Below are 144,179 nucleotides of genomic sequence, written 5' to 3'. Positions count from 1 at the left end.
TGTAAGTGTGTAGGGGCCGAGCAAATGCACAAACCAGACTTTCTATAAATATCTATGTTCCCTGGTGTCTATGGCCCACTGAAGTTTTCACACAAGTTCAAATCAGTATGGTTTCTATTACAGGTTTAATGTGATCACATTGTGCACTGTTGCACAAAAAAAAAACATTACATGACTTTTTTTTTTTTATTTCAAAGTGTTTATAGTGCACGTGCATCCATTACAATCCTTTTCTGAATGATCTCGTTCATTTTCCAGCATTCCATTTAGTAATTTGTTTTGCATGATGTTTTTATAATCCAGTGAACTCAGTATATCTCTGACCCTCAGGAGGATTTGTCTATGCCAATAACAGAGGAGGAGATAGACGGCCTCTCAGGGTTGCTCTTCCCGTTCTATGATGCAGATACACATATGTTGTATCTGGCGGGCAAGGTAAGCAGATTAGCACAACTGAGGTGTTTTTTAATTTGTCACTGTAGTGCAATTCCAGCCTTGTGGCTTGTTTAGAACTGGTGTAAAGGTAGGGGAGTTGGACTAGACATTTACATATGATCTGAATGATGAATGGATGTTTTCGGTTTATATTTGCATTGTTTTTATTTTAATTTTAAGTCCTAACTAAATGACCTACGGGGGTTATTTTAGGGTGATGGTAACATTCGCTACTATGAAGTGACTACAGAGAAGCCTTACTTGCAGTATCTCATGGAGTTCAGGTCCCCTGCACCTCAGAAAGGACTGGGTAAGTTTTGTGTGTGTAAAAAAATAAATAATTAATAACTTGTACCTGCAGCTATTTATTATATTTTGATGATATTCTGTTTTACTATTCTTATTATTGGTTTATTTTTTCCAAGCAGGATTAATAATGCTTTATCTTATCTTATATCATAAGTGTCTTGTTGTCTGCTAGGTATAATGCCTAAACATGGCTTGGACGTGGCGTCCTGTGAAGTATTTAGGTTTTATAAGCTGGTGACACTAAAGGGATTGATCGAGCCCATCTCCATGATTGTGCCTAGAAGGGTAAGCAAAACAAATGTTTGCTAAAATGTATTTGCTAAATTTGAGAGGAAAAAAATTGTGGTTAATGCAATGCATGCCTATTTTAGCATCAATGTTAATGACCTCTTTGTAAGTCATCTAACAATAAACCTTCATTAACATTCTAATCATAAAGCTTTTATTTAATATACACCAGCTGTCAAAGACTCCTCATAAATTTTTTATGCAGATTCACCTGGAAAGTATTCTAACATACCCGTTAAAAGAAAAGTCCATGTCCATGAACTATTCTAAAAGACAATTTATTTCAATTGGAATAAGCCTATATATAGACTTCGGTCAGTTACCACAAAGTGCTTATCTAAGTGTTCTCTATCTCTGTGAACACTGAGCTTAAAATGGGTGAGGCATATGCTAGCTCTGTTGAATGTGCTCCATGTTGTTGTATGTTCCTGGTCTACATATAATTTGCATAAATCAGCCACATGGCCTATTTCGTGATGGTGAAAAAGGTTTCTCGACATAACCCACATATGACAGGGATTCAGACCCAAATGTTAAACCCCAGCAGTAAGCATTAAGCCCATAGTGCCAAGCAGCACATTTCTCTACATCACTGAAGAGTATTTCATTTTTCATTACATCTTTCTTCTACAATCAAACAATAGTCACCCTGCATCCTCTGCAAATAAGGCTTTAATTGTCTAACATCATGGGGTAACTGGCGGTGGACTACATGTTTATCAGTGCACCAAGCAAACTGTGAGTGTGTAATTATACTGACACACAAAGCCTGTCTCACTTTCTGAGCATTACACACACAGTGGTGTTAATGTTAGGTTGCACCTCAACACACACATAAGCACACACATATACACAATAACACACTGAATGTCATCTGGGAAGGGAAAAACTAAACGTGCCTAAGAGCTTTGAAAAGTGGTTAAGGGTAAATTTATATATAACCTCCCAACTGTACTAATAAAAAAGAGATACCTTTTATCTCATTACTCTATCAAATCTGATAGAGTCATTAGCAGAATCTTTGCATCAGATTGGTCAAAAGGTGTAAATTTTCTGCAGTAGCAGATATGACAGTGGTGCCAGTGGTAAAACAAATGATTAGTTTATATAAATGTTGTTTATTCTAATATGTAATATGTTTCTATAGTAATGACTGATGGAGATTTGCATGACAGATGCATAAAATAAAACAAATAGCGAATTGATTCAAAATCACGTCACAACAAAAAAAATTAGCCATAATAATAGAACCACTGACAGGTCTAGTGAATAACATTCACTCAAAGCCCGGATGGGTTGAGTTTACTTAAAAAAAATTCAAGGAAACTGGTTGCCCTAAAAACTTAAGTAATGTTAACTTGATAAATTTAAATTTAGCTTGAGTGAATATAACTAAGTTGTTCTAACAAATTCTCAGTTAAACAGACTAAATTCTTTTAAGTATCTTCCTCTGTCAAATTACTATGCTTAACTTTTTACTTGCAATACATTTTATACAAAAGCAAGCAAACAACAAAGTTTTTTTTTCTTATTTCTACTTTTTATTTCAAAATACAAACAAGTGAAGAAACAAGTTTGATAATCTTTTTTTTTTTTTTACATCTTTTAAAAAAGAAGAGTCGACTTTCCAAGATAAAGAAATACCTGCTGGACAAAATGGAAAGTGTTTTTCCAGCACTTTGAATAGTTCTATTGCAGGGCATAAATTAGTTCATAAGACAGATAAGTAAATAAGATATTAGTAAATAGGACAGAAGGCCCGAGAAAGGTATTACCATATTTTACCGACTATAAGCCTCTACTTTTTCGCCACGTTTTGAACCCCGCGGCTTAAACAATGAAGCAGCTTATTTATGAATTTTCCTGGGTTTTTCCTGGTTTCACAAACTTAAAGCCAAAAAACTGAGCCCCATAACATTAGACCAATTAAATTTCCGAACGGAAACGAAAAAAACGCACCTTACCTGTGTTCTGAGCTGCACGGCATCGGGAGAAAAAAAAGTTTTTTTTAAACGCACGACGATGCCAAAAGATAAACTCCCGAGAGAAATAGTTGTGAAAGGTAGAAGGAAGACAGTGAACAATGACTTTCTTGGTAGGCTACTGTTTAGATACAAGCCGCTGTAGCGTGTTGAGTCTGGGTGAAGGGAGAGCTCACTAACTCCAGTTGCAAATGAAATCATATAAGCACAGACAGGTTTTCAAAACTCGTGCTTTTTTATTTTTCTTGGCAACAGCGTTACGGGTTAGTCAAAGAAATGAGCATCAGAAAATAATAAGGACATATTCCTCGGTCTTGCACACATGCAGTAATACCGGAAAATGCGGCAGGAGGCTATTCCCAAAATGCCGCTCTGCTTTTAAAGGAGCCACAACATATTTCACCCGTTACACCGTGTAACAGACACTGTCTTTCGTTAAAGCCTGTGTAAAGTTCATTAGTTTCAATGTAGACACCTGCGGCTTATTTATGTTTAAAATAAAAATCTTTGTCATATATTATATAAATTACGGTAATACAAAATCGTAAGACAAATAATGAATGGATTAAAAAATGTCACAGCAAATAAAAACAATAGCCATAATATTAAAACCACTGACAGGTCTAGTGAATAACATTACACAGTACTGGTTACAGGGGCAGCTGTCAAGGGGTGGGATAAATAAACACTAAGTTTTCAAATTTGATGTTTTGAAAACAGGTAAAACAGGCAAGTGTAAGGATCTGAGCGACTTTAACAAGGGTTAAATTATGAAGGCTAGGATCTTCTAGGTGTTTCCCGACATGTAATATTAAAAAGCTACCAAAATAAAGGAATGTGGACCAAATTAATCTATTCAATCGTGTCAATTCAGGCCTTGCCTTGTTTATGTGTAGGTTTCATAGTAGCTTTATATAGCATGGCTTTATGTCAATGTCATTCATTGCACTTTTATGTTATCAGCTACATTAAACACCCTGTGTGAAAGCTTTAGAAATGTATATGAAGTTTATTCAGGGTATGTATAATCAGTGTGTGCATGTGCTGTTTGCAGTCAGAAACATATCAGGAGGACATCTACCCCATGACTGCAGGAATAGAACCTGCTCTCTCGGCTGATGAGTGGCTCAGTGGGGTTAATCGAGGTAAAGTTCACACTAGCATTCATAAGTGCAAATATGTCTGACTGATCCATGATGCACATTCTTGTTGTGTTTAACCTTTATTTGAAAAATGCGATCTATTAATGCTGGCAACATACAATACATCTTTGTTTGCAATGATGTATATTTAGAGAGAGACCGTAATAAGTTATCCAAATGGGTTCAGTTGGTTCAGGTCTGGAGACATCCTTGGCCACTCCATCACATTCACCTTCAGCTTCCTCAGCAAAGCAGTTGTCATCTTGGTGGTGTGTTAAGGGTCATTATTATGTTGGAAACCTGCCATTCGACCAAGCCTCTGAACGGAGGGCGTCATGTTCTGCTTTAGAATCTCACAGTACATGTTGAAATCTATGTTTCCCTCAATGAACCGCAGGTCCCAGTACAAGCAGTACTCAAGCAGCCCCGGACCATGATGCTACCACCACCATGCTTGACAATAGACAATATTCTTGGTACTCCTCAACAGGGTGTCGCCACACATGCTGGACACCATCTGAGCCAAACAAGTTTATCTTACTCTTATCATACCACAGGACGTGGGTCTTCCTTTTGGGACGACGGGCGTGCAAACCGACTTTTTTGCAGTGTACGGCGTACAGTCTGAGCACTGACAAGCAAACCTTCCGCTTCTGCAACCTCTAAAGCAATATTGGCAGCACTCATTCATCTTTTTTTTTAAGCAACTTCTGTACCTGAGACACTTCTTTGATCGACTCTTGCGAATCCTGTTTCGAATGGAACCTGTCTAAAAAAACCTCTGTATGAACCTGGCAACTGTCCTGTAACTCAGTTTCAGGGTGTTACCGGTCTTCTTATAGCCTCGGCCATCTTTGTAGAGAGCAACAATTCTAATTATTAAATCCTAAGAGAATCTTTGCCATGAGGTTCCATGTTGAACATCCAGAGGTCAGTATGAGAGAATTGTACCCAAAGCACCAAATTCTTACTGCTCTAATACAAGATACACAAATTTGTATGGTCCTGTCAAGCAGACAAAAACATGAACATGATGAATAGGACATGTGGCTTTGCATGGGTATGTACAGCTGTTATTACTTAGGTTGTCCTTACTTTTTTTTGCAAGCTAATGTCAATAATGGCTGTATTTTAAGTTCTGTGAGATACTGTATGAACCTTCATATGGATGTGATTGTCTGGTATCCACATACTATTGGTGGCCATATAATGCATGTTACAAACATTTAAGGAGTTACAACAGAGGTTAGAGGCATGTGTGTATTAGTTATTAGAAAATATTTATATCACTTTAAGAAATAGGAAGACAAATAACTGAATTGAGCAACTGAATTAATTGTATGCACTTCTTACATTTGTCACATTTTTCTTGTCCATCTGTACATCATTTGTCCATTTAGGGACATGTTTGAGGTATCCTGAGTGGACGCAAAGCTATCTTTATATGATGATCTCCAAGTAGAAGAAAGGATGTTGAGTATCTGTTTGTGTATGTGTTTGTGTGTGTTCATTGTGACTACAGGCCCAGTGTTAATGTCCCTGAAGGAGGGCTACAGCAGGCCCAGTAAGCTGGTATTCAAGGCCCCGGTGAAGGAGAAGAAGAGTGTGGTGGTAAATGGGATTGACCTGCTGGAAAATGTGCCTCCCCGCACAGAGAACGAGGTGCCTGTTCACTGCATGCATGAAATTATAAGAAAAAAAAATAAGTTCTTTAATGCACTAAAATCTTATGTACAGTATCTTACAAAAGTAAGTACACCCCTGACATTTCAGCACCCCTTAATCTTGCACTCTTGATAACTCTATCACAACATGCAGATGTTCATTATTATGATGTTTATTGCATATTGTGAGTGCAACAAACTGACTCACTAGCCCAGGACCATAGAGTAAAGAACTTTCCAGCCTACAGTACCATGGTGCAAACACTGTTTTTAAGATTCAGTTGTGAATAAAAATGTATAGTTCTTAAGAGTCAATGTGATGTTTCCTATAAATACAACTCTGGTAATTTAGTGTAAATATTTACATTATGGAAGCAAATGACATATATTCCAAGGCATAAAAATGAAATTCACAGCTTTGTATTCACCTTTTCATATTCACCTTTAGTATAGAGGTAATATATGACAACACCATGCCACCAAGTGCATCATCTTGAGAAATAGCACCCCAGAGAAAAACAAGCAATGTCACCAGTTAGTACTTTTATTCTGAGAGTTTATATTTGTGAATGTATAGTTGAATTGAGCAAATTGAGGCAAATGAACTGTTCTGTTGTGTTGTTTTTAATGGGATCTGTAATAACAACAACAGAAGCAGCTAAAAATGTGAATGTGCACATACAGAGAGGCAGTTTACAACATGAACTTTTGTTATTCAAGCCTTGCAGTTAGGAACGCAGTATGCCGATTATATTAAATCAGATTTCATTATAAAAATCTTTTTTCACTTTAGCATCTGAACATGCCTGCAGGTGGATAGTTTATGTCTCATTAGGAGGAAGAGTGCAATTGATTGGTGCGTCCTCTTATTGTAACTGGGATTAGAGTTCTTGACAATTCACAAGGGATGCCATATCCCACTCAGCACTTCAAAAACCCCACAATAATCAACCACCACCACCCCCCCCCACCCCCACCAATCCTGGGATTTTAAGTCTTCGATTTTTGTTAATCTCTGAGTTTATAGTAGCAAATGTAAGCAAATTGTGGTAAGCTTGTTGCACTGTTAGGTTTTAATCTGGTCATGTGTGTTCTTTTATATATATATATATATATATATATATATATATATATATATATATATATATATATATATATATATATATATATTCTTATTTTCAGCTCCTGCGGATGTTCTTCAGGCAGCAGGATGAGTTGCGGCGGCTGAAGGACGAGCTAGCGCAGAAGGACGTTAAAATACGACAGCTGGAGCTGGAGCTGAACAACCTGAGAAACAGTCCGAACATTAATAACCACAATAACAATAGCAGTGACAACAGCATGTGACCAGGGTCAAGCCCTTATAAAAAAATAAATATAAATAATAATTCCCTGTACTGCTGAACAACTTCCTGGGTACCCCCTGTCTTATGTACCAAAAGGCCGAGCGTTTGTCCCCACCAACCAATGTCTCAGTCTGACCCTTACTGTTGATGCCTTTAATGCTGTCAGACTCTAGTGGGGTGTAAGTCGACCCCTTCATCACTAAAACCTCTTGCACCTAATGGCCTGTGTTTACTGGCTGCTTGCCCAGCAGTTTCAGTAAACCTAAAGCTCACATTCACAAACAAACTCGAAGATTCATGGAGGAGAAATGTAGATCAAATGGACAAAATATTTCTTTCTTTCTATTTAACTCTGTTAACTGTATTTTACTAATTTTTACACACAAACCCTTTGTCTTTCACTTTCATCTAATTATCTCCTCTGTTGTTGGTATTTGGCCTGCCGTATTTGCAGTATTGGAATAGTTTTGACAGGTTAATGAGATACAAGCCATTATCTGTATTGTGTTTTGTTTGGGTGTGTTTTCTTAATAATTGTCGTTATTTATTTTGTGATATCCACAATTACACATTGTTTAAAAAAACAAAACAATTTATCTCATCTTTAACCATGGATGTAGAGATGGAGCCTGTTAGCTGGTCAACCAAATAACTCTTCGAAAAGTAATTTCGTTGTCTCGTCTTTTTTTCGTCAAGGGCATAAAGATGCAATAAGTATTTAGTTGCGAAGGGATTTTGATTTTGGACGCAGTTTGTAATTATTAATTTAATATGTTGTGTAATTGTTCTTGGTAATCCCGTAGTTTATGACCTGTTTTTTTGGCCCAAAAACAGGCTGCAGTCCCTAACAGAACAGTTTCTCAGCTTTGCAGCTTTTTACTTAGAATTTACTTACAATGCATCACAACAAAGAGCAATGTGGTTAATTGTTCATCCTAATTCTCCTTGCAGTCAGCAGAGGGAACTTAAAATCAGAAACTGCTCCTTTAAAATATAAAATGTCAATGCTGAGCCTCTGGCTTAGAAGATTTCTCCACACTAGTGTTCAAGCTTCCATTCTGAGCCAAAGCAGCTTATAAGTGCATTCTAGTGAAACACAATCCAGTACTTAATGTATCTTTACCATAAATGGCTTGTTCACAGGCTCAGGTCAGATTATATGCACAGTGCCAAGATGAATGAATGTGGAAATCATTTATGACACAGTGCAACTTAACATACCTAATGCAGTAACATCATATAGACTTAGAACATAATCTAACATAAATGTTTTCCCTAAATTAATCTTCATGTTGTGTGTCTATGTTTGACTGCAAGTGAAACATAAAAGGGTACCTTTATCTGGGGTGATAAGGTCAAGAGCACACTTTCCTTTTCTCTTTGTTTATCTTTAACGTAAAGACGTGTATGTAATGCTTTAAAGCGCTACTAACAGCTAATAAATAAAAAAAGCCCAATCATGTATCCCTGAAGACAAAATGTAGCCTACACATTAAATGAACAAAAGATGTCCTCTTGAACACGTCGCCCCAGAGAAAAGTCGGGTACTGTTTTTCAGTGTGTAATAAAATGTATTGATGATAGAGAACCAATACGCATATTTAGCAACTGTTTGATGAGACGAAATGTGAAAATCAGGAAGGATTACTAAGCATGAATGGATAACAGCATGTAGAATTAAATGAAACTTATTTTAAGATTGCTTTGTAGGGCAACCAAAATACCAGCTGGAAGTGTTTATTGTGCGTAGGTAGATGATAATTGTACTTTTGAACCTCTGTCTGGCTTTTTTTTTGGTTATATGAAAGGATACTGTTAGTAGTTCATTCTTTCTTGACCCTATTATAATTCAATGATTAAATTCATTATAATAATGTAAATGCTATAACCAGCATATACAGTATACTTGTTTATACTAATTTCATGTAAGTAAACCCATGTCATTGGAATTGCACTGTTATAAGGAGATCAGGAATCCTGCCAGACTAATCCCAGATTCCCAGAGTGATCCCTGACATATCATTTGGTATGTTCATAAGGAAATAGGTGATTTGTGTATGAGTGATTAGAGTGAGGCCTTACCTCAGATCCACACCTAGAAAACCAGTGGACTGATAAGACACATACAGGAGGTTGATGTCTGAAAACAGTATTCTCATAAATTAATGCCTCAAACCAATCTCACTTTTAAGTCTTGGATTGTTCCTGCTATATTCAGAGTAAACACGAAAACAACGCATGAAACAATGAATTCCCGTCCTGTTGCATGTCAGCTCCAGACTTAGGAGGCCCAATAAGCTACTGCTCTAAACACACTTAATTCTAAAGGCCATTCTATAAGAACAACCCCATAGACATATACTACTATTGTTTATACCAATGTGCTGTTGATTTCTCAAATCTGATTGGTCAAAAAGTGCAGATTAATCCTTTTCTGCAAGCAAGCTCCAAGGCAAATCATCAGTTCACATGAATGCATTCCAATATTTAAGGCTAATTCAATAATGACTTGCAGACTGGATGATCTATCATATCTATGCCATATGATACACAGGCTAAAACAGTTAGTTAACAAAGAACAAGGTCTGATCCTTGATACAGTTATGCTTTTTTTAAGGAGTTTATTGAACATTTGTGGAAGGAGTCTCGAGAGTCAGCACTTTTCCTGCACGTTTTTAGGATGGAGAGTTTTTAGCGTTTTCTTGTTTCTTGAAAACCTGATAAGGTGCATTTTTCTTCCCAGTCTGAGGAAAGGCTAGTGAGGGAACAGAGTCATAACATTAAGTTGTCTTGCAGAGATGTTCCAACGAGATTAATTGTATAAACTAATAGATTTATAGTGCCAGGTTATTCATTAATAAATAAAACAATAAATATATAAATTTAACATTGTGTTAACCAGTAGCTTTCCTGTTCTCCTCAGAGGAAAAACTCCATCACTACACATATACCCGTATCCCTTTCAAAGAGGTGAATATAAAAAGGAAACTGGTGGGCAGGAGGAATAAACTCAGTGTCACCAACTCACGTTCTTCTTCATTATGTTCGTGTATACATTTTTGTTCTGTTTAATGCCTTATGGGACTCCTACTTGTGCAGTAACCATTTTCTCCACTAGGTGACATCAGCATTAGGCAGGGAGAAGTCAGAGTCCATCTGTCCCACACAGAAGACAATTCAACCAGGGAAGAGGATATTGGCCTTAAATAATCTTTGCTATTTTATCAGTCAAATTTTGTGGATAAATCACATGATTAATTTATGAACAGAAATGGCACTGTGGTATATCACTGAACAGTTTTTTTTCTTCTTCACATGATACATCTCCAATTTACTCCTTATCAACAAAAAAGCTTGACTTCTTTCTCAAACCACATCTAATTTTTCCCATTTTAATAACAAAACAAAACAAAAAAAAGGTATAATTTAGAGCCACCAAATACAGGTCAGAACGCCTTTCGCTTGAAATCATTCCAGCCATCTCTGAATATTTACAAAATATCCAGACTGAAGGGGGGAAAAGAAAAAAAAAAAAAAAAAAAAAAAAAAAAAAAAAAAAAAAAAAAATGTTGAATTTCGAACCACTCAACAGCGCAGACTTCTTTCGCTTAAATATCCCCAAAGTATCTCTGAATATTCACAAATATCCAGACAAAAAGAACATAAACACACACGCACGCACACAATTACAAGCTAATATCCTTTCCCTGAGCTTACAATTACAATTTCATTGAAAGGCTGAGTTTTTGAAATGTCTAAATCTTCTATGCAATTGAGACTAAACAAAGCTGTTTAAAGTATTTACACATTAAATGTAAGAAAATGAATGACCTGGATGGAGAAATCAAAGTGGTTTCAGTGGGAGCATGAGCTCAGTACATGCTCCTAGATCACCGTTTGCCAAAATTACTTTACAGCTGCACGTGTTTTCATTCGTTTTATTACAGTTAACGGTTACAACTGAGATTAATGGTGAAAAAAAAAATGTCTGCCGTTATCAAAGGGAATAGAAAAAAATATATTTGGTCATTATTTACAAAGAACACGAGACCTCTGAACTACCCACGCAAGAAGGAGAAAGGGGTTTCTAGGAGTCGTTTGACAAGGGCAGACATTCAGTTCTAAACATTAAAAAAAATAATAATATAATAAAATAATCACATTGAGAGGTTGTACTGTGCAGGTTTCCGATGCCTCCTCTGTGCCTGAACAGCACATCACATGATGAAGAGAACACTTAAAGAGACGCAAACGTACACAAACAGGGGGGAAAGGTGTGATTTTTAAAAAAAGGCGGGTAAGAAAACCCTCTTGAAATCCAGTAGTCAAATTTAAAATAGAGCCAGACATGCTGTTTTTAAAAGGTTTTTGGTATTTTTTTGTCATTTAAATACATAAGTCATACCCAGCAATCTGTATAAGCAATCTGTATAGGCATCAACAGTAAAGAGGAAAAAAAAGAAAGGGAAAAAAAAAAATAGAAAAAGCAAACTCAGTTTTGTTGCAGACAATTGGAAATTTCCACTACTGTGTTGCCAGCCGTCTGTAGAGGATTAAGAGAAAACGAATAGGGGGGAAAACAAAGTTTTAAAAAAAAAACAAAAAAAAAAAAAAAAAACAAACAAACATAAAAGAAACTAATATTTAAACTGTGTCCTCTTATATCTACTAACCCACCCCTACCATTTGCATACCTCCCCAAACCACCGCAAAATTACATTAGGACATAGAAATAGAGGGTTAAAACAGTCAGATCACAAAGGGAACCCGAGAGTGCATGTTCAGTCATCCTCCTCCTCTCCCTCTTCATCCAAATCCCTTTTCCTTTTCTGTCCCCTCTCCTCCACTGCAAGATAAAATAAATAAATAAATAAATAAATAAATAGCACATTTTCTTTCCACTGAACAACAAAAATAAATGCATCTAAAAGCAGAATTCCACTGAATTTTTATCTGAAAACTTTTGGATGATTGACCGATAGAATTTTATCCTGCAGTAATTGTGCAGTTCTATGAGCTATAAAATACTAAAAATCAAATGCCAACACACACTTTTGTGCCGTAATCTATACCTTTGGTAATAATAAAGAAATGTTAATACACAAGCTTTATTTTCATCATTAACAAATAACTGCATAAATTATTAAAATCCTAAAAATGTCAGCGTTCTGTAGCAAAATTCAAAATGGCTCAAAAAACGGCTCGCTAGCTTACCGTACTCATCCTCGTCGTCAACTTCCCCGTCGTTTAAGTCTTCCTCCTCCTCCTCCTAACACAAGAGAGCCGAGTCAAAAACCCTTTCCTTCTTTAAATACTGTAAATATTATGCAAGTGCTGCAGCATTCACCTCTCCGCTGACATCTTCCTCCTCTTCTTCTTCCCCTTCCTCTTCATCTTCCTCATCTACTTCCTCTTCATCTTCATCTCCTGGAGCTGCATCTTCATCATACTCCTCCTCTTCTACTTCTGGCAAATGTAAAAACTTGTCAATTCACATTTATTAAATAAATAAATAAATAAATAAATCACGTACAAAGGGATGAAAGATTGGACAATTGGTCATATCACATAGAACGACGACCAATACAGGAATGAATAAGCAATACCATCGTCTTCGTCTTCATCATCGTCCAATCCCTCGACGTAGGCCTCTGCGTCAGAATCGGGTGCCTCTTTATCCTCTTTGTCATAGCCGTCGAGATACGTCAACTGGGGCAGCAGCTTAAAGACGTTTTCTCTATAGTCGTTTAAGTTTGTCACCTCACAGTTGAAGAGGTCTAAACTTTTGAGGCTTTCCAATTTTTTCTGTTGGAAAAGGAAACATTTTATAATTAAAGTCAATAAATTTAGTTGTCAGGACCATCCAGATACACCTAATTTGGTCTATTTTATTTATAAAAATGTGTTATTGTTAGCCTCTCCAGTGTAGCAGATAAAAAAAATGGAATGTTGATGTCACATGACTGCTTCATTACAACGTTGGCACATGGGTTTACTGACAAAGTACAAAGGATGGGTACACATGAACCCGCAGGTGTTACACCAGTTAATATTTATTCTATGCTGCGGCACAGACACATATGACAGCTCAGGAGTTCGCTAAAGAATTCTCATTAAATTGCATAAATGTGTGGCCTCTGTGGCTATAAAACTCACCAGGGGTTCGATGGTGCTGAGATCTTTGATCTTGTTGCCGCTGAGGTTGAGATGGGTAAGATTGGGACATTTTTCTGCCAGTACCTCCAAACCACCTGAGATTCTGTTATCGCTGAGTTCGAGCTATTTCAAAACAGAATCATCGTATTAAAGATGGCAAAAAAAAAAAAAAAAAAGTGGTTTCCGAAAACAAGATGGACAATTTCTGTACCTTTTTGAGTTTGTTAAGCTTGGGCAAGTTGGCGACCGAGGTTAAGCCGACGTTGATTGTGCTCAGAAACTCCAACTCCTCAAATTCGTCTGTAAGGCCTTCGATTTTGCCTTCATTTGACCGACAGTTGTCAAGCACAAGTTCTTTCACCTAAAAACCAATAAAGAGGGTGTTAACATGGGAATAAAACCAGAAAAGCTGGAAATAAAAACCAAGCTGAAGTTGTGTACAAGTGTCCAACTCTGCAGCTCTCCATCAGTCAAGAGTGCTTGGTGTTGGACTGGCTTCTGGTTCATGTTGCAAGCTTAAATTGAGTCACATCATCGCTGTTGCCAGCTTTTGACTCAGAGTGTAGCTTGCTTAGATTACACCCAAACAAGACATCTTTTAATAACTCGAACACTATTAATGCACCTTTTGTACAATATCATTAGAACGTGTTATTTTGTGGTCTTTTTGGTTCTACGATTAAAGGAAAATGTACAACTTTTTTTTCCTTCCCTTTTGCTGATTTTAACAAGTATATTCGTAATATTTTAATGAACCTCAGTGGAGACTGAGCAATCACTTAATGCCTCAGAAGGGGGTGGACTTATTACTGCATTATACTATAAAAGTGAACCGAAAATATCCACATTTTTAATTAAGGGGTAAATATTTAGGCTTATAGCTCAAATAAATACACTAGGTGAAGCAATAGGAGTGGGCTGACTCTAAAAACCATTACATCGTGTCGATTACAGTAATCAGCGGTATATAGCGGTGACCGATTAATCGTGAGCTTCACTCGATGCTTCACTTTTTTTTCCCCTCTCACGCGCAACAAAATGGCGTCTCTGCAACGAGCAGCGTCTGTTGGCGTTCCAGCGATTAAAACGTTTTTAAAGTGTACAACAATAGAACAACGGGAAAAAAAACGAGAATATGGCACAGAGCAGGCAGACCAGGGTGGGTTTTAACTTCAAATCGCCTTAAATTGTCCCAAGAGTCCAGACCCGGACCCGGGCTAAAGAATTCAGGAGTAGGAGGGGCAGGTAACGCCATAACCGAAATGTTCGCAGCTCCCCAAAACGACTAATTTCTTTTATTGATATTGTTAAAAAGTTAAAGCGAAAATTTGGAAAATATTTTGCGTTTTTCCTTACAGGAAGCTGGATGTGAGGAAAAAAAAAACCCAACTCCGGTTAGTTGACTAAACGCCGTGTCTTTGTTGCTGGTTAAAATGGCGGCTTGTCCTAGATGTCGGAACTGGAGCAGAGCAGCGCCGCGCTCCTCTCTCTCTCTCTCTCTCTCACACACACACTCCATATAAATACCGAGCACGGCCATGCGACTCAAAACATCCCCAGCACGTTAGTAACGGGCAGGAGGATCTCCACAGGACACACTTTGGAAGCACGACGCGCAAGCCGCGGTCTGCCCACACGGAGGCGTCGAGACTTCGGTTAACGTCGCATCGAGACCCATTCTGCGACCAAACGCGCGTCGGAGAGGGATAAATAAGGGAGGAGGATGTTGTTACAAGCGCTCGTTTTCTCGTTTACATCTTCAGCGCCGACATAACGCCGTTCTAACGGGGGTCTCGCGCCGCCTCCGCGCGACCTCGATGTAAAGAGGAGACCGAAAATCGCGTGCTCCTTACCGCGTGCACACTCACTCTCTCTCGCGCGCGCGCTCACATTTATGTACATGCACACATACATATATATATTTGAATACATACACACTCCTAACGTGCCCCCCCCGTTCGGCTTTGGTGCAGATTTGTCTGGTCGACCAATTCGACCTAAAAATAATAACTGCATCTAATTCTAATAACACACACACACACACACACACACACACAACACCAGACTGCGACCAGTCCATACGCCTGCACCACGATTTCACAAATTCGTCCCACAAGTTGCCCCAAGTCTCCAGGTTAAACACTAGTATTTGCGTAAAAAATATATGATGTGATTATTATTATTTTTTGTCTGCAGCTGCGGGGATGCAAAAGGAAAAAAGGGCGCGCTCGGGGCTCCAAAGTTACAAATATGGCTCCTCACGCCGCTTCCCTTGTTTATACGCGGGCTGCACAATGCGCGTTACTGTTCGAGTTTCACGGCTCTGAGCGAGCGGGCGTTCAGTCGGAAGCCAATCCCCAGAATAATAATATTATTAATAATAATAATGTCTATTATTTAAAAGAAACCCCCCCAAAAAAGTTGTAAAAAACGAGTAAGCCGTGAAGGTCCGCGTGTGTAAACACGTCGACTTCATTGCTCCTGACTCCGCGGCCCCACGTTAACAAAGTCACCTCAAAACTTTTCATTCAACGCATCAAGTTGACGGCGAAGCGGCACCATCCCGAGGTGGTCCAACCAGCCCGGTGTGCGGCGCCGGGGGTTTATTCTAGCAAGTGTATATTATTTTTTATCACTCACACACACTTACAAAAAAAATATATACACATCTCCCCATCCAAAAGGGTAAAGCACACGCAAGCTTACATCCGACGGCGTCCGGTTACGCAATTCCAGATGAATCCTCTTCTTCATATCCATGCTGGGGGGTCTGTCTGAGCGCCGGGTTTAATGTGTATTTAAAATAAAAAAGAGCGCAGTTAAGACTCGGGAGTCTTCACCGCACATTCAGCTAGAGCCCCTTTACAAACTAGAGCTTTTGCCCGTCTGCCAAACTTGACGCCTGCAGGAGGCGGGACTTGGGTGTGCGATTGTCGTCACCGCGGGCCAATCGGAGGCGCGCGATCCGCTCTGGAAAGCTCGAGCCACCAATAAGCGCCCGAGCTGAAATCGGGTGGGGTTTACAAGATGGGGGGAGGAGGAGGAGGAGGGGAGGAGGGTTTGGTTGATCCAAGTAAAGTCTGTTTTAGGGTGACATCTATGCGTTAAAATCAAGCCAGAGTGGCGAAGGCGCCAAAGGTTCAAGTCAACTCTTAGGTCGCTCTGTAATTGCTGGACTACAAATATTTACATTATTGTATTGGGGGGTTTTTTTTGTTTGTTTTGTTTAAATAACAAATAAATTCAGTGCACCAGCGCAGGGATGAAACGCTTGAGAAATCGCATTAATCCAGACAGAAAAATGTTATTTTTTGCGCATGCTTCGGCGCGAGCGTGTTTTGGAAAGAAGAAAAAATAATAATTTATTACAGCAATCAGTTTAGGATGTTATATAGCACAGGGTCATGATAAAAAACGGACCCCTCCCCCTTTGAAAGTCGATGATGGATGGAGAGAGAGAGATAGAGAGAGAGGGAGTGCACAATGGCAACCACCAGTTTAACTTTTGCTTTTTCAAGAAACCGGGGTGCAATGCAAACACATGATCAGCAATGCTGTAATAAATCCATCCTGATGCGTATGAAAAATAAAGCATGGCTGCACCGAGTTGCACATTTCCTAACCTTGAAAACTCCCAGCGCTTGTTAACTAACACTGACTTATAAGCGATCGCATGCACATGATCACTCCTCTTTTTATCTTTGGTGCCCTCGGTGGCAGAACAGATCCAACAAGATCCCCCACCTCCACCACCGTCTGTCTTTAAAACCTGTCTCTTTTTTTTTGTTGTCACGTGCATTTGACTGCCACATGGCACACTCCAACCACGAACCCATTCTTATCACTACCAAGTTCAAACCAGCCAATAGGATTTATCCAGGGAGGGGAGGGGGGCACTTCCGCATTATACGGGAGAAAAAAAAAAACACACACACACAAGGTCACCTGACTGCTCGGCGCCATCTTGCCCGTAAAACACAACGCATTCTAAAAAATATGAGAAATACCATTTATTTCCGGTTACAAACGAACAAAAAACATATAATAATAGACGTTACCTATGATTGTGGTGATTTCTGTGTGTCGCTCCGCTACCCCATTAGAAAAAAGAAAAAAAAATGCAATAACGTGGCGCGTGATTGTTTGCACAAAACGCGGCGGCTGGAGCGCGCGCACTGCACAGACGACTCTCGTTTTTTTTTTTTTTTTTTTTTTTTTTAATCATGAAATCTTTTTTTTTCATCAGCATCAAATCAAATCTTCCTCCCTTCGATCTGGCTACTTATTCCGACTCGTGCAAAGCAAGGCTGATCTCCAGCGTTTTTGGAGTGCACTTGCGCATTAGTGGAGAGCATTTTCTCCTCTGGGTGTGTCTGCAGCCCGCGTGCGCCCCTGCGCTGGAGCCACGCCGCGTGCGCGAAGGTGCCGCGGCGCTCGCTCGGCGTTGGGGGGGCACGCGCTCGAGCTCACGTTTCCCACGCATCCGCGATCGCTCTCGTCCTTGCGCGAACGTGAACGAGTGGTCACGTCACGCGGGTATAGAGCGTGGAAGCATGGAGACGCCGCACCACATTTTGATGGCCGTCTGAAGGGGAAACAAAATAAATAAAAAATTCTCTGCCCTGGGATGAGTGGACGAATTAGGATCGCACAATGGCAAAAAAAAAGGGCACGTGGTCGCTTTTGAAAGTATACAAAGCACGTTTGTGTAGAGCGTCAATGCAAAAATGGTGGTCTGAGACGCAACCTCAGGATGCAAAGGACGCACCTACGCAAAAAAAAAAAGTGCATCTGCAAAAGCGCTGAGGGTGATGCAAAGGAGATTTGAATGACGTGTCACCATCAACCAAGACGGTGATTCACCCAGTGCAATCTAAGGACCAACACCCTCTGCTGCTATGTTATATAATACAGCTTGTTTGTGTGTTTTCTTATAAATCTATGACTATACATTCATTTTAATGAAACGATCCAACCAGTGTAATTACATACTTATTAAACCTATTAGACAGGTATATAAAATACTTTACATTTGTACATTTATGCATGCACTATTTCATTTCTTTGCATATTTTATAATAAAAAAGTAATATACTCTTATAATCTACTACTACAGAAATGTGTGAGAAACAGTCTAAATGTGTATTACTTATGATCATTCCGACATATGCCTGGAGCAGGTGGACATTTTGCTTTCTCTTTGGTAGTTTCATAAACACTTTGTCACACTGTGCAGTGCTGAGTGAAACCACTAGATGGCGCTACCTCACACCTCAAGGATTTACGAGTACAGTTCTGTGTAAAATCTTCCATGAGAAATGGTTTCTGAATGGCAGAAAGGATAACATGCGTCACTTCCAACGCCAGGTTATCTGCAAATTCAAATAAATATGAATGAAATGTGGATATATGCTGCAACAAGGCAGCAGTACAACATTTATTCAATCTTGCTGGATCCTGAGACTCATGAACTGAGTGGGGTTCCATATTTACTCATTCATGCTTTTGTATCAGAAGGTAGGAGGAAACGAGTGATCCTAATAGAAACCATACATGGATATGTGGAGAACATCTACAGAGAAGCTGTACAAATTGTATCCCAAAAATGTACCGTATTTTCCGGACTATAAGCCGCTACTTTTTCCCCACGCTTTGAACCTTAAACAATGAAGCGGCTAATTTATGGATTTTCCCGGGTTTTTCCCGGTTTCACAAGCTTCAAGACAAAAAACTGAGCCCCATAACATTAGACCAATGAAATTGCCGTACGGGTTCAGAACCAATGAAATTCTTTATATTAAATCAGATGCGCACCCACTGAATCAGGCTGCACCACATTATAAATATGGATGATGTTCCTCTGACGTTTGACCTGCCGCTCACTCGGACTGTCTACAGGAAATGCGAATCATTCGTCACGCTGAAAACAACCAGGCATGAAAAAACACTTCACCTGTGTTCTGAGCTGCACGGCATCGGGAGAAAAGTTTCACCGGTGGTGATTTTTAAACGCATGACGATGCCAAAAGAAAAACTCCAAAACTGACTTTCTTGGTAGGCTACTGCTTAGATACAGGCTGTGTAACAGACACTGTCTTTCATTAAAGCCTGTGTAAAGTTCATTAGTTTCAGTGTAGACAGGCTTATAGACAGGTGCGGCTTATTTATGTTCAAAATAAAAATCTTTGTAAAATTCAGCTGGTGCCGCTTATTTTTGGGTGCGCTTAATAGTCCGGAAATTACGGTAGGTTTTCAGGAACCAGAGACCCCAAGCTGTGCTACAATAACTTCTACAGCACGTATTACACATTGTATAAATAAGATCAACAGAAATAAGACCAAACAAAAAGTCAAAGTTGCATCATTATCCGTTTGTTTCCAGATCTGATTTAAAGGAAGCAGGCGGGTGTGTAACTGCACTGTTCAGGGGAATTAGATATTGCACATAACATGGTTATAAAATAAGATTCCCCTTAATTTTCTATAGAATATTACAATCAGAAAAGAAACTAATATTCCTTTGATTTGGTAAAATTTTGATTATATAAATGATACAATTTGACATTGTCACTTATTTTAACAATAATCGAGGGTACCATTGCTTCTCCACAGTTCTTGGATTCCCGATTCGATCCAGAGCTCGGATTACTGTGTGGAGTTTCACATGTTCTCCCATGGGTTTCCTCACAGAATCTCCTTGCCTCTTAAAAACATGCCTGTATAAGGATTGACTACATTTGACCATGTTGTGGAAAAGTGTTTAAATGTGTGTCCTGGTTGTCTTCTTATCTCATGCCCCTTTGTTCCTTGTTTAGATTTGGCATCCAGTGCGCCCTGACCCGTATCAAGCAGTGACTGAAGATGAATTAATCAGCATCGTATGAGAGTGATGTTACACTGAATGTTACCATGTCTGTGACTGATGAGAATTTAGGCAATCACACATAATCAGTAACACAGCATTTTCTATAAACAAAAAATGATTATATAGTATCTTACATTTTGACACAATATGGATAAATATATAGTTTTTTTGGCTCTGACAATGGAAACCATTCCCAAAATTAAAGCATAAAACCCAATTAACACAATTCAGCAAGTCTTCTTTAACAGCCTGCATACATCTTCTCTGTCAGAAGCATCGATATTACCCTCATGAAATGATCCCCGGGTTTATTGGGCAGTGTTTTCTGTGCATTACGGTTTTCCTGGGGATTAGAAATAAAGGCAAATTGTGTGTTTTTGTGCAAATACTATGAAAAAGAAAACACAATCGTGCAAGTGGTTCATGAAAAAGCTTAACAACTGTTTCAAACTGTTTTGGCCGACCTTTTCTCACAATGTTCAGCTTTTCTTGTAAAGTCCGTCTTGTAAAACTCCTTGTAATTGTAACTGCAACCAAATTAATTTCTTCTCCTCTGTCAGCCATTGTGGAATGAAAAAACAGCTGTGACATCTACATAAATATATTTGAGCTTGTGAATTTTGCTCCAGATGAGGTTTGTGTGTGATTGGATGCCCTCTGGACACTTAGTCTGGACTCCAGCTCGCAATCTGATTGGTTAAAGAAAAGTTGATTTATTTTAGTAATTCAATATAAAAAGTGAAACTCGAATAATATATAGATTCATCGCACACAGACTGATATATTTCAAGTGTTTATTTTTTTTTATTTTGATTATTAGGGCTTACAGCTAATGAAAACCCAAAATTCTGTATTTCAGAAAATTTGAATATTGTGAAAAAGTTTATTATTGGAGACTTGTGGTGTCACAGTCTAAACAGCTAATTAAATCCAAACACTTGCAAAAGTTTCATGAGCCTTTAAATGGTGTCTCAGTCTGGTTCGGGCTACACAATCATGAGGAAGACTGCTGACTTGGCTGTTGTCCAGAAGATGAGCATTGACACCCTGCACATGGAGGGTAAGACACAAAAGGTCATCGCTAAAGAAGTTGCTGTTCACAGAGTGCTGTATCCAAGCACATTAATGGAAATTTAAATGGAAGGAAAAAATGTGGTAGAAAAAGGGGAAACCGAGCCCATTCAAGAATTGGGGGGAGATTCACAAACAGAGGAGACTGCAGCTGGAGATAGTGCTTCAAGAGGCAACAGGCACAGACGTATCCATGGGCAACAAGTGACGCATTCTTTGTGTCAAGACACTCCTGAGCCAGAGACAATGTCAGAGGTGAATTACCTGGGCAAAGGACAAAAAGGACTGGACTGTTGCTCAGTGGGCTGAAGTCGTCTTTTCGGATGAAAGGAAAGAAGATTTTGCATTTAATTTGAAAATCAAGGTCCCAGAGTCTGGAAGAAGAGAATCCAAGTTGTTTAAGATCCAGTGTAAAGTTTGTACATTTACATGCATTTGCATTTACATTTGTGGCATTTAGCAGACGCCCTTATCCCGAGCGACGTACAAAAGTGCTTTGAGTCTCTAGCAATGAATAAATCTACAGTACAGTCAGTGGTGGTTTGGGGAGTCATGTCATCTGCTGGTGTTGGTCCACTGTGTTTGTCCACTGTGTTTTATCAAGTCCAAGGTAAGCACAGCCGTCTACCAGGAAGTTTTAGGGCACTTCATGCTTCCCTCTGCTGACCAGCTTTATGGAGATGCTGATTTAATTTTCCAGCAGTGTTTGGCACCTGTCCACACTACCAAAAGCACCAAAAGTTGGTTAAATTACCATGGTGTTGGTGTGCTTGACTTGGGGTATTGTCAAGAGGAAAATGAGAAACAAGAGACCAAAAAATGCAAATACGCTGAAGGCCACTGTCAAAAACCTGAACCTGGGCTTCCATACCACCTCAGCATTGCCAAAGACTGATCACCTCCATGTTACAGTGAATTGAGGCAGTAATTAAAGCAAGAGGAGCCCCTACCAAGTATTGAGTAGTCAGAGAGCCACAAGTCACAACCAGTCACAACTCCCTTTAACGCTCACACTCTCGCCCAGCCTCTCCCTCCGACTAATCACCTACACCTATCCTCCATTTACCTGTCCCCTTTATAAGGCCCCTCTTCCCCTTCACTCACCGTCCTATCAACAGTTTATAGCTGTAGATCATCTGGACTACCACCTGTGTTTCCCATGCTCTGCTCTACACTTCGAGTGAAGCATGATTAGTTAAGTTTGTCATTTCCTGCAGTTTTGTGTCTGACTCATGTGTTGGTTTATCCAAAAGCAATAAATAACAACCTTGTTTTACTCCCGGTTCCTGAAGCCGGGTCAATCCGTGACATAAGTACATATACAGTAAATAAACATACTTTCCAGAAGGCCAACAATTCACTAAAAATGTTTTTTTGATTGGTCCTATGAAGTATTACAATTATTTTTGTGAGATAGTGAATTGGTGGGTTTTTGTTAAATGTGAATTAAAATCATCCAAATTAAAAGAAATTATCACTTGAAATATATCAGTCTGTGTGTGATGAATCTATATAATATACGAGTTTCACTTTTTGTATTGAATTACTAAAATAAATCAACTTTTTAATGATATTCTAATTTATTGAGATGCACCTGTATATGTGACCTGCCCACTGTGTTTCCTTTGACCCCAATGACACATGATGTGACGGCTGAAATGTAATGGGATAAAAATGTTAAGAGACTAGATTGTTGAAAACAATTTACTTCTTATTCATTGAAGTAAAAAAATACAAATATATTCTAATAATATTCAAAGGTTCATGACAAAATCAATTGCGAAATGTAACAATCTACATAGAAACATCATGGTGCATGATCACTTGTCTAAAAGAAATAAATCTGACCTGTGCGTGTAGTCGTTTTGCTTTTGTGTTAAGGCAGTGTGTTAACTTGTGCCAGAAAATTAAGAGGTTGGATGATTATGCTTTAAAGGGATTAATACTAGGCAAAAGCACACGTTGACATTGAAAACAGAAATGTGTACTGCTTGTGTTGCTTGGTGTTGTGTGTGACAAACGTCTCTCAAAGGTGAGATATTTTTTTTCCTTGTCAAGCAACATCAAGTGAGGCAGCTAGTCAGCGTAGTAAGCTTTTATTCATAGACAAATGTAGAAAAACACAAATACATTTTTGTCTATCTAAATGTATTTTGAATCTAATCTAATCTAATCTAATCTAATCTAATCTAAAATTAATTCAAATGGCCAAAAAAAAAATAAAAAAAACTTTTATGGCAAATATGTAAGAAATAGAAGCCTATGGGACACACAGAAAACAGTGAAGCACCATGAAAATGTATACATGTTCATAATTACTTTAGAGTATTATTTAATGTTGTGGAACATCAGGTCATGGTTCAAGGTGCAAAGTGGCTGATGAGAACTGTAGTTCCATTCCATAACCCCAACACCTCTAAGAGTGTTACACTGTCCTGTAAAGCAACATGGAGAAAGCATGCTGCCTCTCTTTTACTCTCTCTAGTCGTGCTACACAGAAATCGCAAAGCAGAATGCTGACTTTTACATGTCGAGAAACATCAAGTAACAGCTGCCTGCATGCCAGCAAGTGTCTCTCAAACTAGCAAGATGATGCTCTTCTGCCAAAAACTTTTCACGCACACAACCCTTATGATAAAAAATAATTTGTCATAGGGCATGTGCTTTGATTTTTGACATGATTATGAATAGCTATGGCCCAATAGCAGGAGATAAATAGCAAGGGAACAGCTGAGGTGATGTGGTTAGGGAAATATTAGGGAAACATTCTGTGTTTGCTAGAAGAAACTCTAAATAAACCCAGCCATTAGGGTTTTACAAGCCAGTGCACTCTTAGTACTGGTCCCAAGTCCAGGTAAACGGGGAGGGTTGCGTTAGGATGGGCATCCAGTGTAAAATAAAATATTCGGATGGGTGACATAAAATAGCAGAGGAAGGACAAAGGTGGACTATATTCTATGTAAAGATGCAATCTGAAGGAGATTGGAGATTGTAAGGTGTTGGCAGAGGACAGTCTAGCTAGACAGCATCGGTTGGTGGTCTGTAGGATGGCTTTGGAGGTGAAGAAAAAGAGGAGAGTGAGGACTGAAGACGAAAAAGAAACTAAAGGAGGAAGACTAGTGTGAAATTCTGGGAAGAGGTCAGACAGGGGTATTTTGAGTAGCTGATGAATGAGGAAAATAAGAGAGAGAAGGTTGGATGATGTGCACATCTTCCTTATTCTTTAAAACTGGTACCAGCAAACTCCTTCTCCATTCCTCAGGCATCCTCTCACCTTTCAAAATCTTGTTAAAAAATCTTCCTAAAAACTCAACTGCCATCTCTCCTAAACACCTCCAAACTTCTACCGGTATGTCATCTGGTCCTACCAGCTTTCCACTCTTCATCCTCTTAATAGCTGCTCTCACTTCCTCCTTACTAATCCTATCCACTTCCTGCTTCACCATCTCTACACCATCCGACTTTCTCTCTCTCTCTCATTTTCCTCGTTCATCAGCTGCTCAAAATACTCCCTCCATCTTCTCAACACACTCTCCTCACTAGTCAACACATTTCCATCTCCATCCTTTATTGCTCTAACTTGCAGCACATCCTTCCCAGCTCGTTCCCTCTGCCTGGCCAAAGGCTACATATCCTTTCCTCCTTCTTTGGTGTTCAACTTTATATACAGCTCCTCATATGACTTTTCCTTGGCTTTTGCCACATCCCTCTTTACTTGCTGCCGCATCTTCTTGTACTCCTGCCTACTTTTCTCATCTCAGGCACGATTGGGATAGTTTGGATGGAGGAAAAGAGGAAGGCCAAAGAGGAGGTTCATGGATGTGGTAAAGCAAGACATGCGGGTAATTGGTTTGAAAGAGGCAGATGTAGAGGACAGAGTAGTGTGGAGACGGATAAAAGAAGAAGACTCTAAATGGACATTGCAGGAACATTTCCAAAACATTAGATTGTAGTTGTAAATATAACACTAAAATACAAAAAGTTTGTACATTTTATGTCAGTTGTCATAGACCCTTAACACTTGGGAACATTTTTTAAACAGACTATTTACAGAATGGCTGCAATCATTATTAAACATTTTCAATATTGTTTCAGTTCCTAAAACTGTCTGAGGAGGTTTTTATGTTTGTTTCTTTTTTAGTGTTTTTTCAGTATTTTCCTTTTCTTCAATAGATTATTCAGAGAAGATTTCGTAGAAAAATTTAGTTTTAAAAAATGAACAACTACAAACTTATATAAAACTTAAATATGAAAACCTTGGGAAAATATAATTTTGTTTTTGCATGAAAGTTAGTTAAAGTTACATTCTGAGACAGTGCTGACTTTATGAACCAAAATACACGAAGGCATATAAGATTTTCACAACATTGTAAAATGATTTCCATTCAAAAAATATGACCAAAATGCTAACGCTAGCCAAACGTGGCTTTTATGCTGGATATTTTCCACGTGTGATTTCTCATATATGATCCCGATCATGTCACATGTATTCACATGTGTAGTGTTCAAATGCACTTTTGGTTTTTACTCGTGGTTACGGGTTATTCACAAAAATAATTAACATTTGATTATATACAACAACATAGCAGTACAGTAAATATACCACTAGATGGCGGTGTATAATAAGTCACAGCATAGCCCATGGGCTCAAAGAATATTACAGGTAGTCGTCGACTTACGACCTTCCGACTTTACGACCGTTCGACTTTACGACCACAATCGCTAGCCGCGGCACGACAGTGCGTACCAGCTTCCGGCAGCACTACCATCTCCGCGTGTACCATTTCAACTGTTATCCCAGCTGTCTTAGATATTTTTCATCAAATCCCTCCCAAGATGTCTACCAAGAGGAAATTGTCTTTGTCTATGCCTCAGCCTGCCAAGAAGGAAAGAAAGGCCATCGATCTGGACACGAAAATGAAGATAATTAAGCAGTACGAAGGAGGAAAGAAAGTGAATGTGATTGCACGTGATATGAAGTTATCACACTCGACTGTGTCGACGATTTTGAAAGATAAAGCAAGAATTCGTGAAGCTGTGAAAGGTTCTGCACCCATGCGATCAACAGTTATAACAAAGCAACGAAGCGGGCACATCCACGAAATGGAGCAATTGCTATATATTTGGATGGAAGAGCAAATTCAAAAACGGACACCATTAAGTCTTTTTACTGTGCAGATGAAGGCGAGAAGTCTATTCCAGACTCTGAAGGAGCGTGCTGGAGAGGATTACTACAGTCAAGAATTTGTAGCAAGCACTGGCTGGTTCCAGAGATTCAAGAAAAGATTCCAAATGCATAGTGGAGAAGCAGCGAGTGCAGATGAGGAAGGAACATGTACGTTTGTTAATAGTCTGGATAAATTAATTACAGATGAGGGATATCTAGCAGAACAGATTTTCAATGTTGATGAAACTGGATTATTTTGGAAACGGATGCCAGCACGCACTTATATTCACAAAGAGGCCAAAAGCATGCCAGGATTTAAAGCATATAAGGATAGGCTAACTCTGCTGCTCGGCGGGAACGTCGCAGGGTTTAAGCTGAAGCCGTTCTTAATTTATCACTCAGAGAACCCGCGTGCGTTCAAAAACGTCAACAAGCACACACTGCCCGTCTACTTTCGTTCTCAACGTAAAGCATGGATGACACAAGAATTGTTTGAAGACTGGTTTATAAACTGTTTTATTCCTCAAGTTCGAGAATATTGTTTGGAGAAAGATATTCCTTTCAAGATTTTAATGCTACTCGATAATGCGCCTGGACACCCACCACATATAGGCGATCTCCATCCAGATGTAAAATTTGTTTTTCTTCCGCCTAACATGACTCCACTCATCCAGCCTATGGACCAAGGTTCGATTGCTACATTAAAGGCCAACTATCTCCAAACCACCTTCGCTCAAGCAATATCCGCTATAGATGCTGACTCAGAACTAACATTGCGAGATTTTTGGAAACGCTACAACATTTTGATGAGTATCAAAAACATCGCTACCGCCTGGGAGGCTGTGACGACAAAGTGCATGAATGGCATCTGGAAAAATTGTGTTAAGCGCTATGTTAACGATTTTGACGGATTTCACAGTGAACATGAACTTGAAACGATTCAGGAAAAAATAGTCAAACTCGCTAAAGACCTTTCTTTGGAGTGTGAAATGGAAGATGTCAAAGAGTTGCTAGACAAAGAACCCGGAGAACTGACAAATGAAGAGCTAATCGAACTGGAAGAAGAAAGAGTGGTGGAAGAAGAAAGAAGAGAAGCAGAGAAAGAAGAGGAGGAGCCAGAAAGAAAGTTCACCACTAAGGGATTATCAGAAGGTTTATCTTTACTGAATAAACTTCTTATACATTTCAGTGCAATGGACCCAAACATCGAACGATTTGCGAGAATTGAACGGATGGCGCATGATGTGTTTTGTCCGTATCGTGAAATTTATGAAGAAAAAAAGAAACATACAATTCAGACAAAGCTCAACATGTTTATGAAAAAAACAACTCCGGTAACCCCAACTGCTGCCTCAGAGGACGACATCAAGCCAAGCACCAGCGGCCAGTAAAATGTTTCGTACATGTCTATATATTTTAATGTGTTATGTTTTGCAATTGGGAAAATGTTTCCTATGGTATTTTTTAAACATGTATTTTGTAATTTTGCATGTTTTGCAAATATTAAACCAGTTGTACCAGTTGCACAGCACTAACAGATTGTTAGGCTCTATTTATTTTATACTCAATATAATTTCAGACAGACTAACAGAAGACAGACAGAATTTCGGCACGCAGGCCGCTTTTATACAGCAGTACAGGTACTGTAATTGTTCGCTCGGTGGGCGGAGCCACTGCGCATCCGTAGTTACTCGCAGTAACAAACCTGACGGATGTAAAAATAAGAAAGAAAATGGTGTAGAGATGATAAGAAAATTATGATAAAATACTACTTAAAGATCATTTCAACTTACGTTGAGTAGGCTATATGTACAGTACTGTGAAATGATGTTAAAAAAATCTTTTAAGTATTATTTTATCATAATTTTCTCTCATTATTGATATACTATATATATATATATATATATATATATATATATATATATATATATATATATATATATATATATATATAAATAATATCGTCATTTTCCTTGTTCATTTTATGCCATTTGTACCATCTCTACGCCATTTTGTTTCTTATTTTTACATTCGTCAGGTTTGTTACTGCGAGTAACTATGGATGCGCAGTGGCTCCGCCCACCGGGCGAACAATTACTGTACCTGTACTGCTGTATAAAAGCGGCCTGTGTGCCGAAATCCTGTCTGTCTTCTGTTAGTCTGTCTGAAATTATATTCAGTATAAACTAAATAGAGTCGAACAATCTGCTTGTGCTGTGCGACTACCTGTATTTCATTTGTATTAAGCTGATATGTACAGAGAGAGAGAGGGAGAGAGATTATATATATACTGTATTTCTATATACATATAATACATACATGAATCCACTTCATGAAAATTGCAGACATTGGGCTTTGAGGATTAACAAGTTCTTAATCCTTACCCTAAATAACATTCAACATATGCTGTTTCTCCATGATAGTTCTCATTTTCAGTGTTTTGTGATGGTTAAAAGATTTATAATTGCAATCTTGTTGTCACCCAAATGAAAATGGTTTCCTCTTTTGAGTCTGGTTTCTCTCAAGATTTCTTCCTCATACCATCTAAAGGAGTTTTTCCTTGCCATGGTTGCCCCAGGCCAGGCTGCTCATCGGGGATAAATGCACATACATTTTAATAAAAGTGAATTCTGTTTTATAATTTTGTTCTATAATTCTTACATTCTGAAAAGCTGCTTTGAAACAATGATCATTATGAAATGAACATCGTAAAATGCTATAGAAATACATTTAAATTGAATTTAATTGAACTGAATATAAGAATATAGTGCGAGAGTGGGTTGTGGGATGTGGGGTGTAGCACTGTACATATAAGCATCATCATCAGTGAAATTATGGAAGAGGTTCAATAAAAAGATTGTACACAGCCTCCTTCTAGTAAAGGAGCTTATAGAAGTTATAGATGCTGTCAGATGATGATGTTTATTGTGATAATTGTAAATACAGAAAGAAGGTTTTCATTCTATTAGTGAATAATTAAGCTTGAACATGTTTTCTTGTGATAAACTCTCATCAAAGCACTTCAGAATAAAGTGGTAATAAGTAAAATCCTGAAAAAGGCAATTTAGTGAGAAGCACAGCATCATGAAAGATGACCTTAATGTGCACTATATGGTTTCTTTTGATCAAATCTTCCTCTCTCTCTATTTCTCACTCACTCTTTCTGTATTTAATAACTCCACCCTCTCATTGAAACCATCTCTTCCCTCAGGCTGTCGACGGTGTGGATCATTTTAAAGTGCTCAATAATTTTGTGTGTGCGTGTGTGTGTGTTTGTGCATGTGTGTGTGTACAAGACAACGACAGGCACAATGATTATCCAGTGAAACCGAGAACCTGCACGTATGCACAGATACATTTTCTGCTAATCTACTTCTTCAAATCCAGCTCTGACTGAGTGCTGCTTTAACGCTGAGGTATAGAGTAACACACAGCAGCAGTAGGAGAGGCATGGGGCTTGTCAGATAGAGGAATGAACTGAAGCATTCATTATTAATGTTGATTGGGACAGTCAGCGCTCAGGGCAGCAGAGTGGAATTTGATAGCCATCTGGAGGAAAAGCAATAAGAACCAGGTGCAAAAAAAAAATACAGACTAAGATAAAAATTGAGTTTTTTTTGTCATGAAGAGGCAGTGTTCTTTATACATATCACTACACTGTGTAACATTGTAAATGTCCTGAGTAAAAACCTTATTTGCAGTCTGCATTGCTTGTTGAATGGTTATAGTACCAGATATGCACACACACACACACACACACACACACACACACACTAGTCTATGACCTCATCCATCCAGAGTGTACACATTTTCATCTTGGTTTCATTTACAAATCAGAAAACACCAGCATGGATTGAATACATGTCCAAGCCGTCTCATAATTTCTCTCTCTTTAACATATGAACTGTCACTAACATGTCCCAATAAAGCTACACACACACACACACACACACACACACACTCCAAACATAAAGATTAGGATTTAAAAGCTTAAACCTAATCCCTATATAAGCAGTACTGCTTTCTCTGACAAATATGTCTTTGAGGATATATTAAGCTCAACCCCAAAATGTTCCAGCACTGAAAGAATATTAAGCCCCAGAGGATTTCTTTAAGTCTTAAACACACTTTAGCTTCTAACTTTCACGTAAACCTTGTCTCACTTTAAAATGTCAATGAACTCGGTTGTGAAATTATGTAACATATTTTGCAAAGTATTAAAGGAACCCTGCAGGAAGGGAGGGTTTCAAACCGACCTATTATGACTGTAGTGTAATTGAAATCATTTGGTCGATTATTTGTACTGATGTTAAATGACAAACTAACTAAAAAAAAAACTAAAAAAAACAATTAATACCAGTTGTAATAATAAAATATTAATGAGAAATAACACACTGAACCCTCTAAAGAATCTGTCCCGCTTTGTTAAAACTGTAATTTTAAGTTTAAAAGCAGAATTTTCAGGGGCCAAACATCCAAACTTGCTGAGCCACACATCTTAGTGATCACAGAAAGGGATCACAGGAAAGCATTATCATAAGTTTAAACAAAGATATTTAAGAGTGTTCTTTTCATTTCAATCATGATGGGTATTTTGGGTGTTTACAGTGAGAGGAATTCCCAGACTGTTGTATAAATGGTCTACATGAGCAAATGGGCAGAAAGGTGCCATTGCTACTTCTTTTGCATAGTATTTAGGTCATTGCCTGACAAGGGTATATGTTCGAAATATAGCCTCGTTTCCTGTTGTGTGGTTTCACTGTTAGATACAAATGTTTGAACCATTATGGGAAAACAGTTTCAAAATTCTTTCGATAACTTTGTAAGGCTTTCTCTCGTGTTGACATACCGGATTTTGTGGCCAATGGAAGAATTTCGTACCAGGAGTAGCAAAAATTTGAGTTGGCGTAAACTGATGTGTGTTAAGCAAGTTTTGAACCAGGAAATATAACTATGGCTATTGAATATTGGCCCTGTAGTTGAAAAGTTATACCTATAAAAGGGCCCAGATTTGACCCATTGGTGGCTCAAAGTGTTAACTTTGCTGCTGAAACATAATTTTTAGACCCAATCTGAACAAGGCCTTTAGTGGTTCAGGGTCCTGGGACAAACACAGGGCTAAGTGTATGATTACAGCAGCAGTAATCATGCTGAATACTGAAAATAAGATGGTGGATGATGTTAGCTTTGATAGCAGGCACTACTTCAAGACACATTAATAATGACACTTTGCCCAAGCTTAAGATTGCATTTTATTTAAAGGGGATGAAATATTCACTCGCAATCACAATGCCTGATGAAAATTATGGTCAATGCCTCTTCAATTTTTTGCACATTCATAGCATAGGTATGTGAGCGTTTGCAGGCATTTCAGTGTGGAAAACGTTTGCAAATACAGGAAATCCCTGACTTACAATGGAGATGCCTTTTAATGACCTCATCATTACTTAAAAATAGCATAAGTCAAGAGATGGGCTAGCCTACCAAGGATTCTTAAAGAATAGTGATCAGTGTGGACAGAAAATTTCAGTACTGTATTGTATAAACCAGTGGCGGGCCGTGCACTTGGTACCTGGGCCTTTAGGGGGGACTTAACAGTACTGTGAACGACTTGATCCACCTCTTAATACCACCACTATCACGTTGCAATTATAGAAACCATCAATACTATACAAAAACGCAATATAACAATGCGCGGCATTACAGAGAGAGAGGCATTTTACATATGGAGGGGAAAATACAATTTTACTAAAGCAATAAACCCAGTTAAGACTCCAAACCTCTACACTACAACCGCAACTGTGCCACCTACATCATCTGGAGCAGTTCAGAATCAATATTTGTCTAATAACATGACAAAACATAAAAATGTAAATAAAATCCAACCTACTCACCAGAGATGCATATTGCACCGCTCCTCAGAGGCTGTAAGCCAGTGGTACCGCTCGTATTCACTGGTCTGGAAGTGGTGAACAAACCCTTTCCCGGGCTGAGACAAGCTAGCTAGCTTTGGGGTTTGCCGACCTCCTCACCACGTCTAGCTTTTCTTCAAAATTGATTTTTAAGTATGTCCGAGACCAAATCAATTTCACTTCCTCCGTAGGCATAAAAAAGTCTAACTCAGATGTATTAATGTGTGCTGCACACATGTTTTGCCAGTCGAACCAATCAGAGGACAGAAAAAAAATGCTAAAATATTGTTGTATCGCTTTCCTTTTAAAAAAAATCGAGTTCAACAACTGCTCCTTTATAAGAGAGTCAGCAAGCTTTCAGTTATTATCTCAAAACAAGAAATATTTTTCTTGGGAATCACACATTTCCTGCAGATATGCAGATTCCTTTCCCCTTGCATTGCAATGAAATTACCTATATGTACTCTGTAGTTATTCTTTGTATACAATTACTCTGTAGTTATTACATTATTTCTAATCAGGGGAGATGTAGACCTGAGTAAACTGCGTCCAATGCTGATTACATTGCAAAATACTGTATATGCTGATGTCCACTATATGTTTTTTACTGTAGCTATAAATTCCTGACGATTTCTTTGGATGATGTTTATTACTCAGTTTAAAAGCATCTAAGCTGACAGCCTGTAAACGAATGTTATTCCTCTTTTGCCAATTACGACACACTCCACCAGCTTTTTAATTCATAAGCAGTGCGCTGATCTCTGTTGCTGTGGTCCTTGGCCTCATCCTTTATAGTGCCACATGGTGAGGAGCCAGATGGTCAAAGTGGGACACACAAGAGGAGGAAATAAACAGTCAGTGAGAGAAAGATAGGGATGAGAAAAAGACACGTAGGAGGGATGATAGTGGCTGCAAGGTCGTGTTCCATATGACTAATGGCACAACTCAGCTCCGCCATCTGTAATCAAACATTAGTGAAGGCTCGCCCTGTCTGCCTCAACAAGTTCATCAAGTCAGGCATCTTAGCCTCTGTTGTGTCTCTCCTTTGTTTTTTTCTTTTCTTTTTCTGTTCACTGAATTATAGATAGACTTGCATTTAGAGTTTTGGCAGATGGACTCAGCAGCTTACTAAAAGAAAGCATTACAATAAGATGTCATTCATCATTAACCTCATCATTTATTAACCTAAAAATAAACAAACTAGCATAGTATTAAAATGTGTTATTTCATGGGAATTGAAGGCTTATTTTGTTGCAGTAGTGAAAAATACACTCATCACATGAGGTTGAAAATGTTGTCCAGGTTTTGCTGTTTAAAATAGAAATAGAAACAGAAACTACAAACATATTAATCATTCAAATCTGCAAATTATGCCGTTTATAGGTTTTAATACAATGCAGCAAACCTCATAGTCTCAGCTTTCAAATTATTATATTAAGTAATTGGTAGTAATTATACATAAAAAAGCAGCTTGTCTACTTTTGCTAAGTGTAAAAGTGTTCATATCATTATAACATATCCAGTCTGGTTATTCTTATATACCTCTTGCCAGCTTGCAAAAAAAATGTGAAAACAAACCACCTGCCATTTCCAAACATATATATAGAAAACTTTAAAAAAGCTGCTAGAAACCTGAGGTAAACAAATGGCTAAATCAGACCTGAGGTCATGTAGAAAAATCTCATCCACCACAAACCAAGCAGAACAACAAAATCATTCATTCTTTTGTAGTCAATTATAACTTTATGGTAGAAAGGTACTGATCATAGAAAATAATTATGGGAATGTAATTCATTCCTTCATTAAAAGTCTATTTTAATAAATCCTACCTGAACTCAGGTCTCTGATTGTTAATATTATTACCCTGTATATTATTCATTATTTTTATTAATCACAGAGGACTTAAATTAATTATTAATAAAATATATTTTGACTAATGCATAGTGATTATTGACCTATCTAAAAGTACTATTCTAGCATCAACAGGCTAAAGGTGATGCTGTAAATAGTGCTATTTCCTGGGTTCTTAACACAAAAGAGTTGCCCCAAAAGTAGTCTCAGCAACTCTAGAGACAAAAAAGAGACATCTAAAGGAGCTGAAAGAAAATAATAAATAAGTTCTTAAGAAAATACCTTCAGATTAATAAATAATAAGCTGGAAAATAAATACTGGCTCTCACAAATAACTCGAGTGGTTTCAATTTCAATTGTGCATAAACAATAAATACACTGTATGCAAGATAAATCAAACAGGGGAAAAAATACAAAAGAGAACTAGAAAGACAAAGCATGTAGGCTCTAATTTAATGGCAATACAAAGATAATGTGGGAGGTTGTGCAGTATCAAGCTGAGCATTCTCATTTCATTTGCCATTGTCACTATTAAAAAGTCATTGCGTGTGTATTCTCAATTTGTATGCCACAGCTGTTCCCAGGAAATACATTGTCATTACGATGCCCTCCAATGAAGACTCTGTCCATTACCTTGGATTATCTCCAACAGTGGATCCTTGCAGCCACTTGACCAAGCGTGCAATCTTGGCATGCCACAGATCGATAGCGTCATTCTGATGGTTTGGCATATGCTTTTATGCGTGTGTGTATATCAATAGAAATCTATGTCAGAGTATGTTTTTCATGTGTGATTTTGTGTACATGTGTTTAGGACCTTGCTACTTTGATTGAATGGAATAGAATAGAATAGAATAGAATAGAATAGAATAGAATAGAATAGAATAGAATAGAATAGAAAATAATGTATATTAATCGCCTCCACTCTGTATGTGTTTGTGTGTGTGTGTGTGTGTGTGTGTGTGTGTGTGTGTGTGTGTGTATAGTTGAATGCTTGCCCTGTGTTTTTGGGGTTTCATGTGGGTACTCTGGTTTCTTCTCTTAGACAAAAGATGTGTTGTAGGCTGAATGCCATTTTTGTGTAGCGTAAATGAGCGTATAATTGTGGTTATGCATTTGTGTAATCCTGTAATTGTGCCTCTTCCAAACATTGTGCCATGAATTACCTGAAATAGGCTCCAGACTCATCTGTGACCTGGTGTTGGATAATGAATTGAAATAAGGACTATTGCCCCTTACATAGAGCACACAGAATGGCAATTGATTTATTTAATTCAATTTAGAAAGTGTTTTTTTTTCTATTTGTGATCTATTTTATGACAGCACAGGGAGACCCAGGCAGTGTTGCTGCATAACTGTTTAATCTTGAGCTTAAGGTCCTGTTTTCTTTTAGCTTCTATTTAATTTCAATTAAATTTTTATTGCATAGTTTTTAAGTAAAGTGACAAGAAAAAATATGCCCTTCAAGAAGTTTCTATGAACAAGAAACCTTGAGAGGAACCAGACTCAAATGGAAACATCTGTGAGTGACACCAGGTAGGTCAAATTATAAATAGTTACATTATACAGGTAAAGAAGAGTGAATATTAACATTTCAGCAAGAGGATATTGTCAATATGATTCCTTGCATAAGCCCATGGTAAAAATCTACAGTATCTACCGTATCAAGAGTGAGCCATACACACCACTGCAGCTCCAAACAACTGGCTGTGACAATGCAATCACAGTGCAATCGTGTCACAGTTTCTTCCACGCTATGGACGCATTGATATGCAGCTTCTGTTGCTCTGCCTCAGCCACATCTATTTTGAGTTTACTTTAAGGAAAATGCCTTCCTGACAGTCTGAATTCTTTATCCAGTAACGTTTTGTCAGCAATCACTGATAAATTATTGAGTTGCTTGGTGATGAGGCTGCTGTATTGATGGTTTATGGCTTCGGTGACTGCTCCATTTGTTTTCTCACCTCACTGGGCTTTGCTTTTCCGTCTCGTTGCTTTTGTTCTTTGTTTCTCCCAGTCTGCAGCTAATCACATTGCAACACAGCAGAGGATTTATAATTACATATTTACTGTCTGATGTGGCATGCTGGTGCCAGTGGGAAACTGAGCAGGCTCTCTGTAAGGCGGGAGTCTAGCTCTCCCTGGTAATATGCCAGGGAGAAAAGCATTTATAGCTATTTTCATTGCATTTCCAGTTATTCACCCACGCAGGTGCAATCCACATTGATAAACCAGCTGGCTTTATTTATTTAATGGACACTGTTTCAGTTCAGGAATCCTCCCTGACAGTCATTTAAAGAGGAAGCAGCATGTTATATCCTGAATATATTTATGGCTATTGGATAGAATAGAGAATGAGAAAAAGAGCTGATTTGATCCAAAGAACTTCTTGCGCTCTCTCCAACTACTGCCAAGACTCCACACTACTCCTTACGGTAATAAATTCGGCTCGCTCCTCTACGTGAGGGCAGAAAAGATTCTCGTGTGATGAGTCACGAAGCGTTTGCTCTTGGTCCCTCACAGCTTTACTGCCGGGTCTGGCTCAACTCCACTTTCTCCCAGCTTTACTATTAAGTGCTATCATGACGCTGTGATTCACTTTTACAAGCAGCCTGATTCATAAGCACTGTGATATATTTCTCTTAGTGCAAGTGTATCGTGTATCATTCCAGGTGTTATGCTAATGTGAACACCACTTCCAGCAAGTGTGCATAGATAGGAGATATAAAGTAAATATGTATATGATCCTGGCTGAGCTTTGCTGCCTTTATTTACATCGTCGCACGTTTTATGTATTCAGGTTGAAAAAAGTTTACGCGCTAGTTCTACTTTTAGACATAAATATATCGCAGGCCTTTTCTTCTAAATGACAGCATTGCAGATAGTCAAGGAAGATAATGTAGGCCTGGTCTCCATTGAGAACTGTTACCCTATTTTTTCCAAAGACGATCCCACACTGTACGAATGATACTCTAAATCCAGGCAACCAAAGTGGCCTTTGTTCCATTTATTAAATAAAGTAAAGATTAAAGGAAAAAAGGGCACATTGCCTTTGCTGATGAATGAAATGTGTCTTCTAATATGTTTAAATTTTACTCTTCGTATATCTCCAGCCATCTCGATTTGAGTTTGAATGTCAGGAAAATTTATCAGATATCTTGTAAGCATTTACAGGCTTGTGACTGTAGATTTAGTTTGTATCGTCCTTTCAAACATCCTGTGCCAATACAGATTTATTAGACTGTTTTGTTACAGTTCTTATGCCAGGGGTTTTGGCATACATTTTGCAACCAATGACTCTTTTAGTTGTAAATTAAACTTAAATACAGATTTATTTCATGACCATAATTCAATTATTTATATATTAGGTTTATCACATAAATGTTTTATAACATTCCGCCCTTTTTAAAAAACCCTAAAGCTTTTTATTGCCCAACAACAGAATACATTAGAGTTTAAATTGGCATTATTTATAGGCCTACTTGTGTTGGTTTGGATTCAGGTCAAAGCATGAAATTAAAATGTCTTATAACTTAAAGAACGTAAGACTTAATAGAGAAACCTAATTCAATAACTCAATAACTAACTAAATAAATAAATTATAAACACCTCTGATTCACAGACCTGACTATAAAACCACTGCTATATGTAATACTTCCAGGCCATAAAAACTGTACGTACACCATGGTGACTATAACATCAGATGTTCTTCACCTCACTTTGTAGTGTTTCATTGGCTCTCCAGTTTTCTCCAAACTCTCATAAAGACTTGCCAGTAGGTGGACTGGATGCTCTTAATTACCCTTAGGTAAAATGAAGTGTGTGTGTGTGGGTGAGTGTGAGATCGTGTGATGAACTAATGTAGTATTTAGGCTGTGCATGAATCCATGATTTGTGCTCAATGTCCCTGAAATCTACCTCAGCAGCACTGACCACATTATACAGTGGTCCTGTGCACAAAGTGAGCTTCATGAAAATATAGATTACATGACTTGTAGAAGAAGATCTTGTGTAGCCTGCTATAGATTAAACACCTTTGGGATGAATTGTAACACTGACTGCACCCCAGTCCTCCTTACCTCACCTACATGAAGACTTGACTTCACTAACGCCCTTGTAGCTAAATGAGCACAAATCTCCATAATACACTCTAAAAATCTAGTGGAACATCTTAGAAGAGTGGAGCTCATTCTAACAGCCAATGAAGACAAAATGTGGCTTTTCATAAACAAGCCTGCAATAACAGGACAGTCAGTGCAAATCTTAACAAGTACTATTACACATACTCATTGGATAACAAGACAATTTTCATGTCCTTGCTGACACACAGATGTTTGTACCTCCCAGCCAAGATCCCAGTGACACACCTTATGGCTCTTCCCTCTGTCTCCTGGGAAAAAAGAACTGCATTTGCCTGCTTTAGATGCAAGAGATCTCAGGAGACTGTCCTGATAGATAGAAAGAGAGAGAGAGATAGAGAGAGAGAAAGCAAGAGGTTTTTCAGTAGATATTTCTCTGGTGCAATTTACTCCCACTGGTCCTGCTGTTGTTCTCTCCTCTCTCTCTCTCTCTCTCTCTCTCTCTCTCTCTCTCTCTCTCTCTCTCTTGCTTTCTCTTTTTCCTACTTTTTCTGCAGCCCCAAGTCAACATGACAGCCAGACGCCAAGTGCAGGTCTGCTTAAGATGCAGCGGATATTTATATATCTGTCTGTCTGTCTGTCTGTCTGTCTGTCTGTGTGTCTGTCTGTCTGTCTGTCTGTCTGTCTGTGTGTCTGTCTGTCTGTCTGTCTGTCTGTTGAGATATAGCTTTATATAAATACCCTACACTATATATATACATATATCTCAGTAAATATTGTGAAATTGTGTCTTTTTTTGTGTCTTTTCTACATTTTATAACATCCTATTAATTTGCTTTCAGATTATTTTGTGAATGATCGCACACATTCCCTCATTAACATACGCTATCCTCTCACCATGTTCTATCCTCTAGTGTCACATCTTATTAAAATCATCATGCTGAATGAGTGTAAAGCTGCGAGAGGGGTGCAGAAGTGAACGGCAGGGTTGGTAAATATGTATAAATGCAAAAGGCAGGCTCTACCCGGTTCAGTGAGGCTGCTGGCCTTAGGATGCATTAACAACCACCGTAAGGAGAGCGCATGAATCTTTTATAAGCTCGGTGGTCAGAGAGAATGAAAGACAACAAAAGGGTTGCAGCAAACGCATGCTGTAACTCAGAAATCAATCAGCTGCGGGTCTCCTCCTGTGCTCTCTGCAGTTCTGCAGTCGAAGCAGACAGCTACACTTCCTGAGAGTGCATCAGGAATGGCCAGCACTGGTGTACAATAGTGGTGTAAGTGTTTATTAACGAAAATCATGATATTAGAGGAAAACTTGCAACACATTGTATAAAATGATTTAAAATGAATAATTTCTTGTGATACAATTGATTCTAACACACACAAATTCAAAAGAACTGCTGTAATCCTAATCAGAGATGGCAAAAATACATGCATCCTTTACTTAAGTAGAAGTACAGATACTCATATTATAAAAGACTCTGGTAAAAGTTGAAGTACTGACTACATTTTAACACAAATTAAAGTAAAGAAGTTTGGGCCCTGCCGTGTACTTTAACTAGGACCTCACATCATATTAATATATTAATACAAAAGAATTAACAATTTTGTTACTTAATGAAGTTATCCAGGCTGAACAACCATTATATAGAACACAAGCAGAGAAAAGATGATGATGATCAGGTAATCAGGAATGTCCCTGTTCTCAGTCATGTTTACATCGCTGACTCCCTCTGTCTCATCCATGTTAACCCCAGACTTCTTGTTGCCTTCTGCTGTGCTCGTTGTTAGCTTCGCAGGCTAATAGCCTGGAAATGATAGACTACTGGTAGGCTGAAAAAGTCACACAGTGACATGTTGATGGGCTTAAAACGGCACACATTGAGAAGAAAAATATTAATATTAAAATATGCCAACAAATAGAATAAAATTAGAGTAACAAACCTGGATTTAAAACTGTAAAAAAACAGAAAGTACAGATATTTGTGTAAAAAATGTAATGAGTGAAAGTAAAAAAAGTTGTCCGAAAAAGAAATAGTGAAGTACTGATACCAGAAAAATCGACTTAAGTACAGTAACAAAGTATTTGTACTTCATTACTTCCATGAAATATTTTTTCTGCAGGGTCAGCCATGATACATTCCCCCTGGAACACTGAGGGCTAAGGGGTTTGCTGTTTGTTCAGTGGCCCCAAGAGTGGCAGCTTGGTCTTACCTAGGCTTGAACTCCTTTAAATCAGAAAACCAGAGCCTTAATCACTGAGCTCCCACCTCCTCTCCTCTATGATGTGATGATTTATAGTCAAACTCTTTGGTATCACCTGAAAGAAGGCCAATGTTCGAGTCTCGTGTCTTGGGGGTTCTGCCTTGTCACACCTGCCCTAATTTGCTCATTAGGGATAAAAATCTACATCTTTATATATCTAATCCACCTTTTAATACCACCATTATGACACCACAGTTATAGAAACTATCAATATTATACACAAACGCAGTATAACTGCTGCATCACAGACAGGTATCTCATGTAGTGAGAATGATTGTCCTTTCTAAAGCAAGAAACCCAATACTTTAACACAATACAACAAGTCTCCTTTTACAGCTGCACCGTCCGCATACATCATCTCTAGCAGAAGCTTCAATATTAACCTCATAACCACAGTTTTTCCAGCCATTTTTGTGTGCATTAGAGTTTTCCATGAGACTTAAATTAAGAAAAAAAATTCTAATTCTACAGGAAACAAAGCACAAAAGTATAAATAGTTCATGAAAAAAGAATTTTCAAATTGTTTTGACCGACCTTTCTTCAAGATATCCAGCTGTTTTTGGAGAGTCCTTGTAAGATCTGAGATCAAATTAATTACTTCCAAACAGTCAGCCATTGTGAAATGAAAGACAGCTATTAAACCCATGTGAATATATTTGAGTTTGTGCATTTTGCAGCAGATGTGGTTTGAGGTATATGACTAGCGCACTTTATGACCAATCCAGTCAAAGGACATGAAAATGCCAACGTGTTTGGGCATTTTCTAGAGGGCCTTGGGGAAGCAATTTGCAGTCTGATTGGTTAAAGCAACAGCTTCAAGCAACATAGATTTAAATCAATAGGACACATGCAGTGTTCACAGTGCGTGCCTTATGGCAATTCCATTTGAGGTGATGGCGAAAATCTGATTGGATAGAACCTCAAACCAAAACTTACTTAGCTAAAATGAGGAGAATAGACTATTGGGAGTAATTTAATACATTTTTATAGACAAAAATGTATTAAAACATAAGTAAGTCATTCCAATTTCGAGTTAAGGGCAGAAGAGAAGAAGCTTTGCTAGACGGCCCATAACTGTTCCACACATTCCATACAGTACTCATTATTGAAGACAAAAAAAAACAATATAGCATTAATCAGTACTAACCAAACAAGCACACTATTTCATCAGTATTCACACTCCCTATCCTGTTCCAGCAGGTTCCACAGTAATGTCTTGTGACATCCAAATGTTATCACCATTATACAGATGTTTACCCTTAAATATCTCTATCCAGGTCTCGTGGAAGCCCACCTTTGCTCTTTTTTTGACACTCTCTTCATTTTTCTTCTTGCACAGAGTTGGATATCAGATATGGACAGTGGTGCATTAAAAAAGGCGTCCAGCTCCGTCTCAGCAGAGAGAGATTGAGAAACCACAGCAGCATACAAATAAGCAGGAAGGAATGGAATGGGTATGTTATCTTGCTCAGTCAGTCTCCGTTGAATCAGTCAAACTACAAAGAGCAGGAGAAGCAGGACACACACACACAGCACAGACTGTGAGAGAGATAGCATCAACCATCTCACACTGAGTGTTTCCAAACTCTTCTTTCTTGTAATTCCGCTGCAGTGGAAGTGAGGTGAGAGACTGCAGGATGAGACGTCTTTAGGGATTAGCACTGAATAGACTATTTTCCATATTCAGTCAGATTTTTAGCAAGGCACTCCTCTGCACTGTGCTTCATTGCTACACTTGATGTAGACTCAGTTCTAATTATGGTAAGCGGTGACAAAAGAAGTGCGAAAAATAAAAAATTAAAAACACAGCAACTTCCCATTGAACTCCAGGGTATATTGTACAGTCAACACCCTATAAGCTGCAAATCATATGCAAATAATATGTATATAAAAAAAAAATAATAATATTTTCTGTGTGTAGATGCAGGTGTATTTTTAGCTGTGATGCCACATGGAATACATTCTGACTGGTTGAGATGAAGTGTGCTGTCAGGCAGCAGAAGCTGGACCGTGATAAAAAGACTCCCTTGCCTAATGAGGACACCGTGTTTTCTAGCGATGTCTCTAGAAGACGACTGCCAGGACACGGGATTAGATTCTCTTCTTTCTCACAGCATGTTGATTTTTTTTGTGTTTTTTTTTCTCTTCCAACATAAGCCAGACAATTTAAAATAAGATCAGGTATTGGCAAAGAAAAAAAAAGAAAGAAGAGTGGACGCATAATCACCGCCATTTTTCAATTCGAGCAGACTGACGTGCTGTTGCGTGAACGCGATGAGGGTCGCAGGGTGGTCACTGTTATCTTTATCATAGAGACATGTGCTAATGAGACGAGTGCATGGCTATAATGCATGGCTGATGTCAAAATCTTAGGGAGCAGATGCCTCGGAGGAAGCTAGAGGAATTTTAGTGGCTATACAACCCAACAAAAATATTGGCGCCCTGAAAGAATAGGCAAAGCTCACATGTACTGTAAATGTATAGGGACAATTTAACATTCTTCAAACAGAAATCATAAATGTACTTAATTTATACATAATACTTAAATATATCCATGACCTTCAAAAAAGATATTTGAATAACAATATTTTTAATTTAATAAGGCAGTACACTACAGTTAGAAATGACTATTTTCGCCAGTTCTTGTGAACTGTACTAATAATATCTCAAAATCAAACTCAACAGAGAACAGAAATAAAAAACTTTGCATTACCTGAGATTTAACTCGTTAAAAGAAGGATTAAAATCCACCCACTTTATGTCATATACTTCTTATTGTTGGTGTGACCTTTGTTTAAAGCTTTGAACCTACATGATTTATGGTCCTGAGTATTTATTGTCCTACACTCCTCTCAAATTATTGTACTTATGTTGTGTGTTATGTCACCTTATGTACTATTTGTGGACATCTGATCATGAGATTCGCTTGTGCTTTTTGTGCTTTTATTTATTATTTTGTCACAGTTCCTGTTATAATAACCTCCACTCTTCTAGCAAAATGTTTCCCTAGATTTTGAAGTTTGCTTGTGGAGATTTGTGCTCATTCAGCCACAAGGGTGTTAGTAAAGTCAGGTACTGATGTAGGTGAGGTGAGGGAGCCTGGGGTGCAGTCAGTGTTTCAATTCATCTCAAAGGTGTTCAGTAGAGGAGGCCATAGATCTATGGCAGGCCAATCAAAATCTTCCACTACAAGCCATGCAAACCATATCTTCATGAAGCTGGCTTTGTGCACATGAGCATTGTCATGCTGGAACAGTTCTGGGTCTTCAAGTTTAAATCAAAGGAAAATGTAATGTTATCACATCCAGAGACATTATCAGTGTTCCTTCAACTTTGTAGTAACAGTTTGGAAAAGAACCACATATTCCTGGGAAAAGTCAGGTGTCCCAATACGTTTGTCCATATGTGTATCCACCATGGTCTAGGAGAAAGGACATTTTGTTTCTGTGTAATTATATAGAGGAATGAGAATACAAAAGCACTTGAATATATTAATTGCAATGATTACGTATGCATGAGTGATCAGCTGTTCCTTGTAAATTGGTCAGTTGGCATGTTCCAGTGTAAATTATTGTATGCTAGTAAATTATTTTAGAATTGTTTAAAGTCTAAGCCTGGTACCTCTGCCTGACATGAAGCTGCAACTTTCAAGACCATTCAGAAGATTGAAATGTTGTGTGATCCATAATCCTATGCAAATGTCTATTTTTCATGCTAATCTTTCTAGAATGGTTTTGAGCAAACACTAATTCTGGATGTGCAGATAAATCCAGAAATCCATATTTTTTAGGAAATCAAATAGAAATATCCCTACAGTATATGCTCGAACTCCAACTATTACTTGTTGAAGAATTTTTTATTGCATATTGTATATCATATATTTCCTATTCATTTTGTGATGGGTGCCAATAACACAGTGTTTGCTTTAAAATGAGATCGGGTTTGTGTAAACAATAGCATGGATGTAAGTGTGCCTGATAAACACTGCAGGAACTTTATATTCCAAAATATCAACAGGAATATGTTTCCTTTTTTATATTCTTCAGAGAATGACTGGCTACATGTGCAAAAGCTGCTTCATTTAATTTTCATTATATTTCATGTTAATTATTTACTTTTGGAAGTAGATTCACATTATATAATTTGGCACTTTGATGAGGAATAACATTTTATTTGATTAATTGTACACATGCTGGTCTTTTTACCCACTAAGATTATTCCCAGGATATACTGAACTGTTTATAAATTGTTTTTTTTCTTTTATCAGGGAATTAGAGCCCTGGTAAACTATTCGGGAATATCACTTACACATACAGCAGGACGGGTATGAAATATAAGACCATTGCATTACATATCAGAACATGACCAACCCAACCATTGTTGACGGTCATGCTGTTCTCATTTCAAACATAAGCACCTATCATAAAGATATGACAGTCACAGCATGACAATACACAAGGAAAGATAATAAGAAGAAGTCACACAAATTATGTAAATTACTCCCGGTAGAATAACTGAATAGGTTACAGGTAACAGGAATTGTCATGCTGAAACAAGTTTGGGTTTCCTTGTTGAAATAAAAGTAATATTTAATGCTACAACATCCAAAGACCTCCTATGCAGTTGTGTGGCTTTATGTCTTTGTGGTGGTTTAGTATAAAAAGGCTGGGTTGAATTAGTCCACGAACCAACAATTTGTGTTTGTAAACAAGACCCTCAATTATGCCTGACCCTGTATTCTAAGACCAGTTTCTCAACAAACTAGAATGTGTGTAGTGTATCTGACAAAATTTTCCAAGATGCCAAGTCATCCATTGGTGCTACCTTTTAGACACAATTGTCAAACCTGAGTAGTTGAGAATTGACCATTTTTGGGATGGTGTCATCAAGTTTGTCAAGTCTGAAATCTTTTGCAAAATCCTCACTACTATGGCACCCCACCAAACTGCTCTTGTAAACACAACACACAATGGATTGCAGGGACAGAAATATTAGAATATATTAAAATTCAGTGTTGTGAAAGTCAAGTAAAAGTCAGTATTGACTATGCAATGAGGCAGTGAATCCTTCAGTGAGAGTAACAATACAAACTAAAAGATACTTAAAAAGACAAACATTGTGAACATTTCAGCATTATAACAATTTTTGTTTTTAATTAGTTGCTTGGTAGAAGATACACCACATTTCCTTTTTTCTGTTCAAACCAAATGCAACTGTTTTGGAGTTATGCTATAAAAATAACTAAAACATGACTATTTGTCAAGCCCAAACTGCCTAAATCTAAGTCTTATCTACAATGTGTTATCATAATTAGCTACCAAAAATGAATATCATTATCCAGTTCTAAGTTGATGCCTGATTTTGTTATCTGGTTCTTTTTACATATTCACAAAGCAAATGTTTAAATTTCCTCTTAAATGAAAGGTCATTTGCTTTTTTATATGTATGACCGGCTAACCAAAGCATTTCCCCTTTCTCTAAAATGTGGTGTTAATATAATAATAATAATAATGTAGTATAATATGTTTGAAAACCATGCTAACTTATTTGAAAGGAAAATAGCCACAATTAATAATTATATGGATTATAAAAAGTATATAGAAATGTTTATAGAGTATAAGGATATATATATAAAGCACACTTTAAACTTTACAAACTGGACTGGACAGACAACACTGAGGCAATTCAAAAGAAAGGTCAGAGCAGACTCTTTCTGCTGAGGAGACTAAGGTCTTTTGGAGTACAAGGAGAGCTACTACAGACCTTTTTTTGACTATCTGGTGGCCTCAGCCATCTTCTATGGTGTGGTCTGCTGGTGTGGCAGCATCTCTATTGCAGACAGGAAGAGACTTGACAAGCTGACCAGGAAGGCCAGCTCAGTCCTGGGGATTCCCCTGGACATTGTACAGGAGGTGGGAGAAAGGAGGATGGTAGCTAAACTATAATCATTGCTGCAGAATGACTCCCACCCCCTGTATGAAACAGTTTCCTCTATGAACATCTCCTTCAGTGACAGACTGTTACATCCTAAGTGTCTGAAGAAGTGATACAGAAGTTCTTTTCTCCCTGCTGCTATTAGACAGTGAACCAGTTACCAAAAATGTTCAATACACCAATTTTAAAGCGTACAATATTATCCATGTATGTGCAATATTACCAATGTGCAATATGTTTGGAAGCGTAACTACTTGGATGTTTCTTTTTCTTTTGTATTTATACACTGTACTGTAAATACTTTTACTATGTCTCTCTCTCTCTCTCTATATATATATATATATATATTTTTTTATATATATATATTTGCACACACACACACACACACACACACACACATAAATATATATAAACTTTTAGAGTAGCTGTAAGCTGTAAATTTGTAAGTACTTTTAGCAATAAATAGGAGTCAGCAGGAAAACTTTGAATGGTCTGCAAGGGGATGCACTATGATCTGATCTTTTTTAGCGTCTACACCTGACAGGATAGCCTTTGCATAAAAAAAGTGTTGGGCACCAATGATCATCTATCTATCTATCTATCTATCTATCTATCTATCTATCTATCTATCTATCTATCTATCTATCTATCTATCTATCTATCTATCTATCTATCTATCTATCTATCTATCTATCTATCTATCTATCATCTATCTATCTATCTATCTATCTATCTTCTGTAGTTGTCCACATCTCCACTATTAAATACACGATAGCGGAAGCTGATTGGCTGTCCTCAGTATCAATCACAAGACAACTGTCCAATCCTAACACAGAATTCACTTCCGTCCCAACTCGAATGGGTTAATAAAATCCTGCCCTCTGATTGGCCGGAAAGACTTGCGTTGAGTCTCGTGTTTTCTCGCGGTGTTTGTCAGTGTGTTCCGCTTTTTCTGCAACGCTACAGTGGAGTGTGTTCACTCCGGTGTTGTTGGCTGAAGCAGAACGGACGCCGCGTCTCTCTCTCGCTCCCTCTTCCTCTGTGTGTCCCAGTGAAGCGTTCCTGCCTGCCGCTTTCTGACCCTCATTCACCCGCGTGGAGCCGTGACACGGTGCGAGGAGCCAAACCAGGGTGAGTGTAAGCAGGGCGTAGTGGAGAGCTTTTGGAGCGTTTAGTGTGGAGTGTAATGCTAACGTGTCGACTGTGTGTGTGTGTGTGTGTGTGTGTGTGTGTGTGTGTGTGTGTGTGTGTGTGTGTGTATTCGGATGGAAAATGCACTAGAATGGAATAAAAGTGGAGGTGGTTTCATGCATGCCGCGTGCAGGACTTTGCCCTTGTGCACCGGTGAAGGCTGCAGAGAAGTTGCCATGAGATAAACTTCTCACCTTGTGTACAAACTCCATCAGCAATGCAACAGATGCAGGGAAATCCATTAAAGTGCAGCGAGATGATTTGTACATGGTGCACGGTTTCATCTTCATTTTGCTGCTTGACTATCAAATCATGTCCCTACCATGCACGAGCCCAAGGAACTAGTTCTCGTGCATGGGCTCGTGCATTTGCAAACCTCCTTAAATATGCAGCTGAAAAGAAAAAGCATGTCATGCACATGATTTCTGCAGGTATATACTCGATGTGAGCTAAATTACTTGATCTGTATCCATGATGCCATCGTGTTTACCCTTGTTCCTCCATATTTCACAGTATGTACAACATGTGATTTTGATCACATGACTATCACATGCATGGACTCAACAGCTTGAGTCAACAGAGTGGTCATGTCCAGGCGTTGAAGATTCGCATGGGAGTTTTCATGCTCTCCATGTGCATCTGGATTTTTCTGTGTCCTTGGACAGTCATTTGTTATAGAAAGATTGGCTCTCCAAATCTGCCGTTTTGTGTGTGTGTGTGTGTGTGTGTGTGTGTGTGTGTGTGTGTGTGTGTGTGTGTGTGTGTGAGAGAGATTGTGTCTTGCGATGGGTAAAATCCTCAGCACCCTGTCCAGAATCCCCCCTCTTGTTCCCACGAGTTCCCCCAGGACAGGCTCCACTCTGTGACCCAGTGTAGGAAGTTTAGATGATGGATGGATGAATGCTGTGCATTGTAAATGCTTTCAGCGCTTGCATTTGGTTTGTTTGTAGTGACAGATCGTAGAAATGAACGAGCACATACTTGACCGTCTTTATAATATTTCTGTAAAACCTTTTGTCGGTGACCGTCTATAACTTTGCCGTCATTAGACGAAGTAGAACGTAGGGTGGGAAATTGGTGCTCTGATAGATGTGTTTTGTTAGCTGTGTTTTTTTTTTTTTTTTTTATTTTTATTTTTTTATCTTACTGTACACGTTCCCATATTTGGTTGGAATGATATACGTGCGTGTATATATGTGTGTTTGTATATCTATGTATTTGTATGAGTGAGAGAGAGCGAGAGTGTGTGTGTATTTGTGTATATGTAGTAGTATATAAGTGAGCCATCTAATCTCACACAGTGACATTGTACACCAGTGTGTTGGCTGTTATGTCGCTCTAATAAAATGCTTTCCCCTATAAAAGCACAGATATTAATAAAGCTTGTCCTTCAGACACGATATTTCCCATTGCTGAATTTCTGAATTAACAGTAGGACCCTCTATTTGTCACCGATATCTTCGATCTCTTCGAGATTTTTGTGTGCTTTTTTATTTAACATGGAAGGTTGATATGGTGGTCAGTTTTCTACCTCAAATTACGTTTAAACTGTATTACGCTCTTATGTTAGTGTTTCCCAGGCGAACTGTTCATGCAAATGCTGCAAAACACTGCATTACAGTGCAAGAACAAGTACACTTCGTTCCCTCGATGTATTTTCGAGATTATACGACGAGATGATTTGTCCTAAATGAGGAGTAAAGGTCGATCGGGTGTACGTCGTACAAGCAGCAAATATTTAAATGCCTCGCCCTCATTAAGAAAGGAAAATCGTTGCAGAACCTCTTCCTTTCTGCAGCTGTAACGTAACCTGCTCTGCATCATGATCAGACCATTTCACATCGAGTTTGGCACGTTGTCATCTCTGTGAATGAATTATTACAGCTTCTTGCCATCCAGATCCACTTTAAAAACACGGCTGCTACAAGATGACAACTGATATCGGTTTAAAGGGATTTAAAGACCTGGTTTAGTTTCATTAATTTCATTAATGTCAGTAATGATTGTAGATTATAAACACAATCCTGTTTTGTCTTTGCACCACACAGACAAGCTGGAGACAGACGATCAAAAAAATCGTTAAAGTGAACTAAGATGTAGTCCTGTGCTGCCGAAAAAGCCGTGTTGAGGTTGTGTTCGTGTTCATGATTCACCTCCGAGCACTGAAAAAATTCTCTCTTACAGCTTTGAAATATTTCTGGGCTAGAAGGCTTTATTACAATGCTCGATATAAACGTGTGTAGTATTGTCATTATGTTGCACCCAAATATAAGCCTGAATTAAGCACTGAATTTTACAAAGATTTTTATTTTGAACATAAATAAGCCGCACCTGTCTATAAACTACACTGAAACTAATGAACTTAACACAGGCTTTAATGAAAGACAGTGTCTGTTGCACGGCTTGTATCTAAACAGTAGCCTACCAAGAAACTCATTGTTTACTGTCTTCCTCCTTCCTTTCACAACAATTTCTCTCTGGAGTTTATCTTTTGGCATCGTCGTGCGTTTAAAAATCACCATCAGTGAAGCTTTTCTCCCGATGCCGTGCAGCTCAGAACACGGGTGAAGTGCATGTTTTTATGCCCGGTTGTTTTCAGCGTGACGAATGATTCGCATTTCCTGTAGACAGTCCGAGTGAGCGGCAGGTCAAACGTCAGAGGAACCTCATCCATATTTATGATGTGGTGCGGCCCGATTCAGTGGGAGCGCATCTGATTTAATATAAAGAGTTTCATTGGTTCACCTGAACCCGTTCTGCAATTTCATTGGTCTAATGTTACGGGGCTCAGTTTTTTGTCTTGAAGCTTTTAAAACCGGGAAAAACCCAGAAAAAATCCATAAATTAGCCGCTTCGTTGTTTACGCCGCGGGGTTCAAAGCGTGGGAAAAAAAGTAGCGGCTTATAGTCTGGAAAATAAGGTACCTTTTTTGTGGAATATTTGTGTTGGATTTTTTTGGAGGATCCAAGAGGTGATGCTGTACATTTTGAATACATTTTCCAGCTTGGGCAAGTTTTCAGGATACAGATTCTTTGGAGAGGAATGTATTGAATTTATTTCACAGATACTCAGGAGGGTAAAATGTAGCTCTTAATGGATAAAAATGTCATTCTTTTAACTGATACAGATTGCCCTTTTGCTGTTGGGTGAGAGCAATAAAACATGTGACATGCTGTTGGAGGAAAACGTCTACATCAGAAATAAAATTATTTTTGAGTATTTCAAACAGATTAAAACTGTATTTCCGGAATCCACCATCTAATAGCTAATCTATATAAAAAAAATAAAAAACAGAGTGCTGGATGATGTCATATAATGTTATTTACAATGTATTAAAAATGATGCCAGACTACACCAATTAAAAAAGCACAAATGACATAATTATAAATCAATTGGAATTACCTTTCTGTCAAATATTTTTTGTTATTTTATTGTTATTAAAGCAATTATTTTGAGTGTGTGTGTGTGTGTGTGTGTGTGTGTGTGTGTGTGTGTGTGTGTGTGTGTGTGTGTGTGTGTGTGTGTGTTTTATATTTTATTTGTTTGTGTATTTATTTATTTTTTCATGTGACACTGTTGTATTGCTGGCAGTTATGTATTATGCAGATCTCTTCAAAAATTCACGATTTTATTCATATCCTCAGCCTCTCCGTTTGTAAGTTATTGCTTAGTGGTGCTACTGAGAAACCGTGCTCGGTAATTGTAAAACACGGACCATCTCACAGCAAGGACCTGATAGGATATTCAGTTTTCTTCATTAGATAATTTATTCTTTGGAGACGTTTAAAGCTTTTGAACTATCGATTGTTGTAGGCTCATAAACATAATCCAGGCACATCTTCAGAGATCAATTAGTACAAGTTTCTTTTTATTTTATTTTTTTAACAATTTTTCAGCAGTTTTTAAAAGTTGCTTCACATCCATTTTCTGAACTAGAGCTTACTAAAGCTCGCTAGAGCTCTGCACATTCCTCAATTGTGTAAGATGTTTTCTTCGTTTCTCTTTTGTTTTCAGAGAGCATCAGTATGTATCTTGAAGGACGAAGGAAGAAATAATCCGAGAATAGACCAAAAAAGCTTTCAAGCCACCACCTTTTCATAATAATTAAAAAAAAAAAGCACATGAAGGGAGGAAAAACGCAGGCAGTTATGTAACAATGCTGAATTTCTCTAAACCACTGGTTCCCACACTCTGATTTAATAAGTGACGTGTTGACAGCTGCGCTTCTCTGAATGCATAATGCATTGTGCTTCATCTGACTCATTCCTGTGCTCCGGAGTGGACACATTGGAATCTTAATCACATAGCATAGCACAATGTGCTTAATGGAAAGAACAGTTCATCCAAAAATAACCTAAACCGTCTCTCTCTCTCTCCCCCCTCAGTGACAATGCCAGAACTGTGTGTTTTAGTGTTGCGTTGAAGCGAAGATGCGAGTGACAATAACGAATAAAGGAAACGTATAGCGTGCAGTTTAGAACAGTGTACAGGCTCTGAGTAAATCTGCACATGTTACTGGAACGTTTTTATTGCATATTTATAAAAAAAAAAAAAAATGTGTGTATGCAGATCTAATTGGATGTGTCTGGTGTTGTGGTTTGGGAAAACCCATCAGATGTGGGAAGGATTCTGGAAAATTCCAAATATATGTCAGGGCTTGTGTGTGTGTGTGTGTGTGTGTGTGTGTGTGTGTGTGTGTGTGTGTGTGTGTGTGTGTGTGTGTGTGTGTGTGTGTGTGTGGGTAAGGTAAGTAAGTAAGGTATGTATGATAAGTTCATGCTACATGGACAAGTGTGGAACTTTGTATTAAATTCTCAGTTTTTCTGTTCATCTGGAGTTTAATAAAGGAGAAATGGTGCTCGAATTTGCATACATAACATTTAGCAAGTGTCTTTATCCAGAGTGCCTTAAAATCATCATATTTATACAACTTTCCACTTCTAATTACCAGTGAAAACAGTTTTTTCTGTTTATAGCATCCAGAAATGTTATTAGAACGAAACTTAGATTTAAAGATGACTTTTATCGAGGTTGCGATTTTGAATTATTATGCCATTCTGGTCTCTTTTACAGTAATTGTAGTGGTGCCGAGCCGCATTATTTTTTTTGTCTCCGAACCGATTGTTTCCTTTTATCATGTGGTGCGTTGCTGCTTCTGCTCCGCTGTCTTGTGACAGAAACAGATGGTCAGCGCAGGCTGCTCCTCCTCAGCCGCTGAAGACCAAATCCTCTTTTTCCCGCTTCTTAGAGTCTCCATAGAGGTGCCTGGGGGTTAATTAGCTCTAAATATATCTGCACGTACTGCAGCTCGGTTATAAAATCCACCCCGAAAAGCTCCTGACTGTTCGGCGGTCATTTGTGGCTAATCTGAAGTTTGTGACTTAGGAGCTTCAGCCTGGGGGTTAATTGCTGCTTGTAAAAGCAGCGACGCTCTCCACAGTTTCAGCTGATTTATTATGTTTTTTGAATTTCTGAATGAATTCGCACAGAAGACTACACTAGTTTGGAATAATTTAACGCGGACGTTTTTTGGCATGGAGAATATGCGAGTAATCCAGCCAGAGGATCTTTATCGAATTTGGAGACTATCCCAGGAATATCTGCGAAACGGGAATACACACAGGATGGAACACCCGTCCATCGCTGGGCAGCATGTGTGTGTGTATATTGTGTTTATTCATCCTTCTCTCCTCTCAAGGGACAGTTTGATGTAACTAATCCATCCAACGGCATGTTTTCGCTGTGAGGTGGGAGGACACCAGAGAACCCAGGATCGAAACGTGGTCTCTGGAGATGTTTCCCCACCACCATTCCACCCATCCAGGATGTTGTAGTCCATTTCTCTCCTATCTAATGCATTTGTTTTCCGTGCGAAATGACCTGTACTCATCCGCATTGTACGGCTGTCCTTTTTTTTTTTTTTTTTTTAAATGTCATTAAACGGCGCACTCGCTTAAGATAAACCTTTCCGTAATACAGCAATATCGGTCTCCTTTATCAGCTTTTATTTCTGCCATGCAGCTCCATGAAGCAATTTGATTTAAAAGATATTCCGCAGTGCTTGTCGTGGATGCAGGTGCTCGGGGATTTTCGAGTTTCTGATTTTTATCCGTCTCGAACTCGGCTCACTGCGAGTAAGCAAGGAGACAGGAAGGAGACTAAACTGGCCTGCAGCCATCGATTGCAATGAAATGCCACAGGCGCCACAGGCACCGCTATAATCATTATCCTATCCACATGTTTATTCTAATATGAGAAATGATACATATAATCCGCCTGCACATAAACAGTGCGCACGATGTTATTTGGAGAGCCGTCAAGCGCAGACGTGGAACCTTTACCCACCCGTAGTCAGTTCATGAGGCTTTGTTGCTGTGCTGTCCTTCAGAGTTTTCTGTTTGTTTCTATTCCTGTTCCGTTGCTTCTCTACATTTTTGACTCGATATAAGGGGATGTTGTGTGCTATTCCCAGCACCGTATCTCAAAGCCAAAGCCTCCTGCGGGCACTAATAATGGTCAAACGCGGGAAGTCGGTATCGCCCAGCTCTCAGCTTGACACTTCCTGGAGCCGTCAGACGCAGAATCCGCTCTGGTAATTTGGAGCACTTGGATGCCCTCGATAAGAGTCGAGCCAGCCAAAGAGCAGCGCCGCCCGGCCCTCGGCCAACTCGCGGCTAATCCACTGCCACCACTATTCCGTCTCGACATAGCGGTGTTTAAAGAAAACACGAAGGAGAACTCTCTTGTTCCTAGCGGGGACACAAAGCACTATGAATGTAAAGGGCGCTAATGGATTTCAGGCGTCCGAGATCAATAAAACCTGGAGACAGTGTGGGTTTATGGCGTCCTTGTAATCAATATGTGGGCTGTGTTGAAGGTTTTTTTGGAAACACAGAACCAGGGTTTTTTTTTGGTGATTGCTGCGTCTCACATCAACAATGTGGGTTTTATTTAAAAAAAAAAAAATTGTCGAACGAAACGTGTAATATGGATCCGCTTGTTTTTCTGGAGATCTCCAAAGGTGACTTTAGAAATGTTGTAGTGGATGTCATATTTACCTACACACAAAGCCTTTTGTTTATTTCTTTATGAGTAGACAGGATTTTTTTTTTTCTTTTAGGAAAGATTTAAAATGAGGAACTTGTTTGAGGCTTAATTGTACACATCTTTGTGGCTCCTGATGGAAACCTATGTGGTGCTCATATTTTCCTTGCTCTTGATTGAACATTTAACAAGAACACACTAGATTTTTACCGCTGATCCACGACGTGTTTGTTTTCTACAAATATGCTGAAAGGAAAGCAGTATATCCGATTACTTTCTCATTTTCATTGCCATTATTTCTAAATTGTTAGATTTGCCACTTATTATTTTTGGGGTTTTTTTAGGACTTTTTTTTTTATTGCTTATTATAGAAATTACCATAGTTGATCTTTTTCACATTTTATCTGAAAGTAAGGTCCCTACATGTCCAGTTGAGAGATTGGTTGGCTTAAAGGAGGTAGGAAAGGGTTCAGTTTGTAGAAAGTTGGCGTGGCTTATTTACCGAGATGCTGAATATTGTTCAACAGTCATGTCCTGTTTTTATTGTGGGCAGGGAAGAAATCTGCTGTTTTAGAGTATTTGAGTTAACTACAGTCTGTTCCTGTGTGTGTGTGTGTGTGTGTGTGTGTGTGTGTGTGTGTGTGTGTGTGTGTGTGTGTGTGTGTGTGTGTGTGTGTGTGTGTGTGTGTGTGTGTGTGTTGTTTCAAGTTGGGCGGAGTCAAGATGCAAAGAAAGCATAATGTTCTGGTCTAGAGAGGGTTTGTTGTGGGATTGTTTATACCAAGGATCTAAAATCTATAAACTTCAGTACCGGTCTCCCACAGATGTCGCTTTACTGCCCGTTTTCGAGTGTGTATCGGTGTCTCTGGCTGGTGATCTGAGACTTTGAACACAGAGCTCGTTCTGTTTTTTGCCGTGGCCCTGGGCGCTGCTTTCTGAGGGCTCCTGGGTAATTCTCATGAACCTCTGAGTAATGTCAAGATCTAACTAGTTCAACCCGAATGATTTATTTATTTTCTCCAAGTGCAGTCTTTGTTTCTACATGAAAACCCTGCTATAATTAAATACAACTTTATATGAATAGTCTTTAAAATGTCACAGAGAGTAAGTGACTCATTCGGAATATAGATACATGACTTGATTATTTTGCTATAATGACATGACTTTTACATTTTGTTTTATTATAATCCAGTATCCAGTAGCTGTATAAAGTGCTACAAGTATTTGTATAACAGTTTCATCAAACGTTAAAAAGGCCATGTAGAGTCGCTATTGAATATTATTGTTTTATGAATCAGTGTATTAAAACATAATGAAGTCACTTATAATTGAGTGTTATCAATGGGAAATGGGTCAGGAACTGCTTCCTAGCAGAGGCAGGTGCCAAACTCTGTGGGATGGTGGATTGTAGGTGATAGCCGAAGATTTCTCATTACCTGTTTGTCTTATGGATTTTTCCATGTCACTTTTCCCAAATTGTGTGGCGCAGTTGAATAAAAGAATTCAGCCTGGCGCATGCAAAGGTTTTTTTTTTTTTTTACTTTCCTTTTCTGGAGAATGGGTTTTAAGTTTATTTATTTTTTAACAAGGTCACCTTTTCCTTTTGCTTATAGTTTTTAAGCTTTCAATACTACTGCCAGTAAGTGGCTAGATTCTCTGTAGTCTGAACTACTTTTTTATTTATTTATTAATTTTTTATAATAATTCTGGATATAGCTGATTGGTTGTGTTGAATAGTAAGTGCAAAGTGAGCCAGAAAAATAGTGCGATCAAAATTTAAAAGCAAATGCATTATGCGTTATTTAATATAATTCATTTTAACGTCTCTGTACAGCGTGTCAGGGTACCATCCTATAGGCATGATTAAATGGTGCTAAGACTCTTTTTATTAGAGTTGATTCCAGGAATTATCTGCAAAAATCCATACTGATAGTTTTTCCGGCTTTCGGTCCGCAACCACGTGCTGTTGGTTTTTAGATGTGAGGCCATATGTGGTTCTGTCTCAAATTGCTTCCTCAAAATTGACGGTGTAGAATGTCTTTGGATGCAGAAGCATTACAGTTTCCCTTTACTAGAACTAGGAGACCCAAACCTGTTCCAGCATGACAATCCCCCTAGATTTACAGCCAGCTCCATGAAGATATAATTTGAATCGGTTGGAAGGAAAGATCTTGAGTGGCCTGCTATAAAACTCTGACCTCATCTCTAGTGAACAGCTTTGGGAACGCTGCCTGCACCCCAGGCTTCCTCACCCTACATTAGTACCTGACTTTACTTTACTACTAAATGAGCACAAACCTCCACAAGCACACTCTAGCATTTAGTGGAACATCTTTCCAGAAGATTGGAGGTTATTATAATGGCATATGGGGACCAAATTTGGAATTGGAAATTCAGAAAGCACATATAAATCTTATCGTCAGGTGTCCACAACCTTGCGTCCTTTTATTGTATCAGGGCGAACTTTTCTTCGAAAAGTCTCCTCACACACCATGTTGTCCTCCAATGAAATTTGTGAGAAATTTCAAACCTGCTGTGAAAGTTGAAATGACATTTGTGAAAGAGGCCTCGCTTTTCTCACCGTGCCGATCCACTTCATTCCGAGTGTTTTTTTTTTTTAGTTCATTCAGTGTCCTTTTTTTTTTTTTTTTTGGTTCTTTTTTTTTTTTGGTTCCTTTGCGAGAAAATCGATGTCATGCTCTGCTTACACATGGTTATGAAGTCCATGGGGTTCCTTGCTGTTTAGCCTGTGGGGGATTATTTGTCCTGGCGGTTGAATCCTTCTGTGTTAACTCAAGGGCATGCCCCAACACACTCGAGAAAAAAAAAAAAACTCCTATTCTATGCTGCTTGCCCTGACAGTCAAACAATCATAACTGTGATTTTCACTCTATCATCAACATTTTTTTTTTCACCCTAATCTGATCTTGCGGTTGTTATTTGGCAACGCAGTGACCAGCCAGACTTTTTCTCCGTGTGCCAGCTTTGTGAAGCAGCCAGAGTGATGGTGGTGATTAGACTTCCCAGACTTTGGTTCTCAGGAAGAAGTGGGCTACTCTCACAAACCTGCTGTGCTCCCTGCTGCCCAATAAACTGCCAGGCTTTTGACATGACTGTTGGACGTGTCTCACCCCACCTGCTCTCATCTGGTGTCCAGCTGAGATCAGGTCTGGGAGTGTTTGGATCAAACCCAAACCTTTTTTTTTTCTCTTTCTACTTGCATTTCTTACAGTTCTGAAATTTTTTTTTTTTTTTTTTTTTTTTAAGAGGATAGATATTTTAAGCAAATTGCTGTTTCACATTTTTATGGTGTTATTCACTGAAGGATTTTTGTTTCAGTCAGTTCCTGTGGGTTTTTCTTTTTTTCTTAAGACCAGACTTCTTTAATTAGAGCATGCATCGCATGAAGCTTAGTTATCCAAAAAAAGAAGAGGCCTGGGTTTTCATTCCCAGATAAATTAGACATTTTGACACAAGAGAAGAGTTTTTCCTGTTGCTTTTATTTTTAGAGTCGGAAATAAGCCAATAAAACATTGGGATTAGTATCGATTATACATAAACATTTCATTCAGGATGAATAAAGTGTACATCTATCTAGTAGGGCTGAGTGATATGGCCATATCATATCATGCTACCTTTCTGAAGTCACAGGGCCATGATATGTTTGGTATTATCTTTCTTTGAGCTTGGAGTATTGACTTATTTGAAATCCTATTTCCATTTATTTTTCCAACAAAAAGAAGTCTCTTTACAAAAGATAAATGTTGACATTTAATTAATGTCTTGTCATAACAGTGAAAGCATCAGCTCTTGACCTTTTTTTTTTTTCTCTCATTATGGATTAGTAGATGGGAACATGACAAGCTGTTGTATTGATGGCTGCAGCTGCTGGCCTTTGCATTGACCCATCCCTTGTCTGTGCTTGTTTGAGGCAATTATTAAAACCCTTGTCTGCTCCCCAAGATCAGGATCTGGATCAGAAAAATTACATTTTGTTTTATAAAAATGTATTTATCTTGTCCCTAGACAATATTTCATACACATACATTAAGATGAGTTCTACAGAATATTTGACAGCAGGTCACCTTGAGCAGGACAGGAACAGCGGAAACACGAGAAGTTTGCCGTTTCAAATCAACGAGCTCCTGATATAATTGCAGCAAAAACTTTTATGTAAATTGGTTTTAATTAATGATTTAATTAAGAAGTAGCACATATTTATTAGTTTCCTTTGGTAGGAAATGAATAGCAGCCTGATGTGATGACTTTATCCACCTAATGTTGAGCTACTTCTTATAACACACTGTCAAAGTTTTATTTCTCATATGCCACAGCAATTACTGTTAAAGAATTACGCATCATACTGTTTATCCATTTACAGTCATATAAGTTTTCACTAATTTCTTATCACTTACTAATCTCACAACAGGCAGTCGTTTCCTGCTTTTTTTTTTCTTTTTAATGAAGCCCCCCAAAAAAGTCCATAGTTGATCATGTTATGGAGAACTGACTGGAGGTCTTAAAGACCTGTGGTGGAAAAATCATACTGACTATTTACTAAGAACTTCATTATAATCCATGTTTAAAAAATCCTGTTCATTATTAATTGGTTATAAAAAAAAAATTACATTATTGTTACATCAAACATGCATGTCTCAGTTATCATTTGAAAATATTATTTTCTGCATTTTTTTTTTTTTTTCGTTGTCCTGTGCAGCAAATCCTGCATTCCTATGAACTCCACATTTGAGGGGAGTAAAGGCAACGTATCAACAGGAATTTCAGGCTTCTTGCTGCGTTTGCCATGCTTGACACTAATGCTTTATCTTTTCAAAGCTGCATTGTTGAAACACTCTTCTCTGCCTTTTATGGAAGCGAAAATCCCTCTCAAGTCAGACTTGAGCCTCGTTCCTCTTCTGTCTTGCTTGGTGAGCTTTTTCAGCTCGGAATGCAAAGGCTTTGTCTTGGCTGTTTGCATTGGCACAATTAAACATGACTCAATTCCACATGGTCTGTGTGGGTTTCCTCTGGATTCTGTTTTTTTTTTTTTTTCTCTCCCACCGGCTAATCTAAAATGCCTTTAGGTGTGAATGAAGTCGGTTGAACATACACTAAAGCCATGATACAAGACGTCGCCTAAGGCACAGCTTCAAGATGATTCCGATCCAAAGGATTGAATTTTCTCTCATTTAGTTGCTTATCATCAGTTAGTATATTGTATTGTAATAAAAAGTATACAAGTATTCATACCGAAATTTTTGGCAATCCTTTTTATGTGCGGAACCAAGTTAAAATCTGAGTTCACTCAGGAACGTATTAAGTGGTGGACCTCAAGTTTGTTTGCTCTCCGCCTTCGCAACTTGCTCCGTACCGGAAATAAGATTTATTTTGCGCATGCATGAAAACAAAATTCTTTAGCGCTTAATGTCCAGCTTCAAGAATTTCTCTTAAAAGGAGAAAATCCTGACAATTCCACATATCAAGAGAGTAAATGAATGAAGGATGGAAGCAACAGAGGTGGCAAAAGTATACCCATCCTTCACTTAAGTAGAAGTACAGATACTCATGTTTAATAAAGAGTCTGGTAAAAGTTGAAGTACTGACTATACTTTTACTGTACTGTACTTGTTGAAGTACTGACTATATACTTTTTTACTCACGTTAAAGTAAGGAGGTTTGAGCTCTGACATGTACTTAAGTAAAAAGTAGCCATTACGACTACCTGTTTTATCAGGTGTAGTTTTATTTATCAAGTTTTTATATAGTTTTATTAGGGCTGTCAATCAATTGAAATATTTAATCATGCTGTTCTAAATGTACCTTAAATTAATTTTTTCCTATTTTTTTATACTCTAATGAACATGCCCATGGACAAATATTGATATTGACTTTATGCAAATGAATGGTTATTATTCGTGAAACCATACTCAACATAGACCATGCAGACAAAATATTCTTGTAAATGTTTTTAACGGTGTTTTTAATTATGTAAATTATCAGGACACCGAACAGAACCTTTGTTTCCACACCTCATTAAAAATGGTCAAACCGAAATGCACGCTGCATTCATAGCACCTTAATAATTCTAGTGCCGTTAAAATTAATTAGCATTTTGACAGCCTTAATAAATAAACAAATAAATATAATTTTTATATATATATTATATATATATATATATATATATATATATATATATATATATATATATATATATATATATATATATATAAAAATGAAAATGTTACCTGAAAAAATGTATCTAGTCTGAACAGCCACCATGTAGAACACAAGCAGAGAAAAGATGATGATGATGATCATGTGATCAGGAATGGCTCTGTTCTCAGTCATGTTTACGTCACTGACTCCCTCTGTCTCATCCACATCCCATACTTCTTGTTGCCTTCTGACTGCAAATTGTTTGCTTCAAAATCTAGTCCACATCTGTGGTGTGTGAGAGCCAGGAAATGATACACCAGTGGTAGATTGAAAAAGCTACAGAATGACAGGAAATAGGCTGATGGTCTGAAAACGGTGCAATGAGAAGGAGAAAAAATTGACACATCACCAAATAGATTAAAACTAAAGTAACAAGCCTGTTTTTAAAATGAAAGAAGAAGAAAGTGTATATATATTTGTGTAAAAATTTTATGAGTAAAAGTAAAAAGTTGTCCGAAAAATAAATGGTGAAGTAAAGTACTGATACCAAAAAAAATCTACTTCAGTACAGTAACAAAGGATTTGTACTTCATTACTTTCCACATCTGGGAAGGAAAGAAGACATTTGTTAAAGTATGCTGAATTAAGTGGATCATATCATTTCAAAAATTAAATATTAAATGTGAAAGACACTTACTTGCACATCTGTTTCAACCAAATTCAGTCTAACAAATGTAAACTATTTAATTAATTTTTCATTTATTTCTATTCAATCCATTTAATTAATGACAAATTAATTACTATAATAAAAGTGTATTGCATTAATTAGATTTATTCTTTTTTTTTATTTTATAAAATATGATCAAATATTATTTTATTTAACCAAGCAGACATTTTATTTAAAATAGTTTGTAAAATAATAAAAATAATGGTAAAAAAAAATAAATATATATATGTATGTATGTGTGTGTGTGTGTGTGTGTGTGTGTGTGTGTGTGTGTGTGTGTGTGTGTGTGTGTGTGTGTGTGTGTGTGTGTGTGTGTGTGTGTGAGAGAGTCTCCTCTGTCCTCCACTTGTTACCTGTATTAATGGCACCTGTTTGAACTTATCAGTTTAAAAGACTCCTGTCCACAACCTCAAACAGTCAGACTCCAAACTCCACTATGGCCAAGACCAAAGAGCTGTCAAAGGACACCAGAAACAAAATTGTAGACCTGCACCAGGCTGGGAAGACTGAATCTGCAATAGGTAAGCAACTTGGTGTGAAGAAATCAACTGTGGGAGCAATTATTAGAAAATGGAAGACATACAAGACAAGACCACTAATAATCTCCCTGGATCTGGGGCTCCACGCAAGATCTCGCCCCGTGGGGTCAAAATGATCATATGTTTGAGAGACCACATATGACTTGAGATTTGATGTTTAGCAGCATTAGTTTTTAGCCTCAGAATTCTATTTCTTTTGGTGTAAACTGGGCAGAAAAACTTGAGATTCACAAGACTTTGTCACAAATCACTCTTGTTATTGCACTAAATACTACTGAGTAAAACTTGAGCACATTTCATTGTTGAAAAAAGTTTTTATTTGCATTTTTTTCTTCATAGAGAGAGAAATATCCCCAAAACTTTACCTCATGCATGATTTAGCACTCAAGTTCAGCATCATTTTTTCATTTTACGCTCCATTTCCTGCCACTTTAATAGATTTATAATGGTTCCTAACGTGACTGTTCTTTCTGTTTGTGTTTGCGCCTATGTGTTCGAGCTTCCATTTCTTCCCCTTCACCGCCTCTCAGCCTCCAGACCGCAGATGCTGAAATCTCTCGACCATGTAAGGATGTACAGACCCTTATTGATTGCAGAGTGCACGTTGTGCCCAAAGGACGGGACCCAGTTATAGTCTGCGAATGCTTTTGAAGTTTTCCGATTCATGGTTCATTGTTATTTCTGACACACTGGTGATGGACAAACCCCTAGCTGTGTACAAGGATATCATCAGAAGCCTTCCACAAGCGCTCTGCTTCATGTCACCGTTCAAATCCGAGCAGCTGGAGAATCACGCTCGAGCTTCACGGCTGTGCAAGATGATCCGAGCACGCACTGATTCTTAGGTGTGATTTAGCCTTTAGCCGTAATTCAGCACTGTGACCAAAGGGATTCGTTCCTTCCTATTTTATTTCTTTCTGCATCACGAAAGAGGCTCCTGGAAGGCCAATTCTACTTTTGTTACTTACTGTACTGATTCTTTTTTAGACCTCCGACTTGATTTATACACACTTTTTCTTGGATTCCTTTGAATGTAGAGCAATTTTTTTAGGCTTTCAGACACGTTTAAAAGTCGGTGCTACATGCATATTACTTTAAATTGGCTTGAATTTTCTTTTTGCAAGAGGAAATTGAAAGAAATGAGGTGTATCTGTGTCGAGTTACTGCACTTTCCCTCTCTTGCTTTCTTTCCACGAGCTGAATGAACGAGGTGTGTTTAAGAAACGTTCTGCTATTCTTTTTTTTTTTTTTTTTAAGTATTAACTACACGAGATATATTAAAGGGCTTTGAATTGTCCGGTTTTTTTCTTTCCGGTTTGTTTTTCCATTAAGTCGGAGTGCTAATGTACAACAAAATGAATAGAAATGTAAATCTTTATTGACTCTCAAGTCATGTTATTAAACAAAATGCAGGCAGGGGAAGTTTAGTAGTTAATGCATTGGGCTTCTGGTCAGACTCTCCTGCTGTGGTGTGTCAATTAGATAAAAGCGTCAGTCCAGAGAGGTACAAGTATAGTATATGCGAATATTAATACCTTACCCCACATTCCCTGCACTTTAAAAGAATGAGAGTGGCTTTTAAGTTGTTTGTCGTTTCTGATTTTCTGAGCTTCTCTCCTGTTCGGCATGGAAACAGGCACCAGCATTTACAGTGGAAGCATGTGCAATTTTTGGTCAGAACAATTGTGAATTAAAATGTCACTCAGAGGAAAGCAAATTCGCTGAAGGACAAAGGATGCAGGGTGTCAAAAGAAATCCATCTGCATTTAAAAACAAGAAGGTGGAACTGCGATCGCTTTGGTTCGTCTGAAAAGTAGTACTGTTCATGCTCTGTTTAAACAGCTTGGGGCTTCTCTTTCCCAAATCTGGTCCCTTGTCTTTTCCATCTGTCAGCTCTCCCTGATCTTACAACATCAATGTGCATTTTCTTCGGCACGTGTGAAAGCCGACAGCGCATCATTTTGGACTATACACTCTGTGTAAGTGTCATCACTCTGTATCTGCCCTCTTCCACATACATGAGCTCACAGGTGACTATGATTGGATAATGTTGCTCTGATTGACAGAGGAGAATATGCCAATACAAATTTCATTTGTATTGATTTTGCATCATTGATATTGGTAAATCAGTCAGTTTTCTTGCATCGTCATATAAAAGTGAGTGTATTTCTTTGTATGCGATCCAACTCCTGCAGTTCTTGTCCAATGGCTAAAAGAAAGCCACACTTTAGATCTGCATTTAGAGTTGCTGAGTAATCAGAGGAAGCAGGTGAAAGTTACTTTGTGTGGGTCCTGAATTTAGTCAATCTTGTATAAATAGCAGAAAATAATCTAATTAACATGGATTCCGCACCTCAGGTCAGAAGACTGCATGGGTCGGGGTGTAAAATGGTCTTACTTTTGAAACGATAACTATTATGCTGCCTGCTACGTTAGATTTGAATGTCAGGCTCAGAATGCTTTATATTTTTTTGCTGGTCTTAATGGACAATTCTGTGGAAGCTTTACTCCCCTACATGTCGTAATCCAGTGAGTCAGTAGGCCTGGAAAAGATTTAGTGAGGAAAAACATGGTGGTGATGGAGAGCAGTGGACTAATAAGTCATTTCATAATGTTTTTTTTTTTTTTTTTTTTTTTGGAAGCAGGATATTTTTTTCTTTTGCCTCTATTCAAGCCTGCCTGAAACCACCTACTGAACTATCAAATCGATGCCTAATAAGACATGTAAAAGACACATTATGTAATAAGTATATTATGTAATAATTAAATTTCAGACAATTTTAAATGCATCCGGAAGATTTGGCATAATCATCACCATTGAAATCTGCAAACCTGAGCATCAACATGGCCTACCTGGGCATTTTTTACTTATTGTTTGAGAACTAATCTGATGTCATTTCGTTATTTCAGGAGGAATAATTATGTAGGGTTGCCAAGCTCTGAATAAATTATAAAGTGGGATTTTAAGTGAAATGAAGATATCAAAGAGTGTGCAATTTGAGAAACTCTGTGTCTTATTAACTCCATAAAACTTCTTGCTGCACTTATTTCTGTTTCATTTTTATAGGTTTTTGGAATGAAAAATCCGAACAGCTTGTTTTTTTCTTTTTTCTTCATTTTTATTTTCCGGGTGGGGGGCTGGGGATTTTCATCACAATTTTAGGTTATCTGAATTGCATTATGATGTTTCAAGAACAGTTGATTGAATGTTTGTTGTATATGGAATTATCTGTAGTTGCATATACATGTGAACAATCAGAATGATGGCTGAATCGGACTGAAAAGCCTTTATGTAAACATGTCAATAAGTCTCATTGATGTAAACTGAAAGCAAACTTCATTTGGATTGAAAAGAGTTGTTTAGATCAGAAATCATCTAGGAAATTGAAAAATGAAATTACCCATGTAAATATTGAATCAGACCAATATTTAGGGTTCATATACTTTCTGTAATGGGGTTCCCTGGTGGTCTAGTGGTTAGGATGCGGCGCTCTCACTGCTGCGGCCGTGTTCGAATTTCAGTCAGGGAACCAACCCCAGTTATTAGGGTTGCACAAGCCAGTGCACTCTTAGTGCCGGTCCCAAGCCCGGATAAATTGGGAGGGTTGCGTTAGGAAGGGCATCCAGGGTAAAAACATGTGCCAAATCGAACATGCTGATAACGAATACGGATGATCCGCCGTGGGGACCCCTAATGGAAGAAGCCGAAAGAAGGTGTTTATTTAAAAAAAAAGAAATAAAAATAAATAAATAAATACTTTCTGTAATACTGGCATCCTTGGTAAATATGAGCAAAGAAGGGTGAAAATGTATTGTTCTTTTGTTTAAAAAATGCTCTTTAGAAAAATATCTTTGTTAAATATTTGTGTCCCAGTTATTGGCACCTCTTAAGTCAATACTTGGTGCTACCTCCTTTTGTCAACTTTGAGTTTTCTTCTGTAATGCCTGATGAGTTTGGAGAATGCATGGCAAGGAATCTGAGACCAAAAAAAAAAAGTTTAATTGAAAATTTTATCCCTTTTGCCCTTTCATTCCTCTGTTTACTTGTTGTATAGGTGGAATTTAGATAACACTGATTTAATAAAAAAATCATAGACATTTTTCTGATGGGTTCAATTATTAAAAGTTGAACATCTGCTAGCATTCTCCACAGTTACGACTACTAACTTTAATTGTGCGTTGTCTTTTAAATTTTTTGTCTTATTCATGGTAACAACCCCGTGTTCCCGAACTAGAAACCTCTTTCAAACTCTTGATAACTAACATACATTTCTCAGAACAGTTATTCCCGAGAGACCTTTTGTCATGTTTCCTCCACAAAAAATAAAAATAAAATAAAATTTCTCGAGTGCCCTTCAGGAGTAATCTGTAGTGTGTCCTCCCCGGGTGCTGCTCAATCATTTGTGTTTAATTCCCTGTCTCTTCTGTCACACAATGGGCCATTTCCCAACAACCTTTGTGTTTCTGCAGCTCTTCAGACTCGTAAAGAGCTTTGAGGTCACAGGCACCACCATTTGTCATTAAATCCACACAAAAACGTCTGCCAGGTCTAGACTGTTCTTGAAGTTTTTTTTCCCCCCTCTCTCTTTCATGATGCCACTTGTCTACTGGGCAACTGCAATTGGCAAATTGAATAGCACAGCCATGTAGACTGCTAGTGATCATCTCATGCCTGTGGGGTTTTTTTAGGGGGGAGTTAACGCTGGTTCGGCTTGTTATTGGTTAGATTGTAGTTCAGGAGATGTACAGGCAAAGGTTTGTGGACCCCTGACCATACGATTCGTATGAGCTTTTTTTAAAAATCCCATTCAATTCATTCTTATTTGTATAGCGCGTTTAACAATGAACATTATCTGTGTACAGCTGCTTTGAGACAATTTGGTGATAAAAATATGTACTTTATAAGTGTAGGTTTGTTCCTAATGAGTGAGCCGGTGGTGATTGTGGCAAGGAAAAACTCCCCGAGATGGCAGAAGGAAGAAACCCTGAGAGGAACCAGACTTAAGAGGGAACCTCATCCTCATCTGGGTTGCACCGAATGTCCATTTATTACAGATAAACGATGATGCAGGGTACAGTGATGATGATCAGAAGCAAACTGTAGTCCTGAGTCAGTGTAGCAGACTGTTAACATTAACTACAATCCAAATCCATTCCACACTTGGTTCTCATTTGCTGTTAGAATAACCTCCACTCCTCAGGGATGATGTTCCACTAGACTTTAGAGGCTGCTTGTGGAGGTTTGTGCTTTAAGTCAGGTTACAGGTTTTTGTCTCTTAGTTCAAGTGAAGTGAAAATTTATAATAATTCAATGCACATACAATTGTTTCCACCTTTATGGTTGCAGTTTGGGGAAGAACCACATATGATGTGTAAATAATGTTGGGCAGATATGCTTAAAAATGTTATTAATTTCCTCAGTGCTTTATTTCCTGCTCGTCAGTAGCGCTCGATGCTGCGCCGCTGTTCTGCATAACAGGATTAACACATTCGTCTTTTGCGGGAATTTTAGTTATTTATTTATTTTTACATTTTTTTCTTATTTGAACAGATCATTTTTGCTGCCTTCATTGTAAAGGAAAGAGTTGTCAAGGAAACATGGTTTTTAGGACCTCTCTTGCTGACAGGTTAGAAATAAAGTGTCAGGAGACGAGAGCTTCGTTCCCTGCTGTGAGTTGGTCTTCAGATGTTTTTGCTCTTTTTTTTTTTTTTTTTTTTATTATTTAAAAAAACTTTTTTACCCACACACACAAATGGATGGCTTTACTATACCAAGTGTTCATTCAGATTTTTCTGTTCTGCCTTGCACATGCCTTGAGGTGTAAATGGATGTCTGGAGTTAGTTTTTCCTGAAAAATTGTGCTGTGTTCTAGAACGTGATGATTCATGAGAGATATCGAACAGCCAATCATGTGGCAGCAGGCAAATGCACCAAGTCATGATCTGGCTTTTTCCAGGCTTCAGCTGTGCTGTTTGTGTGACCCCCTCTCTATAGCTCCCACTATAGCTTAAAATCTCAGGCTGAAGAAAGTAGAACCTGATGCAGTTTCTTGCTCTTGTTAGCAGACCCACCTCAAGCTTTAGCGTGTTTGCGCATTCCGAGATGCCTTTCTGCTCACCACAGGTGTAAAGAGTGCTTATTTGACTTACTGTATACTTTCTGATTTAGTGTTACACTGCATATAATAAATAACTTACTGTCGGGCATAAGCAGACTGTCGGAAGGATATTTATCGAAGGGTGGCGAGCCACCATATTATCAATATTCTAATGCTTCCTGGACTGCAAAACATATGTTTTGACCTGCCCCAATTTATCAAAAGTTATAAAAATCATGATTTAAAGTTTCATTTGTCAGGCTAAAGACATGTTTTGTTAGACAGAGCTAATAATAAATGCTTTTTTTCTCCTCACAGGCACTAATAATCTGTAATAGAGCTGTTGATAAATGCACTACATGGACAAAAGTTTGTGGGCAAGATTCAAATCTGTGTCTTTTGAACTTCCCATTCCACATGTAGTCCACATTTCCTGTTTGAATGATCTCCACTTTTCTGGGAAGATGTTCTACTAGATTTTGGAGTGGGCTTGTGGAGATTTGTGCTTATTCAGCCCCAAGGGTGGTGTTGTGGGTGAGATAAGGAGGCCTCGGGTGCAGTCAGCATTCCAGTTCATCCCAAAGCTGTTCAGCTTGGTTGAGGTCAGAGCTTTAAAGCAAGAGATCTTCCACGTCAACCCATGTAAACCATATCTTCATGGAGCTGGCTTTGTGCAGAGGAGTATTGTGATAGTGGGTGAAACCGGGATTGGGCCTCTTGATTTAATTAAAGAGAAATTTAATGCTACCACATTAAAGAGACATCCTATAAGTATGGCTGGAATAGTCAGGTGTTCCAGTGCTTTTTTCATATAGTGTGCTTGTATGTATATGCCATTGAAGCTGATGTGGAAATAATCCCAAATATAACCCAACAAATCAGTAATCAATATTTTATAAACTAAATGATAGTCTACAGAGTATGTGAATTATTATTATTATTATTATAATTATTATTATTATTTATTTATTTATTTTATATGTCTACTGAAACAGTTCTTCCAACTGTAAATAGAAATCACCAAATATCACAGCTAGGAAAAGACTAGACGAATGTATATACATATACGTAATAGACACATGCTTATCTGTTGCTCATTGTGGAAGGTTGTTTCTGTGCATGCGGTCATTAAATACAATCAGCGGCGTCCAGAAAACGATCGTTTTCGTGCTCACTGATGCACACATGCTTGGATGCCCACACACATCCACACGCCACACGCATGCCACCACAAACAAGCGTGTGTGTATTGCACTCCTCTCCTGTCAGCTCCCAATCTGGAAGCTTCTCTCGTACCACTGATGCAAGCCAAGCATTGACTCGTTTGAAGAAGAGCAGCACCTTAACCATCTGCTTGTTTGGAGCGTGCTCTAAAAACAGTTTTTTATTTTTATTTATTTGTGTTTATTTATTTATTTATTTTAAACCTCGCACCGGAGAGCCGTCTGGATTTCCTTTCAATTACAACACTTCACATCAAAGAGTGCAGAGAAATCTCTGAGAACAAAGGTCTCTATTGAGTCAGGATGCTAATATCATGTTTGGAGGTCAGTTGTTTACTTTCTGTATTTCAGTTGTTTGTTGCAGGCTTTCGAGCCACACCGCCATTTGTGCCCTGGATTGAATCTTTTTTTTCTTCACATGTCAAAAGTACAGATTTGCCTTCAGCCATATTGTTTTGTTAGAATTCCTGTCATTTACACCACAAATCTTTGGAGGCACCAATTGTTTAGGATGTTTTTGGATGCGGTAGCATTTACATTTTCCCTCTTGAACTCGGAGACCCAAACCTGTTCCAACATGACAATGTGCATGCACAAAACCAGCTCTATAAAGATGTGCTTATCATGGGTTAGAGTGGAAGATCCTAAATGGCCTGCTGTAGAAGTCTACTCAACCCTACTGAACACCTCTGGGATGAATTGGAATGCTAACTGCACCACATGCCTCCTCAGCTCACCTACATCATTACCTGCCTTTGTGGCTGATGTGTATTTGCTGCATAGATCCTTTCAGAGGGCTGCAGAATGCAAATGAACCAGACATGCCTTTGTGTTTTGTGAGCATTCTGACCTTTAACAGGCTCCAGGCAAGCTTTCTGATAAACCGGGTTGGAGAAAGAAAAAAAAAAAAATGCAATTTTTGTCTCTAACTCTTTAATTTTTGAAACCTCAAATTTTTACCTTAGGTTTATATATATATATATATATATATATATATATATATATATATATATATATATATATATATATATATATATATATATAATATTGAAATGCAATTACTATATATAATATATTTTTTTTCTGTAGAGCTGCTTTGGGATAATCCCTATTGCTAAAAGTATAATACAAATAAACCTGAATGGACTCGAATTCACCTGTAGCCTAATAAACAATGCATTGTGCTGTGTAGTGCTTGTGCATGCCTGATTGTGGAATACAAACTCTTTGCACAATATGCCTTATTTTGTGTCTTTACACACTGAACAGTATTTTCCCCACAAGAACCCAGTCAGGGTTTTATTCCTTACTTATAATCAGTGAGCAGGTTCTGTGGCACGATGTGAAGCAGATTTACTGTTAACACGACCGAATTGATTGCGGTTATGGATTAATATTTATGTGCCACAACAATTTTCCAACACTAACCTTTTTATAGATCTGATTTTATCGTTGTGGCAGTGTGATTTACATAATTACAATCGAAGAAGTGTGATATTTTTGTGTTCAAGGGACAAAGCAGCTTTACAGTAATAAATAAAGAATATGCATTTTCAACGAATAATTTTGTAATTTATATGGTATCAATAAATTCGAGTCTCTCTCTGTTTACTGAAAGCGTACTTTTATTTATTTACGTTTATACACCATCACTTTCAAAATAGTCCTATTGCACAGCAATACAGCGCTCCCAGCGTTCCTTCCACTTCTGGATTGTGTCCTGGAAGTCTTCTGCGATTCACAATAAATCTCCGCACTGCTGTCAAAACGGCGACCTTCGAGCTTCAGGGAGAAGGCTAAGTCTACAGGAGGCAAATTTGGCGAGTATGGTGGGTGCAGAAGTGAGAGAATGTAGTTTATGGTGTGAGAAGAGCTCATTGACTGCATTGCCGTTATGGAGCATCCAGTTTTTTCATGATATCGCAGACGTGGTAACATACGTGGCCAGAATAGAATTGGTTGCACAGCTCCCGATGTACACAGGATGATGTCTTTTGGCACACTGACTTATAAAGGTGGGTGCTTCCTGTGACTGTGCGTGCAGCCTTGTGCTGCCATCTGTTGGCGTGTTACAAAACTTCGTTTTAAGAAGTTGTCTTGATTGAAGAAGTCGTCTTGATCGTCTTGATTGAATTCTTGAAAGAGAAGTGCTAAAATACGAAAGTACGAAAACGTCCAGTTGAATACAGATGCAATTCGGGTAAGTCAAATAGCTGTTTTGCGTAGGGTGCTTCCTTAGCTGAACATTATATCTTTATACATCGATGCCCATGCCATGTCGCAGGGCAGTGGAACGCATTAGTTCCAAAGTGCAGGATATTTATGCTGCATTGCTTTTTAGCTTTGTAATATTAGAGACGCATAACCATATTCATAATTGTCAAAAATATATATTTATATTTTTTTCTCGTCATGCCACCATATATCGAGAAGCTAAGAGAAAATTATTTTGATCTTCGTGAAAAAATATCCTAGAGAAAATTGTGCGCTGTCGTCTTTAAACGTGTTCCACATCAAACAGGAGCCTTCATACAGCCCTCACTTCCACCTGGGTCACTTCTAGTTTTTTTTTTTTTCCTACAGATCCTCTGTTTCCCAGTGGACTAATGGTGCTGTTTGAAAGCCTGGCTCGGTGCTGTCTTTGCTCGCGGACGGGCACACAGAGTTTCACACATGCCCTTTACGAGCATTTTCTCTCCGACGCCAGCGGTAGAAGGCAGAAAGGTCGAGTGTTAAAGATCAACCAGGCTGGAGTAGATTTCCGGGAAAGGTTCAGAGACCTGCATCTGCAGCTCAGCGTTGCTTTAATGGCTTTAAAGAGCAGCCGTAGAACACGTTTGGCTCGGCAGATATTACAAAGCCTCTGCTTTTTCTGCTCCACAAATGTTTTTGTTTTATTTTATATTTCAGGTGAAATATGGAAAGTGGTTTCTTATTACTGGTTAGGCCTAATCTGGAGCAATGGAAGCGTATGGCAGGCATGTACGTGGGAATTTGGAACTTTTGTAACGTACAGCAGATTTGGCATGTTTCACTGTCAGGATTTGGGCTCCTGACTGGCAAACTGTATGCACTGTTGATAAATTGCCTGCATGAACTTGCCATATTTTTCAATCAGGCAGTAAACAACAAAAAAGATTTGTATTGCGGAATAAAAAGAATAAAAAAATGCACTCAAAGTGTGAGGCGGAGACTAAATAAATTTGCGGTTCGCCACTTAATGTTTCTGAGGGAATTTTAACTTTGTTAAACACATAAAAAGGATTGCATTCTGTACACGTGTGTACCGAACCAAAAGCCCTGTACCGAAATATTTCTGTACGAATGCGTGTACCGTTACACCCCTATATATAAATATATATAATAGATATAGATGATAGAGAGAGATATAGAGATGGATAGATATAGAGATGGATACAGATAGAGGGATGAATGGATGGATAGATATCTATATAGAGATGGATGGATGGATGGATGGATGGATGGATGGATGGATGGATGGATAGATAGATGGATAGATAGATAGATAGATAGATAGATAGATAGATAGATAGATAGATAGATAGATAGATAGATAGATAGATAGATAGATAGATAGATAGATAGATAGATAGATAGATATCTATGGAGAGATAGATAGATAGATCACTTTATTATTTTACTTATTCTCCAAATCATACGTTGACTCCTGTTGGTGACATCAGTATTAATCTGTGCTACACTGAGAACCAGATTTGTATTGTCTATCAGAAGAAGAAAGATTAAAAGGGAACTAGAGAAAAGCAGGATGAGGAAATTTGTGAGAAAAACAGGAGGAATGGGAATAAATGACATGCAAATGTGATGAGAAAAACATTGAGGCACATTCGAATAAAAACAAAAATGTTTGCATAGAATGGTTCTTTTTTGTTGCTGCCAGTCAGAGTTGATTAAGCATGAGAACATCTGTTTTCTTTTGACTGATGGTCTCATTTCTTCATTACTGAAGTTTTGCATCTTGACTTCAAATATCACATTCACACACACACAAAAAAAGTCGCTGTACTACGAAGTTGCCAGAAGGCGTTTTTGCTACTGGTTGCCATAGGAATTTTTATCATTGGATCAGCAGCCAGCGAATCAGGAGTCGGATAAAGGTGTGCTCTTCTCCTGCTAGAAGTCATTGCACCAAATCGTTCTGCGTTTGCACAAACATTTTCCATACAGTGTATTTATTGATGGAGACTTCTAAGCCCTTGTGGTCTCTGTGTTACGGGTGTCTGCCGTATGCTGTAAAAGTAAACATGCCCCTTGTTTTAATTGTGTTTGTGCTGCAGTTCATTATTTTTTCATAATTGTAATGTTGTCAAATGCGGTGTGTCTCTTGTAAAAAATGTAAACATGCATACAATTGAACTAGATAATTCTATACCATGCTTTTTTTTTTTTTAGTGCATGTAGTTCCCACCTGAAAATGTCAGTCCATGTCTATTCATGTTAGAACAGGAGGTCCATGATCACATTTACTTTCAAAAAATGTGCCAGACTCTGTAGAATGTAGAATAGCAAACACTATTTCAGGAGCAGAGAGCAACTCGGCATGGACTTCCTGACATGCTGAACACACGTACACCAGAGTCACTTCTTCGATGATTTTATGATCCAGCATCATTTATTTTTTTTAATTTCCTTTTGTGTGCTATGATGTTGTACATCATAAGTTGGTTCGGTTATTAAACGTGCCCTGGAGGGACAGATGCACTTACACGTGTCAACCATGCGGCTTAAATGCGTCCCAGGTCTCAAAAAGTGATTTGAGCAATCCGATTTTAATCAGTTTTAAAGGCCTCTTGGGTGCAACTCTACATTTCATTACTCCTGATCTGGATATAATCCTTATACTTCAGTGTAAACAGAGAGGTGAAAAAAACACTCAGAGTCAAATGAATTACAAACTCTCAGGAAGTCGGCAATGGCGCAGGATAAAAGCGATCCTTTACCGAAAAAGGAAACGATTTCAGAAAGCACTTCAGATTATCCAATTTATAAGTCACTAAACCTGAGACACAGCTTCACGCCACTTTTTTTTTTTGAGTGGCAATTATACGGTTCTCCAGACTCAGAATGTGATGCAATCCTCTTTAACAACAAACTCGAGGAATCGGTTTCATGCCAATCCTTCTGCTTAGACTGTGGTCTTAACAAGATATGGAAAGCTCCATTAAATCTCGAATGCTCTTACGAGGAAAAATGATGCTGAATCATAAAATCCGGAAACAAAATGATTAAAATGTGTCCATGCAGAGCTGCTTCTTATTCCTGATACAGCACCGGTTAGCTGTTAAAAAAGGACACCAGAAGGATTCAGTGTTTCAATGTTTTCTAGTCTAGAGTGTCTGGCACTTTGTTTGGGAAAATACATGTTCATGGTATGATATGGTTTATGGTAACATATGATATGGAATTAATAAATTCCATTTTATGTGTATTTATGGGGTGGGGAGGATTTATTTATTTATTTATTTATTTATTTATTTTAACCGGCGTGATCACAAAATCAGTCAGTCTGGTGTAACGATCTCAGTGTTTAGCAACGTGTCATTCAAATTGAATCTAATGAACCAGCAAAATCCTATCCAAAATGTTATACATTCTCATCCTTTTGATATTCACCACATTAGTAGTTGAAATACAGACACATTTTGACACTGATCTAAGCAGCCAGAAAGAATAGGGATGAGAATCGGAGTAAGGAAATACCTCAGGATAAAATAAATCCTGATCCATTTTGAAATCCTATTTTGAAAAAGTCAGCGGTGAGGTGCAACACCGTTATTGTCACATATACCCACCTACAGTACAGTGAAATTCTTCTCTTCGCAGCTTCTGTCAAAATTACTCATGCCCCCGTCCGATCATACGGCGTGACTCACCGTGACACCATCGTCACAAAGTAGCTTTACAGAAATCCAGATCCCTAATGAGCAAGCCCTGAGGCATGACTGTCGAGGAAAGACTCCTTAAACGATGTAAGGAAGACACCTTGAGAGGAACCGGATTCAAAACGATTCAAGCGTCCTTTTCTGGGTGACACTGCGAGGACCGGTTGCTAAATTAGTACAATGTGTGTGAATATGTAAAGGAGTAAAATCTGAGTGTGGGAAAAGGATGTTGGTGGAAGGTGCGTATAAGACACCTTGGGATGAGCACTGTCCTACACCGTCCTACTGACTACATGTTCCTCTGACAAGCTTATTGTGTCGCAGTGTTAGTGTGTTGACTATTTGTACTTCAGGATTTTGAAGCTCGTGGCCAGAAGAGTGTACGTATGAGGCTGTGAATGAATCAGAGCAGCATCCGGGACTTCTGTTGAACGTACACTTTGATTTACACGGTGTCTGATCCAAAGCCGTGAACACGCTTTCCTAACATGTTAGTGGGCGGAGCACTGCACCGGAGATTTGAGGAAAGACGCGGTTTTGCCCGCCTGCCTCAGATAGTCGTCAGCCAGCGTGTTTCAGACGTAGAAGAGTGATGGATGTCCTGAAACAGCCTCCCGCTGTCCTACTTTCTCACATCGCTCTCTTTCTGCCTCTTCAAGCCTGAACGTCTCTCTCTCTCTCGCTCTCTCTCGCTCTCTGCTTCTGTGCGTCTCTCGTTTTTTTTTCTCTCCCTCTTTACTCTGTCGCTCCTCGCAGAGCATGAATCATAATCCTGATATGAAAGGGACGCTTTTGATTAGCGTATAATATCTTGTGCATATGCACATTTGAGATGCGGGTGACTAATCCTTCCCCTTTCCTCCTCAGAGACTTCTCCTTATCTACAATTTTTTCCCCCCTATCCTGCATTTTATTTTTTTTATTTTTTATTTTTTTTTCTCTCCCCCTCCATCATGGTGAAGCAAGATCACGACGCACTCCTCATTGAAAAGGCTTTTTTTCCTTTGCACTCTTGGGATTCTTAGCCCAAAAAAGCAACAAAATGCTCTTTTGACTGACAGGTGGCCCAAACCCTCACTCTCAACCCCAACATTGGGGCTGTGGGTGCCTGAAAACGGAAAAAAAAAAAATCATCAGCCTTCATGATGATGAAAACCATTTCATGTTTGTGTACATCTCATGGTGTGTTGCTGTATCTCTGTTCTCACAGCAGGAGCTCTGCAGTGAGTAACACACTCCCTGGGCTCCCTGATGCTGTGTGGGTTTGTCAAATGCCAAAGCATTAGCCCGTGTGCGCCAGGCATTTATCATCAATGAATAATCGCACACGCGCGCATGCATGCTTTGCAGTCAGACACCAGCTTTCAGCCTCGCAACCATTTTTTTTTTTTTTCGTCTGCACTTTTGAAAATCACCCCCCTTCGTCTGCTTTATCCGTGCACCACAAAATGCAGCAAGTCCGCATCAAGCTTTCAACTCTCTCCCCTTTTAAGTGCGCAAGCTCCAGGGTGTTGGTTTTAATCCAAGCCGGGTGACTCTGACAGGTCAGCGCTCTCTCTCTCTCTCTCTCTGAAGCCTCCCGAATTCCTCTAGAGCCGAGCGTGTTCTATAGCCCAGAGCTCTCCTTCTTAGGTGGCCTAGTTTAGGAGATCCTTTAAAAGACTTCATTTGCATTGACTTCAGTGTGCACTGTGAGCATTCATTAATGCTCCAGCGGTAACTTTTGCGTGGAAAAGGTCTCTTAGTTTTCTGCCACTGGTTGGTTTTTCCTCTTTCCTCGTTTCCTTCTGAGATGATATTTGTACATTTTGGCTCCACTTTAAACTATAAAAAAGCTTTTGGCTCCACTTTGAGCGAAGCCTTTGCTATTTGCTTTCTTTTGCATTTTTTTTCCCCGTTTGTCAGCGGGGCTGTGAAGATGTAGTAGCATCATTCCTCTGACCTGCTGAGGCTGTGAGACAGGACACTTTGACAGATACGCCAAGCTATCATGCGCATTCAAATAGCGCGGAATGCTGAAAGCACCGCTGGAGTGTGGGAGCTCAAATCCACCATGCAAGCTCACAGCTAATAGTGTTCCCTGTTTTATAGCTGCCCCTGGATTAGCCTAATAATAAAACTAGCTTTATTTTTTTGGTGGGGACGCGGGGCACGACTATTTAGTGCCTATTAAATGGGTTGTGTGGGCTGTAGATGTGTAGGGGGGATATTGGGCTCTCTGTCTTGCTCACAATGTATGTAAAGCCTTTTGGAGAAGCGTACAAAATGTGCAGCTGAGCTTCAGGCCCTGCTTAGACCTCGCATTAACATGCTTTCTTTTCCGTTCTTGGACAGCTTTTGTCCACATTATAAAAGCACACCTTGCAATTGGAACACGGTCGGATCAGTCTAACGCTTGTGTAGGTCACGCGAATATCCGGCAGGTGGAAACGCAGCACATCAGGCTGACATTCAGCAGAAAGTAAATGCCTACAAAATGGATTGACATTACATTTGTTTTCAGCAGAAGCCCAAATAGCGAAAGATCTTGAGGGGGGGAAATGAAACGAATGACTTTTTATGCAATAGAATCTCGGGTGAGCCTATTCCTGCATCCTGACAGCTGGCTGACTCCCACACACAGTCTTGCTAGTTATCTTATTTGCATATTGCATGGGAGACATGAGACCCAACAAAGTCTCTATAGTAAAGTCCGTCTACTTGGCAGCCATTTTTGCAAAGCGCTCAGGCAGTTATGTAAAGACTAAGTGGAAAAATAGTCAGTCACAGGTGGTTTGATGCCTTTAGCACAACAAATTGTATTGGTTTTCTCACAACAGCAGGTCTGGAGAGTTTTATTCTTGTTATAATGGGGAAACTTTACCATTTTTTTTTTTTTAATTTGCTAAATATCTTTTCTTTCCTTTTCATTCCTGTTTCTTTTCTCTCTCGAAGATCTTGTCATATAACTGAGAAATTGTGAAGATTTTCTCCTATCGGCAATCTTAAACGTTACTTGTTACAAAACAATTAAAACTTGGAGACTCCTTACGAAAATGCTAATTAAAGATCTCCTCACAGACCACTTCAAACTGTTTGCATGAGATTACAATTTACAATTACATACATTTTGCGTTGCGTTCGAATGTTCATCAGAAATGTGGCAGAAGAAACTTATCAAATTATATCACAATAAATTGAATTTGTGGATAAAAGTTTGGACATCTGACCATAAAACCCATGTGCTTTTGAACATCCCATTCCACATTTAGTCCACATAATGCTGCTATAGTAGCCTCCACTCTTCTGAGATGTTCTACTAGATTATGAAGCATGCCTGTGAACCTTTGTGCTGATTCACAAGGGTGTTAAAGTCAAGTACTCGTAGAGGGTGAGGAGGCCTGGGGTTTGCAAGTCAAAGTCAAGTCGGTTTTATTGTCATTCCAACCATATATAGCTGACACAGTGAATGAGACATTTCTCCAGAACCCACAACACAGAGCTAAGGACTAAAGTAAGTTCTAGCCACACAAAGTGCATTGCGTGCAACCTAATGCAAACAGTGTAAGACAACATACAAGACAGAAAAATACACAAAATAGTGTAGACCAGTGCCCCTACTGTATAATGTTATACAATACAATGTGCAAAAAAAGAGAACCGTACTTGTAAACATGTACAAAAAAAAGTGAAAAACAGTGCAGTCAGTGTTCCAGTTCATCCCAAAAGGTGTTCATTAGGGTTGATGTCATAGCTCTATAGCAGGCCACTAAAGATCTTCCACTTCTGCCCATGTAAACCAGCTGGTATTGAGTTGGAGCTGGCATTATGCAGAAGGGCATTGTCCTGCTGGAACTGGTTTGGGTCTCCTGGTGCAACTGAAAGAAAAATGTATTGCGATCACATCCAGAGAGACACAATTGTGTTCCTCCAACTTTGAGGAAAGCCACATATAGCAATTAGTATCACTGTGTTCTCAATTAGATTTGAAACACATTACAAGAGCACTAATATGTACACATAGGAGACCCATAAACACTAAAAAGATCACTAAGCTGACATTTTCAAATAATGACACGAGCAATTTGTACTTGTTTGTTCCGATAATACAGAAAAAAATTGGGTTCTTATTACTCCAGACACCGTGCACAGACCGATTCCTGTTAATGACACCATGTTTCTTCATCTCTGTTTATGGTAATTGCGACTCTTGGATCTAAAGGAAGACTAAATCCTCAGTCGGCTTCCTACATACACTTAAACGTAATGTCTTTTAGTGCACTTTAGCCATTTCGGACTCTTTCTGTACTTTATTAGCTAGCTTTCCTGACCCCTAGCTGTGATGGCGTTTGCATTTTATTTCTGTTATGGTTCATGCATAATTGTTTGAGTCAGGGTCATGCTGAAGCTAAAGCTGGATTAGCTCACATGCTGCCAAAAAATTGGGGCATTTGCTATGAGTTACCTGGAGTCATGAAGATGAAACTAATGCCTGTATAGGGATTTTTATCACTTTAATTAAAACTGGTAAGAACTCTTCAGAAAAAGGTGTTAGTTTAAATGTACATGCTTTTAATCCAGAATATCCCTGTTTTGTGTAAATGTGTATCACTATCAGATGATGCATTATCCAATAGGTATAGACACGGCCTCAGATCGCTTACTGCATCACGCTGACCACAACACGCCCCCTCCACCCTCAGCTTCGCTTTGGCTTTATTTTTGTGTCCATAATTCACCATGACTGAGCAGGGAGCTTTTCCCAGGTCAGAGGCGAACACACATCACCAAGACCACTTTTATAACCAGAACGTTTAGGGGGCCTTAAAGACATCCATCTGGTAATCCACAAAGAGCTTTGTTCTCTTTTTTTTTTTTTTTTTTTGTTCTGTTAAAACATCATCATTGTGGTTTTATCGCCACTTTTTAATAGCTTTTTAGGAGAGTCTATGGAGAACCTCCAGCAACTTCAGCAGCTAAGAGAGTGCTTTATTGAAAAGTCCAAGTTTATGATGAATTCCAAGCAATTACATTTTTTAGTGTGAGTACTTTTGTTTGTCAGCAACTGTGGTTTTCATTCATTCATTTATTTATTCATTCATTTTCATTGATTAATCCCAAAGAGTTTATAGTTCCAGCCCAGTGAATTTAATGAGAAACTGTGACCTGCTTAATCACTTAAAATAAAGTTGGGTGTTTTTTTTTTTTTTTTTTTTTTTGTGCATTTAAAAAAAAAATCATTGGAGGCACCAACCCTTATGTGATGAGTTTTCTTATCATTTTTTTCCCACTCTCTTTCCATTTAGGTTGTCTCGTGCACACAATACAAAGTAAGAATCGGACTGGTGTAGGTGGATGAAAAGTCTATTCTGACAAAGTCATACTGTTTTTTTTTTTTTTAGAACAGATTAGTTGAGGGACCAGGGGGCAATAAAATGGCATTTCCATTAAGATGTTCTTTGCCTGACCATTCTTTCCAGCAGCTCGGTTATCTGGCAGAGCTATAAATCACGAATGAGACAGAACGCATTTTCCTTTCAAGTGAATATCTATTATTAATGAGGTCATATTTTATGCAAAAACGGAAATAAGCTGAGAAAAAGACACTTTCCCTCACAGGACTTTATATGCTGCAAGATTGACTGAGTGGAAATGCTGTTTATTGTCGGACACTACAAGCTCAGGGTTTTGTCCTGTTTTTTTTTTTTTTTTTCCCCTCTTGTTTCTCAAACTCGTTTATTTCGATCTTTTATTATCGCGAATAGCAGTGGTGTACTTTTCAGATCAATTATTTTTTCTTTATCCAGTCTTTGTGTCTTTGTGGTCATTATGCGCGCGTATAGACTTGAATGCATTACATAGCCGCCTGTCTGTCTGCAAGTATTCCCTGCCTCGTGGCTAATCAGGTTTTATAGCAACATGGCGCTTCACTCCGTCTCTCTTTCTTTCTCTCTGTAGCTTTTTTTTTTTTCTCAGCCACAGAAATAGCTCTTGGTATCCTCGTCTTAGTCGTGTTGAAAATGCTCGTATGAATCTTTAATGCTCTGGAAGACAAAAATTGAATGATGGAGTGTGAGATGATCTGTTGTGAATGTATTTATCTGGTCTGCAGTATCTGAGGACAGTAGACTCGAAGGAGACATTTTCTTTTTCTTTTTTTTTTTAAGCATCACGATTATATCTAGACTCACCTACACACTAGTATGTATGTGAAAACCCAAAATCTGGACCTTAATATAACTGCTGTTTATTATAGCATTAACTTGCTGGTGAACTTGGATGTGAATAGGATGTTTACATCATCTTTTTCTCGCTTGGTTATTTCTCATGACGGCTTTTAACTCAGCAGGGTGACGGCAATACATGTGCTTTCTCCAAGACATGTGAAACCAGCCTGCTGTTTTCTATAGAAACTGTTCCTGACACTCATAGAAAAGTGCTTTCTGCCCTCTTCTGCATACTAAGAAAGGCTTGTGAGATTGTGTACAACCTTCTACTTGTGTACAATTGTACTTGTTTTCTTTAAAGCAGACTTTCATTCATCAATCAGCTATAACTCCATGGTCAACCTGATGGACTTCTGATCGGAAAGTGGTGCATTTAAATCTCAACATCACCAATACGTCAGCTTGAGCAAAGCCTTTAACCCTCAACTGGCTGCAAAATGTAGATGTATATTAAGCTGCATTTTAAATGTGATATTGGAAACCGCACATTCGGGCAACTGTTGCAAACCAGGTCCACCCCTATTCCCTAGTAGCAGTAGTAGTTGCTTACTGCAGGATAATGTGTTCTGCTACACTTGATTTGGCCTCCAAATTCCCCAGATCTGTCAGAACTATTGGACAAACAATTTACAACCTGGCAGCTTATAGGATCTGCTGTTGATATCATGGTGTCAGATACCACAGCACACCTCCAGAGGTCTTGAGGGGTTCAGGGTTTTAAGAGTCAAAGCCGTTTTGGTGGCACAAAGGTAAGTGTTATGTTGTTATGGCTGATCAGAGAAAAGTGGTTTGTAAAAATCTGTATATCAGGCGGATGTCTGGAAGCCTGAAATGGCTGAATGCCAAAACCGGGTTTTTGTGGTGTTTTTTTTTTATGTCGAATCAGCGTTTAAGATAAATGTGTTGCGTTTTTAATATTTTTTTCACAGCTTTCCGATATTATATCTTCCCTGTTTCTTTTGTCCTCTACTTACAGGTAAGATAACTTCTATAGTCATTGATTCACTGCAGTAACATTTTATTTGCGTGCTGCTTTTCATAGACATTGTCACAAAGCAGCTTAATCAAAATTAATTGTTGTGAATATTAGTATGTTTATTAATGTACCCCTATAAATTGATCCCTAAAGAACAAGCGAAAAGTGTTGATCCTTCATAGAGATTCTGAAGTAACTTTGAATTTATTTATTTATTTTTATCCCCTTCCAAGAATCGAAACAAATTAAACAGCGTCATGATTTGAATCCTTTATTTTTTACATATTTTTTTTTAAAACACTGCTCTAATCCAGAACGCAGTGTGGGAAGACATATGGATGGAGGTATGTATGGATGTGTGTATTGAACCTGCTCCAGATGGCACAACAGGGAGTTAGAATGAGATGTTTATCCTGCTTGAGGGACGTCCCTGCTCGGAGAAGCTCAATCGACACACCGCCCGTGAACACTTTTTAATCGTGTCTGTTTTTCCCTCTTTTTTTTTGCTCTGTTTTTGAAGTGAGTTAGCTGGTTTCTTTGCTCTTCATCTCTCCGTCTGGTTGTCTTTGACAGGCCAATCCCAATAGAGGGCTGTGATACGAGGCAGTGTCGGATGATGTAATGCAGCGCCATATAAATATTGTTTTATACATGTGTACCTGTAAGGCATGCAGCCCTTCTCCTGGGGCTTTATCACTTCACTCCAAGCCAAATATATTCAGTGCAGAACATTTCAATAACATTCAGTAACATAGACTGCCACTGCTGAATACACATGCACCGATTAAGCAGAACATTTTTGACCACCTGCCTAATATTGCGTTGGTCCCCATTTTGCTGCCGAACAGTTCTGACCTGTTGAGCATTAACAGCATTAACATCTTTAGCAATTTGAGCTACAGGAGTTTGTCTGTTGGATCGGACCACACTGGGGAACTTTCGCTCCTCACGTGCATCAATGAGCCTCTGCCGCTCATGACCCTGTCACCGGTTCACCACTGTTCCTTCCTTGGACCACTTTTGATACTGACCACTGCAGACCAGGAAAATTCCACAACAGCTGCGGTTTTGGAGATGCTCCGACCCAGTCGTCTGGACATTACAATTTGGCCCTCGCTCAAGTTCTTACGCTTGCCCATTTTCCCTGCTTTTAACACATCAACTTTGCAACAAAATGTTCACTTGCTGCTTAATATATCCACCCACTATCAGGTGCAATGATGAAGAGATAATCAGTGTTATTCACTTCACTGGTCATAATGTTATAATGTAATGCCTGATCAGTGTACACATACACATGCATACACACTGTTCATCAAAAGTGTAGTTCACCTGTAGTTTAGAGTCTGATTTGAAATATGATTGATCAGAAGGTGTTTATCATTCAGAGCTGATGTTAATAGAAAAGTTAACACTTCTATAGTAACTCAGAAAGACGTACAGCAGATACAGTATTGTACAGTAACCCTATTTCAAACGATTCAGGTTTGTTCCTCAGAAAAGTAAAATGCAGTCATTTATCAATGATTTTCTTTTCCCCTGTAAGGACACTCGCTTTCAGGTCAGGAATCAGGTTGAAAGCACAACAGCTCTTTTCTGAAAGGGCTTTGTGCCCAAGTGGAAAAGTTTGATAATGCCGTTTTTATGCCATACTGTGGACTGAGAAATTGACGCAATCGTCTGTGGCTATTTTTAGTCATGTGAAGCAGTCATGACAAAACAAAGAGGTTGTGGACGATTTTGTACTGCAGTCACTGATCGCTTTTTTATTATAAGGAACTGAGCGTTCGCTCACAACTGCATCAATTCAGAGAGATCGAAGTTACACTCCTGCCAGAACCTACGCAGGCCAAAGCTGCTTATGTGTTTTTGCATTCACAGTATAGAGATTTTCAGACATTTCAGTGTGGACGAGCAATACATGGAAACAGTTTGAAAACTAAGAGTAGACGGAAAACATTTCTTTTAAACGAAAACCCAGATTTCAGATCGATCTGGATTAATGTGATTGTAGCTTTAGCAACATGACAAGCTGTGTTCGGTTGTTGTTTGCCGTTATTTCTAACCGCCGAATGTAAGCGATGACGGGAACCAACTTGTTTGTGACTGTTGCACATCAAATGTAGATATAATCTTGAGAATCGTGACATTGTGTCTTTTTTTTAAAGCATAACAAATCGTACGGTTTGACACAGTCAAGTCATCACGCTGAAGCATTTTTGAGATTCAGCAAAGTACTGGAAGCAAAGTATCAGTAGATAAAATGGATGGTGTAAGGAACATGATTGCAGCTGTAAAACAGATGCTGCACATTGCGTATACACACACACACACACACACACACACACACACACACACACACACACACACGCACTTGCATCACCACAAAACAGTAGCCTTACCCGGTGCCATTATACTTTTTGTTCATTATTGTCATTTAGCTCAACATCTTGGCTTGTATTTGTTTACATTTTATTCATATTTATCCTAAATGGCTGCTGTGCTCATTATTGTTTGAGGTCATTATCTCCCTCTGTCCTGGCTTTGATCATTACAACATGCTCGGTCCTGTTAGTGCGCAAGATCTGCCTTGCAGCACCATTTTCAACTCCCTCAGTTCCTCCAGATGTACATACCAGGGCCAGTTATCCTCAGAGAATTGCCACGCGAGCAACACCAATAAGCCCTCACACTTTTTTTTTTTTTTTTTCTGCCTTCGTTCTGACTTGCCTCTGTTGTAACATTCTTTTGCTATGCTGGTATTTCTGGTCAAGTCTTTCTAACACTATCTAAGCCATGCTGGCTTTTTGTGTTTGTGTGTGCTTTTATTTCTGCGATCACATGCATACACAAACAAAGTGAAGCAGTGCTCTGGCTTGCAAGCAGGATATTTTTGTGATATTGATCACTTTGAACAGAGTGGTGGTGGGAGGCTGGAGCGTCTTCTTTTTTCTGGAATCTGTTTGCTTCCTTATAAAATAGAATGGAAATGGATTGAGATTGCGATTCCATACGTCACTTTTGTGCATGCGGGTTTGCAAATCTCTATGAATTTTTATTATTGTTTTCTTTTGGTAAAAAAATAAAATAAAATTTAATCGACGAAGGATACTGCGATTTGGGATGAAGAATACCTGAGCTGTTTGACCTGTAAGGAAAACATTCTACTGTCATGTAGACTGGAACGAGAGATTTCTTCTTAAGTAGACTCAGTAAGATCTAAGGCCAAAGGTATGTGAACATCTAACCATTACACCTACGCTATATGGACAAATATTTGTGGGCAGATCACCATAATATTTGTATGTGCTTGTTAAACATTCCTCATCTAGTCCTAGTGGTAATTTCGAATAACCTCAAATAATCTCTGGGAAGATGATGTGGGGATTTGTGATGATTCAGGAACTAGGGCAATAGCAATATAGGGTGAGGAGGCCTGGTGTTCAGTCAGAATTTTAATTAATCCTAAAGGTGTTCAGTAGCTTTATAGCAGACCAGTGAAGATCTTTCACTCCAAACAATGTGAAGCATATCTTCATAGAGCTAACTTTGTGCACAGGAACATTTGTAATGCTGGAATAGGTTTGGGGCTCCTAAATCAAGTCACGGGAAAATTTAAAGCTACCGCATCCTATATAATTGCCTCCAACTTTGTGGTAAAAGTTTCACAGGGTTAACATGAGGTCTTTAAAAAGTCTCAAATCTACATTTGTAGATATTTAAATGTCTTAAATCCACTGTTCAAGGTCTTAAATCGTATTAGAAGGTATAAAACTTCTGATGTCCTTGTAACAATGTGTGTTTTTGTTTGTTTGGTTCTGTGCTGTTGTATTTTTCTATCACTCTATCACTATCGAAATTTAATTTGTTGTATTAAGACTAAAAATGAGACCAAAATCTTGATTAACCAATCAGCTTTCTGTTATTGGTGCAAATCTCTCTTGGATGGTACCACAGATGTAAAACGGATTTTATTTTTCCGTTATGGCGAAGTGCAAGTTTAGCGAAAATTGGCTTTAAAAAAATAATAATATAGGGCTCTTTTTTATTTTTTGGGTCAGGATATAAGTCTTGAATTTCATTCTTAATGGTCCTAAAAAGGTCCTAAAAAGATATATATTAGAGTTGTTTACACCTGCGGTTTTAGAAAGGAACCAAATATGGCTGAAAAAAGGCAGGTGTCTCAATGCTTTTGTCCATACATGGGATTCTTCTTCAAACAGATCCCACAAAGTAAAATACCTTTACCCAAGCCTTTTTTCAGCATAGTAACACAAATCGAGCTCCATGAAATGATTCTTTGCCAAGGCTGGAGTGGAAGAACTTGAGTGTCCTGCACAGATCTCTGATCTCAACCACACTTAACACTTTTGGGATTAAAGGAAAAACATAACTAAACCCCAAACCCTCCTCATTTAACATCAGTGTCTGATCTCACTAATGCTCTAGCAGTTGAACCCAAATACCCACAGCCACTTCTCAAAGTGTAGACTTTTGGCACTTAGTGGACATTCTTGGGCATCCTGTAGCCTTTTTCATAACGATCGACTCTCTCTTGATTTACATTTACGGCATTTTGTAGACGTCGTTCTCCAAAGCGGCTCACAACTGAGCAAGGGAAGGTTAAGGGCCTTGATCAAGGGCCCAGCAGTCTCAGCTTGGTGGTGGTGGGATTTGAACTTGTGACCTTCTGATATAAAGTGCAATACCTTATCCACTGAGCTCCCACCTCCCTCACCAGGTGCAAGTTCAGCAAGTTTAAGTTTCTTGATGATCCGATAAACGGTTGATTGAGGTGCAATCTTACCATCAGCAATATCCTTGCCTGTGAATGTTTATTTTATTTTTTTATTAGATTAAATTTATTTTCATGCTAAAGAGGGACTTTGTAATTAATTGCAGTTCATTTGATCACTCTTCATAACATTCTGGATTATATGCAAAATGCCATCATTAAAACTTACACAGCAGATTTTGTGAAAATTAATATTTGTGTCATTCTCAAAACATTTGGCCATGGCTAAAGTGGAAAGGCTTCCCAGAAGAGACAAATGGAGGTTATTATTAGTAAAGAAAGTTAAATCTGGAATGGGATGTTCAGCAGACATATATGGATATGATCAACAGGTGTTCACATACTTTAGGCCTTCCAGTGTAGCTTCCACCCCCTGCTGATTTTTTTTTTTTGGAATAGAGGATTCCTGTGGATCAACTTTCACGGCAAATTGTATAGCCGTGTATCTAATCGTCGATGCATCTGCTCAGTACACGCCGCTCGACCTCTTCCAGTGGCTTAACTTCACGTCGCGCTTTCTAAACACTCTGAAGCACAGCTCCGGTATTTGCCGTGTTGCTCCCCAAAGGTGAAACAAGCTTAAGCTATTGTGACCTTACGAAGGCAATCGGGCCGATTGAAAAGTCTGTTTAATGTCACGCTCGTCAAGTGCACTTCCCTCCTCCCCTACTTCCCTCCCAGAGTGTCAGTTAAGTGCTGCCTGCAGGAATGCCTAAATAAGCGCACTTGCGTCAGCGGCCAGCTGTAATTTGGGTGATAAAACAGGAAGGCAATTTAAACCATCATCACTGCAGTTCAAGGAAGCAGCTCTCTGAGGTGTTATTTATTTATTTTATTTTTCCCAGGCTTTTTGAAAGTGCATTCTATACTGCTGACATTTATGTTCATTTATGATTTATATCTTCTGTAATCCAGCAAAAAAGATCAGTTTAATGCTGCTGTTAAGATACGATGCTGTTTGTCATCTCTTAAGGTTAATTAGGTTAATTGGACAAAAAACTATCCACAAGGCTTTTGAATCATCTGAAATGTTGCTGTTTTGTGCTGTTATTAGTTATACTGAAGTGTGTGTGTGTGTGTGTGTGTGTGTGCTGTGATCATAAACTTGTCCCACATATTTCATTTCATATAACACTGTTCTAATTGCCATGCCTTGTATCTGACACAGGGTTATACATTTTCTAATACCTGATTTACCCCAAGTGCTTTGTCAAAAAGTCAATAAACGCAATTTATTTCATAAAAAAAAAAAAAAGAAAGACACACTTTCTGCTTTGTGATTTAGAGCAGCGTTTTCATAAACAGCTCTCTCCTCGGGTTGCTGGTTGAAGGTTATACGGTGGAGATGAATTGCTGGCGGAAGAGCTTCAGCCAGGCCCAGCAGATTGTGATTGATGGATCATCAGGACATTAATGATCTGGCTGTCAGGCGAGCCTGTAAATTCATCACGGACACAATTACACATATGTATTTGTTTCTACGCCATATATTACGAGCCGTTTAGGCCTCAGTCAATACGCCCGCATGTAAAAATCACAAAGTTGTGTTTCTTTTTTTCAATGAAGATAAAGTACACTTTCACAATTTGTGTAGTTACTTATAAATGTTGCCTGATAGTGGATTTTTACCCATAGCTAGGTTGGATTGTACTTGTGATTAATCAACCCATAGTTTTTAAAATAGAAAATGGATTTAAAACAACAAACACAAAAACAGCACTGAATCATGAAAATGTGGTAAATAAAAAAATATATATGAAATAATAAATATAATTGTATAATTGAGTTATAATATAGCACTCTCTAGGCATCGTGCGCTCTCCTTGCAGCGCGCAGTTTCACGTGTAAAAACAGTGGACTTTCAGTGATTTGCCTCTAGTGGCCACTCTTGTAATTACAGCTGACCTTCTCAGTCGCTCCAGCAAAGGCCACAAGCCATCAGTATGGATTTTTGCTGATGGTTCCAACGACCAAATATCAGTGTCGAATAATCGGTTTTGCCAATTAATCGGTCGACCTCTAGTTACTTCTTCAACCATCTTTAGCCAGTACTTAGTGACACCTTTTATAGGACATCAGTCATAGAAATTGAGGCAATTGAGATCACTGCGGCAATGCATGTGATCAAAACACTTACAGGAACCATCTGTGAATCAGATCCAGATTTGTAATGGAACAAATGAAGTGTAATATGAATGTTTTCTCGAAACCAAGGAAAGAAACCCAAATGATTTGAAAGTCAAATTCTAACTCCAGGTCTGAATGTTGCTTGCAATTTTGGAGAAGTTGCACTTTGACGTTGTGTAGTACTGCAATAAAAGTCCTGGGGTAAAAAAAAAAAAAAAAGATATTTTTTGGCAAAATAACCACAGTTTGTTTTCATTGCAGGTTGAAAGGAGGACGCACGCTCGAGCACTCGTCCAGATGGACTAACAGTGAAGCCCGAAGCACTGGGCACGAGAGATGAGGGCTCACACACTTGTTCTCTTGTGACTAGAGCAGGGGTAAGACACTAGAACCACACACACACGCACACAAACACACTGCACTGTTACATTTCTCCAGCTGTGCAGTTTGGGTTTTCTGAAGAGGCCTACAAATAAAGATGGATGGAATCCGCTTTCAGTCTCAAGCCTCCATATCTCTTAATCTTTATAGACTTTGGTAGATTTCCCCAAAGAAAAAAAGAAAAAAAACGAGGATGGGAGTGTGAGAGAGAGAGGGGGAGAGAAAGAGCGAGAGAGAGGAAAACCAATAGTGGAGAAGAGCTAAAAGCAGTGTTCATTAGTGCAGCTTGGCACTTTGTCAGGAGAGCCTCATTGTGTGTGTTTGTGTGTGTGTGTGTGTGTACATGGAGCTGCAGGGAGTGTAAGGATTATGCTTTAATCAGACCGAGCTGCACTAACATTTTATCCACAGGACTCGCTTCTCCATGCCCCAGCCTTACTCTCCAGCTGCGCATGTATTTCCTGTGGCTATAAACGCATCAGAAGCGACCCGATGCAGGAATCGGGATCTTGGGTTAGAACCAAACATTTAAGTCAACAGTTAAAAAATTTAACCCATAGACAGTAATGGCTCCACTGGCCAGTTTGTTTCTTGCTTGCCTCCAGTTGATGAGAAATCCCAGACCATAATATTCAAAGCTTTTTGCTAATAACAGCCCTAATCCCCCTGACTACTGATGAATTGGAAAAGGGGCATTAGCTTGAAAGCAATTTTCTCCCTCCTTCTACTGCTTCAGGAGATACTTAGCACCATTCCAGTGTGCATCACTAATTTAAACGATTCTGTTAGTCACGTTTTTTTGTTGTTGTTTTGCAAGATTGTGGGGTTTTTTAGCTACTTTCAGCTAATTTTCATGACAAATCCGTCGGTTCTCTGCCAACAAAATCATTTTAGTTCCAGCATCAAAAATGTTCAGCTCTGGACCTGAAGAACTGGTGATGCCAGAGCTTCAGGGCCATCTTTTCACCATGACAACAGCGGAAGAAACATGCCACTGTTAACGCCATTGAAAATTAACAATGGAGGTTTTTAGATGTTAATATTTGAGGAAAATGTTGAAATTGAAAATGTTACAAAGCCATTTCTAGGGCTTTCTTTGTAGTGGGAAAAACACTCGGACACTCGACTTGTCCACTAAATGTTAGCTTCCCTGAACCAGCATCAGTCATGTGTCAAAGGGAAAAATATTAAGGGATTTAGCTTTAGCTATTATATGTATGTCAAAAGTATTGGGACACCTGACTTTTCCAGCCATTTGTGGTTCTACCTCAAACTGTTCCCACAAAGTTGGAGGCACACAATTCTGGAAGCGGTGACATAAATTGTCTCTTCATGTGAACTAGGAGACCCACACCAGCATGGCACTGCCCAGTGCACAAAGCCAACTCCATGAAGACATTGGACATTTGCCAGTGCTGGCTCGGGGGTTACTAATCGGAAGGTCGCGGTTCAAGCCCCAGCATTGCCAAGCTGAGCTTTCAGCAAGGTCCTTAACCTTCTCTGCTCCTGGAGGACTGTCATGGCTGACCATGCTCTCTGTCCCCAGAAGAATCATATGCATTATTGTAGGTCTGAAACGATTTCTCGAGTAATTAGAATGCTAAAAAGCATCAAGGCAAATTATTTGCTTCGTTTTGTCCATTTAACTACGCAGAGTATTGTTTCCCCACAGACTATTATTACTGAAGCACTGTGTGGGTGCTATGGACAGGTAAACACAGAAGACGCTGCAGAATTGTTAATGGATGAGCGGGAAATTTGGGATTGTTACATTCTAAGACCTAAAGAAAACACGGTACAATGCATTTAACTAGCAATAAAAAGTTACATTTTTCTAAAAAGCAAACAAATTAGTTGTTCATTTTAATAGACCTGTCTTGTTTTCTCTTGTATATTTAGTATTTCTCTTTAACAAGCAAAGTAGAGCTGTGGAGCTCTGACCGCAATTCTATTGAACACTTTGAACTATGGGATAAATTGGAACGTTCCGAAAAGCATTGGAGCTTCTTATAACGGAAAATGGGGACTAAATGCGAAATGGAGTTTAAAAAGCCGCATATGTATCTGATTTAGACGTCCACAAACCTTTGCCAGTATGGTGTATTGTATGGTAATGAATATGCATTTTTAAAAACTAATTTTTATTGCATATATATTTTTAAAATTGTATATTTGTCATTTGCAAAAATGCAATGCATTTCTGCTGCAGTACATCTGTTCCCTCCGGCTTTTTTATAGTAAGAGACAGTTGTAGACTTTGGATTTTTGTACTCTTTAGTTAGTGTGTGTGTGTGTGTGTGTGTGTGTGTGTGTGTGTGTGTGTTAAATTGAATGGTTCTGTTGATAAGGGAGTTCATCTTTACAGCATTTCTAATGAATATTGGTCTCAGTGACACACAGGCAGTGAAAAGAGCATTATCTGTGCGTTGTCAGAGGGTATTATAGTCTGTTTTGTGGACAAACCAGCAATAGCTTCTTGTTGGCAAAGGACTGTCTGTATTAAATTTGTCTCACTAATGAGTCTGCTAATGTCATCCTGGTTGCCAACGAACAGGCGACGGAGAGCAATTTTCTCCGGTGATCTATTATAAACAAGGCTCGCAAAGCTCTTAAAATAGTAATGTGTTTGGCTTTTCCTGCGTTTAGCTTGACGCTTGTTGCCTCATCTGGCCCTTGCCTGGTTTGAGTGATAACAAGCCTCAGAGCTGCAGCAGAGGAGCTGATTTACTCGACTCAATCCACTTCCTGAGGTAAGCAAGAGAAGTGAAAATGTCAGGGGTTTAGTTAGTGCTGACACACCTGAGCTCCAGCACTCTGACTGCATTTCGCTCCGAGGCCATTCAGTACGGCCGGAGTGTGTTTTCATACACGGCTGATCAGGCTGCTGCTCTGACCTGCGAGAAGCCTGCCGGGAGCAATGTGTGACCATTGTTCCTTTCAGGCATATTTGACAAGTGGAATATTTGAATATGAGCACCTGAAAGCTGCTGTCAGTCTGCTGTCATGAGTAGTCAAAGGGTTTTTTTTTTAGTGGTGAGCTTGCTATTGACTAAAGGGAGTATGGATTTGTTTCAGTTAAAGAGTTCTAGTCTGAGTGAAGTGCTGGAGTATTGGAAAAGCAAGATGATGTTCACAGTACATAATGAGGAGCATGTGTGTGTCTGCCATTGTCTTTGCCAGAGAAACTCAAGTAGCATGATTGTTACTCATTCAGAGTAGTGTTTTCACTTACATTTTATATATATATATATATATATATATAGTTAACGATAGTGTACATCAGATACAGGTTGCCATTTGTATCGCTATGCATCATTTTTAGCAGATCTGCATCGGTAAGAAAAAAAATTTAATTATATATAATTATTTGTAGATGCGCTATACTTCTGTTATTTAGAAACTGACCAATAATTTGTAACCAATATTTAAGATGTAGATTGATTGAATTGCATAGCATCCTAATAGTATTGCATTGAATCGCATTGTGTTGAATTAAATTGAATCGTATCGCACTGCATCGTAATGGGGTGAATCTCAAAGCATCAGTAGCAGCTTTATATGTATCTTTATTGTATCATATCGTTGGCCCTGCATCGAGATGCAAATTGCATCAGCCTCAGTTAGGCTTATCAAAATACAGCAATCACACACACACATAACAAATAATGAATGAGATTTTACTCGAAACCAGAATGTAAACCAAGCATCACACATCTTGGGTTGTGGATTTTTTTTTTACGTCAGATGATACTACAACTGAGGAAGAAAAAAAAAACTAATTTTCATAATTATTCCTGTAATCAATCTGTGGTCTTTGTGTTAGGTTTGTCAATGAATGAAATGTTTTTTAAAAGATAGACACTTCTACACTACATGCCCCTAAACCCCTAAAAAATGTGTTTTTTGTTTTTTGTGTTTTTTGCCCTTTGGTTTGTTTGTATTACATGTAATACAAATGAACCAAAATTGCATATGGAATAAAACTATCCAAATTTGCTCCAGTTTGGTCACATAGCCCAGACTAATGGGTGTGAAAACAATATTCCTGACAGCATATCTTTATGAAAAAAACAAGTTGGTAAGCTTTCTGCCTATGATGTGTATTGTTTTTTTTTTTTTTTTTACTAAAAATCAGATTACAGAATCTTGTAAGTACACATGACATCAGTGCACATAATGCTATGTGCAGATTTACATAAATGCTTACAAATACCGTAATCCACCATGAAGTAAAACCCAAAGGCTAGTGTTAACTTTTTAAGGTTAGCTATTGTGGAAATAGCCTTCAAACAACAGAAGAGAATGAGAATTAACAAAGTAGCTGGACTGTTGTGAGACTATTGCATTTAATTTATATCACATGCCTTAGATGGCTGAGTATTGTGTAAAAAAAAAAAAAAAAAGGGCCATCAGAGTCATAAATAGGCTTTTAAAAATGTGAGCACAGTAAAGCTAAAAGCAGAAGCAGTAACTGCTTTGTATCCATACTGATCTTAGCTTCATTTAGCTATTTGCTGGAAGGGCTGTGGCCCTGGAGAATGTGTGTGACGTTAAGCTCCATGATATTTACGAGTAGCATTCCCAACCATTTCTCTCAAATGCTAGTGCCGTTGTTTACGCTATCATATGGGCTATATAACATTCCCCCCACAGTTCTGAGATAGAAGGAATATGGCAGGTTTTGCGATACGGATATAATTTGGGTCTGACATTGCTAAATGATTATTGAGTGCCACGATTTGTTGCTGGAGGCTTTCAATGAATTGTCACTTTGAAGCATCCCACAGGTAAGTGATGAAGCACTAAGCCACGTTGTTCTGTTGTCACAAGAGGAGGAAATTAGCTAATAATTCTCACATGCGATGACATCCATCCATGAAAATCCATCTTGCTGGAAGTGGGTCTATTTTCAGGCCTAGTGCAACAAGGGTTGCAGCCCTTTGCACGAAGGAGAACAGCTGTGTTCCACTGTGAACATTCCAGAGCAGGATTGGAAAAGTAAGAGCTATCAGAACTTTATGCTAACTCAGCACTCTTGCACATGTCCTCGGTTGTGTCTTGACAGGAGCGATGGCCATACATGCTGTAAATAATTGTTCCACAGAACTCGACATTTTCTCCAGGGGCACTGGGAGAATTTTTTGTGCTGGGAAAAAAAAACAGCAAAAATGTCTTTGGTTAAGGTCCAGTTTCTAAGACCGTCCTGGTCTTGGCAGTGTGCTTCACCTCGACACTGCTTGCAGCCTCGTGAGACAAATGAGCTGGATTTGTTCACCCAGTGGTATTAGAATTCGGCATAGCTGGATATAGTTTCTCCTTGGCAAGCATTGTTAACGCCTTAAATTTTTCTGAGAACGTTTGCATGAGTAATCAGCATCCACTCTTAATCGAGCTCACACTGTAAAGTTTTTAATTATACAGTCCTTCTCTAGATCCCTTTATTCCCTTGAGCAAAATGGGTTTTGATTGCCATAGAGCTCTGGTTCTATATGATCGTGTCTCGAAAACAATAGAGCTGTCAGTACAAGCTCTGCCATTCATAAGCCTGTATTTAGAGCTGTGGCCCTGAGCCCTCTTTGCATTATTTCTCAGAGCGAAGAGAGCATGCTGCTGCTCTAAGTGGATGGGACAGGCATGGAGTCTCTGGTGCAAATCTGTGGGGCCGGTGGTGCCATCCATGCTGAAAGCTAGGCATTCACTTCTCCCGCTTCCTGCGTGCCAGCTTCATACCGTCCCCCTTACTGACAGCCATTATCAGCCCTCAATACCTCCCAGTGTTCCCAGAGCCCAGGGTGCCAGAATAAGAGCACAGCTGGGGGTAGTGGAGCTGTGGCAGGGTACAGATTGGTTGTTTATCCCCCTAGTGGAAATCTTTTGACTTGAATCTAAATTAGAAACAAAGGTTCGGGGAAGGCGATGGACCGGCAGCTTTGTGAGTTTTCGTGGATCTTGTGAAGGAGGAGAGGAGCAGGAATCAGATGGATGAGGTTGAAAAGGGGACGAGCTGCTTCCTGAAAGAGTGCATGATAAATAATTCAGGTGCATTCAGCTCTCAGATGGAAAAGTTTTCTGCTGTCTACTTGAAGATTTGTACGATGATAACAGCACAAATCGTTATCTGCCCGCGATCAAGGGATGTGGTAAGGGCGGCAAACAAGTGTCAAGGAAAGATTTTATCAACTTTTTCTTCTGAACAATCGATCAGTGACTACAATATTCTATGGTTCATGAAGAAATATCGAAGTTAAAGCTTCAATAACAAACCCCCCAATCCTTCTCATACAATTCAAGATTTAATTAATACAACACAAGCCTCTCCAATCTGTGTACTTGTTACCAGGTTGTGGTCCCCGTGCCCACCTGCATCGTAAACTACAGCCGTTGGCCTTTCAGCACGGCCCTTTAATCCTCAACTGTTTACTTGTATAAATAAGATAATTATAAGTTGCCCTAAAGAAGGATATCTGCAGAACATCATGAATGTACATTTTGTTTTTATTTGTAGTTTGCACCATTTTTATTTTTTTACACGAAGATTCATTTCTCAACATCGTGAAACAAGATTTACATCGCCTGACAGTCACTTAAAAAAAACAAAAAAAACCCCTTTGATATCTACATTTAGAACAGTTTTTCACGGAGAGGAGAGACCATGGCGTATTTGGCAACATACTACAGGAAAAATGTCAAATCTCTTTTTTATATTAAGGTAGGTTGTTTTTGACAGTGACAAAGTACCAGACTCTGTAGCAACGCCGGAATCATTGCAAAACTACATAAATCATATAAGTATGACTAAATTGTGACAATATAATGGTTTCTATATTAGAAATCTGTTTCCTTTTTACAGATCTTTTCCACTGTCAATATCAATGAAAATAGTTTTAAATTAAAGAGTCCTCAGCTTCTCACTGCATTTTTCTAGGTATAAAACTTTGGAAAACCTTCTAGTTTGTTCTCGACAATGTAGCTTGTTCAAATAGGGGATTACAGCCGCACAACATTGCTGTGCTGTGATCTCAGGATCACACCGAGCTCAGGCATAGCTCTCGCATATTAACAGGGCTGAATACAAGTGATTCCCGTGACGGGGCACATCGGCGGTTGAGGCCACAGCATCTGCGGGGCGGCCTGAGTGTCTTCCCCCCCCTACCGCTTGTGCAAGTGGTGAAGTCCGAACTCTATCTCTTTTTCCTGAGGAAACTGTGAAAAGATCAAATTATTTATAGTCCTTTGGAAGGAAGACGAGCTGCTTATCTTTTGCTTTTGCTTTGCTGGCTCCATGGGACCTCGGCAGCGGTTCGAGAGAAGGGTTTGAGTGGAAATTAGAGTGAAAGATCACGCTGTCTGCTCTAATCTTTCATTTTCTCTAAATGCAATCCCTTTTTGCCAAATATGAGTGATCCTTTTTTTATGAGGCAATATTTTATGGTTTTTCACTCTGACAGGTTGCTGGTAGAACACTGAGCTGTAGATCTGAGCGCAGTTAGGACGTGGTCTGAAGGAGCCTTTGCATCCTTTAGCGAAGTTAGAAATGATCGAGTGCTGTGCTACAATACAAACTCGGAACAATGTTGTTCTATCTGCAGTTAATCCTCAATCAGTCTTTCGCTAAGCCTGCCAGGTCAATCACTTTAATTTAGTGTGTACAGAGCTCGTCGTTTGGCTAGACGGATCGAGCCCGTTGTGTGATTGATGCTCGTTCTTCGGCTTCTCACCTTAGGCTTTGCTTCAGCCTGGACACAGGTGTGTAGACGTAACGATTTTCACGGTCATGCCTTTGTTGTCGGTGAGTCAGGCTCTGCCAGAGCGGGTTCAGTAATTAGCAGTGGTGGGAGTTCGCTCTATTGATTTTTGTTCGTAGCCAGGCAAATGAAATGCCATGGAGATGATGGGCGGGAAAATCCGCCGCTGCTGATTGCCATTGTTTGCCACTTTGTTCGAATAACTGGCAGCCCTCAAATCAGAATGAGAGCTGCGGCCTTTCAACACGTGAAAGCCTGTGAATACGGCGCAGCTGGAATTGCATCTGTTGTGTTTGTTAGTCTTGCCAGTTTGACTGGTTTCTCAGTGACATGTGGGAGAGCTGCAGGACACACAGGGGTGACTTTGACCTGGTGCATATCCAACCATTATAATTTAGTCTCTCCTGAGACTCCGCTAGTCTCTGATGCTGCAACGTGCGTGCGGCGCAACAGATTGCTCTTTCTCAAAGACAAATTTAGCAAACAGAATAATAACTCTCCATCATTGGAGGCTGCTTCGCACTCCGACAAGGTAAACTGCTCAGTATGCTGCCGGGAGCGCCGAGTTCTGGAGGTGTATGCTAAGACGTTGGGCAGATATTGAATTTTTTTTTTCTCTAGTGACTTGTTCATCGAGTATTCATGCGGTAAGGACTGATATTGATTAGACCATTTAAACTACGCGTAATATGATGTAGATATGCATCAGAATGTCTTTAATCCTATTGCTGATTGCCACTAAAGAGTTAGGGTATGTAGATGTTGGATTTTCCTATTCAGAAAGTGTGAATTTTTTTTTTTTCTTTTCTTTTAATGCTGCATAATAAAGGTACTTAATGAGATCCTGGAAAGAGTGGAATGCATTTTAAGTAGCATCTGCACATCAAGATTAGCACTGCTTTACTGCAGTGATGTCATTGCAGTTTTTAGATCTTTGTTTTTGTTGTTTTTCAGATCAGTGAAATAAGGATGGAGACAGAGGTGGCACCAATGAGTACATAGCAAGCCATGCTCATAAGAAGCTTTTCCCTGTCTTTGTCTCCATGGAATTTAAATCGCTTGGCCAGGAATAAAAAAATCAGATGTCTGAATTAAAAAGAAAACATTTGAAAGCATTTCTGTATAAAAGCAATAATATTTGACAGCCCTTGTTTGATTGCTTGGCGATAATTGGACTTGTGGCTGACATGAATTCAGGGTTTCATATTAGGACTGTCGGAGCAAATTTCACTAGAAAATCCATGTTTATTTTCTCTATATTTTATCGTCTCAATAGAAATGCATTTTTTTTCCAAACATTTTGGTCAAATGAGACTTGTGGTGTATTATTTTATTTATTTTTATTTTTTTCTTTGATGATAAAACTGATGATTATATATGATATACGTTTTATCTTTTTAGGTGAGGAGTGAGAATGCGTTTCCTGGCCTCCCGGGTCCATTACAAGACCCTTATGGTGATCTGCACCCTTCTCACTCTAGTCACCGTAATCCTGTGGAACAGGTGCACCAATGAGAAGGTGTTGCATTCTTTACCTAGGACCTTTTTAGCCCCGCCCAGCCCAGGAGTGGCCAGAATTCAGCAGGAGGCCCAGCCCCCCGAGGCCCCACCGGTGGTCGGAGGCGGAGTCAGATACGAGGAGATCGACTGCCTCATCAATGATGACATCACTATTAAAGGCAGACGCGAGGGCACGGAGGTCTACATGCCTTTCAGCTGGATGGAGAAATACTTTGAGGTGTACGGCAAAGTGGTCCAGTATGACGGCTATGATCGCTTCGAGTTCTCACACAGCTATTCCAAAGTGTATGCGCAGAGGGAACCTTACCGGCCCAATGGAGTCTTTATGTCCTTCGAAGGCTACAATGTGGAGGTCCGTGACCGAGTGAAGTGCATCAGTGGTGTAGAAGGTGTGTTCTCATATTTATTACTTCTTCATCAAGAAAAGCATTAGTGTCCATGTCTTATCTACCTTATATCTTCTTATACCAGTAAAGCAATGCATATTTATCTCAGTGTTAAAAGACTTGAAGGTTATCAATGCCGGATCTGTGCTTAATGAAAAAAGGCAGGATGGTTGTATTACATGACTACAGGTCCTAATAAGTGTGCCAGGCAGATACATTGTTGGTGCTTTAACCAGCTACTGCAGTGTTTTTTCAATCAGCAACTGTTTTTAGATTTTAAGGAACAATTTAAATAAAGTCCCTGAGAACTCAATCTCTGATTGCCTTCTTACAAGGCTTTGCAATACAAAGTAAAGATTTGGTCCTCATGGAATACAAAAATAAGTTACTGAAGTGGGCAGTTTTCTGAAAATTGTCAGACAAATAAAGAACACAAGAACACATTTTATTTTGGTAATTTTATTCATATTTTAGTTTCTGATTTATTCTGGTAAGGGTGCATGGACATGTATGTGAAATAATTTTTTTTTTTTTTATGTTGGGCAAATAGAACTAAATCAAGGGAATAAAAAGAGTTCTTACAGGAGCCGGACTACAAGAGCACCTCTACTAAATAAATAATTGGTGGCTTTTCCATATCTGCGTTTCCCTTGCCGGAAGATCTCCTCTTCCATATGTAAAGTTGGCGGATGTGCTGCTTATACCATGACCAAATCAAACGGTGGCTGTTTCACAGGACATTTCGGTCTTAAGTTTTTTTTTTTTTTCTTTCTCCCCCAAGTTAAAAAAATGGCTGGATATTTAATGTTCATTTAGGTTGATAACATGACATTTTTAATATTTTACATTATATTCTCAGGGAATATACAGCCTTATAATAGGATTGTTTTGAGGGTGATTTAAATCCTGACACAGGGTGACAAAAAGCTGAATTTGAAGGTTTGTGACCAGACAAACTGAGATTCTTGGTGGCTAATAGTATGAATTTCCTCTCATGAGACACAGCATTTAAAGAGTTTCACTACAGATTACAAAAAGGCATTTAGCCAAGAACATGTTAGATTGATGTTAAGTAGTGATATTTATTTGTGACTATTGTTGAATAGTTCTGTTTGGTAAATGAATTATGTATTCGTACGTTACATTCTTAGAACCACCATCTTACTTTTTTTTTTTTCTCTTTCATTTGGTAGTTTGTAGATCTTTTTTGTTTGCCTGTTGCCTGTGTGTTTTAGATTCTCTGTATGTGTAAAGATTATCTGATACTCCCCTGTCTCCCAGCAGTTGTTCCTCGGATATGGCATTTCATTGCGGTGTGTAGGTGAGAAAAGTAAGACGGGGATAAAGAGAAGAACTCGAGGCCTGAGGTTGCCGGTGGGTTATAAATAGTCATTTAGCCCAGGAGCCCTGCTAAGAGTTTTCCGGGAAGGCAGGCTTAAGTAAATCCACTCGGAGCCTCTCATGAGTAATGGACCATCAATGGACTCACATTAAGCAAATTAAACTGAGATTGATCCAACTAGATTACAGGAGTTGATTGTGGTGACCCCAAACCTAATGGATAACCTTTTTGTGCTTGTATGAACATGCATCTTCCATTTCACTGCGGTGAGCCGTGGAGGAGAGGAGGAAGAGCGGCTGCTCCGATTGGTCTGCTTTGCTTCTTCAGTCTTGTCCTTTGGCATCGCCATCACTCTGTCCAAGAAACACATTTTTCTCTTTGGCATCGTCAGTGGTGTAATCAGACATTTCCGTCACAGTGATCCATCACTGTCAATGAGCACTGAGAGTGAAGTTCCCCTCACATTTATCTCCTGCCTGCTGTTTAGGACATCTCTCTCTTTATCTCTCTCTCTCTCTCTCTCTCTCTCTCTCTCTCGTGCTCATTCTTTCTCTTTCTGGAAGTCCCTCTTTAACACAAGCACAGAGTTGCTGCCAAATAAGAGGAGGAGCGGCTCTCTTCGGACTCCTGCTTTGTCCTTCACTCTGACACATCCGCCTCCCACTCTTTCCTTTTGCCGTATGCAGGCTCTGAGGTCCCACTACACAACCCACATGCACATGCAGTTTAAAGCAGAACGAGAGAACGTAAATGCAGAGTACAGTCTGAACTGTTTTGCTTGACCTCATTCTTCTCTTCTTAAAAGAAATAAAAATAAAATACTTCAGCATAGCACACAAACTGCCAGATATAATATTTACAGGTTTTGAGAGCCTGTTGTGCTGTGGGTGAATCGGTAATTACTTGCGAGGTACTCAAAATGATTTCTCTTTCTGTTGCTGTCAAAAATGCAAACGAATCCATTATCCTTTAATGCTGGCGACTTTCCACACTGTACACCATTACCTTAAAATATGACCACTAAACAGCATCGTATTCAGGTTCGGGTTTCTGCAGCAGTACAAACTAATCACCGTTTATTGCTGAGGAAAGGAATAAATAAAAATGATCAGGCTTTCAGATTTCCATTCAGTCGTGTTAACGGAACCTGAATAGTAGCTCTTGAGTGGAGTTTTGACACGGCTATTTAAAGAAACTACAAGTTTTATTAAATTGGCATGAGTGCTTATTTACTTTTTAATTTTACCTAGACCTAGGGGGCTGGGAAAGTTGTCTTCTATACAAACAGCTAGTGTGGGTGCAGGTTTTCATTCCAATCAGGCAGTAGATTGGACACCTCCGGCGTAGGCTTTATTGCTGAGATTGTGTTAAAGAGCTGGTTCAAGAAGTGTAGTAGTAAAAGCAATCAGTGTGTCTAAAGACATCTACATCCTTGCTATCTGTGTGTGATTTCTTAACATACGTCATGATTTGGCTTAATCAGATTTGTTTGTAGTCAGGCGCGGAATGTCAGTGATGCTTTTGGGGGAATTTAAAGTGCTATAACTCACTATAAGCTCAGGAAAGCCTGTTGTTTTCTCTATGCTTAGTAAAAATGTCCAGGTTACATTATGTGAAGGGTTTCCCCAGGCATATTCATGGCTGACAAAGTCATGTTCATGTTTCTAAAAAAAAAAAAAAATTCTTACTGTCTAATTTATGCCCCAAATTGATATGTTTTTATAGGGAACTGGACATGATTGTTACCAAAATAAATTTAATAATACATGCAGGGCAGTTCGTTTAAACATTATTTGAATGTAATTATTCAGACAAAGATCGCATTTCGCTTTTCTTTTTGTCTTTTGTTTTCAATTTACCCCCAAATTGTGATTTGCAATTTGAAAAAATATACAAAAATCAGGCATAACTTTATGACCACCTTCCAAATATCGTGTTGATCCCTCTTTTGCTGCCAAAACAGTCCTGACCTGCGGAGCATTAACACAATTTACTTTAACAATTTAAACTACAGTTGCTTAACTGTTGGATCGGACCCCCCGCGGACCAGCCTTCGCTCCCCACGTGCATCAGTGAGCCTTGGCTGCCTGGGACCCTGTCGCCACTTCACCACTGTTCCTTTCTTGTACCACTTTTGATAGATACTGACCACCGCAGACCGAGAACAGCCCACAAGAGCTGCAGTTTTGAAAATGCTCTGACCCAGTCGTTTAGCCCTCACAGTTTGTACCTTGTCAAACTCGCTCAAATCTTTCGCTTGCCCATTTTTCCTGCTTCCAACACGTCAACTTTGAGACCAAAATGTTCAATTGCTGCCGAATAAATCCCACCCAACAGGTGCAATGATGAAGAGATAATCAGTGTTATTCACTTCACCAGTCATAATGTTATAATGTGATATTATGCCTGATCAGTGTATATATTTAAATGTTTATAGGTATTTTTGTATTAATTTTGTAATGTGGATAATCATAAATGTAGTGTAATAAAGCACCATCTAAGTATTCTTTCTTTCGGCTTCTCCCATCAGGGGGTCGCTACAGCGGACCATCCGCATGTTTGATTTGGCACATGTTTTTACGCTGGATGCCCTTCCTAACGCAACCCTCCCCATTTATCAGGGTCAGGGAACCCGGGATCGAACCCGGGCCGCAGTGATGAGAGCGCCGCATCCTAACCACTAGACCACCAGGGAACCTAAAGCACCATCTAAGTAATTAAAGAAATCAATTCAGTAGTCTGAAATAAGCAACAAATAAATATAATGTTATTGACCCATCATAGTTTGATTTACATATGATTATGATTATGAAATGATTATAATTTCTACAGTTTCTTGACATCCGTAGCGCTAAATGAAAACGTGAAACTCTTCAGAGCAGTGAGACCCTGAGACTGGAATTGCGACCTATAGGACAAATCAAACGAAAAAGGTTATAGGGTGTGTTATTCATAAAGTGGCATAGGGGATGGGGCTGAAACGTTATGTGTTTTTCCTGGCAATGTTCACTTTGTCATTCATTCTCAACAAAACCATTTTTCGAGTCATCAGACTGTAATTCATTCTCAATCCTGTCAGTAGATTTGCATTGGTGTACTCGGAGTGGTAAAAGGCTACGCGTTCTCCTCTCAGTGTGGCTCTGTTGAAGGGGCAGGTCTGTAGTGTAATCTTTTGTGTTCAATGAAGAAATTGGGTCGTCTCTAAATGGAGATAAATCCGTCAGCCAGGTGAACCTGATGGGGTGTGAATTACTTCAGTGCTCTTGTTTCGTCCCTGGGCGATTTCACAGGGACTCTGACGTGTTTTCCCGCAGCACCCGCTCCCTGCCCATTACTCAAAACCGCGACTGTGAGCTCCAGAAGCTTCCCGTGGATATGTGCTGTAAGTTTTAAGGAGCTCTGTCTTATTAATTACAGCACTAGGCAGGAGGAGGATGTAGAGGAAGAGGAGGAGGAGGTAGGGGAAGAGAAGGGGGCTTTGAGGGGCTTGTTCAAGGTTGCAAAACACTCCTCCTGATTCTCCTCTCCGCTGTGAGGAGTCTGTTTAGAGCAGTGAGTTCTCAGAGCCTTTGTGTTGAATGTGAAGAGGAACAGAAGTGTGTCATCAGCATTTCAGCTGCTTAAAGGTTTTTCTTTTTTCGAGAGACTAAATCAAGGGATTAAGTGGTTTTGTGCAAATTTGGAACAGAAAGTCAGAGTAACAGCAGGAAAATATAGAGCAGGGTGTGTCCAGGTTTTTTCCTTTGAAATTGGAGACACATTTGGTGTGTGTGTGTGTGTGTGTGCACATCCAGTGGGAGTGTATGAAAGAGGAGACAAGAGGAAAAAAAACAGTGTCTCTGTCTCTGTGTGTGTGTGTGTGTGTGTGTGTGTATTGGTCATGGTGACCTCAGCTAGAGATGCTTCAGCTGTTATTTTCCAACATGATACGTGTTCGGTTGTAGTTCATCTAGCGCTAATGACAAGTCATGTGCTGCAGAGTACTAGCATGGTAGGACACACTTAGGGCTGTGCTTCATGAGGAGGAAGCGCCGGCTGGAGAAAAGGAAGGGTGGATAATGAGAATAATATGGAAAAGAGAGAGAGGGAGGGGGTAAAAATTCAGAATGTACTTTGAAGAGACGCAGAGTTTCCTCCTCTGTTCCAGACTAATATTGGGCTCTGAATAGAATCTAGGCCAGACATTGTTTCTCAGACCTCCATTTAACTCGTAATGCGGGTCCCACTTACTACTTGTTTGTGTGTAAGCATATGGGTATGGAAAATGGCCTTGAGGAATGCAGTGGATCTCATTAGGGCATTTGTGATTTCTTGCAGTTTGATCTATTTATCTTTTCACTGTTGTGTGTTTGTGGGTGGGGGGTGTAGCTGAATGTTTTGGGTTGTGTTTATTTACTGGTAGGTAGCTAAAAAGAATAGGAATTTTATTTTGAGGTTGCATGAATATTTGGCTGGTTCCTATGAGGAAAACTTTTTTCTTTTACCAAAAAAACAACTATATTTAAACAGCTGAGAGGCCATGGTTTGCTTACAGAAGTCAAGGTCAGGCTTAGATGTTGGTGTAGGCATAACATTAGTAATGTCAGTATCAAAGTGTGTGTGTGTGTGTGTGTGTGTGTGTGTGTGTGTGTGTGTGTGTGTGTGTGTGTGTGTGTGTGTGTCTGAATATCTGAACCAGAGTTATATAATGTAGAGGTGTAGCAGCTGTAAATTATTGAGCTATGCATTTTGGCAACCCACGGCTGTAGATCAGACTTCTAAAGCTAGAAGAATCCTTTATCCTTTATTGACCGTGACCTTTCACTCTTATCATGTGCCGATCATAGTGATGAGGCATGTACCTCTGTACAAGAGACAGTAGATCAGTCGAGTGTTGCGAAGTCATAGAATTTCAAATACTGTTTCTATCCTGGAACATGAAAAACCCAACTCTTTCAAATAGATTTTTTTTGTTGTTGCAAAACTATTGCAAACAGTTGAAGCTAGTGGACATTTCAACTATTTTGAGTCTGTTTTTTTGCTGTGAAATGGTGAAATATGTGGCAAAGGTTTGTGGACCCTTAACCATCACACCCAAATGTGGTTCTTGCTCAGTCTGTTGTCAGTAAAATTAGAAGCACACAGAGGATTAGAATTAGAGGTCGACTGATATGGGTTTTTCTCTAGCCGCTTTTTAAAAATCCGGGCAATATACATATATACAATTTGTTTTTTTGCCGATACATTTGCCAGATTATAATTTTTTTTTTACCTCATTCATCTAATTAAATTGAAAGTTAATTAATAAGAAGTGATGCAGAAAATTGCTTAAATGATGTAATAAAAAGGGAACGTACTGATACTTGTCATTCTTGCTCTTGCCTTTGCAACTTAGCAGACATGATTGCAAAAAGATACACAAACCTATTAGTAATGATAGCGGCATGTGTAAACGTTGCTTGCTTTATATATTCACAGTTCTAGATCTTCCGGTTTCCCTGTTTGAAATTTTGTAGCACAATCGGCCGATGCCCGTTCAAATAAAAGATGCCAAAACTGAAAACTGCCATCAATTGGACGACCTCTAACTAGAATGTCTCTCTATGCTGTCGTGTCTCTTTAGTGGAAGTAAGAGCCTTTCAATTCAAACAACAAGCAAGGTACATGAAGACATGGTCTGTCAAGGTTGGAGTAGAAGAAGGTTCTGCACAGACCTCAACTACACTGAACATCATTGTTTTGGATAAAATCGAGCTTTGACTGCATTTCAGACATCTTCACTTCAACCTCACTAATGTTCTTGATCACAAATTCTCTCAGCCACGCTCCAAAATCTAGTGAAAGCCTTTCTAGAAGAGTGTGGTCCCAATTTTATGAGGAAAGAACCACATTTCGGTGTGATGGTCAGATGGTCCACAAACAATTCCGGCATATATTTGTCTTAGATATGGAATAAGCTCAAACAAGCAGATTCGAGTGTTCTGGTGAGGTGTCCACAAACCTTTGGCTGTATTGGATAAGGCATGTATAAACACTTTCTATGGCTAAATCTGAACGGTACCCATTCCGTGCAGCGCCCAGTCTCGTGTATAAACATACAGCACGTTGTCAGTGATTCAACCCTAGAGGTCGCTCTCGTTACGAAAGCGGATCTTCTCAAACGGTTCAGCAACAGATGCTACCCGTAAAACCTAGCGGTATGTATTTTTTTAGTTCCTGCAATCTGTCAACAATTAGTGGCAATTAATCGGGCAAAACCGATGAATCGGTCGATCTCCATTCCTAACATCGGTGGGATATGTGAAGTACATGTGACCATTTAAAGAAAGAAAAAAAACACTTTACCTTATATTCTCTATGAAAATAGATCGTTACCGTCGTCATATCGTTTAATTGCAATGGAATGTATAAGCTTGATTTCACGTTGTCTCCCTCTGTCTTCTCTGCAGGAGTGCCTCTGTCAACACAGTGGGGTCCTCAGGGTTATTTCTATGCCATTCAGATAGCCCAGTATGGTCTGAGTCACTACAGTAAAAACCTGACTGAGCGAGCCCCCCATGTGGAGGTCTATGACACGGCCGAGGAGCACAACAACAAGCCGAACTCATGGAGCATTCCCAAGGGCTGCACTCTCATCACAAGCTACGACAAGACCCGTGCCTCCACCGTCCATCTGTTTAACGCTCCAGGTACCAACCCTGGGGGAATTTCAAGCCCTCAGTATTATTTTTCTCCATGTCTGTCTTCCTACCATTTCCCAGAAAACTAAAACGGTTGTCAGACAGTTGAAGATTGTGTCTCTTCCCTGTTCTCTGGTTCATTTTTCTTTCCACAAGTCATCCGTTTTAATTATGACTGAGAAGTTTGGATTATCTTAATTAAAAACACTCCCTCACCCCCAAAAGCTTGACATTTGCATCGCCTGTTTGGTCGCGTACTATGGCAGCATATTTATTCGCGCCTAATTGTGCTTTTCATGACAATTATTATCATCCAGCCGTCCATAAACTTAATGTTCTTTTCTTACTTTTCCTGTTTTTAATTCCTCTCTCTGAGCACTTTCATTCTTGTCCTTGTTTAATTCTCCAATCAGCAGCTTTGCATTGCATCTTGTAGTCTGTTCCACAAAATCAATACCTGTACCCTATTAAAGTGAACACACACAAAGCTAGACACCAGGCAGAACCTCTGGAGGCACAGCCCTCTGGTCAGCAATATGTATTTTGCTGGTAATAATACAGTGTGGCTTTTTAGCACTAATCCAATCAATAGGCGTTAGAATTAGCCGGGCTGTTGCGCAGGCAAGCTGTAATTGGTGTCATCACCTAGAGCATCGATTTAAACAAAGCCTGCTGGGATGCACAGGATCTAGCACTCCAGCGTTAGATATTTTGCCCTTCGTCATTCGTTTCTCACTCATTTTTTGCTCGCCCCATTTGTTTTAGTGACTCTTGCCCTTTCTTTTGTGTCTCTCATATCACTCACACTCTCCTTCTTCACTGTCAGGAGTCTCCACTCATCTATTATTGACTGGGAGCTAATCAGAGGAGAGTGGTACACATCTATTTATTGCCCTAAGTAATAGCTGTATAAGTGTATTGAATACTAAAACAAATAAACACTGTGAGGCTGATTGTCCAGTATCTCACCACAACGATCTGGTTTATTTCTCTCTGCCTTTCCTCCTTAGTTCTTCTCGCTTTGTTTGTTTCTTTTATCACGTTCTCTACCTATCTAAGGAAAGCCTCATTTAAAAAAAAAAGATTTTACTGCCTTTTATTAGAGAAAGAATCACACTTTAATATAAATCATGTTTAATAAAGAAAGCAGAATATTGGAAAAAGTTTTGACTGTAATTTTTGCCGCCCAGATGAGATGGCAGGAAAATTGAGACTCAGACAAAGAAAATTGCCTCAATCTCCTGCACCAGTAGTGTTTGCTGAATTTTTTTTCCCTTATCATATTAGGGTCCCGGCCAAGTGGATATTTTTTCACGGTTCTACCTTTCTATCTAATTAGCTCCTTGGAGCAGTAACATATGTGAACCCTGCACCATCAAGACTTCATTCTGATATAATTAAAAAGTGCAGGGTGGGTGGGTGGGTGGGTGGGTGGGTGTGTGTGTGTGTGTGTGTGTGTGTGTGTGTGTGCTTTTTTAAAAACAAGCAAAAAACTGACTGCTCGGACATTTATTCTGAGGGCAGACCTCTTTAACTCCTTGATTTCTTTTTTTCTTTTATTCTATAGAGAACTCTGAGGGCATCTCTCTTTTTCTTGGCAACACAAAGGATTTCATTATCTCCTTTGACTTAAAATTTGCATCCAATGGCAGCGTGTCTGTCACACTGGAGACGACGGAGAAGGGTCCACCATTTGTGATTCACTACGTCACTAGCAATCAGCTCATTGCCTTTAAAGACCGCTCTATCACTTACGGCATTGGGCCTCGTTCAGCCTGGACCACGGTGACTCGGGACCTCCTCACAGATCTGCGCAAGGGCATTGGCCTGTCCAACACTAAGGCTGTCAAGGCCACCAAAACCATGCCACGGCGTGTGGTCAAAATGATTTTGCACGGTCGAGGTGCCATCGACAACGTGACAATTTCCACTACGGCCCACATGGCTGCTTTTTTTGCTGCAAGTGATTGGCTAGTGAAGAACCAAGATGAACATGGTGGCTGGCCAATACTGGTAACCCGCAAACTTGGCGACGGCTTCCGGGCCCTGGAGCCTGGCTGGTACTCTGCAATGGCGCAAGGCCAGGCCATGTCTACCCTGGTAAGGGCATATCTCCTCACCAAAGACGAGACATACCTGAAAGCAGCAGTGAGTGCCACTGGGCCTTATAAGGTACCGTCTGAAAAACATGGCGTAAAAGCCGTCTTTATGAACAAGTACGATTGGTATGAAGAGTATCCAACCTCACCAAGTTCATTCGTCCTCAACGGCTTTATCTACTCTCTGATTGGGCTCTATGACCTGGCACAGACAGCAAAAGAAGGGGACGGACGTGAGGCAGCACGACTATACGACAAGGGCATGGATTCGCTCAAGGCAATGGTGCCACTTTACGACACTGGTTCAGGCACTATTTATGATCTACGTCATTTCATGCTGGGCACAGCACCCAACCTAGCACGATGGGACTACCACACTACGCACATAAATCAATTGCAGCTGCTGGCTTCCATCGATGACTCGCCGATCTTCAGGGACTTTGCCAAGCGCTGGAAAAGCTACATGAAAGGAGGGCGAGCCAAGCACAACTAGAGCTGGAGGCAACGGTGGACAAAAACCTGCCGGCATAAACGCCTCAATCCCTGAAGGGAAGCTGAATTAGCCCATGGAGAAAAAACTGAAAGGAAAGCCCAGAGTGGCCATGGCTAACCTCTCGGGTATTTTGGGCTTGAAACTAATTTGTACTGGAAGCTCCTAACTAAGTACAAATTAAGTGTTTATGGCAAAAGTGTGTATGGTTTTAATGGGGTGGGGATTTGCTTGACTTGAATCTTGCAGTGAGGAATCCAGCATGATTAGATATGTTCGCACACACTTGGCCGTAGGGATATCACAATGATTATCACAACTTTCTTCCAAAATTCTTTCTTGCTATTTGTGTAGACATCAGTCTCATTAATAACAATAACAATAGTAATAATAATTGGGAAAATACAACACAAATGCCTTCTTAGGCATCCTTACTATAAGTCTTTTGGTCAAAAGAAAAGGTAGCCTGGCAAATGCTTCCAACCTTTTCCTGTCTCCCTAATTTTAGCTTAGGTCAGTAGCAAACCTCAGGCCTCCAATTTAATTAGTGCCCTTCCTTACCCTGCTTGAGTGCTCCACTGCACTTGGTGTGTTTGGTAAAGATGGAAACCCTATTTCCAATGCAATTCCAGGCTTTTAAAACCTCTGTGTATTTCTAAAACCAGAGTCTTTTATTTAAATAAAATGAAGATAATATAACTTATGGATTGATCCTAGAGCTTGGCTTAAAATGTTTAAACAAGCCTAGATACACTGACCAGTCTTATAATAAACTACTGATTAAATAAAGAAAGTTTGTTAGTTAAAGTTAAATAAAGAATAAAACAAAAAACAATTCAACAGTCGATTTGCAGAAATGATGAGAAGTCTATAGAGACAAGTAGGTGAACACTTTACCAATCACACCCATAGATGCTTACTGAACTTCCCATTCCAGATTTGTTCACCGCTTTCCTGTTATATAATAATATATTCTGGAAATGCTTTCACTAGATATTTGCCGCATGGTTCTGAGGATTTGCTCATTTAGCCACAATAGCAATAGTGAGGTCAGGTACTGGTGTTAAACGAGAAGGTCTGGCACACAGTCTGCTGTCTAGTTCATCACTAAAGTGTTTAGTGAGTTCTCTGTGTAGGCTCGAAATCTTCAACAGTAACCACAGTGGCATTGGAACAGGTTTGGGACTCTTGGTGCAATTAAAGAGAAGTTTGCTGTTGTGTAGTACACAGAAGTATTTATTGATAGTACTCTTCTAAACACTTGTGGAATTCAGACTGTGGGAAGGCTCACATGGGTGTGATAGTCAGATGTCTACAAGCATTCGGCTATATAGTAAATATTTTCTCAACCCATTCTCATGAAATTTGTTAAATACAATCAATTGAGGAAGATGTAGTTGGATTTCAATCAAGTTCATACAAATTACTTATGATGAAATTCGATTAATGCTAAGAGTTTGAACACAACCTTTCATATCAGGTAATCTGTGTGAATTGGTAGGAGAATTGGTTTCTAGAAATGATATGGAAGTGTCTGAATTTGAAAAGCGGGCTATCTCTTAAAGTACATCTCTCTTCCTGCAGTAGGGTTTGGATACATCATGGGCAGAAATTTAGGATGAATTATGTGGGAACATAACAATCACAATCTTTGCATGCTTGCCAAAAGGCACACAAGAACCAATATGAAACATTAACACCCTGAGGAATATTACACCACAGACATAGCCATTTGAATGACTTTCTGATCAAATCAAAGGCTAGCCAGGCTGAAAGTTGTCCTTGATTAGGTTTTTAAATTTATAACAGGTTTTTCTTTTCTTTTTTTCTTTTTTTTTTTTTTTTTTATTGATTTGTGAACCGCATGTAGCAGCAACGTGAGCCAATGAATTACCCAGAGCTCCTCTGGGGAAGGGTGACTGAGAACAGCTTACTGCAGACTCTGCAGTTCTATGGAAACTTTTAAGTAGCATGACTGACCATTTGCTGTCATTGCCCATCATCTCAAACCGTAAACCTTAACCAAAAGCTAAAAGGTGCAAGGACGTAAAAGTCGTCGCCATAAAACAGTCCTAAATGCTGACGGTCTGAACCGCACTAGGTGCCGGTCACTTTCTGTTCATTCACGTCCTATGAGTAATTGAATCATTGCGTTCCTTCACATACCTGTGTGTGGGCTTAATTCTGTTTAACAGGTTTGAATTAAACATATAAGGCAATCAGCTGGGTTGTTGATTGCAGCATTGTAGCTTGATTGATTTTCCTTTTCCTCTTCTCTTTTTTTTTTTTTCTTTTCTTAATCCATTACTTTAGTTTTGACGTCTGTTTGAGTCTTAAACCGAATGAACGTCCCGTGGGGATGCAGATTGACAGAACATCTGGCTTGAATTCATACTTCGTATAAGTGAAGCATATTGTCTGTACATCAGACTGTACAGCCTGCACTGAATGTGTTCAGTGGAGCAGAAGAGAATGACTGATTCTCATAAGCTATACAGTGTGTTTAAAGTTTTGGTAACTTTAATAAATATAGGGCTATATGAAACCTACATAAAACCCTTTATGACCCCATATGCCGTGTAATCAGGTGCAATGTTTCAAGTCGCAGATTTTTCGATTAGATTTTTTGTTTGTTTGAGATCATCATGACAACTGACTTTGTAGCCCATTGAACCCACTGTTACTATTTTCATAAGATATTTAAAAATACTTCTGGCATGTCATTGCGTTGTCACGACTAATCATTTCTTCCCCCTTGTCAGTTCTTTAGTCTTTTACTGTTTGAGATTTTTTAAATTATGGTCTCAGCACCATAACTGTCAGTTGTTTGTAATTCCCCAGACTTCACATCAATGTTATATACACTTACTCTGACATACTCATACTCTGAGCTCCAAAGTTATGAATGAGTGATGTTTGGGCGTTCTCTACAGAACAACCGTATGTCAATAAAAACCTGAGTGTCAGCTTGATATCAACATTAACGCAGCTTTCGACAGCTGACACCTGATAGAAAATAAGTTTTATTAAACGTATTTTTGTTTTTATAGGCTTGTGTAGGTTTTATCTAGCCCTAATCTACTGGTAAAATATCAGAGTTACCAAAGTTGTAAGAAAGTTTAATATTTCCAGAATTATTTTTTTAGTGTACATAATTATTATATAAAAAAGGCAGAGAATTTATAATTCAAGTCTTGTATCTAAAAGATTTTCACTTCTATAAATAAAAAAAAGCTAAAAACGCAAGCTATTGGAATAAATGTACCATGTGTAAAGCCTTCCCCAGTGCGCCATAGCTCCGGCTTCAATTGAGATGTTTTGTGTGTGCGAGAGTGTGTGTAGAAGCATTTGGCCCGATCACCTTGTGCTCCTCAGAAGCACAGATGTCTCAAGCTCAGTAGCAAAACCTTTACCCTGGAGAGCTCGGTCACTTTTCCCCGATCCGATCCAGTCTCAGCCAAGACACAGACATGTACAGTATTCTGCCCATCTCAATGCGCTGCCTGTTGGCTATTTCCCTCAGCACACACTTATTATTATTATTAGAGAAAACGCGAAGATGTCTTACTCAAGATCTTGGGATTGTGTCGCTGCTTGCTAGGTGGAGTTTAGTCCAAGAGACTTTTCAACTCATGACAGATTTATCTTTTTTTTTAATGACTGTCTTTTCCTTAAACATCACTTTTGTATCAGTGTTCGGGTTTAAACATTCATCTTATGAAGATTTCTATGCACATTTCATACTTGGCATAATAACAGGACTTCGGTCTTAAAAGGGAAATAACATTGTTACTAGGAGGATCTGAAAATCTTTTGTTCATACCAAAGTCTTTAAAGATTATTTTGTTCTTTTTTGTTTTGTTTTTGTATATTGTTATGTAATGAATGGTGGCGATATAAATAATAGTGTGAATCTGATTACCTTTATAAGGCCTTGTAATGCTGTTTAGTTTTGTAAGAGTAGATTTCTATAGAGTAGAGAGAGATCCAGAGGAGAGACTATAATAATCACAGCCGTCTATGGGGATGTGTGCAACTGTTCTGCTAGCATTATGCGCTAAATAATGAGAAACTTGGGGCAGCTGATCTGTCACAGGAATCTCCGTTTCATATCCTGAGTTGCTTTGGGGTTTGAATTATGGTTAGCTGTTGGTATAAACAGCATTAAAGCACAAACACTGTCAGTCTGTTAATTTATTCTAATCATTTTTTCTTTCAATAATTATTGTTTATTTTCCCCCTCTGGACAATGTGCAAGATCTTCATCAGAGAGCTGCTACTGTGTTCGCTGTGTACATTTGTCTTTTTGTTTTTTGGGTTTTTTTCGTGTGTGTTTTTATTTTTTGTCATCTCCTCCTCTACCTTCTCTTCTGCACAGTCCTGAACTGGAAGCAGATCCACGAGGAGTCGGTTACATGTGACGTATGCAATAAAAAAGGCGAGACGGCGAGAGCCCCGAGAGGCTGGACACAGTTTGCAATGCAAGCACAACGTGCACACGCCACCATTTTTATGCAGGAAAAAAAATGTTTATATTAAAAAAAGTTCAATCTTTGTGCTTTAAATTGCTTTTTAAAGTTGTAAAATAAAGGCATTTTTTTTTCTTAAAACCTTCTCGTGCCTGTTAAATCTGCTGTGTCTGTTCTCTCACTTCATCACTGTGCAGTTAATAGGAAGAAGTGAATAGTGTGGTTCCTTGTTTTTGCTGTTAGCTTTTAAAATGTCCTGGTACACCCTCAGTGTATTTTTTTTTTTTTTCCCAAACAAGTCACAGTTTGAACCCTCTTCTCACCTCACCTGCCCCTCTCTACCTCAACACCTCACCTGCCCCTCTCTACCTGCCTCTCTCTACCTCAACACATCTCCTGCCCCTCTCTACCTCAACACATCTCCTGCCCCTCTCTACCTCAACACATCTCCTGCCCCTCTCTACCTCAACACCTCGCCTGCCCCTCTCTACCTCAGCACCTCACCTTGCCCCTCTCTACCTCAACATCATAACTTACCTTCTCATTTCTACCTCAACACCTCACCTAATCTCAACACCTCATCTGCCTACCTATTTCTCAATACCTAACCTACCCATCTCTAGTTCAACACCTCTCTTCATCTGCCCATCTCCAGTTCAACATCTTAACTAATCTCCATACCTAAACACCTGACCTGCCATCTTCACCTCAACGCCTCATCTCACTTGCTAATGTTTTCACCTCAATTCCTCATTGGCCACTTTTAAACCTTTCTTGCTGTCACCTCACCTGTCCATCTTCTCGCCTTTGCTGCTCTTTTCACACCTCGCCTGTTCTGGGTTTTTTTTTTTTCTATTTTTATTGTGTTTACCTTCAGACTGTCTTTTCTTGCCCCATTCTCACTGACTATTGTATTTCTGCCTGTATTCTTCTCTGCCCTTTTTTTCTGTCTTTCTTTCACATGATTAACCTTCCTCTTTTCTTCTTTCCCCCGCTTTATCTCCTTTATCAAACCGTGACACTTTTTGTTCTCCATTCGATCTGCTCTGTGCTCATCTCCTGCATTCCTGCTATTTATCAGTACCTGTCTTCTCCAGCCACTACATTCTATTTCAGGACGTTAGTGTAGTTCATGGCGCCGCTCTCCTCCGATCTGAAGCTGAACTGACCCCGTGGGACTCGGATTAATGACTAACTGATCAGATTATCACCTGCTCAGCCCCAACATCATGTGTCGGTGTGTGTGTGTGTGTGTGTCAGTGTGTGTGTGTGTGTGTGTCAGTGTGTGTGTGTGTCAGTGTGTGTGTGTGTCAGTGTGTGTGTGTGTCAGTGTGTGTGTGTGTCAGAGGCAGCAGAAATCAGCCAGAGCAGGATCAAGGAGTTGAGGTGGTGTTCATGCAGCGTGTTAAGTGGATTTATCACATCTCAACTCGTCAGGATTGCAGCACTTCACACCGTCCAGGCGAAACACACTACACCCTGCCCTCACCATTCAACAGATCTGTCAAAATTTTTTTATTCTGACGATCATTTTGTTTTATATGAATTATTTGATAGTATGTTGCATTTAACATCAGAAAAATCTGTACCCTTTAATGGACAGGGGAAGGTGGTATCTTAGTGGTTAAGACATTGAACTTTACATCTGAAGGTTAAAAGTTCAAATCCCAGCTACACCAAGCTGCTGCACCTGGGTCCCTGAGCAAGGCCCTTAATATCATAGCTGCTCGGTTGTATGAATGAGATAATCGTTCTGAATAAAGGCATCTGCCAATTGCTGTAAATAAAAGAAGCAGAATTGAATAATGTATAGAAAGCGGTCTTGTTTTCATTTATATTTTGTCTTCCCAAGAAAGTACACTTTTTTAACCCTGATCATGTGCTCTGTTATGAATATTTTGTGAATACAAATAATGGTTGAAAAAAATAAAAATAAAAGCTTTCTCTACACTTATAGAAGATCCCTGTCCACTCTTATATTCGTAGTTTTACTTTTAAGGACTGTCCTCTTTATGTTCAGGTACATTTCGTTGTATGGTGTCTTGAAGCTTCATTTATGTCTAAGTTTATTTCTATAGCACTTTTAACAACGGACATTTTTTCAAAGCAGCTTTACAGAATTTGACAGTGAAGGTGAATGGTGTGCATTTATCCCTGATGAGCAGCCATGTTGACTGTGGCAAGGAAAAACTCCCTTAGATGTTATGAGGAAGAAACCTCGAGAGGAACCAGACTCAAAAGGGGAACCCATCCTCATCTGGGTGACATCAAGAGTGTGATTATAGTCTTTAAACAATACAGAACACTGGAGAGTGAGAACTAACATTAACATTGAAGTGTAAGATTGTGAGTAATGTTCTTTCTACAGTCTTATACAGTCATTTGAGGTTATGGAACCAGGAGCTACTGAGCAACTTATAAAATAGCTCAACATTTGAGACACCAGCTTCTCCATGCCCGAGCCTTTAGACACTCAGAGGTCCAATGTCCAAACTCCACATGACGTGGAATCCAACTGGCGCTGGTACGTCTCTAGATGGTTTGAGATGTTTGCGTGGTCGGCATCCACTTCTTTAAAGGTTCACTTTTCGATCTTCATGAGGTGGGACACGACTGGGGCTGGAGCAACCTCAGAATGCTTCAGGATGGGTAGAGAAAGAGAAGCAGTGGAGAGGAATTAGCGTAGCTGCTGATTATTATATTAACAAGCACAAGTTGATAATGTGCATGTGATCAGATGTACTGGAGCACAAGGTTATGACGTGATGTGTTATGTGTAGGACTAATCTGCACATAAACTGGGAGAGTGTGTCTGAGTCCTGAACACTATCAGGAAGCCTATTCCAAAATTTAGGAGCTAAATGTGAGAATGCTCTACCACCTTATAGTTAGTATATTTACATTTATGGCATTTGGCACACACCCTTATCCAGAGCGTATTACAATTATCTTATGTATAAACTAAGCAGTTGAGGTGTTGCTCAAAGATCCAGTAGTGGGAGCTTGGTGGTGGTTTTGGCAGCTTGGTTGGGATTTGAACTCACAACCTTAAAATCAGAAACTCAGCATCTTAAAGCCATGATGTGTATGCTTTTTTTTTTTTTTTGTATGTTTCTTTGTTTTTAAAGCTTCTTGTTGGTGTGTGCAGGTTCAATAATGTGGATTTCAAACTAATCCAAATACGAGGCACACTTCCTGTTGTAATTCCACTTATGCTTGCTGAAGACCAGCAACTTGTCACTGTCAAGCAAACCATTTAGGAAGCAGAAGAAAGGTGATTTTGAAATGAACTGAATGTGAATTCATACATTCATAATAAATCTTCGTATTTCTTTTTTTTTTCTTTTTCTTTTATTATACTCCCATTTCAAGAATGAAGTTTTCTATGCATCACACTCTAAATGTTCGTATATGGTCCTGTGTCAAGGTGTTTGGTTCTGTAAAGAAAATTTAAAATCCATTGAACCTTTCAATTGCAGAAAAAGGTTGTTAATGTTTGAAAAGGTTCTTCAGCGTAAAGGCTCTTCACACACAGTAATCTCTAATGCTGATTAAATCTAATCTTGTATAAAGCAGTTTAAGCAGAAAAACAGCTGACTGATGAAGCACACATATGTCAGCTTTTATTATTATTTCATATGCCTTTATTATTATGTAACAATAGGGGCAGAGAGAGAGAGAGAGAAAAGAAGACATGGTCCTAAGGTACCACTTTCGTCTTTCTGCCTGATTGATCCTGATGCCCTACCTCTGGATACAGTGCTCTTTAATTGAAGACCACTCGACATTAACAGTCTAAAGATCCATGAGGTTACTGTTAAGGGTTAAACTCAAGAACCATGAAAATAGATTTGGAAAAAGAAAAAAAAGTGGTTCTTTTAACATTTTAATGAAAGGTTCTTTGGGAAATCAAGAATGGTTCTTCCGTGAAAACCGATTTTTGTTGGATGATTGTGCAGGTCAACAAATATTGTTGTCTTTCATTTTTAAAACTGTGATGATTCATGACAGATCTTTGAAAGTCATGTTTTTTTTTCCAAAGGCACCTGTATGATTAATGGGGTATTATTATTATTATTATTATTATTATTATTATTATTATTATTATTATTATTTATTCTCATAATAATAATTATTATTATTATTATTATCATTATTATTAATATTATTGTTATTATTTATTCTTTTTTTTAAGTATTTTTTGCTTTCATCCTTCATTCCTTTTTATTTAACTCTCTAAAGTCCCATTTTTCTTTAGTTATAAGTTGAAAATATGAATCAAAGAGAATTTTGTGTATTTTTTGCCCATTTTTTATGGATGCCAATAATTCTTCAAAGTACTACTAAAAAAACACTAATATTGCATCAAAGTAAAAATTTCAGGGATTCTTTTTTCTTTTAAAACACAGTCAATTCCTTACTGATTTCATTTTCTTTCTCTCTGTTCAGAACAGAAAGTTTCTCTGCTGCCTCCTGAATGGGTATTTTCTCTTTCTGTATGATCTTTTTTCTCGATCTGTTGAAAAACAGAGAGGTTCCAGACTGTGGCAGTGGGAGGGGTGGCACTGGCAATGGAGCGTGCCATATTGTACCTGAGAGGCTGTATATGAGATGGGTGTAGTGTGTATTGTGCGAATGTGTGTGTGTGTTCCAGGCAGGCTGTGCCCTTAGTCCTCAGCGCCTTTCACTCGTCTGTGTCTGGCCTCCAAACTACTGCTGCTTAATTATGCATCAGGCTGAGACCTCACCAAGCCAAACGCACAGGCTCTCACACACACACACACACACACACACACACACACACACACACACACACACACACACACACACACACACTCACACTTTCACACACTCTCACACTGCCTGAGCGTTCTCACCTTGCAGCATATGCAGTAAACACACACACTCCAGAGAGCAGACTAAACACTGTAGGCAAGGACGCAGTGAGAATGCAGAGGGAGGAAATGCAGTAAACATACTTCCTGATAAATCTGACACGAGTCGATTGACTCCCACTACAGCTCCAATTCCCAGCTTTAAACTTCATGCTTCCATTTTGGAGTGACAATTTAATGGAATTTTGAAAAATTGTTGAACTTTGCCTTTAAAGTATTGTGTGTGTGTGTGTGTGTGTGTGTGTGTGTGTGTGTGTGTGTGTGTGTGTAAAGAGAGAAAGAGAGGATTGTTTGCTCAATCAGTCTGAAGTCAGTACACTACTACATATGGCTCTGAGCCTTTTCCTGCTCATGGCACATTTTATCAACTCAATTGCTCTCTGCAATTTCATCCATGATAGTCAGACCTTTAAGGTGTGCACCTGTTATTTATTTATTTATAAGTTGAAATCAATTATTCCCCCTTATATAGTTTAGATATTCTCCTTACATAGTAATATATTAAAAGGCATACATGTGCTAAACATTGGTTTGAGTGTGATGTACATACCTCTTACCTGGATGATGCTAAGTAAAAATCTTATACAGAACAAATTATACATGAATTTGTTCACCATTCAGTCATTTTAAAGAGAATGTATTGATAACTGTATACTTTTTGTATTCTATTGTAAACTTTGGGGTCCCTGGTGGTCTAGTGGTTAGGATGTGGCGCTCTTACCACTGCGGCCCGGGTTCGATCCCCGGTCAGGGAACCAACTCCAGCCGCTCTTAGTGCCGGCTCCAAGACCGGATAAATGGGGAGGGTTGCGTTAGAAAGGGCATCCAGCGTAAAAACATGTGCCAAATCAAACATGCAGATGATCCGCTGCGGCGGCCCCTAACGGGAGAAGCCGAAAGAAAGTTTTTATTGTAAACTTTACATTGCCATTTTCCATTTGCTATAACATTTTTGATGGAAAGTACATTTTAAGACAGTATAAGACAAAATTTAGTAAAAAAAAAAAATTATAAGTAGAAATAGGAGAGATTTACTTTTTTTGTATTTTATAAAATTACAGAATTTCTATTATACTATTGATGAAAAGTCAAACACAGTAGTATTGTTTTGTAAATGTCTAAGACACTGTGGATTTTTTTCATGTCTTCTATGTGAAAGCATTAGTGTAAAAGTAGAAAAGAGCACATTTCCAAAAATTTACAAAGCTCTCTAATATCAAGAATGTACAAAAACTGTTTACAAACATGAATTTACACTCAATGACTCTATGACCATTACACATATTATAAAATATACACTTCTGGGTAGGTTTTTTTTACTGGATTTTAGGGTTAAAATATTAACACAATTTTTCCTATAGAGTTTAATCTGTGTACAGGAGGGTTGTCATGCTGGAACAAGTTTAGTTTTCTAATATTCGGTGTAGGGAAACTGTAAGCCCACAGCATACAAGCATAATCATGTGCTGACGTCTGTTTCAGGACATCTGTATATATAATGTATTTCTGAATCAGTTCTTTAACCCATTTAGAATTGAAGTGAATAACAAAGTAAAAGTTGCTTAAATCAGTCATTATAATTCTCTACAGATAATTGCATAGTAAATATTTGATTGGATCACTTGTTTTATTTTGTCCAAAGATACTTGTTCATTGTGAGTGTGAAAGGAGGGGACAAATAAGGTGGCTTGACTTGATTTCACATCTCTTTGCATGAGTGACAACAGCTGTGTGATCCTTTAGGCTTGGTGTTTCCTGCTGTCCAGCTCAGCTTGGGTTGCTCCACTAAGGAAGAAAGGTGTGTGTGTGTGTGTGTTTAGGAAATCAATGCCTCACTGACATGAAACTGTTTCTCAAATATTTGCTCACAGCACCACCCTGCTTTATTTGGGTTCGAGTGCTTTGGGCTGCTGCACACACACTATTCAGACAGTTTTATGGGTTTGGAGATTTAAAGTGAGGCCCACCTTTCACTTAAATATTTGCTCGATGAACACTTGAACTAAAAGGTCATTGTTACGAGATACTTGTTGTCTGAAAGAGTTTCTGTGTAGGCTTAATAGCAAAATTAAGCCTATTTTTTTTTTTCTTACAAAATATTTTTTTAGGTTTAATTTTGACAGTCTGTGTTCGCCTTTGACGCTGTGGTTCATTTGAAATCATCGCCATCTTGTGGTTAGTGTGGAAAATACAATGACTTGCATATCAGTCAGCTTTATAATTTGTCCTCATTAGAAAAGGATTGTATAAACGTTAATGTTTAAATGTTATCAGACAGTGTAAATAAAATGTGTGTGTACTTTTTTTAACATCGCATTCCACATGTAGTTCCCATTTCCTGTTATAATGCTCTCCACTTTTCTGGGAAGATGTTCCACTAGATTTTGGATTGTGCTGGCTTTGTGCACAGGGGCATTGTCTTTCCGAACAAGTTTGGGTCTCTTAATTTAAAGAAACATTTTATGCTACTGCATCAGAAAGACATGCTATAGAATTGTATGCCTCCAACTTTGTGGTAACAGTTTGGGGAGGAACCTATGGCTGGAAAAGTCAGGTGATCCAATACCGTTGTTCATGTGATGTATACAGATTACACAATACTAAATAATTATACATACTAAAATATTTTCTGCAAAATCAGTATGTATGCTTACAAAATTTGTATACATACTAAAAATTAATACTACAACTCATTTAATTACATTTTATTTATTTGTATAGCACTTTTAACAATGGACTTTGTCTCAAAGTAGCTTTAAAGAACTAAATAGATTGTAACAAATTCACACTTGGATGTCTTTGAATGGAGAAACATGAAAGTACAAATCATATGCTAGAAAAAAATAATTAAAAAAGAAAATTGAAAATGTATGATCTTTAGTAATACTTAAAATATTTAAAAGCAAAGTGCAAATTTAAATAAGTATGCATACTATTTTTTAAAATAATGTGTGTGCATGTACTATATATGAATAAAGTCCTAACATTGTTTAATGAATGAACAATAGATGAATGGATGAAAGGATGGATGCATGGATTCACTGGGGGTTTCTGTATTGGAGACGTTAAAACATTATTCCAGAGCATTTCAATAATCCAGATGTAGATTTAATACGATATTGAGCTTTTAAATGAGCTCATTTCATTTCAATTACTACACAAACTATTGTAACTAAACTATGTATCAAAAACATTGTCACAGAAAGAAACTCTGTATGGTTGTGTTTGAGAACACTGACATCGTGTGGTTATATTGTTAATTACATTAGGAATGTGCACCTGCTCTTACACCTGTGAAACCGTCACCTGTTTACTTCTACTGTACATTTTCACTATTTTGTCACTGAAGTTGAATCCAGGTGTTTGTTTTTCTGAATAAAAGTTTAATTATCTACTAGCAAATCAAACTCAGTTTTGCAGCTTTATGTTAATTAAAGCCTTTGTCACTATGCTTGTGAACAGGAGGTGTGAATGAGGTGCCAAGAACTAAGAGCTGAGAGAGACTATTAGTGAGAAACTGAGAAAAATAAAAAGAGTACAAATGACAAAAAGTCACAAACTGTGATGCAGTACATGCTGTATAAAACAAAACAAGCTGCATGTTTAAAAAAATATTAAAGCCTCAATAAATGAAAATGTTTTATATATATATATATATATATATATATATATGTTTAGGTTTTTAGGCCCGACCATATTTCCTAATCATTAAAAAAAATACAGGAATGAATGTAATGTAAAAAGTAATTGCTATGCATGATTAAACATGCCCTCCGATGTTCATTGAGGCTCCACTTATCACCCTAATTTAATATTGTAATTATAAATAAAAGCACTCCGGTTATATGACACACTACTCTGTGCCCTTTTACTTCAATCATTTTGGCACACATTTTACATTTATCCCAATGTACAGTATGTGTTGTCTTTCAGGATACACAAACAAACAAACAAAAAATCAGCCAATGGAAGATTTTATGTATTATACGTTCTTCTGGTTTGCTTGCATGAATATATAGATAACACATCTCTACAGTAACATGACCCATGTGTTGCATTCCCAGTGTTTGAATCAGCACAGAAAGCACGTGCCGCACGAACGTGTGTGTGTGTGTGTGTGTGTGTGAGAGAGAGAGAGAGAGAGAGAGAGAGAGAGAGAGAGTGAGTCGCTAGAAAAGTAAATGATTTGTTTACTTTTCAACTGTCATTCATTTTCTTCATTCACACCCTCTATTCTTACATCACTCTCTGTGGGCTGAGTGAAACTGATAAGGCCACAGCCCTTTAAACGGCCAGGTCAGCTGAGGGAGCATGAAGACCAGGTGAACTTGAGAAGGAAAAAATAACTTTTCAGGTTTGTTGTAAGAAAGCTGCCAGTGTTTTTGCAGTTACAACTATTTAGGCCAAAGTGAGAAAGTGTATCATGTTTGTAAAGTAGGAGTGGCCAAATATGATTTCTCTAGGTGTTCTGGTTTCATTCCACCTCCCAAAGACTTGCACCTGTAAGTGGTACTCTAACTTGCCCCTAGGTGTGTGTTAGAGAGCGGGTGCACATAGGTGTCAAAGGATGATGTAGGTTCTGAATCCAGACTAAGATAAAGATGAACATAGAAGAAAACTGAGCACATTTTCACAATACATATTAAAATGGGTAAAAGAGATCCACCAGAATCCACAAAAATAACATCATATTTGAAAAATGTTTTGAAAGCCTTAACGATTTACTGTCCCTCATTTATAGCAAAGGTTACGATATTTTATAAGATTTTGAAAGCACAGTGTCCTTGACTAGGAGAAAGCAGCTCCTGAAAACCAATAACAGAAACACAGAAGTGCTCCACACAAGCGCATTCTCTGTACATTCTCATGTTAATGAACGTGATGTTTTATTGTCCTATGAGTTTCATCCCACTCCCTCATCTAAAACCTGCTCCTGCCCCCATGAGAGTAAAGAAACTCCATCTGTTCTGTGACATTATTATAATATTGTAGAATAAAAATTATGTGCTTATATTTAGTTGAATTTTGCAACTGTTATTGAATACCTAAACAAGTACAATGAGGGAAAGTAAAGCAATCTATCTTTGTAAAAATCGGCTACTTACGTTTAATGCACTTAAAAACTTTGATAAGTCAAAAATGTAGATCATTTTTATTATTTTTAGTACAGACTTGTGAGTATTAGACAGGACAAGACAATGCATCCTTGCAGTCATTTTCCAATGTCATATTACCCAGCATTAGTCTAAGCAGTCATATATTTTTGAGTGTGTGTGTGGTGTGTGGTGTGTGTGGGCTAATTAGGCATCTTTAGATTGCCAATTCGGATTACAAGATAGTTTCCTGAATGGCTGAATGTGTGCGAGAAGGTGTGTGCTTTAAGAATGGGTGGGGTTAAAAGGCAGGCCAGGCTGAACTTGGTCTTCCAGACCTTGGTCTTTTTCTACACTTAAACTCAGTAACCTGTGGCGGTGGCACCAGCAGCCAGAAACCTGTAGAACATGTTGAGTGTAGTCAAACTGCCTCCTGTCTTCAGTGTACACCAAGTACCTAAAGTAAGTCCTTTCATTTATCTATTTCCACTACAATTCTTTCCTGGAAACGAACAAGATATTAGATTTCATTTTGGCATTGAAATCTTTGAACATGGTATTAAATAATCTGCATGACCTTCAGTAGACAAATGCTATAGTGTATTTTTCCAAGCAGAACAAAATAAACCTCGGTTCAGATGTGAGTGATTGTTTAAACATAGCCCTGAGAATGGGGATGATTTCAGATACACTAAAATGTTCAACATTAACTCAGGGAAATCGCAGGTCACTGTAGCATGGGCATAAAAAAGGTGGGAGTTAAAATGTGTCTGGTCCAGGTCATAGGGTATACAGTTGTGCCCCTTCACATAGGAAATCGGGCTTCCATGGGTGTCCATGGATCCTCAAAAAATGTATGAAATTTATAAGAAATACAAAGTTGTAACAATAATTTATTTGCCTGGGCTTCAATTTTAAGCTATTTTTCAACAGATTCGAACATTTTACCCTGTTAAGAAAATATAAAATCAAAATATTCAAATCAAAAATCAATGTATTAATTAAAATGAATTTAATTTAATCAGACATCATTCAGAATATTACAATACAAATTATACTGTAAAATTAGTTCCTCGTAAATAATGAAATATTTTTTGTGTGCAAGATGCTCCTAAACATTTAGGTGGTGTGTCTTCTAATGGAACACATTCCTGTCAGGTGTTTCTGGACATCGTATATATTTTGCCGTTTTAGTACCTGAAAGAATTCTGAAATGAAATTGATTTAAAAATTCTTACCAAGGAATATAGATGATTGATTGAAGTTAATTGTTAAATGGTTTTTGTTAAACATTGACTGATTTGGGAAAAAAAATACATACTGTATGTTACTGGAACATTCCACAACTAATCGAATCTAACCAAAAAAAAAAAACCCAAGTATTTATTACTTTAATGAGGCATGCAGGGCACACATTTACATGTTACAGTTAATCCTTTAGCTATATGCTTAATGCTTTTACATGCCAATTGATCCTACCATCATAATAAAGCACTCACTGAAAGATCTCTCAAGATCTGAGTGTGATAGTTTATAGCCTGTAATAATTGAAATTTCTGATTGAGTGCATATGTTGTGTCATATTTATTTGTCTGTGGCAGAAACGGTGATTGAACTGTAATAATAGAAAGATTAAAGTTGCGAGTCGGTATATCTTGGTGCTGTGTTTTATCTTGCTGCAGAATAAACACAAACAACAGACAATTTTCTTTACAAAAGCATGTTATGAAGTTTTTCGACGAATAATGACGAACTGTTCATTCAATTATCTTCAGTCAATCACTAACGTATTTATGAAGCAGACGTTACTTTCCAAACTACAAATCAGCTTTTGCCTACAGATGATGGTTTTCTCCTGCTTTACTGTGGCAAATTCTGTGGTTTGGTTTATTGTGTCAGTACTGATCAAGTTAGTGTGGTACTTCACCCATGAGAACAATGCAGCAGTGCCTTGGAGCCCAGGCCACTGTAACCACTCACAGTGGGTAGATTTGATGAGAAAGGTATGAATAATCAGGTGAAAACAGATGTTTATTATTGTGCCCTTGTGGGTTTCATGAGGAGAATAATTCAGCACCAAACAATGGTGTTGTCATGTATTTTAAATAGTGCACTTTTAATAATTAATAATTTAGCTTTACCTTAAGTGCTTATTTAATACATTAATTAAAAACATGTACTACATGTATTTAAATTAGCCGTTGTTTACACATGAATCCATGTAATTCATGGTATAGTTAAAGTTAGTTCTTGATTAGTATATGCCTTATCTCATTATTAGTTCATAATAAAGTAACATTTAGTTTACATATTAGTAAATGCTTATATAACCACAATTTACTATCTTCTAATGGCTACCTAAAGCATGATCGTGCGCTAAATCACAAAACAAACGTAGTGTCTCAACCTGGTTTCAGGATATGGCCATGAGCTCTTCAGCATTCTTCCCAGTCATTGGTTATAAATTCTATAGAACACCTTTGGAGTGTGTAAGATAGAAGATGCCCAGCATGAACATGCACCTGAAAAAATTCCGCAGAAACTGTGTGATGCAAACATGTCGACATGCACCAGAGCCTTAAAGTTTGTTTGTTGAAATGTTTCTAACATATTGTGGAATCCATTCCAAGAATCTATGTTTTGGGAATAAATTATTGTTTCACTTAGAATTAGTATGTTAGCGTTCCTAGAAAAGTGTTCAGTGAGACTGTATAGAAAAACATTAGAACTACAAATTTGACCATTTTCCATCTGACCAAATGCTTTAATGAAGATTTGTCTGTAAAATTAAATCCCATTACACATGTATTGGGTTTGCATATCAAACCTAAATTTATATTTGAAACAAAAAAGGGTATAAATATAAAATGTTCTGTGATGGTTGCTGTGATTTTAAGGGAAGCGTGTGTGCTTTGCAGGCCTTCCAGGAGGACTCTATTATTTCTGGGTATCGTCATCCTCGGAGTTCTGCTACCGACTGCATCCTTAGCCTGTTCCAGCTCACCAATGAGACTCTCAATGTTTGGACACACTTCTTACCTACCTGGTAAAAGGCTAAACACACACTCTCACACACACACAAACACAAGAACATACAAACACACATGCAAACACATGCTCTCTTTACTAAATATACAATCCACAAAAGTATATAATTCATTAACTTTTATAAACCAGACATTTATTTTGCAACACATGCCTTTTAATTCCACAAACTTAGAATCAGCACGAGTGACAGTTTGTCATGTTTGGTGACTAGTGTCTGAGTTTAAATTGATAGTGAATAGATAGTGAGTAGAAACTCATTTCTCCTGAGAGTTTCCAGAGAGTCTAAGCCCTCCTGGAGACATTGCACACTTCTCCTGTGTCTACTAATGGGCTCCTAGCATTACATTCCCCCAGGTCTTCCACCAGTAGTAAACATGTCATGAGTGCCAGCGGCTTCTATCACATCTCATCCTTCAGGGCTCTGGGAATAATAAAGCTCTAAAATGGCCCAGGCAGTTTTACTTTCCTGTTGTGTGCCAGGGTTTTGTGGTAGGAAGGCATTTTGGAATTATTGATTTCTTGGCCATTAGCATATATATATATATATATATATATATATATATATATATATATATATATATATATATATATATAAATATATTGTTAATATATCTGATCTTGTATGGAGGTTTAGTGTAAGCATATAGTGAAGCAAAAGCAGGGCAATACATAACACAACAGAAAAATGATGCAATTTATTTATTTGTTTGTTTATTTATTTATTTATTTATTTTATTGGTACAGACTTAAAAAAATAGTGAAAGGGCAAAAACAGTAGCAGGACTTTAGTATTTTTGCACTATGTAATACCACCACATTAATATTTGCTTTCCCTTGGTTTGTTCTTCTTGTTATATGGGACAGTACTAGTAATTGTTTGAGCAAATGATGCATTCGATTTAAAGTAGCAATTTGCAATTCTTAACCTTAGAAAGTCCAAGAAAACACGCCCTTAACTTGAAATTCATACTAGTTCATGTAAAATAGTTTTGTCTGTTTATGTAGTGCAATTAAATATACATGGCTGTACAGTATCAGAATTATGCCGTATATTTCAGTATCATATCAATTTCAACATACAGCGACACATTTGTTTTAAAATCTATATATAAATAAATATATAAATCTTAGTTAGAACATTTGAATATCGTGTTAAAACATTAACCTGATTAATCATATATAATTATCGAGCACTATTCTGTTTACTTCTTCATATTTATTACCTCTGCTTTAGAAACAAGTTAATTAAAATATGAAAACATTCTCAGTTCCAAGCAAGACACTCCTATAAGATCACATCACCTGTTTACCTTGTATGTGCCATTTTTCACAATCATTACACAAAGACCTCCATTTAAGAAATTAATATTTATAAAGATTGTGCAGTAAAATAAAGTGAAAATGTGCATTTTTAGATACTTACTCAGAAAATAAACATGTATTTATTGTCAGTGTTTACAAATACAATGGAACACCATTTGCTTCTAAATTGAAATAGCAAACTAAGCTATCACACAACATAATAGTTAGCTTGTTATCAAACCTACTAGATAATATTATTTAAAATAAGTTATAGTTAGCAAAATGCTAGTTGATTAGCTGTAAAGAAAAGTCTAAAGATGTTTACCAGTTTGATCAGATAGGTCTCTGTTTTGGCAGCTATCCAGACCAAGCTAGTCAAACTGGTACACCAGTAAGTGTTTGGAAACCGAACCAGTTTTTGAGTTACCCAAAGTCACAATACAGACAGAATTATTTTAGGTTTTTTGGTAGAAAATCTCAGGAAAGTAAAGTAGAATACTGAACAAAAAAAATGTATTAATAATAAGATGGACGCTGGAAATGAAAGCAAAGGCGTTCTACTTGTTTAATTAGCTTAGTGTTTTGGTAGGTGGTAGCTGGTCAAACCAACCTGGATCTTTCAGCATGTTGAGAGTTTTACTTCCCCTACTAATTGTTAGTTGTTTATGCATTAATATTTGATCTATTTAGTATGTACTCTAATATTGCAGAGCTTGCTAGTGATCTGGAATAACAGTTTACACAATTTAGTAGCCTAGCCTATCTTAGCTTAGTTTAAAAGACGATATTAGCCTGCTAGATAACCTGACTCATGGTGTAATAGCGTAATAGACCTGGGAGTGATGACAATCTCTTACAGGTGATGTTTTAGCTGTGTTATTTGTCTTCTACAGACTGTGATTTCAACAAATTTTATAAGATTATTATTATTCACGCTGTGGCTCCAATAAACCTCGTTTTGATGTATGTAGAATTACAGTAATGACACCTATTGATGGTTATGACAGGCTATGATGCAATTATATTGCATTTTTATCAGCTAGTCAATAGAAACAAGTTGTGGAATTTCTGACACAGTCTATCTTTGGTCGCAAGACCATGACACTGGCTGTCTTTGAACCCCTCTCATAGTGCAATATAGGACTATCATTTAGGAACCATGACCAAGAAATCACTTTGATTGTTATACATCATCCCTTAACCATCTGGAATAGTCCAAAATTGTACAATATTTATTGACATTAGTCAAAAACAGCCTACCTAATAACATTTCAGTGTACGGATTGGACAATGTCAGATGCAATGATATTTTGGTATTTATTTAATGATGTCTATCATTGCTTACAGAGGTTTTGATATAAACCACACTGTATTTGTCTCACAAATTATTTCAAAGAAGCATAGAATAAATTCAAATAATAACAGTTTGTAATGAACAGAAAACTTTCAAATGTAATTATTATGTTGTAGTTTAATTACAGTAGTAGTATGGAAAATTAGTATCCAGTGAACCACAGAATACTACATATTATTTAATTGCTATTAACACACATCACAGTAAAAACTTCAATGGGGAAACATTAACTATAATACATAAGTTGTTCTGAAAAACTTTCTGAAAAGTTTATTAAGCTGTACATCCAGCCCAGTGTTACTGCATTTCGTGATATGGTCAAGAAATGTAATATATTTATTTGTGATCATAGACTAGAAATTCCCTCTTAATTTGTGTCACTGAGGACGACTTTCTATGTAATGTATTTCAATAGGAGGTCTTTTTGGCTCAGCTAAAGAGTTCTTTCTGCCACTGGATACCACAGATGCTGTACTGTTTTTTTCCCTTTGTTATTGATTTTTTAATCTTCAAGCACTATTACTCAACATTTAAGCAGGAGATTTTATTCTTGTTTTTATTGCTTTATATTCTGTAAGCTACTCGCTATTATAAACCATTCCAGTCAAAATGCAGTAAATATATTCTCCTGGTTAATTTAGGAGACTGCAATAATTAGAGACACACACATTTATTATAAGTATAACCCTAACCCTTAACCTAACCTTAACCGTATATTTTCTGCCTTATTCTCTAATAAAAATGTAGATGGAACCAGACAGAGGTTCTAAGGTGCTAAGTGAAAAAAGAGGGAAATTCGTGTCCATGAACAATAATCATTAGATTAAAGCTTGTAACGACATCAAGAAATGGCGTAAGACTGTGTTTATATATCGCATGTTTAATATGAAAAAGAAAGAGGACGTAGCATATCCCAAGCATTGTTTTTTATATATCCACACTATCAATAGGACTTATTTTTTAAGTTACAGAAATTTTACATATATGTACGTGATATTTCTTTCTTTCTTTCTTTCTTTCTTTCTTTCTTTCTTTCTTTCTTTCTTTCTTTCTTTCTTTTTTTTTTGCAAAATTTACAGCCATTCCAAAAATTATGTTTTCACTTTGTCAATTATAGGGTATTAAGTGTAGATTGCAAAAAAAAAAATTTTTACCCAACTGTGGTATTAGCAACAAGAAATAAAGTGGGTCTGAATACTTTAATGCACTGTAACTAGATAAAATAGCAGAGGTCATTGAGCAGTTGTTAGAGAATTGCTGGAGAATGTCAAACATTCACGTTATTGAACATTTTTTTAATGGGTGACATGAATTTTGATTTAGGATTTTGTGTATATTCACAGCATCTGTCAGCCACTAACAGTATACACATTTTTAATTAGCAGTGATTGTTTGACATTTGCCAGCTGATGCTGGTTAGCCATATTCACACCTGTACAAGTTAACCACAGCAGCCATGAGTCACTTTTTGGAGTGACATCAACTCCCCTCTTCAATTGACTGCCGTGAGGACGAATCATGATGCTTAACACCACCCTTTGATTTACATAAAATCTAATTGATAAATCTAACATAAAATCGAACTAATTTTTTTATATATTTTTTTACTCAGTAATAAGAATGTGATTTTAAATTAAGCACAATGCTTCAAACAAAACACACTTAAGTAAAATTACAGATTTTAAAAATTATTTAAAAAAAAAGAAGGACAAAAGAATTGTTACTTTCTATCTATAATAATGATGGATAATATAATAATGTTATTATTATTATGGAGTATTATTTAAAACTGAAATAATACTGAGTCACCCAGACTAGCTACATAATTAAAATATAATAATACAAAACCATTAATACAAAAATGTATTATTGATAATGATATCAATATGCTGTATGTGTCTGTGTGTTGGGTCTGTAAGGTCAGTATTTACTTGCAAAAACACACTCTGTTAAAAAAAAAAAAAGAAATGTGTGAATAACCTTCAGACACATGGCCACTTTCATGCCTGGATTCTTTCAATCCACCAGAAGTAGTTTAAAACAAATTATTCATTGACACATTGTCGTCAGGAGCGTTTGTTAAATGTAGACTTGCTCCAGGCTGATTGTGTTTGCCCTTCCAAACATTTCCCTTTCACAATGCTCTTCTCCCAGCTCTCTTGTGTAACTTCAGACTTTATAGACTTTACCTATAGCAACATGCAAACACAATCCTGTTCGTGCAATCATACAAGGCTGATTAGACAGCTCTGATTTCTGTGTGTGCTTGTGTCTCATAATAACCAATTCATCACTAACATGTCTAGGCATGTTAAAGTGTTTTATAAAACACAATCTCTTAATTGTTAAGCTTTTCTCTGGCTTTTTCTGTGGCAGATTATTAACACTGTACACTGTGCTAACTGATACGGAAACACTACCATGGTTCCTATATCGGCCCCATCACTTCTCTCATTCCTGTGATGATCTCAAGCATTGTCTCAGACATAATTTTCATCTTTCAATGTGTGACTAATGCAAAGCTGAATTTTTTTTCAGAGTTAAATATTATGGCAGTTGCTGCATGCTTGGGTTATTGTAAAGGATTATTTGTAACTGTTAAACCAGAGATGTGAAACATTATTTTGTTACAAACTACAAATAAAAACTCAAGAGCACAAAAACAGACAATCTACTTTATAGATCACTCAGGCAACAGTAGGAGTTTACATGAAATATAATTTATATAATCTTTTTGTTTGATTTATTTACCCTGTGGTTGTGAGAATTATAATGAAATTTGTCCATTCTCACTGGTTGGGGATGACAGCATTACTCTCATCACAAGCCTATGTATAAGGAAGAATGTGGATTGTGCTTTCTTTTTAACATTCCCTTACACAATTGTCCATACTTACACCTGGACTACATAAATGACTAAATTACTTTTTAAGACGATACTATAATTTCACTCATGTAATTATTAAGTGATCTGTCACAAAAGGGTGCCATGTTTTGAGTAGTTTAAACCATCTGCTTATATGTCAGAAAATGAAAGCTGACATTCTGATCTATTGTCTTGTATCTATCTTTTAATTTCCAACTCATATGCCCTTAATGCTTAGCAAAAACAAAATTTGTATTTACATTCCAATACTTTTGGAGTAACAAATACTCTGTTTCTCTCTCTCTCTCTCTCTCTCTCTCTCTCTCTCTCTCTCTCTGTCACTCTCTCTCTCTCTCTCTTTCTTTTCATCTTTCTCAGGTATTTTCTGTACACGCTCTTGTCAGTGGTCTTTATGCAGTATGTTTGGACCGATGCATACACATGGCCGCTGTTGATCTTCCTGTTTTCCTGTTGCATGTACCCGCTGGCATCCAGCTGTGCTCACACATTCAGCACAATGTCCACACGTTCCCGCCATATCTGCTACTTCTTTGATTATGGAGCACTCAGTCTATATAGCTTGGGTATGGCTGAAGCATACAGACACTCATACTGACACATGAATGCGTGTACAGTACAATCACTGCCATGATAAAAAGTCAAGCTTTGGATTTCTTTTATAAAAGGAATGTCCTCTATGGTAAATACGAAATGTAAATTCTATGCCTTTAACAGTGAGTCTTTCTGTCTGTGTTTAGGTTCAGCTCTTGCCTACTCTGAATATGTTATGCCAGACACATGGGTGAACAGTACCTTTCATATATATTATGTTCCTGTGGCGGTTTTCAACTCTGTGATTTCCACTGCCATGGCCTGTTACTCCAGGTAATAACAAGGGCATCCAATATGATCAATGCTATGATATTTGACCTCAGTAAAAGTTATGAGTCTGTTTAATTTGTGACACTTGACATACAGTTGAAAATCTGACATACCAAAGGAAATAAAAATAACATACTTTCCATTATCCAGATTCCTTGCAACACAATACCAGTAACAAAAACACAGTTCACATAAATCTATAGTGGTTATTTTAAAATATACACTATATGGGGAAAAAAGTATTGGGAATGACTGGCTCATCCATATGTGGTTCTTTCAAACTTTTACCATATAGTTGGAGGTATACAACCATCTTTGGATGCAGTAGCTTTACATTTTCCTCTGATTTGAGCTAGAAGAGCCAACATATCAGTGCCTTTGTACACAAAGAAACCTCCATGAAGATATGGTTTACATAGACTGGAGTGAAAGATCTTGTTTGGACTGCTATAGAGATCAGTTCATACTGCACCGCAGGCCTCCTCACCCTACTTCAGTACCTGACTTTACTAACACCCATGTGAGCACAAATCTCCTCAAACACACTCCAAAATCTAGTGGAACATCTTCCCAGAAGAGGTATTAGGTTATTATGACAGCAAATGGAGACTAAATGTGGAATGAAATGTTCAAAAAGCGCATACGTATCTTATGCTCAGGTGTCCACAAACTTTTGTCCATACATAGTGTGTACAATAAACAATGTTAAAAAGAAGATTTCTTGTGCCGCAAATTGGTTTTGCAGTGCAATGTGTAAGTGCTACTAACCGCTTATAGCTAAATGCTTCTCTTACTTCCTTTCTTCTGCTAAGGCTTGGGTTCCCTCCACACTATAACACTGACACTGAGAACAGGTAAAAGCTTTATTTGGTTATTTTTGCTACTGTGTACATGACCTGTTAAGGAAAAATCCACCCTGCATATTTAATCTTTAATTAGCATGATTGCTTTAGGGTGTCTAAATAATATTTTGTATATATATATATTTATTTAAAACATCAACATGTTACTCTATTTTCACCTTGATTAATGGTTTCTACAAGACACACAATGCCATATAGCTGATTGAAGATTTCACCTATATTTTGTATAATTTAGTCCTTAATCAATGTTTAAACAGATCAGCTTCTATAACTTTAGTTGTAATCATTGATTCTGGCATCATTGCTGCAATCTGAAACTGGCAATATGACAATTGCTGCATTATTTGTTCTTCAAACAAGAATAATACAAATATACCATCAGTCATCCAAGAATCAGCTTAATTACTAAGCACAAATATTATTGTTATTATTATTATTTTTTTACTGTGCTTCAAGGTGGCCTTTTTTTCTTTAACGAACCTTTGCTTTCTTGGCTGTTCTCTATCATTTGGCTTATTTCATGCATGTACATAGTCTGCTTTCTAATCAACAATACAGATGAAGTGGTTTTACAATATATGTAATTAAGCAGTGCTGACTGAATCCAACTTAAAGCTTAAATGAAAAGATTTTCCGGTTTAAATGACTGGTAAATTCACAGCAAAACATTGTTAATGAATCAATGTTGTCTGTTCGGTTTCCGTAACGCACCCTTTTGTCAGTTCCAACTCTCTTTAAACCACACCTTTAAATTTCTCTTTATCTGATGCCCAGGTTTGCAGAATGCAAGAGACCCAGATTTGGCAAGGTTCTGCGTATTTTAGCCTTCTCCTACCCCTACCTGTTCGACAACATTCCTCTCTTCTATAGGGTGAGTCTCTAACCGTATGCACACCCACACACAAATACAACAATAACGCTTTGGAATATTCTTAGTTTTCTCATTAAATATGCATACAGGAAAAAAGAGTTATCTAATAGAGCAGAGAGAAAAAACAAGCTGTTGCATATGTCTGCCAAGAGGTACAGAATGATAAAGGCAAAATTAGACTGTTGTGAAAGATTTATGCATTCCTGGCATGGGTTCAACTAAAAGATACCAAAAGGAGCATTTTCACTATATGCATGATGGCTTGGAAGTTAAACTTCACTTTAATTCTTATTTATTCGTTTGCCACTATCATGATTAACTCTTGCGAACAAATATGGATGCGGTTAAGACATCAGGGAGAAATCAGGCCTTTTTGTGTGAGTGTTGAAGCATAGCCTATAAGCAATTGTTGGCAAAATAAGGGCATGCCGGTTTCTATCCTAGTTTACACAACACACAATAATAATATAGATTATTATAATATATACATATTTTATTGTAATATATGAATAATAAGAATAGCAATATTTTACTTATATGTTTTTTCAAATAAATCTTAAGAATGTGAGTAATCTGTATCTACAGGCCAAACATTCAGCAATATATCTGTCAATCACAGCAATAATCGATGTATAGGCGTTAAAGTACAAAGAAGAAAGCAAATGACATACCATTATCCTTCTTGTCTGTTATTGTCTTATGATGCAGCATGAGTGGCGAAAAATGCAAATGGATTGTTTTAGATGTCTTGTAGAAAGCATATGTTAGCCTTAGTGGTTAAGGTGTTGGACTTCTGACTGGAAGGTTGCGAGTTCAAATCCCAGCACCACCAAGCTGCCGCTTCTGGGCCCTTGCGCAAGGTCCATAGTTATATAATTGTAAGTTGCTCTGGATAAGGGTGCCAAATGCTGTTAATGTTTTAAAATAGCTTGGTGTTGTAACTCCAGTAGCATTGTTTGCATTTGTTTGCTAACGTTGGATTAGGATTTCTTTTAGAAAGATTTCTACCAAGTATTTCCTTACCTTTATAGTTGTCTATGTATGATGAAGCATACATCCTGAAGCTTTACTTCCGCTTGCTGATAAGAGATTTGCAAGTGGTCCTACATGTTTTTGAAGTTTAGTTTTTCAGGAGCTCATGCAAACATCAGGTGTAAAATATCGCCACTTCTTTTAAAGCTGATGAGCCAGAATTGGAGAAACCATCATGATTATAATTCTTTGTTCAGTAGCCTATTGTCGAGTAAATGTGGAAAAGGAAAAGTGGCTGTTTTCTTTGATAATAAAACTATCCCAAAATAAAAGGCTGAATACACAGAAAAATGATTTGAAAGAACTGAATTATGAACCAAAAAAAATCATGGTCTTCTTTATTTAGCTCTGGATGTGTACACAATACCAACTGTTTACTAAACCATTTCTGAATCAGACCTTCAGTTTGCAAATCAAACAGCAGCATTTGATAGCAATACAAACCTGTGTTCATTTTCTTTCTTTATCTAGATCTTTCTGTGTGTGGGAGAAGGCTGCACTGCAAATGAAGCAAACTCTCTCCACGTTTATCACATATTCCTGGCTTTCCTCACAGGTTTTTTGTTTGCCACACATCTGCCCGAAAGGCTGGCACCTGGACGTTTCGACCTAATAGGTAAGCTGTGATTGGTCACTCCCAAACCTGCTCTGCGTGTTTGCACAACCGTCCAGCAGCAGGGTGTGTAGCATGTGTGTGCTGTTTAATGCAAAATGGTATGAAGTCAGGAAACATTTTTAAAGTAAGAAAGCTTAAAGGATCAAACCTTTATTCTCTACCTTATATTGTAACACAAGTAGCTATAAGATATACAAATGCATACTAACATGAGTTAGTATTGTTAGTTAGTATACATTAGTCATAAACATGAATTAAAATAATAAAAATTCAGTGAAGACTTGATGTGGAATGGAAACTCATTGCAGAGCCTGGCCTAGCCTCAACTGGGAACATTCAGTCAAACTTTGTTTTTAAATGTGTCCTCTAAGCTGTATGAGACGGGGAGCCAAGATACAGACTTTGAGGCCCCAGGGTGGAGCTTTTAAATGAAGTTATTGAACACTTTTCGGGTGATCGGACACGTAATATACAAAACATTACAGATTGTTACATTACATAATATGGAAAACGTAAAAAAAAAAGTGCTGTTCCGTGTTGGATAAAACAGCAGTCAAACTAAATGTGAATATATTTCACTTTCCCTGAAAAGAAAAAAAAAAAAAAAAAAAAAAAGCTCAAAAGTGTAAATAAACGCGTAATGTGAAACACGCGTATATTCGTTTATTTATGTGAGCTTGTGAAGCACAGCTTTTCGATTCAATGCAAAACAGAAAGGTTGATCTGTTTCATTGGTTGGTAAAAATAAAGAGGAACTGTGGGATTAGGAGTTAAGTGGCAGTCACACCAGACTTTAACAGACATAAGCTTTAAAAAGTAAATAAATAATTATAAAAAAAACACATACTGTACTGTATTCACCAACATCCAGTACATTAGGGTACATTAGAAGAGACATAACATGTCAGTGTGTAGAGTGTTTTGTTTTAAAACGTAAAATAGAATCCTATAATGACCTTAGCTTTGAATCAATGCCTTTTAAAAGGTGACTAGATTAAGCATATTTTCAGTCTCAGCTCATTAGGTACAAATGAACCCAACAAATCAGTCATATGACTGCCAATGCCTCATTACGCAAAATGTGCCAGTGGTCATACGTTTAGAAAAGATCTATACACAGTATACACAGTATACATCTATAGGTTTGCTGTCATTCTGCTGCTGCAAACATCAAAGTCAAGGTCATGAGTCACTGAAAACTCCTTCTCATTGTTCCTTTACAGGCCACAGCCACCAGCTGTTCCACGTGTGTGGGGTCATTGCCACACACTTTCAAATGCAGGCCATACAGATGGACATGGCTGTGAGACGGCCATGGCTGCGTGTTCACGCTCCTGAAATTACCTTTAGAGGGACTCACGGAGCAACTATGCTGTCCATTGTTATTAGTCTGGGCATAATCTGCTTCTTCAGTTATCCTCTTTTTTACAGTCCTGTTCGAGGAAAAGCAACCAGAAAAAGGTCCAGTGCAGCAAAGAAGAACTGAAACCACAAACTCAAGCTCTCTGAGTCCCCACTGGAAGTTTGGAACTGATATAATGGAGGGTTATGTCAAAAAACGTTTGTCAACGGTTATAAAAAAAAAAAAAAACGTTTTGGCTTAGAGCATAAGAAAATGCACAATGGCTTTGAGCCTTTTCGGAAAAGTGAAGGAATAATCTAAGATTTTCAACCTAATCTTAATTACCGGTGCAAGCCTGAGCAAGAATTGGGACTTTTGTTCAGTGTGAGAAGAAAAAAAACAATAGTAAGAAAGAATCTTTTATCTGTCACATATACAGTACATTACAGCACAGTTAAATTCTTTCTTCACGTATCCCAGCCTGCAAGGAGGCTGGGGACAGAGCACAGGGTCAGCCAGGATACAGCTCCCCTCGAGCAGAGAGGGTTAAATGTCTTCCTCAAGGGCCAGCTGTTTCAGCATAGAGGTGCTAGGGCATAAACTCACCATATTACTCAAATTATATACCCATATTACTCAAATACACCAGATTACTTAAAATCTTGCTTATAACAGAAGTCTAGAGCCAGTTGCTTTTAATATAACACACACTGCTTTCCTAAACAAATTATTTATATATGTATTGGTGAGCATGCCTCCGTTTCCATCTGATTAGATCACATACAGGAACAGCAAAGACTCCTCACTATATTTATGAAAAGAGCTTCTGTCTGAGTGTGAACTTTATATTCTTACATTATTTTACATTTACATTCACATTACATAGGCCCATATTTTACATGTTCAGCTGCGCTTAGACTTTAATTATAAGAGGAGGTTATTTGCAGTAAAGTGTTTTGTAATTGCACATGAACTACAGTTGTATTAGTGTGAGATTAGGTTGAAAACTTTGGAGTATTTCTTTCATCGGGTAGTATTAAAAGTAATTTATTTGAATTATGCAAATTGTGTGTATATTTATATAAGTATTTTCACAGGTATATGTCTGACGCTGCTTATCATCTCAGGCCTCACACTTTTTGTGAGCTATACGTAGAAAGTCAGGAGGTAGACATGAGTGTGGTTTGTGAGTATATATATATATATATATATCAGTGATGAGAGATATTACATACAGTGTATATATCATTACTATTGGTATGTAAAAGGCTTTTTTATGTGTATTTAATGATGTTCAAATATTTGTAATGTTAATGCCTTTATAATAAAAAATGTCACAGAAGTTTTATAATGGCAGAAAAAAAATGTAATTGCTGGGATTGCTGTTCTGGGATGATTGGATTGCTGGTCTGGGATGCTACACACCATATACACATAAGTACACATAAACTAAAAGATTTGAGAGGTGAAGAACCCACACAGACACTGGGGAATATGCCACTCTACAGTTTAGGGTCACGCCTGGAACCCTGTGGAATGATACATGACTAGGTGTTCTTTGCTGACATCTAGAGGCTGGTTTGCAGTACATACTACATTTGAAATTATTTCCCATTTTATTTTATATTCTGTATTATTGCCGGTCAAGTCCCTTATTAGACAAGTCTTTTGAAAGTCCTCTCAAATATTTTTTTCTATATAGAGTGCTCTATTTAAATTAAATACAAAAAATTACAAAGCATCTATATATACAAAATACATTTTGTATTTATTAGTTAATTCAGAAAGGATGAGCAGCGTAAGGAAAACTGGAATTGTGTTTACCGGTAAAACCGTATGAGCTTTAGATAAAAACAAATTTAAAGAGTGACTTCAGACACCAAATACCGACAGAGGCTAAGGAGTCACCCACTTTAGCTTTTTTTCCCAGTGAAATTAATGAATGGAGAAGGGTGAGTGCAAGCTGTCTGTGCAATTCTGTCTGCTATCTCCAGTTTAGACCATGTTTTGTTATATAGCTTGTTGGTTGTAGCTGGACAATACAAATCAAGCTCAATTAAAAATCCAATTTAAGTGAATGAGAGAAAGAGTGATGGGAAAAAATGAGTGTAACAGGAGAAAGGATGAATATTTCAAATTCTGAATACACTTCATCAGACTTCATCAGACTAAATATGTTAAAGGTGGTTGGTTTTCTTTATCTGAAAAACTGTAAGAAAAACATGCAGAAAAGCAGATGTACTACTATTACTGCTACTACTACTACTACTACTACTGCTACTACTACTACTACTACTAATAATAATAATAATAAGGCAGGAGGGGTAAGGGGTGAACTTATTATGTTAAATGAACAGTAAAGCATTATACCTATCGGTCTCTATTTTTAATAATAATAATAATAATAATAATAATAATAATAATAATGCTTTACTGTTCATGTAACATGATTGTAGTGGGTTCTGTCCTCTAGGGGGCGTTGATGATAACAGTTTCTTTGAAAAAAATTAATCATGTGGCAGCGCGTAGCGTGATATTCCTAACGAGTCCTAACACATTTCACGTGTTTTGATAGATTCATGTCGCGTCTCCACACCGTCTCGTCATTGGTCCTTCTGTCCACTTGTCAGTTCACAGGTGTTCTGTGTTTCCCTGTTAATCAGTGTGTGTATAAATACCACTTTGTTTGATTGCCGTGTCGCAAGTAACTCGTCTATTAGTGACGTTTATTTATTTATTTATTTATTTATTTATTTATGATATTAATTAATTAATTAATTAATAAAAAAATATATTTTTTTACCGAGCGGCCACGTTTCCACGTGTATCGCCGTTTATTAAATGAAAGCTCTTTCTTGCACTTGCAACTGCTCTCGCATAGAGTTAAAGACATAAAGTATAAAACACATAGACGCCTCATTAGTCGCTTCGGTTCGTTACTGTGATACGCCAACATGTCCGCCATCTTGGTCCAGGAAAGAGATCCATGTAAACAGCTAAACTGAGGATCTGCAGATTTCTGGACCAAAATAAAACTATTTATCAACTGATATCAGTGGTTTATTATCTACATGGGGAACAAAAAATATTAATTTACATAAAATGTTGATAGTTTGACTAGTTAGAAAATGATATGTTAAGAAATTGCGAAAGCTTACACGTGTCATATATATTTTTGGCTTTTTATATTCTAGTTTAAATATTGTGGAGACGACCCTATCATTAAATTTCCAATAAATAAAATAAAGTCTTGTCACTAAGGAAAAGCCTTTTCTGTGTTCACCCTCACCATTTCAACTTTTCTCATGCTTCAGAAATACTGGAAAAAATGTAAATTTTTTAATAGCATTGATGTGTTATATGTCTATGAAAAAAGCGTATATACGTGACAGATTACTGTGCCGGAAAAGGGATGCTACGTTGCTAAGTTAAACGCCATGTCCAAGCCGGACTCTTTCGAATTCACGCATTGGACTTTTTCACCAGCATTTAATGATGGTGTGTTACATCCCGGTAGATTTTTTTTTCTAGAGTCAAATCTATTTTAAAGAATAATTGGAACCCAAATCAGATGAGGATCTCAGGCTAATGGATCTTAAGCTAATGTGGCTAATATTCATGTTTTCCAAGCTCTCCTGCACGGATCGCCAGTGGGCGGAGCTTCTCCTAAACCAAGGTAATCTGGGGATCAAGGGAAGCCCCTCCGGCCATGCTCAGTTCAGAGGCCCATGGTGAGGCCCCTCAAGCTGTTGTACACTTTGTTTTTGTTTTATCTTTTACATGCCTTTGTTTTGGTTCGGTGTCTCACATGTCGTTTTAATTCATTATTGTCTTCACACCGTCTGTTTATTGGTCCTTATGTTCACGTGTCAGTTCACAGGTGTTCTGTGTTAACATTTTTATTAGTTAGTATCAAATTACTATCAAATTAAGCAGACAGATAATCTAAAACATTAGGCAAAGTTTCAGATTATTTGTCTTCTTATTAAATTAAAGATCTTGCCTGCAATTCTGTTTGTTCTCGCTTATATATACGTATATACGTGACACACATATACATTGGTATTGTTTCTGGCCCCTGGACTCCACCACCTGACATTTGAAACTGGATTTGTAGTAAAAAGCCAGAAATAATTCAGAAATTGATAATAAAGTACTTCTTGTGCTGTAATGGTTATAGTTTTAGCTAGCTCATTTGCAGTATTTGGTTTCCTGTTACTATGTTCAGATATGTTTCTCCTCTCATCCTGCAGAAATGTATCCACGAAGACACAAACTGACGGTTCTGGGATATTTTCTATTTGGGAAAAAGGGACTATATGGAAACTCAAGCCATGTTTGTGTGTGTGTGTGTGTGTGTGTGTGTGTGTGTGTGTGTGTGTGTGTGTGTGTGTGTGTTATGGATTCGAATTAATTTATTAAGTTCGTAATTTTCTCTCTATATCTGTTTGTACTTTCTCTCACTAACTGCAGGAGGAACCGCAGAAACCGTCTCCGCTCACATAGTGAAACCAGCGTACGTGATTATGAGAAACTGGGCATTGGTCAGTTCCTCAAAATGGACAGTTTGACATGTATCTGGTCATTAAATAAGATGGACTTTAAAGTAAATGTGTCTGCTTCATCATGAACTCAACATTGTTTTTTGATTTGTATTTTCATGTATTTTCTCTCCTTTATTAACTCAGATATGATAACAGGTAGATACTTATTGGCTGGTTGTGAGATTATGTGATACAACATATCTATCATATTGGAAGTGGTTAAATTTCTTTTATTGACGACCTGCTTTACCTGCAATTTTAATTCCATACAACAAGACACACATATTGAGCATTCTTTATAACTCTATATTTATGAATATACCAGTGGCAGGCTGTGCATTTGGTACCTGGGCCTTTAGTGGGGACTTCCCGATTTAATCCACCTCTTAATACCACCATTATCACGTCGCAATTATAGAAACCATCAATACAATACAAAAACGCTAAATAACAACGCGTGCCATTACAGAGAGAGAGGCATTTTACATATGAAGGGTGAATAATATTTTACTAAAGCAGTAAACCCAGTTAAGACTCCAAACCTCTACACTACAACCGCAACTGTGCACCTACATCATCTGGAGCAGTTCAGAATCAATATTTGTCTAATAACATGACAAAAACATTTAAATGTAAATAAAATACAACCTACTCACCAGAGATGCAGACTCATAATTTGCACCACTCCTCAGAGGCTGCAAGTCAGTGGTATCGCTCGTATTCACTGGTCTGGAAGTGGTGAACAAACCCTTTCCCGTGCTGAGACACGCTAGCTAGCTTCAGGGTTGGGTGACCTCCTCACGATGTCTAGCTTTTCTTGAAAATGTATTTTTAAGTATGTCCTTGACCAAATAAATTTCTCTTTCTCCATAGGCATAAAAAAGTCTAACTCAGATGTATTAAGACA

The 144,179-nt window shown here is 38.2% G+C and overlaps 5 protein-coding genes, 1 long non-coding RNA gene and 1 other non-coding gene across 13 annotated transcripts in view; 6 read left to right on the top strand and 1 right to left on the bottom strand.

Annotated features, from left to right (window-relative positions):
* The window catches only part of coro2ba (coronin, actin binding protein, 2Ba), a 47,525-nt gene extending 39,692 nt beyond the window's left edge, over positions 1–7,833 (top strand). For both annotated transcript variants that reach the window (XM_046840877.1, XM_046840878.1), the window contains exons 7-12: positions 331–435; positions 649–745; positions 917–1,029; positions 4,069–4,159; positions 5,679–5,818; positions 7,003–7,833. In XM_046840877.1, the coding sequence (XP_046696833.1) occupies positions 331–435; positions 649–745; positions 917–1,029; positions 4,069–4,159; positions 5,679–5,818; positions 7,003–7,167 (711 nt within the window). In that variant the 3' untranslated portion in view covers positions 7,168–7,833. The remainder of the gene's footprint in view (positions 1–330; positions 436–648; positions 746–916; positions 1,030–4,068; positions 4,160–5,678; positions 5,819–7,002) is intronic.
* Positions 7,834–11,518: 3,685 nt separating this feature from the next.
* On the bottom strand, positions 11,519–16,227 carry anp32a (acidic (leucine-rich) nuclear phosphoprotein 32 family, member A). Of its 2 annotated transcripts, none has more exons than XM_046840880.1 (7): positions 16,029–16,227; positions 13,534–13,683; positions 13,323–13,445; positions 12,773–12,971; positions 12,514–12,629; positions 12,381–12,435; positions 11,519–12,012 (listed from the first exon to the last, which is right to left on the bottom strand). In XM_046840880.1, exons 1-7 carry the CDS (start codon positions 16,080–16,082, stop codon positions 11,948–11,950), a joined length of 762 nt encoding a protein of 253 aa, XP_046696836.1. In that variant the 5' UTR covers positions 16,083–16,227; the 3' UTR covers positions 11,519–11,947. The 2 variants fall into 2 exon arrangements, with proteins under 2 accessions (XP_046696836.1, XP_046696835.1); XM_046840879.1 differs by having other exon boundaries at positions 12,514–12,632; positions 16,029–16,220.
* On the top strand, positions 13,690–20,404 carry LOC124380112. The gene is made up of 3 exons (XR_006924606.1): positions 13,690–14,567; positions 14,681–14,716; positions 20,138–20,404. It is a non-coding gene; the product is annotated as an uncharacterized LOC124380112 (long non-coding RNA).
* Positions 20,405–26,094: 5,690 nt separating this feature from the next.
* LOC124379617 (tigger transposable element-derived protein 1-like) lies at positions 26,095–27,816 on the top strand. The gene has a single exon (XM_046840030.1). It carries the CDS (start codon positions 26,095–26,097, stop codon positions 27,814–27,816), a length of 1,722 nt encoding a protein of 573 aa, XP_046695986.1.
* A 19,582-nt stretch (positions 27,817–47,398) lies between these two features.
* glceb (glucuronic acid epimerase b) lies at positions 47,399–114,706 on the top strand. 3 transcript variants are annotated; one of them, XM_046840476.1, is made up of 5 exons: positions 47,400–47,600; positions 89,734–89,849; positions 99,000–99,508; positions 107,276–107,515; positions 109,074–114,706. In XM_046840476.1, exons 3-5 carry the CDS (start codon positions 99,013–99,015, stop codon positions 110,096–110,098), a joined length of 1,761 nt encoding a protein of 586 aa, XP_046696432.1. In that variant the 5' UTR covers positions 47,400–47,600; positions 89,734–89,849; positions 99,000–99,012; the 3' UTR covers positions 110,099–114,706. The 3 variants fall into 3 exon arrangements, with proteins under 3 accessions (XP_046696433.1, XP_046696432.1, XP_046696434.1); XM_046840478.1 differs by having other exon boundaries at positions 47,401–47,600; positions 114,474–114,706; XM_046840477.1 differs by lacking the exon at positions 89,734–89,849 and having other exon boundaries at positions 47,399–47,600.
* Positions 114,707–120,142: 5,436 nt separating this feature from the next.
* On the top strand, positions 120,143–120,214 carry trnak-cuu. Its single transcript has one exon. It is a non-coding gene; the product is annotated as a tRNA-Lys (tRNA).
* Positions 120,215–121,184: 970 nt separating this feature from the next.
* paqr5b (progestin and adipoQ receptor family member Vb) lies at positions 121,185–140,070 on the top strand. 3 transcript variants are annotated; one of them, XM_046841045.1, is made up of 8 exons: positions 121,185–121,257; positions 127,471–127,598; positions 133,501–133,706; positions 133,881–134,007; positions 134,817–134,858; positions 135,642–135,738; positions 137,242–137,386; positions 138,610–140,070. In XM_046841045.1, exons 3-8 carry the CDS (start codon positions 133,535–133,537, stop codon positions 138,870–138,872), a joined length of 846 nt encoding a protein of 281 aa, XP_046697001.1. In that variant the 5' UTR covers positions 121,185–121,257; positions 127,471–127,598; positions 133,501–133,534; the 3' UTR covers positions 138,873–140,070. The 3 variants fall into 3 exon arrangements, with proteins under 3 accessions (XP_046697001.1, XP_046696999.1, XP_046697000.1); XM_046841043.1 differs by lacking the exon at positions 121,185–121,257 and adding an exon at positions 124,908–125,014; XM_046841044.1 differs by lacking the exons at positions 121,185–121,257; positions 134,817–134,858 and adding an exon at positions 124,908–125,014.
* Positions 140,071–144,179: the final 4,109 nt, after the last annotated feature.

Source organism: Silurus meridionalis, chromosome 26, assembly GCF_014805685.1.
Source record: "Silurus meridionalis isolate SWU-2019-XX chromosome 26, ASM1480568v1, whole genome shotgun sequence".
NCBI lineage: Eukaryota > Metazoa > Chordata > Actinopteri > Siluriformes > Siluridae > Silurus > Silurus meridionalis.
The sequence above is the reverse complement of the archived record's forward strand: the minus strand, read 5'-3'. Positions and strand labels throughout refer to the sequence as shown.

Bases quoted from the DNA above. Each gene is read 5' to 3' on its own strand.
- anp32a (XM_046840879.1), bottom strand. From the start codon at position 16,082: ATGGATATGAAGAAGAGGATTCATCTGGAATTGCGTAACCGGACGCCG. The intron at 13,446-13,533 runs GTACAGAAATTG...GTTTTGAAATAG, and splicing joins AGCTTAACAAACTCAAAAAG to CTCGAACTCAGCGATAACAG. The intron at 12,972-13,322 runs GTGAGTTTTATA...CTTTTCCAACAG, and splicing joins TCAGCACCATCGAACCCCTG to AAAAAATTGGAAAGCCTCAA.
- glceb (XM_046840477.1), top strand. From the start codon at position 99,013: ATGCGTTTCCTGGCCTCCCGGGTCCATTACAAGACCCTTATGGTGATC. The intron at 99,509-107,275 runs GTGTGTTCTCAT...TCTTCTCTGCAG, and splicing joins GTGCATCAGTGGTGTAGAAG to GAGTGCCTCTGTCAACACAG. The intron at 107,516-109,073 runs GTACCAACCCTG...TTTATTCTATAG, and splicing joins CCATCTGTTTAACGCTCCAG to AGAACTCTGAGGGCATCTCT.
- LOC124379617 (XM_046840030.1), top strand. From the start codon at position 26,095: ATGTCTACCAAGAGGAAATTGTCTTTGTCTATGCCTCAGCCTGCCAAG.
- paqr5b (XM_046841043.1), top strand. From the start codon at position 124,961: ATGTTGAGTGTAGTCAAACTGCCTCCTGTCTTCAGTGTACACCAAGTA. The intron at 134,008-134,816 runs GTAATAACAAGG...TCTTCTGCTAAG, and splicing joins GCCATGGCCTGTTACTCCAG to GCTTGGGTTCCCTCCACACT. The intron at 134,859-135,641 runs GTAAAAGCTTTA...TCTGATGCCCAG, and splicing joins AACACTGACACTGAGAACAG to GTTTGCAGAATGCAAGAGAC.